At 39.1% G+C, this 144,179-nt stretch overlaps 1 protein-coding gene across 1 annotated transcript; it reads right to left on the bottom strand.

Moving 5' to 3' along the window:
* Nucleotides 1–58,409: 58,409 nt before the first annotated feature.
* Nucleotides 58,410–100,675, bottom strand: brinp3a.1 (bone morphogenetic protein/retinoic acid inducible neural-specific 3a, tandem duplicate 1). Its single transcript, XM_054603213.1, has 7 exons — nt 100,422–100,675; nt 85,537–85,727; nt 83,778–83,962; nt 69,114–69,219; nt 68,449–68,685; nt 64,017–64,239; nt 58,410–59,554 (listed from the first exon to the last, which is right to left on the bottom strand). The coding sequence occupies exons 1-7, from the start codon at nt 100,673–100,675 to the stop codon at nt 58,438–58,440; spliced, it is 2,313 nt and encodes a 770-aa protein (XP_054459188.1). The 3' UTR covers nt 58,410–58,437.
* Between the last annotated feature and the right edge of the window lie 43,504 nt (nt 100,676–144,179).

A 144,179-nucleotide genomic window follows, 5' to 3' on the forward strand; every position in this document is an offset into this window, starting at 1 on the left:
AAAAAATGCCTCATATGTTACACAAGAGCTTACTTTCAATTTTACGTAACAATCTTACAGTTTTTGATTGGATTGTCTGGCTCAGAGTTGGTTTCATGCAGATCTGTCTGACAGAACTCAGTCTCTTGTCAATAATGATTTTCTCTGGCAGTTTATTTAAGTTCCTAGTCATGACATTTCGTGACACTCATAATTCAGCTGCTTGACACATGATTTAGTACCTATAGTATCTTTCTGCAGTAAAGACGATTTACTCGTTTTTACTTATCAGGGATATTTCTTGGTGGCAGAAAGACATGTTACGCAACCCATCAGACACCAAGTTAAAGTGGGCTTCGTCAAACTGTTAAGACTGATTAACTCTAAAAGACACTCAGTAAACAAATTTGAGAAAACTTAGTTGCCTAGCAAAATAAAGGCTACAAACAACCAGTGAAGTAAAGTATCATGGATGGGTATTTTCTATATCTGCTGATGTGGATACATTGGTTAAACGTCACTTCATGAAAACACATTGCCTTATGTTCTGTATTTGGTTAGCTCTACTACAACTCAAGTGATGTAAAAATCATAATTTTATTTTGATGTTGTTAGGACATTGTTGTACACTTTAAACAGAATACTAAGACACTTTGTTTTATTCCTCCGAAAAAACAATTCCATTACTCCCCTTTATTTTATTCATACACATTATGATTTTGAAATGTAACTAGAACTGCTAGAAATTTGCATGACTTTCAAGTGAGAACTAAAGGCAATTGGATGATTTTTTATCATCCTAGAGCCAGAAAAAGTAACTTTTGCAAGAAGAAACAACCCACTCTTCCTCTTAGAAATGGAAATCAGATCATAAGAAATAATCTTTGAAAAATGAAGCGAAATTCTTTTCGTCGAAAATGTGTCAATAAATTATATATCTCCTTAGCTAAGCCTACTGTTCGCTGGAACAGATCTCAAGACTGGCATACTTTATATCCCATTTGTGTAAATAATAATCTTCAGAAGTAAAAATGTCTATATAAATGTATGACGTAAGTCAATTATTAATTTGAAAAGTACTTTTCACCATATGAATGAAATATCAGTGTCTCTCTTTTAATTTAAAACTTCTTACCAAGGACCTATTAGGAAAGTTATAAAGTTTTATCCATTCATATGTCACTGCTGGACTCTTAAAATAATTTGCAATTCAATCAATTCAGATCAGATTTATATGAAAGTTGTACCACTACGATTTTTGCATCTGTACAATACATTTCTATTTAATCAGAAATTCAACCCATCAGAACTCTTAACACATTTTGATGTAGTTAAATGTAAATGTAAGCATGCATATGCAAACACCCAGCATTATAATGTTTTGCATAGAAGGATTATTGAATCGTAATGAGATAAGTAACATGGTTGCCTGACTCATTGTATCTTTATAAATGATTCATAATGACCTAAAGTGACTTGGAACCTCGATCTTCTCTGACAGCTAAGAAGGCAGTTGTGGCGTATCCCAGGGAAAGACAGTGACGCTGGTAACTTCAACACAGATCTGCCGCACACACTTCTCAAGGTCGACACCAGAGCAACAGCAAAGGTTATTTCCTTGCATTTAGACACTGACTACATTGTGTCTCACACAAGCCCTAGGCTGCTTTCAACGAGCCCGTCCTGCTGAATTCTCTTGAAATGTTTTCCAAGCGCAGTCTGACATTTGTTATTTTCTCTGGGAATATAATGCAATTGCCTTTCTCAGTATACCACAAGTGTCTTGTGCAGATTAGAAAAGAGCACAGGCTAACAAAACCTAAAAGCCATTCAAGTCCAAGATGTAAGGGGCAAATTCCCCATCACTGCAAACCATTGCGCTGTCACTTTGACAGGCTGTAATACTTATTAAGCTGACAATGCCATGATGGCTTGAGCCTCAAAGAGAAACAAAATGTTTCATAAGGATACAGGCAAGAGCCGTGGCATTGGTCTAAGCAGTCATGGAGATAGAGAGAGAGAGAGAGAGCGAGCTCTGACCTTGTGTGAGGGGGGTGGGGACGGGGTTATGAGTGGAAGAGGTGATAGTTTTTGTCAGCATAAAGTTATTGTGCTTGCTGCTGTAACAGGATGATATCCTGACTCTGCACTGTTTGGAATATACACCCTCCCCGATACATTTCATCTCTTTATCCCTTGGAGTGGGAGCGCAGCAGCCCAGAACGCACTCCCTGTGGGTGAAAGAGAGGAGGATTAGGAGCCCCCCCTCCCATGCGAACAGCTGTACATTTGGAAGTTGTTTTCTTATGTTGATAGAGTGAGACAATTTGTCTAGAAGTATGACCTTATCCTTTTTGGCACTCGCTTTCCATCAATGTAGATAGGACTGATGGAGCGATGGATTCCAAAATGTGCTTTGTGAATGTGAGGATGCCACCGGCTGACACTGAGCAGAAAAACAAGAACATTGCATCATCTGTTCTATCACTCAAAATCATTTGAAGCTCTTAAATCATGTGGCAGTGCACCCAATTGGAGTGACAACCACATGAAACTTGCTGCTGAGTTGTAAAGGGATTAACAATTGTAAGAATTGCTCTTTTCCTACTAGTTTGGCAAGGGCTTCACAAATTAAAGGTTTGTTTAAAAGGAGTATACTAAACCGAAAAAGTACAGTGGAGCATGTTTAATATTTTAAATGACATGTTTTTTTCCTGTGCTGTTACAGTGCTGATAAGTATTGTTCAAACCAAAGTCACATGATCACCCCATCTTCAAATAAATAGTATTTACTGACCATCATCATGTAGCTAAACCACAGTGACTGCAGCTCCTGTCCTCACAGTGAAACCATATAGGGCTCTCACACTCTGAACTAAATCCTGGAGATTCATGGATTTAGGCTAACCAGTGGCTAACATTGGCAACCTAGATCACACAATATGTAAATAACACAACTTTGGAGATATTGGAATAGATAGTCTTGCTCTTCTGGGAAAAACTATGGCTTTCTCCCCCCAAACTGGAATAGAAACCTTCTCCAACTCATAATGACGCAGCAAAACAGATCCCCAAAATTATCAAATCGAGCTTTACTGAGATTGGAAACATTATTGTAAAGGCACCGAATCGCTTGAAACAAAACTACTTAAATTTAGGAAAACCAAAATATTGGTTAGATTTAGAAAAAGATTATGGTTTGGGTTAAAAAAAAATACCTACATAACTTATGTTACATAGGCTATGTTAAGTGTGTTACGCAAGTGAACTTATGTGAATTAAAATGAGTCAACAAGATGACTTTTGGTTTCACATGGGACACAAACACAAACAGTGGCCGCAAGAGGCCTTAGCTTTTTTGACCCGTCCATCCTGGCCTCCTCCATCTGTGGATTTTGTTGCTCTTACTATGTAACCTGACTTACTTTGAACCTCTGTGTGTTAATCCTGCTTCCCAAAATATGGTAACAGCCTAGTGAGCCTTTTTGGAGGTAGAGTAGGGCCGTACCATCTCAAATCAAGAAGGCTCATTTTCTCCCACACAGGAAACTCACTATTGCCTTCCACAATAACGGATCAACCAACATTCACTCTACCCTTAATAACATGTTAAGATCTTTCTGAGCTCAGCAGTAAATAAACAGTCATCTCCTTTGTGGTGGGCAAGCACAGCTCCCTGCTCTCTGGCCCCCTCTGGACAGAATTAAAGGTCACATTCTCCAGGTCACATTGAGCTACACCGCTCAAGTTCATCGCTCCAGTTGACTGGCCTTCTCATGTTAGCTGCCACAGCCCAAAGCACTGCATGACTCCTCAACATACATTTATATTCTTTCCCCCACTTCCCTCGCTGCACTACACTGTAGGGTCCGAAATGAGATGCATGCTTCTCAACATAACTGCCCCTACTGACACCCTGTGTGGAATAAAATGAGCATATTTATCTTATGAGTTGAATTTATCTCATGCGTCTGCTATTTTCAATTTAGATGTGTCACTTTTCCTTCAGTGTGACAAATGAGATAGAAAATCTTCTCGTCTAAAAAACTCTCACTGTAAGTTCTCACGCTGCTATCCTTGGCGGTGGTGTCAGAACTGAGAAGAACAGCATGAAAAGACACCATATCAGGTTTAGTTTGTCACAGAATGATGACATTTTGTGTTGAACATCATTATGATAATGAACATGCATTCTCTATCACCAGCAGCTCGTGGGCACCCTTCCCTTTAATGTTCTTTTACTGAAAGTAACCGTCGCTGACAGTCTTATTTATTGCATTGCATAGCAGCGTTATTTCTGGAAGTTGTAAAAAAAAAAAAAGGGTGCTAAAGGGAATAGCTGTGGAAATCTATATTAAAACTACTTCCCAAAATGTATTATTGTTATTGGGTGTTATGGGAAATAAACTCTGTGTTGAAATGAATAACGTCTATCGATGTCCCCCTGCTAAGGCCTGTTTGTTGGTTCTGCATATTCATGATTGCATTTTGATTGACTGAACATCGATGCATCTTAAAAATTAAACAAAAAGTCAAAGCATGGAAAGTAGATGCAATTGTGCACAACCTTATTAAATGAGATGAACAGCCTGCTCAAATCTAGCATGAAATAAAGTATTCATTCTCTGATTGCATATCTCCTCTTACGTAGAGTGATTTGGGCACCACTGCACCTTAACAACCCTGTAATGATCCAAAACCACTGCAATCTTATGGCGCTGATGCATGACAATATTATCATTTAAAAAGCCTGTTGAGCCCCTGTGCGCTCGTCTTAGCCAAGAACAAATGGTATCTACTCTCATCTCTGGAGGTATAATAATTCATGGAATTCACACTCAGAGATTTTTAACAAAAGCTGCTATGCCATAGCCGAGCCCGACGCAATTACAAATTCTTTCAGGGGAAATGATTGAATGGCTTTCATTTACCATGGTTTTAAAACTTAAGTGTATGTGCAAATCTGCCCTCCGCTGAGACTGGCTCGGTAAAAGCTTTCCTCTGTTGCTCTGGTTTTATGCAAGCTGATCCCAAAACACATTTACACCTGCAGACACACACAAGCACACACATGTGCACACTGCATGCAGTCTGTGCACATACTACCTGTCATTTACCTGCCTACTCCTGGGCTCCAGTTTGCCATAGTTGCCATAGTAACCCCAACGAAAGACACGCCAGACATTATTGTGTGTTTCTTCCCTTGATTATGTTATTGAGGGAGCCGGAGCCTACTGAATTTTTTCGTATCTTAGCAACACTTAACACACACGTCAAAGAACTTATGGGTGTTATTGAATGTAAGTGTGTATCTGTTAGAGCAAAACTCATCACTCAACCAGCTCATCTATTTGGTTGCTCAATTTTGGCTGTTATTTTTTAAGAACTGTCTTGAAAAAATGTTCCCCCCATGCTGCCCGAGAGGAAATTGTGAATGTGTGGGAAAAAAAGGAAAAGAAAGAGAAACCAAGCATTGTTGAGCACTACACTGAATAGCCAGGTTTTGATTTCTCCAGGTTAAGAGCATCAGTGTTGTTAAAGTGCAGCTGGGGCTGAAAAATGAGAGTCCTGAGAGATGGTGTCAGAAGCTGCACCTGCCTACTGAGCCTGAATAATGCACTCAGACCACAAGGACACCTGCTGTAGCCGGTACATCTGCAGCACACATACACATACTCATGGGCATCCACGAACGCACATGCAGATGCACCTCAAGAACTACACAGATGTGCATGAATCTATGCATACAATTATACAGGTACACCGACCAGCTGAGCCAAAATAAATGCTCTTAATGTGAGTCGGGGGGCAAAACTGCAAATCATCTGTCAGAGAGAGAAACATAAGTCTCTTCATTGCTTTTTTCCAGCTCAATTTCTATTGATGCAGATGAGTAAGATCCTTCATTCAGTATTCATATTGATGCCACACTACTCAAAAACCGCATGCTGTTCTCTTGAGATGGAGCTGGCACAAGGAAGGAGCGGAGTTTATTTGATCAAAACAGACCCTCGACACTTTGCAGGTCTCCACAATGATGTATGTAGTAATACACGTTGTCTTTACTGTAACGGTGTCACATTAAAGTGGGACAATAAACAAGCTTATTTTATTAATTTTGAGTTGTACTGGTGAAGAAGAAAGAAAAAAAAAACCATGTCATCTCGATTGCAAAAAACAACATCGTCATCAGATGGTTGTCAGGCTTGAAGCAAAAGGTTGGGATAGTGGAAGGAGGGAGAGTCTTTTGTGTGTGCAACTGAATGAGGGGAAGCTTTGGTGAGAAGCTGAAGAGAAATGTGCTGGATCCTACTGTCTGTTTATTGGGAGGACATTTAGGATGTTTCAAGGTTAGAAACCGCAGAGAGAAAGAGAGCGAGGGAGAAATTGATTGCAATGTGGAGGAAGAGAAAAAGAGCAGACACTGGATAGAACCATGCTGTGCCCCACTTTAGCATATCTCTTCACTTCAGGATTCTGGCGCCCTGCGTTGGAGCAGTGCGGAGCCCGACTCATCAATACTGGATGAGTTTTATCTCTCTACAGTGCGGGAGCTGTCAGTCTCAGCTCGAGCATGCTTCTACTGCCAACAGAAGAGGGACACACACCTTACTGTATCACCTGTGTTTTCGCTGTTCTGCCATTAACTCAATATCCCTCAGTCAAACTGAATGTGACGTGTCGTGTTATTGGGGAGGGAGAGAGAGCTCAGAGCTTATTCAATTATAGACCAAAAGATACTGAGCTCTGTGGGGTTTTCACTATAGCTCTCATGAAACAACAATTGGATTAGAAACTCTGACTATTGCAACATTGAAACAAGTTGCAACAACATGTATACAAATAAAATGAATACAACAAATTTAAATGACCAAATAATTAAAATTACTTAAAAGGGATATATTTTGCGAAATGTACTTTTTTGCTTTTTCAATAAGACTTAAATGATTAATATCACTTTCTTATCCATCCAGTAAATGTAGCAGCTAGTTAGCTACGCTAAGCAGAAAGAGTTCAGAAAACACACACAAGGTACATCTTATAATTTAGTTACCCTTAGAGGTGCTGTTTGACTGATCTGTTAAGCTTCAGACAGAGTAAGAATAACTTTTTTCTCCTGTTTCAAGTTTTCAAGCTAAGCTAAGCTAACTGTCTGCTATCTGTGGCCATATATTCAGATGGATATTTTCCTTTAAAGAAAAAAAAAGAAAAAACAGAATAAAAAGATCTGTGAGCAAGCTCATTGTGGTCAGGTCTCAGGCCAATCACTTGTATTCTCCACATTAAATTCCAACCCCATCCTGAGACTACAAGGTAACCAATTGAATAAATGAATAAAGCCAATCCACCAGAGGTCCAATCATGCACCGCTGCCCTGAGAGGACGTTGTTTCTGGATGGCTGAGCTGATGAGTTCCAGCTCGACACCCTATTCCCCTGCAGGTCAACCACCCAGGGAAAGCAGGTGTCTTTCTTTCAGTGGGGAGCAACATGTGTGAAAGTGTGCATGTGACAGAGAAAGCATGTGTGTACATACATGTGTGGTTGGCCTCTGCATGTGCATGCGCACGCTTCCACCCCCAGGAGGGCGTTAGGAACACAACCCGAGATTTTGTGCGACACCTGCAGCCATGCTTCCTCGACCTCATTTGTAGTGCAACTTGTGATTTGCTGGTCTCCCCTGCATTCTCAACACGTTGGTTGTAGATAATGCCTTTAGCTCCCACTATCTGCTTTTCTTAATTTTATCCACAAGTTTCTTAATTAATTCTATAATTTATTTCCCTGGATTTAGATAACTATTCTCTGTGTTTGTCTTCCTATAGTGTCTAAGTAAAAAAAAGCAGACACATGTGGACATGGTTTAAGGGTGTGGGTCTGCAAATTAAGGATAGAGATGTCTTTTTAGAGAAGATGGATAGAGCCAATGAGGGGAGACAGAGGAATCCCTTCGGCACCATCTTTCTATTTCAGCACACAACGGGACAGGCTGATGTTTGAGTGAGCACAAGCCAAAACCAACATGGCAACACACAATTAAGGCCCTAATAAATTAGGCCACAGTTAACAGCAACAGCATGTCAACGTGGCCCAGGGTGGGGGCTGCGTGCGACATATTGGGGATACTGCATCTACGTGTTGGAAACAGACTAATGGGAAGCGATTTGGGGTTGGCCCAAGATATAATTACCGTCCCCACCTCTCCTGTTCAATGAGGCCTGAGGCCTCCTGGGAGAGGCCTATTTCAGTAAGGTAATGGAGAGCCCATGCCCAGGAGCGGATGATCAAATCGTCTGCAGCAATCTGCTTTTTTGCTCCCCTGATTGTCCCCAAAGACATAAAGAGCTGACCCAAGGATTCTTTTCTTCCCTTCTATTAGGGCCGAGCCAGCTTTAGAAGCAAAGCTCTCCCCCACCGTCACAGTTGTTGTATGGTGGCAGTGTGTGTCTTAGTTTTTGTGCATGGGTGTTTGTGTTGGGGAAACGTAGCCAGACTTTATTATGATTTATGTGTTGCCATGTTAACAGGAGCGTAATGAAGTTGTTTTTGCAAACACATTTTCGGGCTCTGAGGGGCCAACTGTACTGCTGGAACAGACAAGTATGCATGCATGACCAAGGAGGAGAAAGAGAGAGAGAGAGAGAGAGAGAGAGAGAGAGAGAGAGAGAGGGAGAGAGAGAAATAGAGGGGAGCACAAGTCCTTAAGATGATCATGAGATGAATGTGCTCGCTTTTCTTCAAGGACATCTGCTTAAGGGTCTCATCGATGATGAGAGGTCACTTTAATCACAGCTGAATAACCTTTTTTTAGCCTTCATCAGTGTCAAAATTATAGAGTATACACACCACTTACACAGTAAGGAAACACAGTTGCATCCATTTTGGATAACAAGCATCGCTTCGATTGGTGAAGCAGTTACATGGCAACCAATAATCATAACGCTTAAAGAGAGTATAGGCTGGTTTGAAAAACAACATCTGTTTCTCTCTCTCTTTGGCTACCAGTGCCTTTTTCCCGGCTACTTATATCTGGAGCTTTACCTCGTTTCTTCTCCCTCTGTATAAAAAAATTTATTGGGTTTTGCCACTGTGCTGTCTGTCCTTTTCTCGTTCCCGTCTAAGGGACCAAAAGATATTGTGCTAATGATATTACCGAAACACACCCATTAAGTTTTTCAGCCGAGTGCACTTTGCCAGATGGATAATTGCAATCAGATGCTAAAAAAGGGCAAAGTTTTAGTATGCATGAGGCCAATGCGTCGGTTGTGAAGGGTGCGAGTCAGCCTGACTCAGAGTCGTTTTGGGGAAAGTGGTGTGATGGAAGCCCCTTCTCTGTGAAAAAAAGAAAAAAAAAACAAAAGACTCTCAGTCTGTGAGAAAGAAGATTATCTGGTCTGATGAAACCAAGATTGAACTGTTTGGCTCATTTCCAAGTGTCATGCATGTAGGAAGAAAGGCCCCACTACTCACCCGCACAATACCACCCCAATGGTGAACCATAGTGCACAGCATCACGCAGGGGGTAGATTATCAGCAGCAGGGAACAGTCAAGGTTGAAGGATTTACAAACTCTTCCACCTGTCCTAAGCAGACTGTTGTGCACTTTATACTACGTCATATGCTCTTACTGTTCACTAATGCTGCTGGAAGTTTTACATTGAAGTAAGTTGAAAGCCTGCTGCTTTGCATACAGCCGCTAAAGGGGGCCTCCATGCATCAATTTCCGATTCGGAGAGGCGGTGACCAGCCTTTGGTATTGAAGGGGTTGGGAGTGAGAACTGGTTGCACAAAATATTGCTAATATTCCCCTCATAATTTCTCACCCATTCAAATTATTGAGGAGACAAGCTGCCTCCCGTGCTTCTTCTCCTATATACTGTATATATATATCTGTATATGTACAGATATATATATATATATATATAGATGGGTTCAATTCCCGGGCTGGACAACCTTCTGTGTGGAGTTTGCATGTTCTCCCTGTGTCAGCGTGGGTTCTCTCCGGGTTCTCCGGCTTCCTCCCACAGTCCAAAGACATGCAGCTTAGGTGCATTGAAGACTCTAAATTGCCCGTAGGTGTGAATGTGAGTGTGAATGGTTGTCTGTCTATATATGTCAGCCCTGCGACAGACTGGCGACCTGTCCAGGGTGTACCCTGCCTTCGCCCATTGACAGCTGAGATCGGCTCCAGCACCCCTGCGACCCTTAACTGGATAAGCAGGTTACGGAAAATGGATGGATGGATATATATATATATATATATATATATATATATATGTGTATATATAAATACAGATATATATACACACAGACACACATATAAATAATATTTTCTGTTATAACTGTTTTTGCAATGGGGCACAATTGCATAGAGGGGCCCATTTAGAGTTAGGGTTGCATTTCATTTTTTTGCAAGTACTACTTTTGGTATTTTCTTTTTGTCTTTGTCTTTTTTGCACAGATTAAGCGGCCACAAAATCTGCACAATCCTTTTGTTAATCAGGCACTGAGTGTCTAAAGATTAATATGCTGACTGAGGGCTATTGACTTAACAAAAAAAGTCACTGTGTGGTTCTCAACCCAGCAGTGGAAAGTGGCTCTTCAGAACCTTTGGAAATTCATGATAAAATGATTTACAATCTCGCTTCCAGTTTGTATCACAGGCTTGCCGTCACAATGATGTTGATGTGTGGTCCAAACCCAAGGCAAGATAACCTCCTGATGACATCATGAAGCGCTATTTTCACACACTTCAGAAACCTCTTTCAAGAACCACAGGAGATATTATTCTAAATTAGTAGTAGCTTACTCCATAAACTGACCATAAAGTGTAGAATTCATCAAGTTGATCTTTAAATCTTGAAGAATTAACCAGAGTAATTGCGGACATCAGTCCGCAAAGGAAAACAAATCAATTTGTTGTCACTATATCGTATCACCAACCATTGACCTTAATCAAATCTAACTGTGAGCTGAATATATCGTTTCATTCAAGCTGGTTTTATCTTACTGGGGAGAAGCAAAATTCCTTTTGCGTCATGAATCAAGGTTTACAGGAAATGTAATCTTTATTTTGACAAAAATAACACACACACACACACACACACACACACACACACACACACACACACACACACACACACACACACACACACACACACACACACACACACACACACACACACAGACACACACACACTGCTACCCGATGTCATTTATCCTTCAGGGTCTAGAAAGATCAAGAATACTTGTCAATAGGGTGTATCTGTTACACACTGATTAGGAGGCGAGAATGAAAGCAAGAAGGACTCTCTTGCCCTCCCACAGCGCTGCATGTTTCAAAGTATTTTACCAGAAAAAAAGGATGGAGCAGTGTAGATAAATCCATGCCACACAACTATCACTATTGTTTGCTATAATTAAACTCTGCCATCCCTTGTGGATGCTGAAAGAGACTTCAGTCTGTGAAAACATGTCACAAGCTCCCAGCGGGTTGTTTGTATTGTCGGTGATGGTTTATCAATACCCTGGATCTTAATCTTTCTTTCTGTGGCGCTGGGGGTCCTGGAGCCTTTCTACATCGACCTTTACCAACTGGCACTACAACATGAGTGAATGACTTCTGGTGCAGAGAGAGATTGTCTTTAAATCCCCATGGAAATTAACCTCAATGCCAATGTTTTGCTTCCTATATCCGCTTTAATGGCTTTTTAATGAAACCGTAGAAGGAGCCCTTTAAATTTAGCAATTACCCGTAAAACTTTAACGCTCAGACATAAGTCATTCCAGACATCTTTTTTTGGCATTGTGGTCTAATAAGTGGCCTCTCACAAACCAACACAGATTTAAGGCTATGTCATGATATAATTTAAAATGAGGATGTGGATGATTCAGAGTCTTTTATTTTGATGACAGCAGTCCACTAAAGCTTCATCCACTGTGGTGAATCTCAAACGACGCAGCCTTTTTTGTGCCCTCAAAACATAATAATGGCAGCCATATTGGAAAAAGAGCAGCTGTTTGGAGGCATTTCATCAAAATCATAAACCATTTCCCTCGGGGTGAGCCCCCTACTTCTTCATGGGTCCTTGACACTAGAGGTTAGCGAGAGGTGAGTGTCCCTCTATCTTTAGCAAATAGAAGAATGGACTCCCACATGTCCCTGCTGGCCCCGAAGGCTATCAGGATCAGGCATCTATACCATGAAAATGCTCCCTGTCCAGTGTCCCCTTTCATTCATCATAACCCTTATAATGTCTGGAAGAAATATGCTGCTGTAAGTATCATATTTCGTGGTTGTCACAGGTTGAGTCCACCATTTGTTCTGGAGCAATAAAGTTCCTGTAATTCTTTCGGCTACCCCTTGCAGGCCTATGAGTCCAACAGTTAACTCTGTTTAAACAAAAAGACAACAGGGCATTGGCAGTTTGGGGAGTAGAGCGGAATGACCAGTGTGGGAAATTTGTGATCTCTGGATTCTGTTTAGTTTGGTTCAGTATTATATTGGATTTTTCCATCTGTCATTCTCAGGTATCTAATAATTGGGGGTGAAATTATATTAAACACACACACAATGTAATGTTTAGTTAATATATTATTCTGATGGGTTTTTGCCATATTCACCAGCGAAGAACATTTTCCTTTATCTATTTAATTTTGTTAGGCACCATCACATATTATTTTCATGTAGCAATCAAGTTTTTCCTGCTCAAGTTTCTGACAAAACCCTTTCTCTAGTTTTCATAAAACAAGTAGAAAGAAGAATGGAACAAAAATAATTACATTTGGTCCCTGAAGTAAGTAAGATGCTGTGCTATATATTAAAACAATTTGGTCTTGAAAAGAACCGCTAAAAATGAGCGACTGTGTGTTAGAAATGTAATAGAAAATAGCTATAAGCAATGAAAATATAGTGATTTATTCTTTCTTAAATAAATTGCATTTCTGCTGTTCTTAAAGGCCATTATAAGTTTTTTAATTGATTTGAGGATGATGTTTGTCTATATTTTTGCTTCCATCCAAAGAGTTTTACACTAGTACCTTCCTTCCTTCTGTTTGTGATATTTTTCCTATGATATACACAACCCTGGTCTTCCAGAATTGCTAACAGCACACATTTATTCATGCACTGGTGTAAGAAAAACAGCCAGCAAGCTGGCTACCCTGGTAAGATTAGGGGTATGCTCCTGTTGGTACCTCACCATCTGCATGAACGAAAGAAAGACAACTTCTTAAGTCAGAAACATGAACAATGGAACAAAATCAAAACCCCTTAAGAGCTTCCAGGTCTCATCTGAGTGTGAGTTTTGATTTGAATTCCGATCCTGGAGAGTTCTTATTCCTGCCCATAACATCACCAAGACTATAAAACTATAAATTTATAACTATAAAATTTGTTGCAGGAGTTAAACAAGCCAGGAAGCTGCATTTTAGCAGTAAAAGACCAGTGCCACGGCTAAGTAACCTTAGTTTACTTGTGAGGTCCCTGAGTGATGAAAGATCAGCTATTGTGTCTTTCCGCGGCACTGAGGATTCTCTTTGCTTTGCTTTTAACTCTTTTCTCTCTTTCTCCATAACTAACTTCATTAACACACACATCTACATGCTCTCATGGACATCCACACACAACTCGGCTAAGGAAAGTGTTAAGGAGTACATTTACTCAAACCAATCAAATACTCTCACTAGCGTCAACAAACTTGAAATCAGCCAATGGTATTTGTTTCAAATAGGAAGTAGGATCAGAGGAATCCCTGACTGAAACTCAGAAGCTACAGATACTGCCGTCAGGTAATGTGTAAGTTTTCATATTCTTTCATGTTGTCTTCTTAAATAGTAATTGTTAAAACTTTGCTACATATTTGATGCAGTCAAAAACACGTAGAGAAAATAATGGGATAACTGTATGGATGTAGTAGTAATGCTTCCAATGGTAACCCCAGATGCTAGGCCCTGTCATTGAAGACGTACGCAATTTATTTGTAATTTTAATGATCTTTCTCAGCAGACTCACAATCAAACTCTGTGAAAATAATTTGATCAACATTTTGCCAAGATTTTAATCAAAATTGATGAAATTATTTATTATCATGCCTAACGAATATGAACGAATATGTGTCTCAAGCGTGTGGTGTCCACAAGGACTTCCTTGTAGATGATGCGCTGCTGCTGCCATCAATTCTTTCTACAGAGAGTTTGCCTTCCATAATGGCTGGAATGTTTAATTTCCTTATAATGTCATTATGTTAAGACAAAATATGAAGCATGTTCTTATTCTTAAATAATAAGAAAAATCCACAATTTTAAGCCAGAACTCAATCACAAATAAATTAAAAAATCAACAACAAAAAATGTACAATATTAGTTTATGTCGCAATAAAAGTCAATATATTTTTTCACAACACTGCCCTGCAGATTCTTTAAAAAAAGAGACTTGACAAATGAAGGGATTCAGTCCACAGAAAGATGCTATAGGGCTTCTATTTTGAAACAGTAACAAGAAATGTAATGTTTAAAAATAGACATGTCTGTGACATGTTCTGTGGATGAAGACACCGGAACTGTGGTAATGTTGCTGGTATGGTGTCAATATACTGCCAACTCATTTTCACTGTCTATTTTTGCTATGAACCACGTGCGGCATGCAGAATAAATATGTGAGACCTCAAATCTCTAGAAGAGATGCAGCTGACACACAGCTGAGCAGCACCTAAGCTATGCTGCTTGTGCAGGTGTTGTGGCTGCTCTGATCTGTTAACATGAGTGCCAAAATGAAAAGGAAGAGATCAAGGACACACATGCACTTCTCTTGCAGTCAGTGTGGCCCAGGCATAAAAAGGTCTCCCTCATCCAATAGCACCACCACAAGAAAAAACAAACTACTTCGAAACCCAAACATGTGCTTAACACAAAAAGCGCATCCCCAGTGTCTGACATCCCCAGCCGCACAGGAAACCCATTCTCAGACAACATCATCAGATATCTATCCAAGGCGCCATGTCAGAAACAAAAGCTTTGCCACTCGGCATACAAACATCTCCAAATAGTCACCAATAAGTGTCTTAGTGTTCCAACCCAACTTAAGAAGAAACCCATGCAAGGGGTTAAAAAAAACAGAAAAGCATATTTATTTACAAAGATTATGTCACAAAATGGCAAATTAAAATGTTGGAGCTCACACTAAGCCAAATAAAATAACGATAAATAAACAGTACAGAAGCCAAAAATGCCAAAAGGACCATAAGATAAAGCAAGGGAATACAGAACCTGAGGCAGAGTTTAAATCGCCTGGAAACAGTGGCCAGGACAAAACTCATAAGCTATGGCACAGACTTTAGAGCTGGCAAAGGTGGGTGAACTTACTTCCTCTTGTACTGTAAGACATGTATCAGCCTGTTCAGGTATGTAGGTCATCAGTAGTACATCAGATTATAATGTGATTCATAATGACTCTGCAACATTTTGAAGAGATGTGTCTCTTGAGTTAGTTTTTTTTCTGTCTAGAGAATTGCAAATTTATCCAATTAACAAAGGATCATACAGACACCTCATTTAAGGCCACAACAGTCCTCCTGAAATTAAATCTTTCTCTTGTTAATCAATCCATAACGATGTGACACCACAATGATAATAAAATTGAATTAAAATCATCTTGTACTGGAACTATTGTTACACACACTTTGATGCTCAAGATCAATAAGTTTTACCCTCTTTGCTCCTAAAACTGTATGCAGAAGGCACTGTACACATCTCTGGATACACCATCTGATTTTCCATGGCTGTCTGAGCAGTGATTATTCCTTGCATGGCTAATCATCCGGAAGATTGAACCTGCAAAGTCTTATGCTGATACATATACCATATAGAGAAGTTGTTATGTTAGCTTCATCACCGCCAGATGCTGTGTCTCAACTAATGAGCGCTATGTTGGTAGAATATGACAAATGTGATAATTAGCTCAACATCTTCAAACTGCAACCTAAGTCGATACATCAGAGTGTCATCGAGTTGACTGGCCAAAGATTCTCCAAGAATAGGACCAAATATCACCTCAAATGTGTTAGATAATAAATTAGCAAAACCCACCCTTCAGTAAATCTGTTGACATCACAATATTTTAAGTGTGTTTATCTTTCTGTGCAGGGCATTAACATCTTGTTTTTAATCAACATTTTTCTGACACAGATACAACTAATCCAATCTTAACATTCCAATTGTTAGAATCATGCACAGCTGGCAATATGAAACACATTTCTTCCTGATTCATGAGTGAATGACCCAGCCTCAAAGTTTAGATTCTCTAGAAGAAGAAAAGCTCTTCTCTATCCTTGCAATCTTTTAAAATCCTTTAGGTACATCAAGGGTCCTTGGTCCTCCTCACCCTTATGTGTTGTTTATCCTTTTCTATTATCCCTCCTATTTCTGGCCATTTTTAAATAACTTGAGAACAGGAGCATATTTATGGTCAGAATTCATCGAGTGATGTAGGATAGATCATGCAGGTAATGGAGTTTTAAAACTGGTGTGGAAACATTAATATTGCAAAGTATTATACAAGGTAATAAATGTTTTCTTGTCCAGTTGCTATGCTGTTTATAATTCATCCATTCCATTTTCCGTAACCTGCTTATCCAGTTAAGGGTCGCAGGGGTGCTGGAGCCGATCTCAGCTGTCAATGGTTGAAGGCAGGGTTCACCCTGGACAGGTCACCAGCCTATCACAGGGCAGACATATATAGACAGACAACCATTCACACTCACATCCACACCTACGGGCAATTTAGAGTCTTCAATGCACCTAAGCTGCATGTCTTTGGACTGTGGGAGGAAGCCGGAGAACCCGGAGAGAACCCACGCTGACACGGGGAGAACATGCAAACTCCACACAGAAGGTTGTCCAGCCCGGGCCCCTCTTCCTGTGAGGCGACAGTGCTAACCACTACACCACCGTGCAGCCCTGTTTATAATTCAAGACAGTTTATCTGTTCTACAACATGTGTTGACGTTGGTATGAACTGAAGTACTCAGAAGACATTCTTCTATAAAGCAAGTCATCTGTCTGTCTATGGGGATGTCTTTTGCATATCAAAAGAACCATTCATCCAATGTACTTCATACTTTGTGGGTGTATTGCTGGGATCTCACTGAAGGGCAGTCTCAAATTGTTTCTGATGTTGGTCGGCAATGTTGCCCCACTTGACGTGAATTAACTTGACTTTTATTTCTTAATATAAAATCACTGTTCCAAATGGGCCAAACAAATCAAGGTTGACTTGACGTCAATTCAAGACTCTGTTGTGGACTTTTTTTTCCTGTAATCAGCAAAGCTGTAGCCAAAGTCCTATTTGTAACTCAGTTATACCAAGGAGGCACAGTGGCATTGTCCCCTCACAGCACGGATCTGCATGCAAGGTCCGTGCTGTGATGCAACTGGATTTGTAACTCTAAATCAAGCAGAGGTGTGATTTTTAGATTGAAGTAACCATGTAAATCTTGTGATTGCATAACAACCTATACAGTGTGTTTGCCTGCCCTGCCTTCAACCAAATACAATTATTATTCCACCTGTCATGATCCTCGAGTGGCTAAAGGCAATAAATTAATGAATTACTGAATATTAAGACCTGATAAAAGGGACATAATGCTACGACAGGTTTGCCTTCAGGAATGTCCATCCATTATATAACATTTACTTTGGACCCCAGGCTGATATTATCAATATGGCCGAGTTCCATTAGGCAACAGGGCTTAAGCGGCAGAATTACTGTGAATTGGTTTGTGTTAATAATGTGATTTGATGCAAATTTGGGCATATATATAATATAATAATTCAAAGGTGTTCTCAAGTTGACATTTGCATTATTAAAGTGGAGAGGGCCTGTCTTATATAGAGAAACAGGCTGTCAGTTCAGTTTATTTTGTGTTCACATCGTTGCGTGCACCTACCCAAATACATTTCTGATAAATCAAATTTCCACAAAGTAATTTACACACAGCAGACCTGGGGGCAGCCATGTGCCAAAATAAGAGTTGTGGTTAGTTTTTCGTGCTTTAGGCAAAACATGTGTAGAATGCTGTGTGAATTGTACTTGATGACAACCCAAAGGTGACAAGGTATATATACACACAATGCATCAATGAAATTAGAAGAAATGGGGTTCAACAGGGGCTCACAGCTAATATCTACCCTCGGGTTAATCCAGACATGTTGGACAGAAAGCAGGATTCTCCCTGGACAGGTCTATCACAACAACAGAAATCTACAACTCACTTAAATTAATGTCACAATTTACAATTAACATTACGGGAAAATCACTGAGACATGGCGAAAACCGTACCTGTCAGGAGCCTTGAGTATTGGTGCTAAATAAGTTGCTAACTCTTGCTATCACAAAGCCAAAGTAAAGTGAAGCAGCATCAACAATAACTTTATCCATAAAAAGTCTCAGCTGAAACAAGTTTTGAACACAACACTGACATATAATCCACCTTTTAATTTGATATAACAAGCCTGCTAACATTTGCTTATTTACAGAGTAAAGTTCCGAACTTGACGGCTAAACAATGAAATGAAAATCATGTGAAAGCCTCCTTAAACCAGATTTAGGTGATAATTGTCTGTAGGTTTATTACACCAAGCAACCCCTTTCCTGTTATCTCATTGATTTCCCAAACAATCTATTACAGCTGCTTTAACCTCAAGTTGTACATGTCAACCTTAGTAGCTAACATAAATTCCAAGACCAACCATTATCCTCTAATGCCCAGGGTAAATTGTTTTGGGAATATTTATTTTTACCTTACCTTTTGATAGCCTTAGTTAATCCATCCATCCATTCATTCATTTCCTTCCGCTTATCCGGGGCCGGGTCGCGGGGGCAGCAAGCTAAGGAGGGTCCTCCAGACGTCCTTCTCCCCAGCAACACTTTCCAGCTCCTCCTGGGGAACCCCGAGGCGTTCCCAGGCCAGACGAGATATATAATCTCTCCAGCGTGTTCTGGGTCTACCCCGGGGCCTCTTACCAGTTGGACGTGCCTGGAAAACCTCTAAAGGGAGGCGTCCAGGAGGCATCCTGATCAGATGCCCGAGCCACCTCAGCTGGCCCCTTTCGACGCGAAGGAGCAGCGGCTCTACTCCGAGCTCCCTCCGGATGTCTGAGCTCCTCACCCTATCTCTAAGGCTGAGCCCAGCCACCCTACGAAGGAAGCTCATTTCGGCCGCTTGTATTCGCAATCTCATTCTTTCGGTCACTACCCCAAAGCTCATGACCATAGGTGAGGGTTGTAACGTGGATGGACTGGTAAATCGAGAGCTTTGCCTTACAGCTCAGCTCCTTCTTTACCACAACGGTCCGAACCGCATCACTGCTGACTGTCCATCTCCCGTTCCATTTACCCTCACTCGTGATTAAGATCCCGAGATATTGAACTCCCTCGCTTGGGGCAGTGACTCACTCCCAACCCAGAGGGTGCAATCCACCGTTTTCCGGAAGAGAACCATGGCCTCAGACTTGGAGGTACTGACTCTCATCCCGACCGCTCACACTCGGCTGTGAACCGCCCCAGTGCGTGCTGAAGGTCACGTTCTGAAGAAGCCAACAGAACCACATCATCTGCAAAAAGCAGGGATGCGATTCTGAGGTCCCCAAACCGGAAACTCTCCTCCCCCGGCTGCGCCTTGAAATCCTGTCCATGAAAATCACAAACAGGATTGGTGACAATGGGCAGCCCTGGGGGAGGCCAACACGCACTGGGAACAAGCTCGTCTTTGTGCCGAGTATCCGGACACAGCTCTCACTTTGGTCATACAAGGACCGAATGGCTCGTAGTAACGAACCAGGTACCCCATATTCCCGCAGTACCCCCCACAGGACTCCCCGAGGGACACGGTCGAAGGTCTTCTCCAAGTCCACAAAACACATGTAGACTGGATGAGCAAACTCCCATGCACCCTCCAACAGACCTGCAAGGGTAAAGAGTTGGTCCGCTGTTCCACGTCCAGGACGGAATCCGCATTGCTCCTCCTGAATCCGAGGTTCGACAATCGGACGGAGCCTCCTTTCCAGCACCCTGGAGTAAACTTTCCCGGGGAGGCTGAGCAGTGTGATACCCCTATAATTGGAGCACACTCTCCGGTCCCCCTTTTTGAAAATGGGAACCACCACCCCGGTCTGCCACTCCACAGGCCTTAGTTAATGTCTAATGAAACAGAGAATTATTTTACTGAAATAATAGCCTTGCAAAGTTACCAGCTACATATATTTTATGTATTACCTTGGCCTCGTGTTGGCCAAAGTTAGTGACTAATATTATTAGCTGACATTTTATATAATTTTTCCCTAATGTTTATCTTTCGCTAGTTAAATACCAGAAAATAGGTCCATACTTGCAATAATGTTCCAGAAGCTCAAATGCTTTGGGCATTTAAGGTCTAGTGCCATACATGGTGTTTCTGTTGGTTGAGTAGTCAACCTTCTTTTACTCAGAAGCTGTCTGAAAGAATTCATTCACATATTACCATTCCAAGTATGCCATTATATCCTAGTCCCCGATATATAACTATATGCACATAAATTCCAAGTACTGCTTATGTGAAATGGTGCATTTGGCTCCTGCATAATGTTATTTTCAAAATGGGTCTACAGAGGATGCTTACATTTTAGGTCAATACAGCAAGACATATTGTCACTAATGGAGTGCATGATTTGTAGGGGACAATGTGTTTACTTGTGCCTTGCTTATATTTATAAGGGGAAAAAGAAATCCATGTTGACATAATTTGATGAACAACCACTTTAAGAGCGTCAGTCACTGGTGAGATATCTTTGGCACAGAAACCCTCTGCTAACTTTCCTTACTTAGAAAAATATGAATCACGCTGTCAAGTAAGTCCATTCTGCTGCTGTAAGCATTAGCAATTATAAATTCAAGCTGCTGATTGCGAGAGTTTGAGTCTTTTTACTTTTCACATGGATGGGTCTACTAACCTTATTCATTAGTGCTATTATAAAGATTCATTTTATTGACAGTTAATCATTTTTCATTATTCCTGCTGATGTTGTCATTAATTATGCTAAAGTCCACAGTAAAGATGGTAGAGCTGTTTTGCCACTCACATGCATCTTATGACTTCTTTTCAACTGATGTAAGCCATTCTGAGAGTAACTTTGAAGAGCTCTAATTCTAATCTGACACAGCTTCACAGCCAGCGTAGATGTGGTGATGTTTTAATGTTCACTGTTCATTCCTGTGAAGTTATTTGCATATGCCTGAATAAACATGGGTGTCAGTCAGCTGTCTGTCAAATTAGTGAGCCCTTGATGTGAAAATTATGCAAATGTGTCGAGTCCGGTGTCTTTTATGAAATCATTCAAAAGGTAGGTATGTAGTAATTAGACTGAGTTTATGAAAAACATACATTTTCGTAGCAAAACATCCACACCATGCTAAATGTTTCACAGAAACAGCATTGTCTGCAATCAAAGTGCATCATGTCAATAGTCCACAGCAAGCATCACCACTTGAGGCAAGAATGACTGATGACTTCCCTCATTATCATTGCATGTTAGAACTGCGTGACCACTCAACAGATCAGTGATCACCAAGAATCTTTAAATGTCAACAATGGATATTTGTTTGGATGTGCTTCATCCAATGGAAGATGCAATAGTAGTACCTCTTAGTAATGTACACATTGTCTCGATTGATTTAGATGCAGAAGATGGAAGCCCAAAAGAATCTCCATGAAATGCTAAATCAGTAGCCTTGTTATTCATCTATTGCCAACATTAGGTTGCCTTATACTGAACAACACGACACTAAGACCCACAAAATGAGTATGGTATATGAATTATGTTTTTTTTATGGTGGTATTTATAACATATTGGCTGTTCATTTAAAATTAAATCTAGATTACAGGGTGTGAGTGTGACCATTTCTTGCACCTATCCAATGACGATCTGACCTTTTCCTTAAATAAATGGTTTGTAATTACTGTGGCTGACTTGGTGAATGAAATAAATACAATTCCATCATTCGGATAGTAATGCCATCAGCCCTTTTCCTGAAGTCTGCAATCCATCATGCTGACATGATCTGGTATGTGCTTGTTACATATAGCTGACAGCTCAGTGACCATACATGTAAAATCCGCGGCCCTTTTCATAGTTCTTGAAAAGGTCACAGGCTGAAAATCCTATTAGACACTGAAAAGATGTTCTGAATTCTGATGATGGGTAATTTGAAAGACCTTAAGTCAAGGTATCCTGACTCTTGATGTTTGTTATATCATCCTTTAGCAGATTTCCATTATAAGCTGTTGATTACCCGAGACTTTCCATTAGCTAACCCTCTGGGAACTTGGGCGTTGGGTTCTTCCTTGCAATGTCTATTTAAGTTTGCAGACCAATATGCTTTGTGAATTCAAGCCGACCACTGGCCCCAAACCATATTCTTGACATTTCAACCACTTAATCGTTTTAAGGTTTGCTCCACTGGATTGTGGTCTGTGAACTTTCAAACCTTTTTGTTTCATTTTCTTTATCTTTTCCCTGCCCTGTGTTGCAAACTCCTCTACTGCAACTACAACTGATTGGAGCAGCTCTTAAAGGACATCAAAGCCATGGGTGACGTTTAAGAAAACACTGCATGACCATTAACGATCAACCTTGTCTAATGCAGCAATCATGTCACATCAGAGTTACTGTCAATTACCAGTTTTGGAATTGCATACAGGATTCAGGTCATTATTAATTGTTTACATTTTATAATTAAAAGTGGGGAATTTAGATTTTTCCCAAAGCTATGATAAATCTGACTGGGCGCTTAATATGATGCGAGTACCTGAAAACCGTACAAACACTGTTGCCTCACATCCACCAAAGTGTCTCGCTCACTGTAATTAAACAACCTAGTCACCAGAAAAAACTATGACATTGTTTGTCTATACAAATCACAGATGTGTTTAATGATTATGTTGTTGTGAATAGACGTATATAGATGTTCCTAGCTGTTATTTTTGTGTAATAATAGAGAGAGAGAAGCGAAACAATCAACAAAAAAACAGTCAAATTTAAACACGTTTAAGTAAGTGTGATTCTGATTGAATTTAAATAAAATCTGCATATCCATCTATAAAGTAAATTATATTGAAATGAAATGGCATACACATGATGACCGGCATTGACAATCTATCAAACCAAGGGTTCCATAAGCTTACTTAAACAATCACACACCAGGAGCTCAGATATAATCATAAGTAATAATTATCATAATTATCATATCCAGGCAACACTGTTACCTTACACTAATAAGCTTGTTGGCATACCAGTAACTTTAGTTCTACAGTAAAAATATCTGAAAACATCAGCAGCAGATATCACAGACAGGTTGGGCAGGCTACTCATGAAGTTTAATAAGTTACATTTTAAATCTTACTCCCTCAAAAAGTAATGTTATAAATGTACTTATTACTTGGATTAGAGAAATTAGTTACGTTCCTTGTCATTTTAATATATTACTTTACACCATAGCCACCTATCCAAATATGAGACCAGTTTAGTGACTGGCGGAACGAGTATTTGATAATCACCACATGGCCGATCATTGTTCACCTTCACCCAGCCATTTGGCATGTTGCGCTGCTGCTCATACATGAACCTAAATTGAAGGTGCACATGAAGACACACACCCAGTCCGTTTGCCTACAACCTTGTGCTTAGAATAGTTTATTCAAATTTCAATTTAGGGTGGAAATTATTAAAATCTGTCTCGTCCTCTCCCTTTAGGGCATGGTCACATGCGTCTGACCTGATATTTGCCAGAAAGTTCACCTAAGTTCAACTCGAAGTGATGCAAAAAAAGTAAAATCACGCATGCACGTGAACACCAGCTTACCTGGCACAAAAAAACAAGTTGTGTTCAAGTATTGCAGTTGCTGGGATTAATAAGTGTGAAAATTATAATCCCTTTAAATATTTCTCACTGGGGAAAGTTATATTACAGTAATACTTTACTGAGTAATCTGTTTCTGCCCAAAACAGATCAGATAGACACACACATGCAGACAGAAGCAAGGGTTGGAGTGCCTAGAAATGTCAAATATTTACAGTTCATGAGTAAAGATTATTTTTCCCTGTAAGAAAGATTCTGGTCTCAAGGGGTACACAAACAGAGGTTACCTGGGTAAAAGTCCTGTGTTTGTTTCAGCCATTCGTCCTTAGTGTACGTACCATATACGGTTCATGCCACATATCTGCCACATATCTGCCACACTTTACTTCATCACTTTATCTGTGAATCCCTCACTGTACTAGCACACCTGCTAAACCAAATCCAAAAATCCACATTCAGTGTATCCGTGGTTTGCAGAAACTTAGAATTCTTTCCTGGTGACTGGGCTGAATTAATTAAAAATGTAATGGATATGATTCTTTGTTCTTAATGCACTTTATTTTTGACTGTCACATGACCAACCCTGCATCAGTCATATTGAGCGGTCTGATGGCTCATAAACATAGAAAACTTTCCAAAACTACCTATATGACGTGAATATACCATAAAAGTACCTTGAACTTGGTTATATTATCATCTCCTGACCCGAGGCTATAACTGTAAACTCTTTAAAAAGTGCAAACAATGGAAAACAAAAGCTGTGATAAGGGTTACAATACATGTTAAGCTGTTCTTGCCATGTATTCTTTCAAACCGATATTTTGCATAGCAGACATTGTGACTTGTTATAAAAAGAAAAACTATAATTGCTATGAAATGTTGAAACGTCAACAGAATGCTTTAAAAAAGCAACATATGTTGACAATCAACTTTCAGCTTGTGCAAGAAAGACTACAATCATCAAATTCAAGCAGACATTCAAGTTCCACGTTTATCGAAATTACTTTTAACAGATTGATGGATTCTTGATATTGGCATTGACTGTGTATTATGAGTGCTGATTTGCAAGAGTGCTTAAACACAATAGAAAACATAGTGCATAAATACATCCAGGTGGCTTTAAGATGAGTCCACTCTAACGTTAGAGTGGAGACAAGAACACAGAGGGAATGTTTGCACTCACTCATAAATTCTGATGCTTTTTAGTACACAGCACAAGACAGGAGCAAACACATTTCAGCACTTCACCTTTGTCAGCATTTTCTTTTGTTCTTAATGCGTTCCGCCATTCTCTTTATAAAAAAAAAATTCTAGAGTAAGGTTGGCTTTTTCTTTCTTCAAGCTCACGCTGACAGGGTTTTTGCATGTGTATCCTCTGGAGACCGATCTCTCTAGCTGGGAGGTGTTTTACAGACTTTACGACAGTACAGCTCTGCCCTCCTGGGACTGTCAAACAGACACAAATCACTTTGACATGTCTTTCTTCTTTCCTTTTTTTCATAAAGGATATAGACATTTTGAGAAAATTGCCGATGTTTCATATAACATCCTGGATTCCAATAACAAGCAATGACTTTGAGATTACATAGTCACACATAAACATTATGCTTACAGTAAAAACAGGGTTAAATGCACAGATTTGACTGTGACAGAGAATTTTGTTTGGTTTCCATTGCACAAATTTCATATTTTTTGAACATGATATGCCACATTTGTACAGTTTTGGGTTCCCTTGGGTCTGTGTTAGTTTAGTTTTTGTGTCTTCCAGAGACTTCCAATTCCAATACCACAAATCCAGACCAAAATACATTTGATAGCATCAGTGCAGGCAGAGCAGTACTATGGAAATATTTTTCATTGTTTGAACCAACAAGAGAGGGATGAATGGAAAAGAAGCAGGGCCAACTACAGGGCCAACTACACAAATGAATGCTCTTTTTTTGCTAAAAGGTAGCTAAATCCAGTGGTTACCCCTCTCTTCCTGACCGAGTTTGAAATTAGGGGTGTACTGGTCTGTCAATACAACCTTTCAGAAAACATTCAAGCCCACTTGTACTGTAGGCAGAGAAGCGCTTTGTCTCATGTTTTCTCTCAGTCGTATCTAGTTCTGTCTCCATCTGGGGTTTTAGCCTGCTGTTTGGCTGCTGCCGTATGAAGCCTGCCTGGGATCTGTGACACATCTGGGATGCATCTGAAAAATCTGGAATGGCAAAGAGTTTGCATTGCACACCATTTCAGATCAACACTTTTAAAGACATGAACATGCAAACACTGCACAGTAAGCTTAGAGTCACATTGTTGTCCAAAAACTATAAAAAAAACACAGCCCCACCTCTAGTAAAAGGATGTTGGCATTGAACATTTCTGCAAACCACAGATACATGGAATGACGCTGTAAATTGGTAGTTACGCTCGTCCAGTTATCATGATACGTGTTTACGTGATTATTTAAACACAAACCAAAATGTTTTGCTGCCTAAAAAAACCTGGTCTCACTCCACTTGTCAAATAGAAAAAAGGTGGGAGAGGAGGTGGATGAGTCAAGCAAACACATGAAATTGGTCCAGGAGACCGCTGTTCAGGTCCTGTGCAAACTAATCGTGGACGTTGACAGTTGATAGTCAAGTGACTCATTTGTAACTCACTAGTCATGTTAGTCATTGGTCACTCGGTAGAGAAGTGAGTCATTAGACAATCAATTTAACCTCAACCTTGATGTAAACTTGACTGACTGTGAAGATGGTGAAAAGGTGAAAAGACACTATGCATGTAACAAATGGCAACTGACTTGTCCAAAACTGATATTAGAGGGATGTTGCAGGAACTTACAATGCCAGAAAAATATTCTGCCGGATTGGTTATAAAAAATGTCACTGAGCCACACTGTTACACTGGTATGTTTATTTTGACTCATTTCCACATACACAATACTGCTGACCGGAGCAACAAATGTGGATTATTTCACCGCTAAAAACAGTCCCCAACAAAGATACTATTTATTTCTGCTTGGTGTCCTTTTTTTTTTTTTTTTTTTTTTTTTTTTTTTTTTTTTTTTTTAAGAAAAAGGTATAGATTTTAACCTATGACCATTTTTTAAAGAGTCATGAAGAAGAAACAAATGGGCTTGGGGCTTTGTGCCAGAGACAGGGTAGGAAGGAGAATAATTAAATCATTGAGAGACGAGATAATCTAGAATATCGCAAGAATTAATTTGCTTTCGATAGCCCCATAAAAAAATACTACAAGACATTCCAAATGAAATCAACTTCCCTGTTGTTATAATTAAATACATTATTTAGTAGAGCATCTACCACTAAATAAACAGCTACTGAATGTTGAAATTATTGTGGAAGTTAAGCAGAGCAGTTAACTATCTCAGATGCTGTAGCTTCAGGCATGTGTGGCTACTTTGAATTGAGAAGGTCAACAATGCAAATAAGGTATCTTCCAGGATTTGTTTAGTTAAACTAGTACATTTAATTTTTTTAAATGCAATGTAAGAGAGCAAACCTTAGTTAGCATCCTCTTTTACTAATTAGCCAGGAAAACTGGATGTTTGTGGCTTCCCACCAAAGTTTAATGGTTAAAGGTTTAGGCCTCGAAGAAATGTTTTATAGACTGACAAAACCTCCAACGCACTTTCGTTGGCCTATTGTTTTTAATTTCCCCGGAATGTGTCGGATATGTGATCTGTAAAAGCAACTTGATTAATTCACGGTGAGAATAATTTATTCTGCTTGATCTTTCACAACTTCCACCCCGCTTACTAATTATGCAAAGTTGACCCATTCTACAAGTCTTTGAATCCCAGCAGATGTGAATTCAGTAGTGGTAAGGGGAGAAGTCTTAAGTATGAACCCATTACTCTCCATGCTTAAACAATAAAGATATAATTGTTATTTCAATGCAGCTGTTGACATTCTCTGCCTCGCATGCCAGATAGACTTGAATTAACACCTTACCACTGTCTACCATTTGCATAATGTATGAGCTTGATTTTGAATGACTTGTTTCTTGTTAGAAATTAAAATGTTATTGCCTTCAGATCAATTTCCTCAGCCGTGAAGTAGATGACCTTGATGAAGTATGATGCTTAATCAACTAGAAAAGCAAAACAAATTACTTTTCTTCAGTTTAGGCTCATTCCAGGATATTTTCATCATAAGATGCACAACAACACAGCAAATAAGCTCAGACACGCTGTCAGAGCTTTCATTTTCTTGTCATCTTCGATCCCCTGCAGGGAGCTCAGGAGGAGCCGCAACAATAAATGACTTTTTTGGTCATTTAGACGAGGACGCGGTTGAATTTATGTGGCTCAGTGAGTTGACACACATGTCTCCACGTGCCTCAGTTGCTTTAACCTATTCATTTTGATATGGGGATTAAAGTGTATTACAACATTTGCGGCAAAGCCCAGCTCTATACGTCACAGTCAGTTTAAATTTGGCTTCAGCGTGGGCAGTTGCTTAGAAAGAATTTTGGAGTGGACTGGTACAGTTTTCATCCAGATTGGGGTTGAAAGTACTCAGTAAATTAACTCAAGTACTCTTACTAAAATGCAATTTTGAGGTGCTGGTATTTGACTTGAGTTTTTCCCTTTTGTGGCAGCTTATACTTTTACTTTGAGAGTGAAATTTGCAATGTTTATTTGACTGGTCTTCCAACTATTTAGTTTACAGGTTAAAGGAATGCCATCATCACACATTCAACCCCTGTAGAGAAGATGGTTCTGAAAAGTGTAAAACTTTATAGTCTGGATTCATTACAGCTACAATGGATTTAATGTTGACCCAGTTTCACTATGAAAAGTATCAACATGTCCATAGAAACTTCTCAAAGCGCTTCCCGCCTGCCTGTCTCTAGGCTCATTATGTTCCCAACACTAAATGCTTGCTGTACATAGAATAGCTTGCTGTTTATCTTTGGCAAACACAACTAAACAAACTGCAAACATTCAGAAATGAGCCAAACTACATTATGGATACTGTAATGTTTAACACCTAAAGCAGTATTTATTTATTGTTTTGGTGACTTGGGGCAGTGGAAAAAGCTGTAAATACGACGTTGACATATTTATGACCTTAAGAAGTTAGCAAACTTGTTAGCAGCATGCTAATTCATTTGGAGTTGTGTTTTTTGTCAACTGGTATACATGCACATCAAATATTCAGTCCCTCGCTTACTTCTGGTCTACTCTCTACCAGCTCCTGAGAGACATTTCTGAGAAGAGAAGAAAATGCTCCGGAAAAGCCGATTCCAGCTGACATTGGGCGAAGGCAGGATACACCCTGAACAGGTATAGAGACAGACAATCATTCACGCTCACATCCAGATAGGGGCGATTTAGAGACTTCAATTAACCTAAGTTGCATGTCTTTGGACCGTGGGAGGAAGCCGGAGAAACCGGAGAGAACCCACGCTGACACGGGGAGAACATGCAAACCCTCTGCAAACACAGAAGGCCGTCTAGCCTGGGAATTGAACCCAGGCCCCTCTTGCTGTGAGGCAAGAGTGCTAGCCACCACACCACCATGCAGCCCTAAATAGGTCATTGACTCTTCAAAATATGTAATGCTTTTGTACATGTCTGCTTAAAAGAGTCATGTTTATATACGGTCAAGCTGATGTCTTCTAATGTATGGCAGCCATTACACTTTGCTATCTTATTGGCAGCTTCTACAAATGAACATAAATGAACATAAATGTACCCAGTGATAAAAACTGATTGTAATTTCGGAGAATGTTTTGGCTTTGAAAATCGGAAACAACACTTTACGCTTTTTGTAGCTGTCGAACACAAGACAGCTACAATGTGCTTTTTTTGCATGCTTTACTCCCGTTTAAAAAGGCATCTCATCCTTTCTCTTCTAAATAATTGTCCTCTCAGTTTATTCCCTGTCTGTAATGAGAAATTCACTTATTGTTGGCAAACACTTTTCAAAAGATTAAATGAGATTTTTTTCTTTGCTCTCCTACCTACTAATCAGTGTTAAACACATGAAACACCTGCCTCAAAGGAGCAGATTAAACTCATTGGAGTTAGAAGTGGTCTCATCTGCCCCAGTTAAACATAACAGATAAATATATTTCTTAAACTCATAAACAAAATAAATAATCAGATGGGGATTCATATAGATTCTGTAAATAATGCAAGAACAAGAAGGCAAATATGAAAATAAGAAAAAATGTTGGCCATCTTCAAAAAAATTCCCTAAACAGAGGTTCACAAAGAAAGTTATGTAGCATGTTTCAGAACAGTACATTCTGAACAATAATTAGACCCCACAGGACCAATTCGCAGGTTACTGAGAGGGCTTCTTAATCTTCTCATGTAAGGTAAATCATGACTAAAATGGTAAACTAAAAAAACATGCTAGCAAAATGCAGCATTATAGCATTCATATGAAGTCATGTTTTCAGGCCAGAGGAATAAGTCCTATCACTATTCTTATATGTCTGGTTTTAAATATATCCAAGGATGTATTGCTTGAGCTAGTCATTGGACTCCATAATGGTGTCCATTTATTTGAATGAAAATTCAAAGGCAGTGCAAGGCATTAACCAAAGAAGTTGTCCAGCTTTTTATTTTTCATGTGGTGCTTATGTGAGCAGTGAGACTGAACCAAAAGCTAAGGGCCTACAACCACAATAATGAGCTGAAAAATACTATGGTAGCATTTCCCCCTCCTTTGTAAAGCTGAGAGGAACTTAAGAGTTGGTTGATGAATCTCTGTGGGTTCATCAGTACGAGCGACATCTTTCATATTACCCATAGTCATTTAATCCATTGCTAATATAAAAATATTGATTAGTGCAGCTTTAACTAAAATTCTGATTGCTGGTCTGAAACATAGTATATGAGACTTTGATTTTGAGTTGATTAAAAGATCGGTTGGTGCCAGATTCCCCTCCTTCCAGGACTGGGTGTTGCGAAGCGGGCAGGAAACATCACTACAGACCCTTCACATCCTCATATAGACCTCTTTACATGTACAAAGCCATCCGTCTATGTATATCTATCTTTGCAATTCACAACTCGGAGAACACTTGATTCTAAGCTTTTTATTTCTTATTCTATTGTTGGTCATAACTGATTTTTATATACATATTGACACCTATCTTTCACTTCTTGTGTACATCACAGTCATGTCTAGTCTTTACCTTTATCCGTCCATCTTTGTTGTCCTTGTCCCTAGCTATTATTTAAATTTCTGTGCAAAAAAAAAAGAAACTGAACCAAATACCTTGCATGCATACTTGGCCAGTATAGCTGTTCTAATGGAAAGTTTTCACCCCTTACGACTTGCCTTCTCAAGTCTGAATATTTATAAAATCTAAACGGCTGACACAGACACTAAACACAATGTGAAGAAAATCAAAGGAAATTAACCGCATGAAAAATGGAACCTACATTTTTCGCACAGTGTCAAAAAAACAAATTAGAACATAGCAAGACAAAATGAGTGTGAGGATCTGAGAAAAATATCTATGAAATGCATTTAAGGAAGAAGTACACTTCAAAAGTATGTTTATATTCCTGAGGCAGAGGTACCAGAGCACTGTACTGTACTGTGGCTCTGCATGAATGTGTTAGGAAATAGTGAGCATGTTTAATTCATACAGCAAAACACATTTCCTCAATGTAGTGCTGGGGAGAAAGTACATGTAGACAAAATAACTTCATACCCTCAAGCTTTAAAATGATGCCAGTAATGTCAATTTACTGGAATTAGATCTTCTTGATTGAGGCAAACTATTGATATTTTGTAAATTATTCAAAAATGTTTCGTTATTCTAAAAGTTTACCTCCATAAGTATCACTCTGGGTATAGACACCAAATGGCCAAACCCTATCTCAGTTGCTATATTATTGATGAATGTTTTACTAATTTGTACTAATATTATGTTCACTGGCAGTGTTTTTTTTCCAACATGGAACTTTTTTATACTGTAAAGAAGTTGTAGGGAGGAGGTCGGGGTGAGTGATAACTGCAGAAATCCCTTACTATATTTCTTTGTAGGACAAAGCATCAAACCAGACACGTTGTTTGGTTGTCACCTTAGCCTCTCTCAATACAGCTTGATGAGATGGGTATATGGTCTCACTTCCTTGTAGTGTATTGTCTCTTGGCTGAGACATTCCTTGGTTTAAGTGGTCCTCTACTCTGTAAAGGTTAGGTGAGGGTCATTATTTTGGTTGGACATGTCATACCTACAGTAGACAAAACATTGTTCCAAAACGACCTGATCTGATGCCTCTCTCAGCAAGACCTTACTTTTGTCAGTGCCCTCCAAAAAGGAAAAGGAAATATTGATAGGACATGTAATGCAATAAATTAGTCAAAAAATGAATATGCCCTGTTCCTCATCCCAACCGTCTCCCTAAAGGTACTTTTAGAAATATGGAGCAAATTGTAGATATGTGCAATTGCATTCAAAGTATATGGAAAGCTGCCAGTGGGAGCAAAAAGATGCAAAGTTGCTCTCTGCAGTGTGGATTGAGTTAAAGATGTGTATGGCAATTTGGAAATGTTTTAAGTTGAAAAATTTGCATTGATTTAGGAGCTTTATGAATCCACTCACGAGGAAAAAGAAAGGGAGGCTGGACATTGGCATGTTTTGCTGCCGCCATCTTAGTTGATTTAAACTGGAAGTGAAATAAGAGGGTGGAGCTAAGTTCAACCAAACGATGAACAAGACACTTCCAGCATTTCCGACTGAGATATTTCCCTCACCTTAACCAATTGCTTAGAGTTGCTTGAACATAATAATAAAAACTTCAACCAATAATTAGTTGTTAGAAGTAGATACTATGGCAAAACAAGGTTATATTGATAGTGAATGACATTTTCAATATGAATATCTCCTCATTATGATGAGAACAAAACATAATCTGGACAGCATTGTTTCCTCCAAAACAAAGTCAGATTTTAAATTAGTTGAGTATAAATATACTTGATATTTAACAGATTGGAATCACATATGACAAGAGCAGACAGTGTCTGGAACTTATCCTTCACTTCAACTCTCCTTCCTCTTTATATCTCTCTTTCTTTATCACAGCCTAGTTTCTCTTTAATGCTGCTGGCTATAGTGTGGACTGTCAAAGAAAATTATTAAATTGTTGGAGGCCATTTACTTCCAAGTCATCAGTTAAGGTGGGTGGACTGTGCAGTCTCATGAAATCATCTGTGCGGCTCTTCAAGTCATTCTCCTTGCCGGGGAATGGGTCACTGCAGCACAGTTGTGAGTGATTGCCTCGCTCTGTGCTCTAATATGAATTAGCATGAATAGGTGAAAGAGGCAGAACTTGTACTGTAGCAGCAGCAAGAAGGGTGAAACGCTCTGAAATAGGTTACTTTGAAGGAACAGTATTAATCTACATTCTCTTTCAGTGCAAGAAAAAGGGCATTTATGTGCCTAGTACTCTTGAGTTAAACTAAAAGGTGATCTAGCCTATTAGTCATCCATAACAGAATGATCATTGCACAAATGTAGTCCTAACAAAGTCATATATCATTCACAATTGACATTGATCCATTTATTAAACAAAGCACATTAAATAATGAAATGTTGACAATCATATTTCAATATTCAACAAACATTGTGAATGAATATATAGCCTATATATAATGCCAGTGCTTACTTTGATGCTGCCAAAAAAATAAATAAAAATCAAAGCCACACTTTACTCGAAATTGGCTGGTTATATAGTGCAGGGCTAATGAGGGAAGTGGGAACAGGTGAGCAGGTGGGCGGGGCACTCAGATGATGGGGAATGGCAGGAACAGGGGTTACTACAGGTCAAGCGAGAGTGGCTGGACGGTGGTAAACTGGGTTTAATTTTCAGACTGCAATTCCAGCAGCTACATGGCCTTGTAGATCTTGAAACATATCACTGAGAATAGGTCAAACAGGGCAACAAACACAAACAATCAGACATGCAGACAATACAGATTGTAAACAAGGCAAGAGATAAATCAGATTAGCAACCATTTCATTTAGAGGTAAAACCAACCATAAGCACTGCAAGTACGGTATGTCTAATATTTTAATAGTTGCAATTTTGAAATAAATAAAAGACATGGATTGAATGATAACACAGATCAAGCCTTTTTAACAAGTCCATGAACAGCAGTTCTTAAGGACAAAACATTTGTATGTAAACTGGTAGATTAAAAATCTGCATGATTTACTGTAGTTAATGTTCTATTGTCAGGTTCTTGAGATGTTTGTACCCATGACAACTTGTGGGGGTTTCATTCGCCACAAGGCCACAGGTATCAGCTTGAAGTTCGGAGGTCTAATAAGCACCAAATGAGTGGCACCTGAACCCTATTAACCCTTTTCTGTAATGTCCTTGGTGTGTGTCAGTAAGTAGAGGTGTGCTGCTGCTGATCAACAGTAGAACGCTTGAAATCTTGAGTGGTTAATGTAAGCTGATGGTGATTCTGAAAAGGTAGATGATAGAAGTGTTTATTTTGATCGCTTTTATTGCTTGCCCTGTCAGTTATAGTGATTCATTCTGAAGGACCTTGACATCCCATGATTGTGAGAAATCGTGATGTATTGAATTGTAAGTCCTGAGGATCAAATATGCCATCAAACTTTGTTGACACTGCATTAAACCAAGGAGACGCAAGGCAGATTGATTTTATACACAGGGTAAAAGAATACATGGCATACAAAAATACATGGCATACAATAAAAAAAGTCAGGAAAATAAAATAGCCAAAGCAACCAAATATGTTTTAACTTTGATTGAAAATATATTTTTTAAGTCAAGTGTTAGTTCTTTGATAAATTTGGTACATATTTGAATTTAGTTTTGGGAACAACCAGCAAGCAGTTCTGGTTGACCCCTTTCCCCCATTAATGATTAATAATGAAGTAGCTGTATTTTTAAAAATCTTTTCTGACAGATTGGAAGTCACTCGAGAGATATAAGAACTTAAGTGATGTGTTCACCTTCCTCAGGGGGAGGTCAGATGACGCAGTGTCAGCCAAAAAATGGCCTTATAGCCAGGGGGCTGTTCAGACACAACAACTTTTATGGTTTCCCTGTTTAGAATGTCTTTTTAAAAGACAACCAATTCTGTGTTTAGGCGTCTTTTCTCTTTTCTCTCTAAACGGCTATTACATGCTCCACGATGCATTGGATGCCACAGTTGTTTTTATTTCTAATCTAGGAAGTCATTCTCTGGCCCCCTTTACCCATCTCTTTTGTAGGTCATGCACATTTTTTGGCATTCTACAATATCTGATAAGGGATATGCAATCAAAAGAAATACTATGCGTACACCCTCTGATGAGGTAATTTACGCCATGTGAACTGCAGCGGACCCTTGCATACTCGTGTATGCAGAAAGTTAACTTTGTCTTAAGTCTGATGAACTATAAGCATCCACCACCCCCACATCCACAGTCTTATGCTCTGTTCACACCAAAAGTGACAACCAATAGGAGACAATTAATTTACAATGGAGCCTGGTGACATGAAGCTACAAACTGATGCCTGACGGTTGTCGCTGCATGATGGGCTACAAATAAATGCTTAGTTGGTTTAAACTTTTTTGTCACTTTTTCCAACGCTTAAACACAGAGAAGCATCAACCAATTGATGTTGTGTCACCCTTTCCATTCCGTGTAAAAAATTGTCATCAGCCAGTTCCCAGAGCTATTTATTGGCAAAACTACGCCAACGAGCGCTTGAGAAACATTGTAGCTGGCCACGCTTGGCAGTTTTGTTGCTTTTGTCACTTGTACTGTGAACATAGCGTTACTTCCCGCCTCACTATATCCAGCACTGGCAATAAACTTGGTATTGGACATAAATCCTGACATGCCAATTGTCTTATACTGAATGTAGTGGGAATATTTGGCTTACAAATAAACATATATGGTCAGGGTTCAGTGTGTTGTCGTGTCTCAGCCAAGTTGATCCGGAACTATTATCCTCTAATTCAATGTAAAAAACATTTAGAAAGACATAAATGTTGCTAGCATTTGTTTTTGTTATGTCATGGGCAGAAGTGTTCTCTGAATTATCTTTAGTTTTTGGGAATCTTTTTTTAGTGACAGAACCAGAGAAAAGAAAACAAGAATCCATAGATAAGATAAGATAAGATAATCCTTTATTAGTCCCGCAGCGGGGAAATTTGCACGCAGCGGGGAAATTTGCAAGTTTAGTACAGTTTATGTGAATGGACATGCTTTAAATTGCAGTTAGCAAGCACAGAAAGGTGTTTGGACAATCTTACATACTCGCTGTTATCTCTTTTAGTGTTTTACAGTGTGTTCCACGTTTAAATAGCCTACTGCAAATCACGACAAATCATAAATATTCAGTGTCATTTTGTCAGTGCTAAACAAAATCACTAACTCACCACATCAGCATATAAATCCCCATCCTTAAAGTATTCATTTAAAGAATCGTGAATTCATCATTTAGTCAGACGAAAGCAACAGCCAGCGGATCACGCTGTGCGTTGTGGTAGGGGGTTGAAGGCAGCAAAGCAACAGCTTGTCATTGTGTTTTTTATTTCCTTTCTAATTGTGGTTTGCTGACTGATATGTAGAATAGGCATCTCTTGCATGGCCTTGCTTTTGTTTTTCAAGGAGGTGAAGCAGTGCCGTGGATGTAGCGCTATATATCAATTGACATCAGTGAAAAGCTGTTCAAAGACTCTTAATGGGAAAAACAAAGAAGTCATTTTCAAGTAACAGAATGGTTAAGAATTCCTTAGAAAAAAAGTGTTTTCACTAAAAGCATCTCTGAAGACATGAGGCACTTGTGTTGTTTACATACGTCAGTGTAGTAATGTATCATTATTAACAAGGAACAAAATTACTTTCAAAGGTGGAGGGGTATGGAGATGGCTGTTCACAGATCTTCCCGGGTCCCCCTCAGGCAAAACAGAAAGAAAGCCCATACAGGCACAGCCAGTTTATGATCATCGCTTTTTAAGAAACTGTCATGGTTCTGATGGTTATTCATTCAGATTCAGAGGCTCTTTCAATAAGCTTGAGAGGGAGCGAAGCGCCACGGTGACAGATGCCTGCCTGCCATGAGGCAGTGTCTTAAATTGTTTACAATGAAAAGTGACAAAGGTTGATTTGAGGGGGGTTTATGTGGATATGAAATCTCGCTTCAATAAGGTTTATGTGAACCCTATAACTGCATGTGTTCCACGAACAGAATTGGGATTGGGCTCGGGGCTCTATTTTCTTTTGTCATTTCCCATCTCTGATCACTGAACTCCGCTTCCGTGCAGCCCCCGTCTTTTGCATTTCTCCTCAGGGCTTTTGCAGCAACAGCAACAGCAACAAGGCCTTGAGGATAAATATAATAATTGCAGTTTTAAGGTATTTGTAATTGAACCTCTGGAGAACTCAATGCAAGTCTGATTGAAATAAGTTTATTCCAACGGCACACACTTGAAGCACCTGTTTTTTTTTTCTTCTTTTCTTAGAGAGTGTTAAGTTGAAGGGGGAAAATATTCTTCAAACACTGTTGCTGAATGTGTCAGTATTTGAGAGTCAGCACAGCAGTGCTCTGCTTGGAGAGGGAAATAATTGGCTGCACTGTGGAAAGACATACATGTCAGTCTTCCTATGTGCAGCCATGGATGTGATCATGCCTATGAATTGTGCATCTTAACACATTTAACATTCTGCTCAGATGTGCGTTTATGCGCAGTAAATTTCCTTTAATGAAGTCCACAATCAAAGAGCTTCTTTTCTACTTCTCTATGCTGCAACTCAACAACTTTGCCTTCTAATCAATGCCTGTCCTTACTAATGGCTGGTCAATGTTGTGATTTGCACTGCTGTCATTAACGTTTCTATTATGCTAATTAAGCGTGATTTATAGCCTCTAAGAAGACTGCAAAAGGACATTGCAGGAAGTGTAGCTGAGGCTGAAAATGACAGGTTGCAGTATTTTGATCCCGGTTGGTGAATCACCCTTTGTAGAGTTTTCCTCTCTCGCTTCCTCTGTAGTTGTTTCACGCCCCCATGGTGTTTCTCACTTTAGTAGAGAGAAAAAAAGGAGAATGGCTGATAACATTTTTAATAAAAGCAGAACAGGAAGCCGATATGTGTGTGTGAGTGAATGTGAACATTCTGCATTAAGCTTTTTTGCTTTAATAGAGACAAAAGATAAATGCACTGTAAATCACACATTAGTTTTCAATTTTTTTTACTTTTCGCTTCTTCTATGACAACATCATGAAAGATGAATTTAATCAGCCTTCTACTTCTTCCTGGCACTTTGTCAGTGGATAGGGTCTTTAATATCCACCTACATGTTAATAAGACAAATTACATTAACCAGGGGTATTGAAGCAAAAATGAAGATATGGCCCCATAGGCTTAACTAAGTGCAGAATGCATTATTTTTCAACATAGTTCTGATCGCTCCTCAGTGACACTTCCTCACCTGAAAATGCCCAGTGGCTTTCCACAGCTTGTCAGATTGTCACATATGGAAAGTATCCACAGCGGCGGCAGGAGAGGAAGACACTAATAAGGTGACAAAATACAGAGCCAAGCATTTTCCAGGGGGAGAATGCTGCCACCATGATTTCATATGGAAAAGAAAATTAATGTGCCGTGCCACTCCAATCCTGAATCTTATCTGTCCCCTCAGAATTTTTCAATAGTTATTGCCACCAAAATTGTTGGATTTCTTCGGGCTTTTTAGAAGGAAAAAGAAGTCGGTGTGATATGCTCTCTATTCGTTGCTAATGCACAATGATTCAGAAAAATGCTGGCACAGTAATATTCATCTTTTCATGACCAATGGCTTTTTGAATTGGTTTATTTCAGGAAAGTGATGGAGAATGAGGATGCTCAGCTGACCAGAAAACAAAGTTACTGCTCATAAACAGTATACGTAAACAAATAGCCTACAAACTCATTGCGCATGAAAATTAGATTCGTATTGGTTGACTTAAACATGCAAACATCTCATAAAAAACCTGTGAAAGTAGCTTTAAAGTCTTAATCCTCCCTGCCAATGTTAAAGCTGAAGTTATAAATGGAAATATTTAATTGCTGCATCTTGATAACTGATGTCAATTAAGAAGCCCCGAGAGACACAGTTGTTTTGAAACGTGTTCATCGAAACATAAAAGACGCTTGCGGATACAAGTTGCAGATAGCTTTTCTGTCTATTGTCAGTCCTGCACCGCTCCATTGTGCTAATGAACCTGTTTTCACTCTCAGCTCCACATCAACAGGAGAATGATTTCTAAAACTGCACCCTCTCATCAGCGCTTCATGGACTTTAAACCGCAGCTGTCACTTTGATTCACACTGCCCGTAAATGTATGATTCAGAGGAACTCGATACCAATAGATGTGCTATACATAGGGAGTCTTAAGGGAGAACTTTTTCTAAGGCTATGTGAAACACATGCACAGCCTACTGCACCATCCATTAGATATAAGCTCGTCTCAGATGGCCTATTCTCATTTGGACGAGATCATTAGTTTTGCTTGAGCCCCTATCACTACATAGACGTAACTGTTATCTCACAGGGGACTCCCACCTGCAGTCCTATACATCGCTTCCCCCCCAGTGTGCCTCCTCCGCTTTTCACATTCCATCTCCCTATGATGTCCCATCATCCTTTACTGCAGCCTCTTTCTTTTCATCTCCGCTTTTTTTGTCTTTTAGTTTCCTCATCAGCTGTGTTTTCCCTTTCTTTTCTCCGCAATTCTCCACCAACTTTACACTCAACTCACTCCCTCTCCTCCTCTCACCCCGCATTCACTCTGTCCATTTGTTCTCTCTATCGTCACTGCCTCCCCCGTTTCAACCCCTCCTCCCTGCTCCTTTTTCGACCCATCTACTATTTTCTCCTGTTCTCTCTGCCTTGCTAAACAGAGCCCCACATTATCCCCCTTCTGTTTCTATCAGGGTAGCTAGCCTGTCAGCCCCAAGCCTTAGTTAATCACTCAGGCAGCCAGGCAGTCGGGCAGCTCACCGCTAGCTCCCTGGACACTAATAGCAAGACAAGCAGAGAGCGAGAGCAGGGAGGGGAGGCGGGGTGGACTCATTAGGAATACAGGTATTTAAGGAAATGGTCCATTCCAAATCAAAAGATAATTTGTCTCCTACTCAAGTAAAGGCTTTTTGTGAGACAGGCTGGAGTTACGTATATTAGGTCAGCTACAATGTGAAGTGGTTGGGTTCTTCTTCTGGCTTTGCAGGGCTGTTGACATTATCAATGTGAGTCGTGATAAATACTTCCTGTGTTTGGATGGCATATTTCATCCCCAAAACGGGTTCGGTTTGCTACCCGAAGGTGTTTTTTATGCTGACTCCATGTTGCTGCCGTGCCAATGGGGCAAGACTCGATAAAGAAATATCACCTCCATTTGTACAATGACATTACTTCAAAAAAAAAAAAAAAAAGTCTGTCAGGTCTCTGAGTTGTCTATGCCTTTCAACAAATACCTCATTGCCCATTTTGTGTTTGCATGGCCAAATCAATATCAGAACAAATAAAAGATTTATAGCTAACCGGCAAATGAAACAAACTAAGTTCAATGACCATACATTTTCTCCAGTAAGACAGTCTTCACATCAACTTCCTGTCTTACTTTTTATAGATAGATAGATAGATAGATAGATAGATAGATAGATAGATAGATAGATAGATAGATAGATAGAGATAGATAGATAGATAGATAGATAGATAGATAGATAGATAGATATAGCTTTTCCAAGGACTAAACACCAACACCTAAACAGGGACAAATGGATAGGGGTTAAGTGAGACCATGTACCACTTTGAAAGAAAAAATAGCACACAACCGGCAATCACAGCTAAATAAAAATTTTAAATGGCTATTGTGGGCTCAGTCTTAAATCTAGAGTGACAGTACTGGTATTATATGAAACTAGAAAAACCTATTGAAACCATTAAAGGCTAGCTTGTTGGCAAGGGGACTATAAAACACTCCAAACACAGGCAACATTTTGGCAAGGCAAATGATTTCGAAGGGGTCCCTTGACCTCTCACCTCATGATATCTGAATTAAATTGGTTCTATTGGTACCATATATTCTCCCTCTAACAGACATGCTCACTTTAAGCTAATCCTGTGCAGTATTGGCCAAAAACCATGTTGTTTTTTGTTGTTGTATAAATGTGTTATTTGTTCCTGTTTTTAAAATTAGTTATTTGAATATTCCTTCATACTGGAGTCCTTATTCATATATTGGGTATGACTGTAAAGCTGAGGCTCTTCAGGATCCATAGAGCCCCAGTGTATTCATGTGTGATGATGTTCGTCTTCAAAGTAGCCATTTTACATAGACCAGTCCATTTTTGGAAAATTGGTCTTACTCTTTAAAATTAAATTGTTTGATCTCTAAGATAATCACAGCCTCATGAAACTTTGCAACCACAAACTGCAGACCTAGGGCATTCAGAGGATGTATGGCTCTATATATTGACAATAATGGAGTTTCTGGGAGGCTTCCACAACAGAAGTCCTCGCCATCCAATTGCCAAAAATGAAATTCTTGCAGAAATCTCCAAATATCAAAAGATTTAGATACCAAATCATACCATGACTTTCTCTATGGTATTGCTCAAGGACTTGTATTCCTTATGTGGTATTTTGGAGAAATTTCTGAAAATTGTATAATTTATCATATTTTATTTTCAAGTAGTACAAAATTGTAAAATTTAGCACCAAATCAGTGTAACAAAGGGTATCAACCCCCAAATTCTGCAACAACTTATGAGACATAAGAGAGCATGGGTATGGCCCCATCATAGTGTTCTGAGTGTTGTTAGTCACGTGACTCACCTGAGGTTGTCACCTATGTAGTCATATTAACCTCAGCCAGACTATTTTCCTAAACCTAACTAAGTGGGTTTGTTGCCTAAGTCTAACTTCCTGTGAAGATGCAGGTTATTTTGAAGACTCTATGCATGTAACAAGCGTATATTGACACAAGGTAACTGAGGCAAGCAAAACTGAGGATAGAGGGGTACGAAGAGTAGCATACTTTGAAGGTTAATGCCTCCAAGCTTCATCATTTGCGGCATATTCTGTTGACCTGCTATCTCCCAGCACAGATCCACTGCCCCTGAACTGACCTCTCCAATTAAGGTAAGGTTATACTGCATATTATGTTAACCATGTGACGGATAAACACTTTAAGATTTTAGCACAAATTGAAACAGAAAGAATCACACTAGGTGACATGAAGTAATTTTGGTATGGTTGAGTCTTTAGTAAGTAAGAAGTATTTATGTAGAACTCTGTAGCTCTCTATATCAGATGTAACAAAGTCACAAACAGCCAAAGGCAAAACATAAAATGCAGACATGATGAGTCATAGCTCCAATAAGGTCCAATAAAATGAAAAAATAAATAAATAGCCATTGTGTTCATTGCATGTGTGTGGGGAGTCAGCCAGAGTATTCTCATGTTCATGCTCTATGAGCCCAAAAGCATTGATGCCTGAAGAACCTTTTCAGGATATTGGCAGAGAGCAACTTGGTCCCCTTGTGGTCCCCTCTTCCACGCCATGTCAGTCAGGTGACCTAATGATGATGTCTGTAAAGGAGCTGACTCAAGATAAACTTGGCAAACAAAGAGAACGACAGAATGGCATTATTCTGTCAGTCTTTTGTGGCCATCGAGGGGACTGCTCAGCAAAAGTAACTTACTTGCTTTGAGGTAAGATACTACAGGTAAAAAAAAAGATGTTTTCGTGCACCGGTCATTTCAAAGATTTTTGGCTATTTTTCTATTTTACAATACAATGCTTGCTCTACACCTTCAAATCTCAAATGAAAACTTACATTTTAAAATGTTTTCCGTCTCCAATGGCTACAACCACATTGAGTCTTGCAATGATGAACTGAACTGATGACTGTTTAATTGTATGATGTCTTGACTCGTTGCTGCTTGTTTTTCAGTGTGCCTGTAAGGGTACCTTGCATCCTTTGAAAGGTACCTATAAATGAAATGCATTATTATTATTTGTAATACCTATCTGTGAAGCCCTTTTCTTAAAATGAATTCTTTCTCAAACTCTTAGCAGAAATCTCCATTTCAGTTGCACTTACATACACCTAGCTTTTCCAGTTTGTTCAAAGCCTTTTTTCTAGAAGATTTTATGATTATAGAAGATTTTTGACCGCAATTTTCAGATTTATAGAGTGATAAAAAGAGATATCAACAATTCCCTCTGTATTTTCTCTCTCTCAAATATCTCAGAACAATGAATAATTTGTAACCTGGCTTAATGCAATGTTCAAATTTTTGTTGCAAATTAGCACATTTTCTTATTTGCATATTTAAACTAAAAATCTGAAAAAATAAATTGTGTAAATGTAAGTAATCACCTGGGGAAGAGCATGATGATATATATTAGTTATAGATTTGACCCTATTTACCTGTACTATCTCCCTCTAAGAGAAACAGTGTGTTGCATTTAGGGACATCTCTTGGAAGTATGTTTTCTTTAGGGTATAATCACCGGAAAATTATTTAGTTGCAGTAGAATGAGCTTTTTATATCTACATAGGGAGCGGGTCCTCTTCACGGAGCTAGCCGCCTCTGGTAGCCTAGAATGGACAAACCAAACACTGACTCTAGATTAGGCCATTCACATTTGTACTTTTTTTGCCTTGGCCACCATAATTCTACCGTGAGTTGAAACACTTGCCACACGGGAGAAGTTTCAGTCTGTTGCAATCTGCAACCTTACCGCTGGATGCCATCAAATTCTTCATACTGCAACTTTAAGGATACTTCTGTGTGTTAATACCTCGAATAAAATCAAAACAATTAGCAGAAATGTAATTACCTCAATATTAACTTTTTGAAAACTTTTTTTACACTGTTATTTTTGACATTATAAGCTTGGATTTTGCTTTGATGCACTGATGTTCTTGTTATTGTGTCCACCTCATGCATTACATTACATTACATTACAGTCATTTAGCAGACGCTTTTATCCAAAGCGACTTACAATCAGTAGTATATTACATATCATTCACCCATTCACACACTGATGACAGGCTACCATGCAAGGTGCCACCATCAGACTCTAACTAACATTCATGCAACATCCAGTCCACACCGATGGCAAGCCTTCGGGAGCAACTTGGGGTTAAGTGTCTTGCCCAAGGACACATCGACTGCCGAGGCCGGGTATCGAACCACCGACCCTCTGATTGGAGAACTACCTTGCTCTCCACTACGCCACAGCTCCCCCTCATGCACTCTGAAATGTGTCCATTGTCAATTAACAGAATGACTGGCGGACCTGTCACCATGTTGACATCCCTGCTATTAGAGGAACATTCTCAGGTGCAGTGGCTGGCAGTCTCCAGTGTTTACCGAGGAGCATCATTAGCCTGGCGTCTCAGAGCCTTAAAATGTCAAATATCCACAGTAATGAACTGTGAGAGTGCGCACTATTCCCAAACTTCCCCGCTGCAGTGCCCACATTAATCCAAATGCTCAAACTCTGCAACTCGAGTCCCTCCACTCATTAACAGTGGCAGATATCAAGATAGGAATAATGAGAAAGTGCCCGCAAGTCAGGACATATATTAAAGAAATAGAAAGAGCAGGAGAGTGAGAGCGGGAGGGAGAATAAATTCTGTCATAAATGGGAAAATACCCTAGAGAAATGGCCCAGGCATGGATGACAAACAGCATGCATTCATATTGTTTGGAGAAGGTGACAGCTTCTTCTTGTATTATATAAAGTCACAAATGCATGGATGACAAACAGCATGCATTCATATTGTTTGGAGAAGGTGACAGCTTCTTCTTGTAGTGCCAGAAACATGAGCATGTACAACTTGTAAAGTCTAACAACATGTATAATCAAGACTGTTTTCATACAGAGCAAGGTTTACCAAGAAAAAGAAATAAAATATATACACAACTGCATTCATGAGCATGCCTTAGTACAATGTTATGGTTACTGTATCAGAATCCAGTAGTACTGACTGTACTGTAGTTTGAGATGGTAGCAATGTATTTTATTTATATATGTTGATGCAAAAGCTGAAGGGCCAAATCCATAAAAATAGCTGGATTTTGGCTTAAATAATGTATAACAAAGTGGAATGGAAAAATTGAATTGGCCTATACTAAGTAGGGACAAATTAATAGTGGGATTTGTGGGATATAGGCTTCTCATTGAAGCCATTGTTATTACATAACTATCATATATATATATTTATAAATATATATATATATGTCACTACTTCTGGTCTGAAGACCAAGATTGAACTTTTTGGCATTAAAACTGTAAGTCGCTTTGGATAAAAGCGTCTGCTAAATGACTGTAATGTAATGTAATGTAATGTACTAACAAGGTGATATCCAGTGGGCTATTGCAAAACGAAGGAATGTAAATGTGTTGCGCTTTATCTTCAAAAATTCACAGAATAATGATTCTGTTCCAAAAACTGAGACCACTAAAACCAACTGACAGATACAGTCAACCTTCTACCTTTGGAGATACAGGGCATTTTGAAAAAATGCAAGACAAAAATCTACAGTTCGCAATACATTAGATGTTTTAAACTATTTTCTTTTCACATAGTATAAATCTGCTTCATCCACAGTTCTATGTGAATGCATTCAACGTCTTTACATCAATGGATAAGATTACATATTTATTAATATGAAATATTTCAAAAGCATTACTGGGCAGATATTATATCCATTTCAGAGCACCACAGTATATTCCAACTCATTGTACTGCACTGTCAAGATAATGTGTCATGCTTCTCATATTTTCATAAATATGGAAACAAAATGAACAGGTTCCATCTGTGTCTTGAATACTGAATAGTTCTACCTTGTGCAACAAATTTAAAAACGGACCATGTCAAATTTTTGGATGACTTTGGATCTTAGTTTGACCAAGCAGACTTGAATGAAAGTTCCCCCTCCCCACATAAATATAGCAGAGTTATATGTTCTTCTTTCCTCTGGCTATGAAGTCGCATTAATCTCAACTATGGGCCTTCTTTATTACTTTGAAGTTTAGGAAATCAAATAACCAAATATATCAAATGCCAGTGTGACATATGAGGTTTTACTTGCTCCCCTTCCCACCACTTTTTATAATTGTTTTTTAATTGTTTCGCAGAGGAGGTTTTAACAAAAAAAAATCACTCACACTCAATGGCGCCTTTCCTACAGCTTTTAAAACCAATTTAATTAAACCACTGCTAAAAAAGACAACATAGATTGTTCTGTCATCTCCAACTGCATCTCAATCGAATGTCAATCCTGCCTTCCTCTGCGACAGAAGTTCTGTTGAGGTTACACTGAGTTCATACCTGCACAAATGTGCAGTCACAAAGATTTTTTTACCCCCTTCTGACCTAACCCTTACCCTTCCCTTACGTCGACACTTGCGACATATAAAAGCCATGCAACTATAGTTCTGCTCCAAATTTAAACCTGCATTTTTCAGCTGACATAGGTAGAGCCAGAGGGGCCAACAGTTAAGAGGAAAACCTCTATACTCATAGAATCTGGAGTTACAATACATAACTAACAGTCTACACTGTGTAGGCTTTGCCATCTAGTAGCTGTCACTATTAGGTTAATGGGTGAAGCTGATGTGGTCTATACTCCGCTGTGACACTAAATCAGCCCTGTGCGTAGAAAAAAGGGGACAAGTGATGTTACACTCTCCTCACACAGCACTGCCACTGCAGAAGAGGTGCCATATCAGACAACGCTTCATATGCCGTCTGGCACATTTAACATTGAATAGGCTGCATGATAGCGTCACACGGCCGCTGATACTAATGCCTTTTTGACAGAGCCACGCCTTGGGAGTGTCCTTTGCAGTAAACGAACAACTGATGTGTTCGCCTCATGTCGACCATGCGTACAACATACTGAGACAAACCACGCACTGGGAACGCACGTGTGGGGAAGAACCCCTTACGGGAAATGACCATTTACCTGTGTAATATGCTGTAGTAGAAGGGGCTTGTTTACTGGATAGTGCGCATACTACAGGGGGTAGCCATAACCTTTCCAAGCACTCACGTTCAGCACGAGGCCCATAGCCGTTCGCCTATCTCGAAATAGTGACAAATTAGTAGGGTCAAAGATTGCACCACCCAGCTGTGACAGTGCATCTCTGCACCATGGGATCTGCCAAGGTTTCCCCACAAGCAGCTGCACCAAAATAATGGTTATGATATCGAGTAGGCTTTACTGACTAAGACCAGTGGTCTTCCGTTACATCTGTCAGAGGTGGATGTCATCTAGAAGGCCATCTATCCGGAGGACTTAGTAAAAACTATCACATCACAAGCAAAGACCATCATAAGAAGACTGGAGTGTGTACAAACAGTGCATGTTTGGGTTTCTGTTCATGCAGTCCAACTGATTGTGAATGCCAGCAACTACTTAAGCAGGCCATTTTTACATCCAATCTCCAATCAGTTTATCTCGTCACACTGACAACTTGTTCCTCTCATCTCCACGCAACTCAAACTCCTGTGTCTCATGTGGCTGGCGCAAAAGACTTGCACTAATTTATATCCAGGATGTCGCTCAATCAGTTGGCTTGTTTTGATCACTGTGCTGGATTTTTGTGATCTGCAGAGGAAATGCATCACTGAAAGTGGCTTCCAGTAACAGTGAAACATGAGAGTTGTTTGACTTTAGACACATTTTAGAATGACTGATATACACTCATATTTACTCATTCGCTCATTTGTTGCCCTGACACTATGCAAGTTTGTGTATATGAGCACTTGTTTAATGATTTTGCCTGGAGCAATTAACATATTTTGGGAAAGTCACGGTGCCTGTGCTCTCTCTTGTACCAAGATTGCTGCATCCCATGGACAGATGCCCCGTGATGCAATTGCAAGTCAAGCAGCATCCGCCACATTACTCACTCCATTAGCTGCAGTCAGACTGAACGCATGGAAGTTTCAAAATGTTAAAGACAAAGAAACAAGTGTTTAGCAACAATAAATGACAGTGATGGTGAAAGAGAAACTGTGGAGGTGTAGAAGAAGCACGAAACAAAAAATACAATAACCCTCTGCTTGTTTGTTTTGTGAATGTTAATTACTGATTAGGGCTAAATGGGAGTGGAAATTGCTTCTGCTATAATTTCTTGTTCTAGTCTATGCACATAAAATGACAGGCTTCTCATATTTTCATGTTACTTTTTTTCTTGATATCTAAACCTTGTTTTCCATAGTTAGAAAATACTTATTAACCTACCATTAATCTACACCTGGCTGTTTCCCCAAACAAGTTTACCTAACGATGGTAGAGCCTAAATCATCCATGTGTTAAAGTGGACTGTTGCTAATAAAAATAAAATAATTGCAAAAAGAAAATTGCTTGTATTATATCATGTAAAGTTTGTACGTGAGGCCTGTTAATTACTTGAAATCAACAGTGGAAAGATATTCTTTTCTCCAAAGACAATTGACATTATATTTCAAACACTTTTTTTCCCCAAGAGAATCTTGCATTTAACCAATTTTCCTTTTCATCCTCAAATATTCCTACCTAGACAGTGGATGGACTGAAATCATTTTCTTTGAGCATTTTTTAAAAGCTGCATTAAATGCTCTTAAGCGAGTGAATTGAATGAAACTGACAAGTCGTGAAGACCAAAACCTCAGAAAACAATACCATAGTCTAAAACACTTGAACTTCTCTCATTAAATGCCACCACAGCCATGTTAGCCTCTCAGAGCTGAGCTGTAGTGGGGCATCAGCTTTGATTGCTCCCTGGCCTGTAGTGGAGCAGCAGACCAACACAGGGCAGCAGTGGGCAGGTGCAGGAAAAGGCCTTTATAATTGGCTGGCTAGTGTGGCCGGGCCTCCGGTGGGGCTGGGCTGTAACTCCCGAGGAAGACACACAAAATGAGCTACTGCATCAAAAATTGAGGTTGGCAACCTCCATGCACGTCTGGGCGATTTTTCAAATGAGCATTTCTCAGCCCCAGAGGAGACCATGGCGCTCCTGCTATCATAAGCAATTGGAATAGAAATGGACACAAAATACTTTCTTTGCTGGCATGCATAAGAAGGTTGGGCAAGAGGGCAAGCTGTGATGTTCAGAGCGTGGCCGATAAGAGTGCAGTAGCTGAGAAATGTTTTATTTTCTATGAAATGAGGTAAGTATATATTTTTTTTCCTGTAGTTTTTCTGTTAAGCCTTGCATTTCCTTTTCCTGTCCTAATAAAACTGTTAGGGCTGCTGTGTGTCCTGCTCCCACTGACAGAGCTTTGAAAGCCCAAAGCAGAAATAGATCAGAGGCTCTAAACCTCTTTTAAAAGTATGATAGATGTAACTCTAGTGTGTTATCAGGTTTATTTAATCCAAAGCAGAGATAACAATAAGGGTGGGTATTATTTTTCAGTTGCATACAATATTTAAAGATTAAGTGAAATGGATATATATGGATATATGAGATATTTCACAGACATAAAATGTAAATATAATTGAAAGTGGGATTTGATCAAATTATTCAGAGATTTGCAGTGGTTACTCAAAAGTGGGTGTTATTGTGAGCAGAGAGTCTCAGGAGAACAACACTTTCACCCACGCATGGCTCTTCGGCATTGGGAAAAATTCCAACCCATGATAATTATTCACTGGCAACTACAGCTGCTAAGTACTGGAAGGAGTTTGCTGGACGGTATCGCTTTTGATTTTATTACATTTATGTTGCTTTGTTTGTTTCCACTAGGCAAATTAAAGTCAATAAGGATCATTTAATCACCCTTAAGCCCTGTTTTGGTCTCCACCAACTGAACCAAAACAGTGTAGTGTCAGGCCGTAAAACCTAAACAGTACGCTGAAAGCCATTTTTCAGAGCAATTGGCCCTCAGAACAATGGCCTCCTGTTTGCTTAGTAACAGGTGGATGGAAAAAAGGGCTTTCGGCACAATGGGCAGATCCCAATCCTCAAAGCTGTTTCCAAAGTTCACACGGTTTCTTATGTTTCTACTCCTGTATCACTAATATTCTATTCCCTTCAAGGCTTTCCTTAAATCTAATGATTTGAGGAAAATGTGCTTGCCTTGGATCCTGTTTGTACGACACGCTTGAAAAGAACTTGGCAGTTGATTGAGGGACAAATTTGCATTTGGTCGACCAAATCACTATTTTTATAGACCCGTTTCGCAATTAAATATTCTGTGTGTTAATGTTACTTTCAGAGGGAATTACTTCTTTATATACTCTGATGCTTGTAGTCCATTAATTTAGTTTTTATTGCCGCTTAATTAGTTTCACTTACCCCCTCTGGCAAGGGAGCATAATGCACATAAAAATAACTTATACCCCTAAACATTTGCTCTCAAAATATTCAGCTCAAGTACACTGTAGGTAGGCCACATGAATGTTAATAACCTTCAAAACGTGTTCACGTTTCAGGCATCTATTGTGATATGAACTGAATTACTCTCTCGTCTACACAATTCAGTTCTTCTAAAAGTCACAGACTGTCTCTGCCAGGCTAGGACACCGCGTCTCACCGACTACTTTAAGTTTCAGAGGGAACGTTTTCTCTGAGGGATCTGGCATTGAGATGATGATAACATTATCACCTTCACCCACCGCATTCTGTGCAGACAGAGCATCCTTTAACATTATGTTTTAGTGCCACTATTAAGGCATTATGAGTTTGCATGAATGTTTTCTTTCTGTTGGAAAAAGGGCTGTGACTCTCCAGGTCACTTTGGGAATTGTGTTTGATTGCAGCTTGTGTGGTGAACTATGAAGTACATTTTCAAAGAGCCGTACAGATTGCTCTGTAGGGAACTGCAGCTAGGACTACGCTGAAGAGAACCAACATATTGTTGAACAATAAAAGCAAAGCAGCACATGCTGATTGTGAAAAAAAATTGGACTCTGAAATCACAGAACATCTGCCCCTTGAGGAGGTAAATGCTGCTACTTGAGAATTGTAAGCACATCATTATAAAAAATAGACCCAGTGCTGGAGATGAAGACACAAACATTTTCTTGCATGACAAAGTAGATACAGTTGTTTTCATTTTGAAAACAAAAGATGGTTAGATTCTCAGAATTATTGATTCATACAACTAAGCGTAAATTCTACTCTAGGCCAAAAGATAATTTTATTTTTATTACTGCATGTCAACACTTTTTCAGCATTAGAATCAAATTATCAACACATTTTTGTTAGTTTGGTATCAAGCCGTTTAAATGAATTGACCTTTTAATCAGTGTTACTTGCAACAGTTAGTGGACTGTATGCACTGAGGTTAATGCTTCCCTTTGAGTGTGATATCAAATAAAACGTACTACATTAAAGTGCCAAACCTAATGTACAGCAGAAATTTGACCCAACAGCTCTGGGATTGATGACTGGAAAACTGGCCAAAAAGTGGATTGATTCGTTGTGAGAAATAAATCGATCTATTGTAACAATGAAACATGTGGAAAATATGAAGACAAATTTATATTCAGAAGGGCATAGACGTTTTGTTTCTCTCTTTTGTTCGCCTTGTTTGCATGCATGTGCGTCCTCAGGACAAACTCATTACAAAGCAGCTCCACTGTGCTACTACAGGTGAAGGACTCATCACAGAGCCTTCAATCTAATAGGGACGGATCATTTTGGGGTTTTATTTTGGGAAGAAATGCATGTAAACAGAGCAAAATGACATGGATCATTAAACACTTTTCACCAAAAATTATTTAGCATTCAGCTAATCTGGTTCTATCTATTCAATACATTGGATGAACTGAAGATATTTTTGTTGCATTTTTTTAAGATGGTGAGTTGGTTGTTCAAAACCTTGGAACATGATGCATGCTTTTTTCACAGCCTGAAAGACTTGAACTTTTCTCCACAAATGCCACCACACCTCTTCTAGCCTCTCAAAGTTGAGCTGTGTGGGTGCTATCTTTTATTGCTCCCTGGTCTGTAGTGGAGCTACACATGGGAATCCGTCCCATGGGATTATGACGTCATTAGTTTGACTCTTAGGTTTTAATTGGAATGGCATTACTTTCTTTTTCACTTTTTTGATGATTCATATCATGTTTTTGTTATGTACTTTAAGTCCATAAATTGATGTTATGGTGTTGTAGCAATGTGTCATTATTTATTTATGAGCATGCTTCTCATGGTTATATCTTTATGAGAAAATAATCACTTGAATAACAAAAAAAGTTATTTCAACCTTGCATCCTAGGGTAAGAAAACCGAGAATGGTCAATTAAAGACAAATCTATTAAAATATTAGAGCCGTCTGAATCAGAATTAGTTTGAATGACATTTCGGTTCATTTCAACAAAAGAGATGACTGTGGCTGCAGAGCTAAAATATTATGATTTCAAGTCAAGGCCAAGATTTGACTTTCTGCAGGCAGAAACCCCACATAATTTAGCCATGTCCTGAAATAATCACTAAGCTGCCATCAGTGAGCTCCTGATTATGCGATTGGTATGAGAGTTCAGAGAAGGTTCTTATCTTCAAAGCAGCACTGAGACAAAAAATATTATATTATATTATAATATAATATCTAAAGAATCTTTGAGCTACACAGCACGTTTGCCGTCATGATTCCAAAGACACTTTAATGGGCATTCCTTTGCTTTAGTTCCCTCATGCTCTGAGTTTATTGTCCTATTAACACTTTTAGAAATACCCAAATTTCCCATTTTTATGACTCCGCACCAGTGACAGTTGTGGCCAGAGGCACTACGTTTTTGGGTTGTCAGTCAGTCAATCTGTCCCAGTCGCGTGAACGCGATATCGCAAAAACGACTAGAGGGAAATTTTTCAGATTTGGCACAAACATCCACTTAGACTCAATGATGAAGTTAATTAGAATTTTGAGGTCAAACATCAAGGTCACTGTGACATCACACAACTCATTTTTGCCATAACTCAAGAATTGATATGCTGATTATGTCACACAAATGCCTTATAGTATTAAATGATGAAGCTATGATATTTTTTGCAAGACATGTATGTAAATTGTTACTCCACTGGTTGGCGGGGGCACACAACCCTGAGGCGGTAATTGGTGATTGACGGTTGGATTATGTTGGCTCCCTGAGCACGAAAACATTCGATTCAATCTACGTCATTGTTCATCACTTGGACCTGTGCCTAAATAAAAATATCACATTTTTGGTTTGAATCCATATCAGTATGCTGGTTTGCTCTTGGTTGCATCAATTCATAGAGAAAACAGACCTTTCTTTTGATTGTTGTAATGCATGGATAATTTCGAACGAAATCACTATGCAGAAAAATAATGACAAAAGCAAAACACCCGATACTGGTGCATAATGGGGCTAACGCTCTATTCCATTAAAAAGGTGGAAGGGGGGAAATTTGCTGCTGGTAAGGTGTAATTGCAGTATTAGTATGCCACACAGTTTTTTACAGATGTTAGACAATAAATGAATGAAACATTGATGCTTTTGAGATGTGGTTTAAGTAGCAAAAATATATGTATGTTCTCCATGGAACCGCTAATGTAACAGTATGAGAGTCAAACTCTGTTTTTCCAAAATGCAACTTCCGTTCATCCCTCTATCAATCCATTCTCCATACTCTCTTGTTCTGGAACTCAGGGTGCTGCCGTATACCTCTTGTGCACTGGGAAAGCAGATATTGGTTTGATTTTACAGGAAATACTTTTAAGATGACAAACTTGTTAAAAATAATTAACTGAACTTTTTCTTTTTTATTCTGATGAAATGTCAATCTTTCAAATTCTACCTGTAATTTCCACTTGAACTATTATTTCATCCCACTGTGCTAGCAGGATGGAATTTTGCATTTTTCTGACATCGCTGGCAGAAAGCACATTTCTTTTGGGGGGAATGGGGAATACTCCGGGTGATTTCAGTCTCTGAACCTGCATTTTCACACTGACGGCTTTCATCATATGAAATGGTTAAAGATCAGAGAGGAGTGGAAGAATGGCTGCGAGTGGAGCATTCAAGCTGCATACTATACGTCTACAGCACAAAGCGCTTGGGGTACACGGAGTGTAATGCTTTTATTTCACAGCTTGGAGTAAGACATAAACCCCCGCAAATTACAACACACTACAAACCAGTGATAGAACTACCTGAGATAACGGGCTTTGATGCTGTGTCTCCCCCACTGCCTCCAGCAGCCATCCATCACTACAAATCCAAAAGAGATCTAAAGAACATAACTTCTCTTCTTTTTTTATTACAGAGCATCATATGCAATGTTTATCTAAAAAAGAAAAAAAAAGTTTTCAGTTATAATCATAGATAAAATAACATGCATGTATCAAATGCTCTGTAAAAAGCTATCATATCAAAAGAGGGAACACTTTTATGTCATGGAATGATGTCCACAGGAATAAACTAGTATTTAATGATCCAAATAAAGATGTTAAAACACCAGCTACCGGCTCTTGTTCTGGATGTCAATTATGTTTTGGTTACCTGACCTCTACCAGGCTCAATAATTTATGATTTTCTTCTGTTCAGAAAGGAATGTTAAAATTGTCATTCAGATATGCAGTTTTGCGAATGAGTTGAATAGCTCCTAATAATATATGCCAACCACTAAATGTTGCCTTTTTTATATAGATGAAATGATTCTTGAATGCAGCTTTCTACATTTCAGCTTTTGCACTGGATTTCTCTGATTTGCCACTTTTCTTTCTGATTTTTAGAATATCTTTCTCTACTTGGTTTCTATATTTAAAAAACAAAATATGTATTGAGTATGTAACTGTATAAACGGGTCTTGTGACCATGCAAAACTCATTGGCTGGATTAGTTGAACAGCCATCTGATGTGTAAAATCTTCAGAAATCCTCAGAAACCCTGACCATGACTAATTTGCAGAGATGTCCGAGCTGGTCCCAAGGATTGGTATTGGGGTCAGTTGGGAAGTATTGAAAGAGAATTCTCTCTACTGTTTCGTCCTCCTCAGTCTGCCACTTATGTGCACTTCCCTGCACTGGTTCTGAGGCTGAGGTTGGCAAAGGGCAAGATTCTGTTAGAATCAACAGCAATTACCAACAGCAAAGAGCAGTGTACAAGGCAGTCAGGTAGCAGCCAGATGTCACTGGTTATAGGTCATATCAGCTGTCAATTAATGTTAAGTCTGTGAGTAACTTTAAAACAGATTAAAGTGCTCTCTGAAAGCCAGTTTCTGTACTAAGCCAAAGATTATTTGTGAGGGAAAAATCTCCTCTTTGGAATACCAAAGACCTTTGCCAGCAGAAATTCTGAAGACCACAGGTAAAGTTGACATACAACTAAGTGGAATGCAGTTAATTAGGATTATTAAATACACCTGTTATTTTTCTATAAAAAGATATATTCTGAGTGGACTGGGTATAAATATACCTCGCAGGACATTTTTGGGGGGATTTTGTTATGATGCATTAACTAAAAACCAAAATGACAAAAAGAGGTTTTAAAGAGTTTTATAATTTGTTTTAATTCAACCGAAACATCATATTGACAAACGTATCTAGACGATTAAATTAGTACTTTGTTGAAGCACCTTCAGCAGCATTTCCAAACTTGAGTCTTCTTGGCCCTGATGTGACAAGCTTTGAAGATCTGGATTTGGGGATTTCTTGCCTGAGCTTTGAACTCTGCAGTCAGGTCCTACAACCTCATGGCTTGCTTTTTGCTCTTATGGGCATTGTCAGCTATTAGACCTCATGTAGACAGGTTGGTACCTTACCAATTTTCAATCAAGTTAATTTGCCACAGGAGGACACCAATCAAAAGTGATCTTGAGAAACAGGAGGCCCTATTTTCTGGTTCCATTGTTTTCACAGTCAGACACTTCTGTGTGTTAAATTTTTTTTGTATACCTAGTATCTCACACCCAAGGTATATAATTATTCATTTTGATAGCTTATTTCTGATAACCACACCATCATAGGTGAATCAATTATCAAAGGCCTATTTTGTTTTTATCTAAAATCATATGTAAATAATGTTACCGTATTTTCCGCACTATAGGGCGCACTGGATTATAAGGCGCACTGTCAATGAATGGTCTATTTTCGATCTTTTTTCATATATAAGGCGCACCAGACTATAAGGCGCATTAAGCGAAACAAAACAGTCAGTCAGTCAAACTTCCTCCACTTCCGTACCATTGATTCATTAATGTTGAATTCTCTCGCAGCTGCTCTATTCCCATGTTCTACTGCGTGACTGATAGTTTGAAGTCCGCGTCGTAAGCGTGTCTCTTGACAGGAGCCATGTTGGGTCCTTATACACACACACTGTAATATTATGGTGAAGCACAGTATGTATTACTCCGCGACGCTCCTGACTACGGTAGCCGTGATGCTGCTGCGGTGCGGCTTTGTAGTTTACCAAAGTCGTACTAAAACATTTTGACAGAGCGCCGTGTACCACACAACACCGCTTCGAGGTCAGTAAGCACAACCAGAATTAATCCATATATAAGGCGCTCCGGATTATAAGGCGCACTGTCGTTTTTTGAGAAAATTAAAGGCTTTTAAGTGCGCCTTATAGTGCGGAAAATACGGTATACTAACTATCATCATCATACCTCTAAGACTAACAGTCATTTGCATCTATGAATGATTTTTTGAGGGATTTAATTTAAAACATCTTGCAGCAAACAATGAATTGCCCTGTGATTTAGCAGGTTGGGCCTTAAGGAAATGGTGCTTTGGCAACAGATCCAGATACATTTGAAAACAGCAGGCTATATTCACATTAGAGGGCTTAATGCTCAAATACGGATTTTTTGGCAATTGTGGATCCTGCTCTTGCTGCCTGGATTGTCTGCACAACTTGTACATACAGTCCAGGCCTCCTAAGCCTGTCCCTCTCAGGAGCCAAGCCCGTGGGGATGATAGTGCCTATCATACTCCTCTCCTAAGACAAAGCCCCCCAGAACTCGTGGTCCATGGCCTCATCATCAAAACAGATATATTGGCCATTGCATGTGTGCAAATGCATCCACCCTCAGGGTAGGATCATCCCTGCTGTGCCTGGAAAAAACCATAGCGGTCAGTCGGTTGGCGAACAGCTCCACTTTGCTTCGTCATGAAGATATGCGTCTCTGAGCCTCAAGCAGTTTGGGGGTGTTTGTTACGCCTGTCACAATATACTCACTGTGGCCTAATTTCTTTCACTGCAATATAAGTCCCACACCTTTATAGAAACAGTCCAATCATGGCTAGAAGTGGGGATAACTAGAAATGTCTTTTGTGCAATTTAAAAATATATATATGTTATAAATAGTCAAAAAAGAAAAAAAATGCAAGTTTAATTTCTTTGATGATTTATTTTCCATACATTAAAATGGCCCAGATATGAGTGGAAAATAAAGAAAAAAATAAGATTTCTCCGTCCACACTTCTTTAAAAAAATCTGAAGTGTCATGAGAGCATTAAAAAAAATGCTTGTAATGTTAGCATAGCCGATAGATAACTGAACAAGTCAGGCTTGTGTCAAATTCATGACATCCACAAACAAACTGGGCCCAGATATTTTTTACAGCAGACATTTGACATGCCACAGCAGGGAAAGCACAGGTGTAATTAACAGCCTTAATAAAGGTCCTCTCTCTTCTGCATACCGTCTCACCCATATATAATAAACTCTTTATAAATGGTATTAGCCCCAAGGTGAAAATACTGTGTGTGTGTGTGTGTGTGTGTTTGTTGCGTGTGTCAAGTATCTCTTGCATAAAAATGAAACCGTCTATAGACCACACATAAAAATGTTTTTTATTTAGTGTATTAACAAATTGTATTATACATTTTATTGACATTTTTTTTTTTTTTTTTTGATTCACAAACAACGGCATTATAAAAATAAAAGCACATGTAACATATATTGTGATCATGGTGTTGTTTTCTTATCTGCACATCTGGAGTAATACAGTATCACATTTTTATTTATTTTATTACAAAAATGTGTAGTACAGCTTAAAAAAAGGAGTGAGTTTATTATTGAATGGAACGCTTAAAACAATGAGGTGTCCATCATGTGCCAGGTTAAAAGAGAGGGCCATGATAGTAAAACTAAAATGTGTGTTTATTTTTGAGCCTGGGAAATAAATGTGATGGGAAAGTACAAACAAAAAACATGCTGGTGTTGAAATGTATATATCCGTGAGATGATAACATTGCTTGGGTAATACTTCATCAGCAGAAGCTTTTGTTTACGCATGAGAGCAATTTCAAATTTGTGCAACCTATAAACATCAGTACACTGGCAACATATCAGTAGTGGGAGAGCTTTAAATTTATATTATTAATTGTCAAAGTTATTATTTCCATCAGGAGAGAAAACAAAAAGAAGCTATGAGGCAAGTTTGGTGAAATCCTCCTTAATTTTACAATGTTGTACAAATTTATACGAAAAGCTGACATGAGGATTTCAAATGCACTCTTGAGATCCATGACGACAGTGAAAATGTCCCCCAAATGTCCCCTTGCTCGGCTCCAGAATTGCTCTTAACCGTCATCAGGCCGGTGTGATAACTGCTCTGCCATCTGTGCACCTGGCCGCCAGCCCAATTATTAGCTACATAATTTGGTTGTTTCGTATTCCATCGAGTTGGGCTGCTTGGCACTGAAAGTCTGCAGCGCTGCCTGGATCCTGGCAACATCCGTGGTTGACAGTTTGAGCCGGTGCCGCAGCAGACAGGAGAAGAGGTCCAGAGGCTGAGCTCCAGGCGGGGAGAGCCTGTTGACTCGATCCCGGATCTCCAGCAGCTGCAGCAAGGCAGAGTCCTGCGATCCCTGAGTGTATGGGTAGTCGAGCTGTAAAATCAAGTCCTGGATCGCTTCTGGGTCAAAGTGCATACTATAGCCATACACCTGGATGCTGTTTATCTTCATGTAGCCTAGATTTCCCCCCGGTTCCAGGTACTCCAAGGGCTCATAATATACACTTCCATTCCCGGTGCTTGAGGGCGCTCTGATCCGGCTCCGTAGGTAAAAGTGGACCGTCTCAAAAAATGTTTTCCACTTGTTGCCCAAAGTCAAAGTCCAGTTGTAACAGTCATATGGACGGTCTAATTTAGTCCTCTCCCAGTCTGGGTAGTTGTTCTGTTCAATTGGCATGATCCAACTCTCAGAGTGGCTCCCCCCAAACGGATTGATATAGACAGACAGCATGGGGTCCAGAGTGCTGTTCTTGGTAAGGCAGATCTGTAGAGACATCCCCAGGAGCATGTGGACATGGTTTGACTTATATTTATTACTCTTCAGCGTCAGCAGCATCCTCTTCCTCCAAGACGGGTCGAACCAGTTATTAAGCCTGACATCGTTGCTGACAAAAATCCCGTGGATGCTGATGCGGTTGTCTCGTTTCTGCAGAAGGTAGCGTAGCTCCAGGTCCTGCAGGTCCGTCTCGAAGCCGATATAGTGATCGGTGGAGTCGGGCACTTCGTTGCGGCACACGCCCTGACTTAGCATGTAACCCGGATTACAGGTGGCGCATCGTGAGCGGTTCTCATAGGAGCAGGAGGCGCATGAGGTGCCCTCGCCCACTGTGCAGGGGATCACTCCCTGGCAGGGGGGGTGCTCGTAGGGGCAGGAGCAGCTCCTGGTTTCCTCCAGGTACCAGCCGATGTGGTTGTTCTCACTGCAGTAAATGATCGAGAGGATGTAGTTCAGCCAGTAGCTGTACGGCCTGCAACAGCAAAAAGAGCAATATTTAAGATTTGCTGCTATAGATATATCTATGTAATAAAATAAAGTATCTCCAAAAATAAAAACCATGCCCAGAAACAGATTAAAGGAATAATTGCAATGTCAGGAAGCAATTTTGAGTTTCGTGACAATGTTTTAAGGTACCTGAATAATAAGGAGCAAAAAAGGTTATCTTCAAACATACAGCTAAAGAAATTCAAGAATGAAAAAAAGTGTTAATCCTCTGTCTCTGTTTTAATGGTTCAGTTATATGTCAAGTATAAATATAATAATATAAAATAATGCATTTTTGAGTATCATTATCAAGATCTCTCTGTTTTTTTTATACCATGAAACAATTTTTGATGGCACTAAATCCTAAGATTGCAATATCATGGGTTTGCGATGATGCAAAATAGAAGAAAAAAATGCTTAATATCTCCCTTGTCAGCTTCCCGATGAAACAATGTAGGCGAGGGCAGTATGGGTGAAGGTCAACAGTCCTCCACAGTTCTGTATCACTTTATATTCTCCAGACACTCATGCCCACTGAGCAAGTCAGACATTTCCATTCAAATCCCTTCATATATTGATACATTTACGACAGTCTGAAAAACTTCACCTTACAGAACTAAATATGAAATGAGAGAAAAATAATCCATAGTTATACATTTAAGTTAAGTTAAATTTGGCCAATTGGCTTTATGTGATGAGCTGACAACAGAACAACTTTAATCAAATTCTGATCCCTATGTTGTTGCATTTTGATTGGTGCTGGAAATACCAAATATCGTCTTTTCCCAACACAGTGTGGTCCACTTTATGCCAATGAGAAGAGCTCAGACAAAAACACCAATACAGAAATAAATCATGTATAATAGTTTCATTTATTCTAAGACACAAACTTTGAATCAAAATTCCTGAGACTGTTTGTGAAAAAAGGAGCAGATGGACTGCATGACAAAAATATAATGCTGTAAATCAGTCTTTCACCGTCTTTGTTCCACATCTGTCACTTTTCTGAATCATCTCCTGTTCTCTAGCAGCGTTAGCAGTTTTGTTATTGTTCTCACACGCAGCTGCTCAATTAATTTAGGGCAAACAAAGGTGCATGTATAAGTAATCTACGCTCACAAAATATTTTTTTTTTTGAAGGAAAAAAATAAACATTTGTTCCAACAGTTATTTGACTAAATACGAGCTGGATTCCTTAGTGTGTGCAGCACTGGGAATTTTAACTTTAATGATGAATATTAGATCAAAGCCAATAAAACTCAGCAAAGTTTCCACAACTTCCAAAGCTCAGTTTAGAGCAAATATACGAGGCATGTTTCAGCATCTCAAAATATAATCTACCTCAGTACTTATCTACACATGAATAAATACTATAAGGCAGTATTTGGTGCTAACTTTCCTTTAACAAACATTTGATGAGACACATTGATGACAAATGTCAAATGCATGTTCGTACACACAGCGCCGTCACCAAAGTGGAACAGATGGAAGTCATTTGCAAGACATTAAAAACAAAACCCTCTCTCCAACTTGACTGATGATTGAAGAATGTGATACTTTGGACATAAAGCTCTGATTTGAAAACTGCTACAGCTATTCAGTGCTGGGTAGACACAATAGTTTTTCATTATCTAATAGAACTATGTTTATTTTTGTTTGATTTGATATAACATATATAAATGCAATTTGGTTTGATAAAACATTTTAATGTGACACAATTTTAAACTCTAACTGAGGCTCCTGGATATCATCTGTATGCAGGAATTGCATATAAATGGCTAAGTTAATGTGATAATCAGCATGTAATAAGTTTACATTGTCAGAGTCCACATAACTCCAAAAGCGTGGCAAAAAAAAAAAAGATTATGTGAGTTTTGCCTGCATTCATTACGCACTATTAAAATGAGGAAAAGGGAGAGAGGTGTGTGTGTGCTCTAGTATAGTCTGTAGAAACACAGCCACTTTCTATAAATAAGGCACTTTAATACAATATTCCAACATCAAATTCTGGTGACATTTCGTCAAAAGACAGTCAGTACATCGTGTTCACAGTTTCAATAGTACCCAGCTTCTCTGAAACTCATCAGTTCGAGTCAGTTGTGCATATCTCACACCATAGTGGAGGCTGTGCACAGCAAGAGAGAGGAAGCTGTCCTGCCATCATAAAGCGCATCGTGTCAGCAGGACATGTAAACTGTCATGGAGACGCAGTGTGCAGTGCGGGCCAAGGAGAAGCTGGGTGTTCACTCTGCAATCTGTTCATTGTCTGTCAGCTCATTTCACACTGATCAATGCATCATGCAAACTTTCTCCTTCTGCTACAGATTCAGTTTTCTCGAGTGAGCAAAACTTCTTTCTCCACTGAAGAGTCATACAATTATGTTCCATTTATTAACAGCAACAAAAAAAAAAACATATGTTGTTTTGTGCAGCTCTATTACTGATTTCCAGACACCTTGTGTTCTCAGACAATGCAGCTCAAAACCAAAAAAGAATGATCTCCTTTTATTTAAAGACTGTACTAGAGTTACATTAGAAACTCCAAAATGGATTTGTGACGTCCTGTTACAAAGAATTAGATATTTTTTGTATGCTTTTTCATCTGACAAAGACCATGATGCTACATGAATAATATCTGCAGAGATATATGATCATTTCTTTTACAAAAAGTGGGGGGAAAAAAGTGTGTAATGTCATTACACACAATACAATAAGGAAATAATCTGTGGAATTGAAGAAATCATTTAATTTCTTAGGTGGCGAACAAGAAATATGTGCATTTATATGGAGCTTGTCAAAGTCAGATGTGAAAATGTCTTTTTTGTAAAGTTTTTAAATGATATCCCAAAGTTAAAACGATTTTGAAAATGCAATATTTCAATTTTTCCAACCGCTTGGCTTTAAACTGCGTTAATATGAAAAAAAAAAAGACTCTCCTTAGATCTTTTGAGAGCACCAGGTTATTAAACAGCAGGGTCCAAAATATCTAGTATTTAAGTATTTACTATCATCACTTCCACTATATCTCATTACTATGAAAAGTACCAGCCTTTAGAATTTATCTAACGGGACAACAAGTAACTAGTACTTGAAATGAAAAAACATGAAAAAACAGCAGTTTATTTAAACATGCTGGACCACAAGTTACGTATGGAAATAATAGTTACATAGCCTGATATTAGCTCAACAAAGATATCCATTATTGAGTAAAGTTATGGAAATGTGGGAGTTTAGTTAAACTGTTAAAAAAGATTATTTCTTTAAACGGATAATATCACAGTTTCCCTAATGATTCATTTCTGGCTCATCCAATCGTATTGCACTGGACTGAAGGGCAGTGAGACAGTCAGAGACAAATAGGCAGGGGGGAAGAAAATGGGTTAATTTCTGGTGGGTAAAATCTTGGTGCATCTATTTACAAATAGCAACTAATGCAATTTGTTTGTTTAGTAGGCTTAAATCATTTGTAAATATCTCATGATAGTGTGCAGCAACTCTGTAGTTCACTGGCTATTCTGCTGCTGAAACAATAGAATCTGCTTTGTTGAACTAGCAATACTAAAGCAGATCAATTAGAAACTGTAGCAGCTCTTAGTTTATTATTGCATCTTGTGCGTGAATGTATGATCTGATAAGATTTCATAGGTGATTGGTAAAATGTTGGTATAAAGAATGAACAGGGATTATTTCCAGTTAGGTGGTGGGCTGCAAATAAAGTAGCTGCAAATAGTAGCTGCAAATTTAGTAGCTGCAAATAAAAATCACATAGCAGAGAATGTATATGTAGTTTTCATCTTATTCAGCTCCTAAAATAAAGCTGGCTGAAATAGCTGTACTGACTAAATCAGCTAGAAGTCGGCGTACTATATGACTTTTTTCTTTTAAGAATAATACAAGAATAGATCTACTGAGGAGACATGGAAAACTTTTTTTTGTCTTGACTAGTTAACCAACATGAAGGACTCCCAAACTTTGCATATTCCTTTTAAAACACTGCACACTTTAATTTCACAGGAGGATGGCTTTGATTCCCTGGATGTAAAGGAGACCTCGGCTGGGAGAGCAGCCAAGTCATCAGCTGTGACACTATAGCTCACTTCAGTAGGACCTCCGTTGAATATCAAAGCGCTTACGTATTGTATATATTATTAGCATAGTGCATAGTTGAGGGGATAACAAAGCGCTGTGCACAGAGTTGGCTGAAGAAAATAAATGAGCACTGCCGTTCACCGCTTGCTTGAAAGAACTTGTGATGTGGCTGCAGGCTTTGGATTTTTTTTCTTATTTTCACGCATGCACAACCACACGCTGGCTTGCACACACACACACACACACACACACACACACACACACACACACACACACACACACACACACACACACACACACACACACACACACATCGGTATTAACAGAAAAGTCAGCAGGAATACTTATCAGCTTCTCACCTCTCCCTCAGCATAATAATTTTGGGCTGAGTTCGACACCTCTTGCTGAGGGTGAAGAGCTTGTTGATGATGCGTCTCGCTTTGCTCAGGAGCTGCTGGGTGCTGAGCTCCAGCTGTTTGTAGCGCTGGTGAATGGTAGGCTCCAGCTTCCAGAAGTATTGGATGGCGGACGTGTTCAGTGCGTAGAAAGTGGGCAGCCTTCGGATGAAGTTCTGAAACTCATCTGGAAGGCAAAGGGAGATGCAAGAAGAAAATTGAAAACTTCTCCAACACAAGCCAAACTAACTCTCACACTTCCTTATTTGGCAAATCTGTCAAACCAAATGAGAGAATCACTTTGCAAGGGTCACATGGGCTGAAGAGCTGCAGGGCAAACTGGAGGTGATATTGTTTCATGCCTATGCTAATGTGAAAATGGGAGATAGTTAGTGAGCTTTTCCAGGGCTGATTCTGCTGATTAGTCTGTGATAACATATTATGAACAAGGAGTACAGAGGATAATAATCTGTATGTCAACCCTTCAGAGCTGATGTCTGCTGAAAACAATGCGCAGCAAACAGATAACATTTCTGAGGCATGCATTAGCATTTTCATCATCATTGTAATCATGATTGGTTGAATGGGAAATCGATGCAAAGCTCATCGTGGATGAGAAAATGAATACACGATTTGTAATTGGTTAACGATATCTTGATGATATAGCATCTGATTAGGAAACCAATTAAGTGTCAATGGCTTCCCTGGTGATTATGCAAGGTGTATTACAGGTTCCTATGAAATTAATAAGTTGATTAAACAGCTTGTAATAAAAATATATTACAAGGGTATTTGGAGGTCAGGACATTCTCCTGAGAAGTAAAGGAACTACACGGTGCGGCTTTCATGTGTATTCATTGGATTCCCCATATTCAGTTAGGCTGTTGCCTTTATATATATTAATTTGTATTACCGTCCATAGGGAGTTTAATGGATAATGTAATATGTTGTCTACAAATCCCCTGAAACGATCAAAATCAGCTACAATTACTGCCTTGCGGTTGCAAACCTCCGCCAACCCATCAAGTTTGAGTTAACACTCATGCCTTTCCAAAATATCATCACTTCATAATTATATCCATTTAGACATTGTTTTGTGAATTTGTCATTAAAAGCATATTCATTCTGAAGTTATGGCCAAAAATGTGTTCTGTGAGATCACAGTGACATTCACCTTTAACCAACTAAATTGAATCAGTTCATTCTTGAATACAAGTGGACGTTTATGTTAATTTGAAGAAATTCCCGCAATGCGTTCCTGAGACTTGGTATTTACAAAAATGAGATGGACATGAGGTCAAAGGGACCAACAAAATCTAATCCGTTCATCCTTGAGTCCAGGTCGACGTTTGTGCCAAATATAAATAAGTTTGCTTTAGGAATGGACTGGCCAGATGTATGCACATATGTACCAGATATGGTACGACTGCATAGGTCCTTCTCTGAAAACTTTCCATTCAGTGTCAGTGCCACTCAGCCACAAGCCCATTTGTTTATTCTAAAGCTATAAATATAAAAAAAGGTTTTTTTTTGGCTCAGTAATTGGCCTGTTACTAAGGGGTGCATCATGATGCAGTGCCTTTTCACGGCTAATTGCATTATTAGCTGCACAGACAACATCTATCTTTATTTGTTTGCCCAACAGAAAAATCCTCCACTGGAAAAAAGGTTAAATCAAGAGTAAACATGAAATCTGATTAGACAAAGCAAATAAAAGCAAAAATAGCTGCAATGAAAAGTAGAAAAGGGAAATTGCAATTAAAACCCAAAGGAAGAAAAAGGAAAAGGAATAGATTAAAAAAAAAATTGCTGGAAGAACATCGCCAGCCATTAAAAAACTGTGGCTTTCAGAAAAGGACATGCTACAGTCTAGTGCTTTTATAAAGTACCTCATCAGGGTGGTATCTTTCTTAAAAAGACAAAGCTATCGTTTCCTTCATGTTATTTAACCATTGTTAAATTAATTATAGGTGATCACTGTTGACCGTGTGTATTTCCATGTCCATTACTTTATTCTCAGGAGAAGATATTTATTAAGAAGGTATAGTACACAATAATAGTGTCTTAACATGTTCATAATGTTGAGTTTCCTGCGGAAGGTTGAAACTGCAAGCTGCCGCTGAGGTCTGCCATTATTTTGTCACCAAGACAACGATAGCTCATCCTTGGAAACCCACTCTCTGCCGACCATTATTATCTTGTCAGCCACTGAACCCAAGAAAGTCACACTACTTCCTCCTTTAGTATGATTTTAAAAATAGATGACACTGTCAGATTTGGAGGGGCGGAAGAACTGACACATTCTAGGCATTGTTAAAACTGAATTGGTGTTGGAGGGTAATGATGTGTACCAAGAGGCTTATTTGGCAGATTCTTCTTAAATCGCTAAATTATGAGGTTACAATTAAAAAATAATCAGTCTTAGTTGTTAATTTTACACATACATTCTAATCAATTTAACAACAAATGGAAAATATTATAATGTTTAACCAAGATCTCATGGAGCCCTATCGTACCCCCTGACTTGTTACATATCGCACCCTCCAGTCAATGGATATTATTGTCTATTCTATTTCAGTTTACCACTATGAATAAGACGCGTTTATTTGTCTCATCGAAAACTGAAGTTCCCCAAGCAACTATATAAAGCAATGAAAAAATGTATTTTAATCTTTTAAGAATTAAGATACTGATCATTCCTAATTAAAGCATTATTCAGTGGAAGGTTCAAGCTAATCACACCCGCCATCAGCTGACGATGAAAACTTAATTTAACAATCTGAGTCATGATTATTAATCACTGATGTTAGTTGTTTCCCATTACATCAAAGACACAAGTGGATCCCCAGGGGTTACGTAGGGAACTTACTGATTTTTATTTATTTAATTCAGCACTGCAACTGCAGTTCTGAGGGCACCTTGCTGCTTAAGTTATTGCCAGCTGTGAGCTAATCAAGTTGCCCTTAGTAGAGAAGCATGTGGCCTGTAATAACACTGTCAGCCAGCGAGCTGCACAAAGAACAGCTTAAGGGAGGGCTGGGAGTGACTGAAACAGCTAGATGCCCTCAGGGTGTGTGGATGCAGCTCACAGTTTAAATAATAATGGGAACACAGAAACAAAGCTATGTTGGAACGTTTAGTAAAATGTGTGATACATCTTGAGGGTGCAACATTTGAGTAAATAGTCAAAGTGTATTATTACACTGAGCCTGATCGCAAATACAATCAATTTGCAAAAGCTTTTTTATAAGCTTAGACAAATTATTTTCTCACAATCATCCCAAGTGAACACCTCGAGGAAAATGGTAAGCTGTATTAAATGAGGTTAACTGATAAAATGGTTACAACTCAGCAGCAAACTATAATATCACAGCTTACATCATAGGCTGCTAACAGATTACAGCTACTGTAGTTTGTTTATGGGTTGAGTCAGCTTTTCCTTCAGTACTGAAATAAATGAATGTGATTGAATCACTGTAGGTGACCAACTGAAGTCACATTGCTGTAAATACTAACCTTTCATCCTCTGAAGATTGAGATTTGCACCATGCGTTTTTATGCACACAGACAGGCTCAGCTAAAGGTTGTTGTTTGAATGCTGAAGAGCACTGGGAGATGACAGATTTGTCAACTGTTAAGAGATTGTTCTACGCCGTTTCTCCTGAGACAGCTGTGTCTTTAATATCTCTGGCTGTATCAGGGAAAGTGAGGGAAATGTTGCCAATCAATAGGCTGGATTGTTTTATGGCAGTATTGGATTTACAGGATCAATTTGATGAAATATCTTAATATGTACATCTCGTTATATAATTTAAGAGATTGTCCAACAAAAACATGTATCTATAATGAGTGATTCAAATGTTTTTTCTGATATTATATATACATATATAAATACATATGTATATATAGTGTAAAATGAAATGTTTAGTTAATGCCTCTCACTACATTGTGTAAGATCATCTGTAACATGTTAAACAACTGTTTTGCAATTGCGTTTACATCAAAACATACCAAAGAGCAATTACAAATATGTAAAAAAGCTTTACATTTATGAGACAGACCAATATTTTGTTGTCAAACAAGTTTATGTAATAATTTAAAGCTCCGACCACAGCTAACAGCTGATGCAAATCCATCAAATCTAAAGGTGATTTAAGATTATAGGTGTGAAATGTCCTTCTCTGTTGTTTTCTTATAATTTTGCCAAATAGTGGTTTAAAAATTGCAACTCTGTGTACCGTTGAATTCCCATCACATTGATTGGATATAATTGCCCCTTGTTTCACTTTTCTCTCTTTGTTTTCTTTGCCCATCGGCTCCTCTAACAATAGAGTCTAATTTGCTGTCAGTGTGAGGGTCACAGCCAATGAATGAGTGCAAAAAGGAGAACACTGACCTGACTCCTCAAAGTCCTGGTTGGCCATGTTCCAGGATTCTCGGATTTTCAGCACACTGGCTTCCATAGCTTTCAGATCCAACTCGGGGCAATTACACTGTGGGTAGTCCACTTTGCACTGGCACCAGCAGTCACTGTCCCGGCACACAAACTGGCCCTCCTCATTACAACCGATGTAGCTGAGAGCTGCCTGCACGAACCTAACCCTTAGGTACTCTGGCAGTATGGCCTGGAGGCCTATGGCAGGGACAAAAATATGGAAATGTCACATGGATGAATGAATATGGAGCTGTAAGTACTTTAGGTATTGCAGAAAATGTGTTAAGATGGCTGTTGTACGCTACATTTGGAAATCACAAAAGGCCGGCACTCATTTTCTCCGTTTTTTTGCCACGCTTGACATATGCTCGGCGTCACATGCAATATGCTGAGATTCACTTAAAGTTTTATTTTCACTGCACAGTTCTGCTACTTTTGTTCTGAATCATTACTGTCTGGGATTCACTTCAAAACCCGGCAAGCATGCATGGCAAAAAAAAAGGCGAAAGAGTGATTGAAGCTAAATTCGTTCTGACACTCTCATGCTGCAGTTATAAGCTTGCCAGAGAACAGACACTGTGACAATTCCATCAGAAATTGGGAGAGTTCAATTATGAATGCCCAACCTTGCAAATGAATCTTATTTTCAGGACTCTGAACCAAAACGGAGCTGACAGAGTCGAGGTTGTCATAGTTACTGCATCCAAGAGGGCCCGTCCTTGTTTCGGTCACCTAAAGGGAGGAAAACAGAGGCACATAATAATACATACTATGAAAAAACACACTGATGGCTTAAATATAGAGTGGGAGTGAAATGAAAGAAGAGGAAAAGAGAGAACACATGACTAACTGTCATGCAGAATATGATTTAAAACACCCTTCCCCTTCATTATCTTGTCTTCAGTTCCATTACTTAGACCTGACCTGATAATTTTTTGAACTTGTGGGCTGGAAATTGAGTTGGAATAAGGATCCCTGGAGTAAAGCATACTGAGTAAGTTGTGGTGTCATCTGTCAAAATCATCTCTACATTGTGTTTCTCCATTACAATGCCCAAATGACACCCATAACATGCTAAAATCTATTGTGATGCTAGTGTAAGCATGTTCTATTCAATTATCTACACACCTGAGGATTTGTGTAATTGCTTGTTGCAAATTTTCACATGAGGTATGCAATATTGTTACACCACTACAGACAAGCAGAAATGTAATGAGAGGATAGGCAAAAAAAATAATCATCTGTCAGTTTTGGAACCATTATTGAATTGGTGGAGTACTACACAATTTGCATTGCAATTTTGTTACATTGTTAAACACACAATGTACGAAAAGTATTGAAATTAATGAAGCAGGGCTAGATACTTTGTCCTTTTTTATTCATTACATGTTTCATCTTCATGTCAAAACACGGCGCCTACATTACCCACAATGCAAGTGTCATAACTCGAGGAAATTAACCAGATTGTAGAAGGCTCTTTCTGAAACAACAAACTGCTCGATACAAAAAATAGTACCCCTCAGGGAAACAGACTCTGGTGTATGAAATTGGCCAAGTTCCCCACGTGAAGGACAAAAAGTTTGACTCTTGAGTATATAATTACAAGGATCTTCCGCATCAAGTGGCCTCATACAACAAGCACACTAGCGTGTTTTTTCACCCTGCCTCAAAGCCGCTCGGCCTCAGGCTCATTCACATGAACAGAGGAAAGAAAATAACTATTTTACAAAGGTCACTTTCACAATGTAGGACTGTAGAAAAAGTATTTTGGGCTCAATGAAATCATGTAACTCAGAGGGATGTGGAAATTCGACAATGTGGCCACTATGTCAAACTTGACTTCTTCATGTGGGCTTGTTTTAACTTATTTATTGTTACCTACAAAAAGGCAATCCAACCAATAGTATATAATTAGGTAAAGAATAGATATTTAGTCTGCACCAAAGTGGTGGAGCAAACGAACAGAGTTATGCTAAAAATGTAGTTTATAGTTCCATGTTGTAACATTAGAAAAGCACTATGACAAAACTATATTATAAGGTTGAGGGTTAGGAGTTGCACAGCCTGAGGAAAAAAAGCTGCTCTGATGTCTGGTGGTCGATAGCTGATACTTCTGTATCGCTTGCCAGACGGCAGCAGTGTGAACAAGCTGTAGCTGGGGTTGGTATTGTCTTTAAATATCCTTTCAACTCTTTGCAGGCACCTCTTTTCACCAATATCCCTGATATTCATAAGATGGGTACCAATGATGTTCTGGGTGGTTTTATTCTCCCGCTTAAGTCCTGCTGTTCTATCATTATGAGTAATTTGGTGGCATAAAGACTGCCAGAGCATGATTATAGAGACTATTTGCTTTTTTACAGCTTTTTATTTTCTACATCAGTGGCACACAACACAAATCCCTGTCAAACATGGATGATGGAAGCTCAAATTGTGTTACAACAGATTTTTTGGCAATTTTGGTGTGCCTGTGGTGAAGCTGAAAACAGAACTACAATAGGTTTATTATTGTCAGTAGGTGTGATTACTTCAATCATGTCAAAGTCACAGTTTTTTCATTCTCTTTATAAGAGCGCAGTTTGCACAAAGGCAGTCTGACAATATAATGACGGAGAGAACAGTGTAGAGCAGGTTTCACCATAACAACTGATGTGACTGTGTGGGAGGTGTAAAGTCTCAATGTGAGAATATATGACACCAAAATACAGCTATTGAGGGTTGGAGGATATTCAATTACTAAATACATTTGGTAAACATGAGTTACTCTTGTCCCAGGAGAACTCTTGTATAATTCTGGGAAACCGTTCAGTGTCATTAAGTGACGCACCAAACAAGTTGGCAGACGTTGCTGGTTTGACACCGAAAGGGTTATCTACCAGCCAGCCTACATAGCGGATATGTTCACCCCATTTATTCACACTCCATGCGTCATTTTGGCATTTTTGTACATCTCACAATCTGTCAGACAACAGCTTTGTGTACATAATTGGCAATGAAAAAGTTTCCTGAAGATTTAAGGATTTATAACCCATCAGACAGCTTGAATCCACAAAAAGCACTGGAAAGAAGGTCTGGTCATGAGTGCTGCTCTGTCAGAAGTGTTTGAAACACCAGCTGGAGGCAGAGCAGGGACCTGATTTTACACACCTATTCTGAGTCAGGTTAATTAACTCAGAACAGGTGCAACCATGTAGGAGGAGGTGAAGAAAAAATAAATAAAATCACATCAATTCGCACACATGCAGACAACTCTGTCCATCAGGTTTTTCCCAGCTCATATTTGGCTGTGTGCAATGAGTGTTTATGCAATGAGTTGTGTGTGGGTGCAGGGATTGTGTGAAAAAAACATTGTTTGTATCAATAAACAGTAAACATCACTGTGTCCTTGTTTCTGTTCTGCAGAGTTGAGAGAGAGTTGCTTGGTAAATTCACGAAAACAGCACCTGTGATTTGTATTCCGAGCTTATCACCTGGTTTGTAACAGAAGCCAAAATCCCAATAACTTTTACCACAAGTGTAGAAAAACAGAGAAAGAGCTAAAATTTAGCATTGAGTGTCCAATGCTAATCTAACATTTTAGTAAAAAAAGACCTACATATAATCAAACCTGATAGCGTGTTGTAGACCCCCTTTCTTGTATAGCATCTGTTGTTTGCTTGTATTTACTTATTATACAAGCAGAATGAACCTATCATCTTCCTGTTTTTATTTAAAGTACCTTCTGTGTGCCAAGAGGAAATGATTTTCTGGAACAAATGAAGCTTCTGGAGCTGTTCAGGCAGATAACTGATCCACAGCTCCACTCGAGCTGAATGTGTTTATTTCTATTACCAGTTGGGTGATATATTATAGCTCACGGCTCATCTTTGCTGGCTTAACCCCCCCCCAAATTTAAAAAAAAAAAAATAAAATAAACTATATATATTCTAAATTAAAATGTTATGATTCAATATTTGGGTTGAGTGAATACAGTAATGCAAAGATAGCATGTCAAAAAGACAACTATTTTTATGGAGACTACTTCAATTTTCTAAAGCCATTAGGCTACACTCTGCTGTCAAATTCAATCAAAGACTAATGCATTAAGATACATTGTAGAAAAAGGGCTTTTAACACAGTAAGTGTGCGCAAGCATAGCAGACATATTATACTAATGGTATTCCTCTTGAACATTGAATAGGCTGACCATGTGGCTAAACTCAGTTGTGTAGGCACTATAGATTATGTTTGATTGAAAAGGCAGGATTTTTTCACACCGTGTTCATTTGAAGGGACCTTTGGTGATATAGTGGTATTAAAATGGTCTGAGTTGTGTTTAAAAATGTGTTAATGGGGTCCATGTGCTCCAAACTCACCCGTTGATCTTGCAGCTATACAGTCTATAGGAGAGGTAACTATTTCAGGGGCTTTTTTTTTTTTTACTGTACTCAGGACTTGTGTTTGTCATGGTTTTCAAGTAGGTTAGCCCGCTCGCAATAGAGCATTTATCATACGACTTAATATAAGACCATGAAAACATTCTGAGAAGAGAGTCTCTTTTGGGGTAAACATTTTGCTGCTGCTGTAGGTTTCATTACACCCAGGTGAAAACAGGCAAGCTATTTTAAACAATTGTGACAAAACTTGCTAAAAACAGATTGAAAGGCAGCAAATATCTTTGATCATTCATGGCAAAAACGCAAAAAAAGTAACACAGAGAAAAGGCCAACATGCGCAGATGCAAAGAAAGCTTACCAGAGCAAAAATAAACCCTGCAAAAACAGGTCAGGTATAGACCCTAATAATTGCCTCAAGTTTGACTAGTAACCTAAATGAAGCCAAAAATAGGCTGTCTTAAGACAAAGGTCAAAGAGACATACACCATGCCTACAATAGAAATTAATTGGCAAAAACGTGTAGGTGTGAAACTAAAGTTATGTCAAAAGAAAATACCTTCTGAGACAGGCATTAAAATAAAAAGTTTACTTTTTGCCGCACGACTTGAAAGTGGCAACTATATCAAAGCTCAAAGACATAACACAAGATTTGTGCAAAAAAAAAAACACAGACACACAAAAGAACACTGTCGAATCTATCCTCTCCTTCTCAGCTTATGGTTAGATTGTTCAAAATTGCAACTCAATCATCCTTGACAGAAGACTGATTTGGAGCCCGTATAGTATATATTCAGACTCCACGTGCATCAAAGACAAACTGGAAACCGGAAGGGAAATCAATCTCCTTCGCTTGCAATTTATGCCAAACACCGCTTGTTTTAATATTTTCCCAAAGGTCTAATAAAAGTAACAATATCTCTGCGCCAGAATTAATGACTGTGGTATCCAGCGTGGAGGAGAAGGAAGACTTTCACTGCTGTGGGCAAAAAAAGTTGTCTTGCTTTGGACATCATCTTTAGACATCTATAAGGTCAATAAGGAAATTAAATCCAGAGACACCTGAGGATGAATAAAAGCTGTGGGCTCTCCATGTTCTTTTTTTGTTTGTTTTACACCATGTCTCTTTCAGTCTTCTTCTAAACTACAATTACTGCCTCTTAGTATGCCTTTGCCAACCAGTCATTTAACAGTTTACATCCACGTCTGTCCAAAATGTCATCACCTTTTATCCTGTTAGACAATTGTGAGAAACTGTCATCATTTTATCCCCCGGGAAGATCATGAGATTGGTCGTGTGTGTGTGTGTGTGTGTCTGTGAGTGATTGAGTGTGCACCTCTGTGTCTGTCTAGAGCTAATCTGGCATTCTGCTGCGGCAAACTGTACTATGTTTTGGGTGGCCAATTATTCATTGAATGCTCAAGGACCTCTCGGGGTTGTGGTCACTCACGCTTTCTAAAAACACCTTTTATTGCCTGTTTAAAATGGCCATTGACTGCCTGCTGACTACAGACTCACTTCCCTTACCCAGTCGATAGGGGCCGCAACACAGCTGAGTGCATCTTCAATTCCCCTTGTGCGCTACTGTTTGCTACCTGTACACAGCAGTGTGTTTACAGATGGTTAACGGAACTACCTGTGCATCACTGCTGTACAGACTGACTTTTATTGTCTTTGATGGTTGGTGATTGGTTAATTGTTAACAGCTAACGGAACTTGCCACTGCTACGTGAGTAGACGGCTTAGTGAGTTTAATCGTGTTTTTGGCAGGATTGTATGACATGTCTTGTATGACAAATTTTAGCCAATTGCTTGCATTCATCGCTGTTTGTTTAAGTTTTTTCCGAAACCTTACAGCATTGGTGTCTTAAGGGGGGAATAACCAGTTGTTGGGTTGTATTAATTCAATCAACCAATAAAGCAGTGTTCATTGCAGACATACCTGGCAAAGATCTGGTCTCTAATGAGTGCACCTTTGTAGTTCGCACATTAATACTTGAGTGTGTTTGTGAGGCCACACTGAACTTTGACCATCAAATCCTGATAAGTTCATCCTTCAGTCCAATTGGAAATTTGTGCCAAGTTTGATGAAATTCATTTATGGGACAGACATGATGTTACAGTGACCTTGACCTTTGACTAGAGTCAGTTAATCGTTGAATCCAGGTGGGCTTTTGTACCAAATAAGTCAAAATACCCTCCAGGAGTTCATGAGAATGGGCCAGACGGAAAGACGGATGGACAACTTCAAAACATAACGCCCCCGGCCACGACTGTCGCCTCTGCAGAAGCTTAAAAATACTTTTCAGACTTCCACTTTGTAATTCACAATAACTTCATTGATGTCTTCTGAATCAAACAATGTCATCACTTTAGGCAGGCAGGGCAGACGGAACGATGTATGAGAGGGAGAATAACTGACTTCAATTCTTCTTTTTTTATTATTGACACGTTAACACAATTAATTAAAATCCGAGCAGCCTCCGTAGGGATCCACAGATTCATTTCTAACACAGACAGATGTCCAACTTAAAGGGGAAAATTGACCAAATGCAAATCTAAAGATGGCTTTTCTATGCATAGCAATGAGACCATCTGCAAAAAGAACCCAGTGGAGCAGGGCATGTGTGCACAGTCAGCCTTCTCTATTAGAAATCGACCCCAAAAAGAAAAATCCTTTTTGTATATTTCACTACTTTCAAGACACCACAGGGCATCATTTCTTTGCTAAAAGCAAGAAAACATACAAGTGATTCCAACAATGTGATATGCAAATGACATGGATCAGTCGGTGGGGGAATTATTAATGTGCCATAATTGAGTACAAGGTAATTGTGCTGACTGTGTTGGAATAACTAACAGCTGCATTTAATGGAACATTTAATTGCACTTAAAGGCTTTCCTAGAATAAGCAGTTTGCAATGCTTCCACATGCTGTGGACGTGACTTGTTTATCTTATCACTATGAATTTCACTTTGCCCTCTAGGCTTGCCTTTTGATGTCTTCTCTGTCTAAATGCTCTTTTAGAATGAATTAATACTGAAAATAGATCTTGTTTAACCTCTAGAGTCCTCAAATTCTTAGCTTTATCAAATGTCTTTAGGGCTGACTTATATGGATGCAAATTAATTCCACCCTGGTAAAAGGAGTGTGTATTTATTCATTTTTTTATCACAATATGACATATCAAAATAACGAGTTATCACGTTGATGTTCAGTGCTAGAGTGAACATGGACCACAGCAAAACAGAAACTTGTTTCTCAGAATGAAAATGATCAGTTGTAATAAATTCACAAAGCCTAATGCCCATTTCAGTTAAGCTTAAGCCATATTCCTCCTGTGCTGTATCTGTAAATCCCCATTGTTCACAGTCTTTGAGCAAGCAAACTTTTAAGCTGGCAAGCAAAATAAATAAATATATCTTATCAGATTAGTGCTAACTATCTACATATGGGCCAATGCATATTGCCTTACAGCAAGGAAAAATGAGACATAACGGCAAGTAAGTCACACCAAACACGAATAAAACTTTTCACACGGCGCAATGACATACAAAGCCAATACAAAGCCAATACAAAGACGCAAATTAAAATACTGTAGAAAAAATGTGTATCAGTGTATGTGCATAGCCTATAGACTGTCTATGGTATAAACAGTAAAATAAGAAGTGGACATATGTCAGTGTTTCATCAGCCAATGGTTTGCAGACTTCAGTTTTGAAGCCTCGACTTTGGCATTTTGGCCAATTCCCCCTTGCTGTTTGTCCATCACCATCATGGCTTTTTGCAACCATATGTGACACAAGAGGGTGGATGTTAGCACAACCTAATGCTGAATAGTTTATAAGGAAATCAAACGATTTAAGAATAACTAATGAACACACTGTGAAAGTTCTAAAACGAAAACACAGACAACGCCAAAGCGGCTATCAGCCAATCTCAAGGTCACCACTCCCTTTAAGCCTACCCTTCTTTATCATCTAATTTACTTTAAATAAGACCATAACTACTATATGAACCTCGTGCTGCATTGAAGAAGACTTGAAACTAGTGACTGGGTCAATAAACTCAGAAAGGTTTACAATATGTACTGAGGTAATGAATCAAGTGAGGAGTAGGGTCATTTAATCATAGACTTCTATATAATCTGATTTATTTTTGCAACTAGAGGAGTCACCCCCAGCTGGCTATCAACAAGAATGCAAATGAGGCACTTCTGGTATCTACATGGAGATAAGACCCCCCCATCATTCATCTTAAATCTCATATAACTGCTCAACTGAGGCGAGATCTGATGACTGCTGATGCCAAAGCATATTTGATTTATTATTTTCAATTAAACTATTCCCTGAGCCCTCATGCCCTGAATAGAAGCATTGACATTTGTTACATTTCGTGAATCATTTACTTAGGTTTTTCCTTTAATTTCTCACCAGTCTGTATATTCAAGCAGCAGTCAAACATTCCCAAATGAGCCCTTTTTTAGGTTCATATTGCACTGTGTGGGTGAAAATGTAGCTCGGAAAGTTGACATAGTTCCACTCTCAGACAACACAGCGGCCAAGTGTGTTGGCTCAGGACATGTAATTTCAACTTTTGGAGCAGGTGAGAGCCGGAGCCAGTATTTGGAATTGTAACTGGATTTAACACTGCTCAGCTGCTAGTTTTACTGAGTTTCAACAGCGCAGAGGGATATTGTCGGATACAGTGTTCCCACTAGAACACTCTAGAGTTCAAACATGCCTTATGTGGCAATAACTGCTGCAAATATAGAATGCAGGATAGTATAAAAACAAGAACAGACATAAAACAAATGCCCATCAATGAATAATAATTGTAAAATACATCAAAACAAATGTATTATCATTTGCTCAAACTACACTAAGTAGAAAGTCTCCACAATATAATATCTGATTTCATTGAGAAGCTGGAACTGAATATTTTTAGTTTATACATTGAATAAAATGAACATGATGAAAGGAAATTATGCTACACTTTGGTATTATCTAAATCAGATTATGCCTTGTCTTGCAGAGTGTAAAAAATGGATGAGAGGCTCTGTACTATTGGTGTGGGGCGCTGGCAGGGCAGCACAGCACTTAGCCTGTTAACATTGTCCACTGATACACATGGCTCTGAGGCACATCTATTATTTAAAAATGTAAGGCTTTAATATTATTATAAGACCAGTTAGGTGAGAGCATTTCACTGATGGAGATTCATCACTTCTGCAAATCCCTCGTATGAATAATTCCACAAAAACTGCATAAAATGTCACTTAGTGAGCTTGTGTTGTCAGATTGAGCAACAATGAGCTTTAAATGGCTGCACTTTCTGCTGGATGGAAAAAAAAAATGCACAAGACAGCGTTAATGTTTCATGAAAATCATCGTTCTTTTCAAAATCGCCTCATTCGCTGCACCTTCAGGAATTGTCGTTGGCTTAATCACCACAGCGTAGGAGATGTGCAAATCCACATTTGCATCTGAGATACGTTTTCCTGCTGTTTATTCAGTCTTTGAGGATTTCAATGCATGTTCTTAGACCACTTTGTTGCACAGGCTTACACTCTAATGTCACCAGAAAGGGATAAGCTTATAAACTATAAGCAAGAAAAAGCGGAAGAGGAAGAAAAAAGCATCAGAATGAGATTACTGTGTGCGTGTGAGAAAAAACAAAAAAACAAGCCACTCAAAGCCACAGGGGAGCAGAGGGGAACCTTTGGAGGAAGAAAGTGGTATTTAATACTGTATGTGGGGTTATGTTCACTGAGACTCTCCAAGAGAAGCTACAGTAAGCTATGCTATTTTCCAGGAAGTACCAGTCACAAAGAAGCCAAATGAGCTAAAGTGATTCTGAATATTTTTTGGGTTTACTTCTTTGTAGCAGCTTAAAGTTAAAGAGAAATAGCTGAAAGAAGTGAAATTCTTGATATAGGAGGCCAGATATGAGACTCAACCAGGAGCGATCATCCATCTGCTTATCCCATATGATTATCTGTGGCTTTTTCGTCACCCTACACATATGAAGTAGGAAACCTGTAGAACCCAATAAAGGTTAAAGGGATTGAAGACACGGTAAAAGACAATAAGAAGGACATTTATGTTCCTTTCTGAAAAATGAAGAACTGAAAAAAAATCTGCCAGTGATGAATAATTCATCCATGCTTGTGATAACGAGAGCTTTGTTTTGTTATGTTTATCCCGCCATCAAAACTGCCCCGAACTCAGGGAGCCGTGTTCTGTGCAGCCATTCCTCAGCAGCCATTATCTGATTTCTGAAGCTCGACTCTTACTTGTTCTCTTCCACGCCGACAAACGAAGTGTATCACCGCACGGCTGACTGAACACTCAAGGCTTGCGCGGCAAATTGGGTCAAACATTTCTCATCACTTCTCCTCCCCGTCAATGATATTCTCCACCCAACTTTAGTTTAATGAATCTTCAATACAGAGATGCCTGGGCCACAAATCAAAGGTAAGCTCGTTGATTGATGCAGCATTTCCTGCGGAACCGCTGCACCCCGGTTCCTGGGCTTAAAGGCCTGCTAAATAAGGCCTGTCTGTCCTCGTCTCATCTCTTCTGTGCAGTCGCACATGACACCTAAACTCCGACTGCAAAATGTTTGACAAATGATGGCAGCTCTCAGAGGAAATTATTGAATTGGAGGGGCTTATTCATCATAGTATGTAACAGCAGAGACATTCTTTTTTTCCTGTCCTCCTATCTCCTTTTTCCCGTCTTTGATTATTTTCCAGTGCTGCTGCACTGAGTCCTCCAGGCCTAAAGGCCAGGCATTTCTACTATTTAAACTATATTATCTCTTGAAACCAGGGGACCAGTGCTCTTTTTAAAGGCAGCTCTGTTTTGGCATCCGTCTTCATTGGGGTGAGGTAAAAACCCACGTTCGGAATTAAAGGCGGCTGAGGTTGTGAATATTTTACATCAGTCACCTGAAAATGCCTCACAAACAAATGTACCCCAGAGGGCTCTTTCTCTACTCATCTCAATCAGAGAGTTTTTTAGCAGCACTTTGGTTCAGTACAGGCTGCCAAATCAGTTCAACGTCCTCTTGCCAATTCACTTTAGAGAATGTACAGTTTTATCTCTGATGGACTGTATAGAGGGGCATCACTGAGGAAGAGTCAATGAAAAATGGGCTGTAGCTCCGAAAAAAGCAAGCAACTTAGCGTTGTAGCTGCAGCTACACAGTCAGAATGAAGGAAATAGACCATGAATTGCCTTTTTAGTAAACGTTAGTTTATGTGAGCGTGCCCCAATGGCTAGCAAAGGACCGCCGCTCTACACTGCTCTTCTACGGCAGATACAGCTGATAACGCCCCCTGCAAATGGGGTCGTCGCGGTAACTTAACCCCCACGTTAGGTTCCCCCTCAGGTTAACAGTGATAACTACGTCAGTGCTGTTGCCATTGTTTGCACTGTTAGCAACATTAGCTGCAAGCCGCTGGGTCAGACGTCGTCATGTTGAGAGTGGCGTAGAGGCAAAATATATGCTCTGAATTTCTTATTGAGCATCTTGAAGCTTGAAAGCTTTAGTCCCAAATAATCCATCATAATATTGTCACTGCAAATAAAACAATGTATTATTGGAGATACATGGTTTTCACCGGCAGATAATAGACTGTGACAGGTAATGCCACCATTAATCATAATCTGGGAATGACCCCTGAGCCAGATCGCTGATGAAGACTGAGATGCAGATTAATTTAAATACAGTTCAAATTAAAAGCAATGAATGGGGGTCTATTAGTCAGGTTTCTTAGGGGGTGGTACATCCAATAATATAAAAAACTACCACTGCAGAGGCAGGTGTAATCACAGGATACAGAGCAAACAGACTGAAGAAGCTGACAGTGTATTGGATGGGTGTTTTGACATTTTGTTGATATTACCTACATTCCGTGATGTTAATCTGTTGTTTACTTCAAGCAGGTGTAAACACATTAAGGGCATGTGAAGAAAAATATTCCTCAGAAAGCAAAGAGAATTCAGTCTGCAGTGCGAAGGGCAAACTCAGCCAATTCAATTAATTCAGCTTGATAACAACTGACAGAGTGATGAATGAACACACCCTGAAGGTAGTAAGAAGTAAAAGATGCAAGGTGATATTTACATCATAAGCATATCTTGATATGCATAGCATGCTGTTCCTTATAAGAGCATGTACACGGATGAAAGAGCGAAGAGAGAAGTAAACAGTACTGCTCGCTTCATCGCTTCTCTTGCTCGCACTCTGATTTGCTCATTGAGTGTGCATGTGAAAAGTTTTACTCCATAAAAAATTCACTCCATGTCATATCAAAGTGCTAAAGTGCATACAATGCAAGATTTTCGAGGAATACTTTATATGTTTAATCAATCAGCTTTATGAAGAATGTCAGTCAACTTATATAGGATGTATAACTTAAATGTCAGTGTAATATTTTTAGCTACATTTGTCAATCAATAATGCCATAGCCATGCTATTATTTCATTATAGTGCATGGGATGCCAGCGGTAGGACACTGGTTTCGTACGAGAAGTGGCACCCATGGGTGCCCCAAGGAAAAGCAGATGGTCCTGCAAAATAATTCCAATTTTTTTCTTTTAAACAATGCTATACTACATTAAAAGGATATTTACCTTTTCACATGACATTTTATAGGTATCAAAATGCTGTTAAATACACTACCCTTATGCTGCAGCTAAGACCGGCGAAGCCAGCTCACTCACAGTTTCAGATTCTCATCTCAAAAAGCCTGTTTTCCGGCACGCAGGTTCCCAGGTGCACAGAAACTAAAACAGCAAAATTCAGAGCAAGCAATGGAAACACTTGTCACTGGAAATATAGCTGTAAGAAATGCTGATACATGTTGCACAGTCTCAGACAAATCGACCTGAGCTGGCCAAAGCAACTAAACTGGAAGCTACTTGGTTAGTTGTACCACACAAGAATGGGCCAATCTGCAGGGAAGCGATTCCCTGGAACAACATGTTTATGTTAAAGTAACAAAGTGCTTTAGCGGTCATGCCCTCTTGTCTGTCGAGAACAAAGGGGGATGTGTTCCACAGAGCGATGATGGGAGGATAAAAAAAGACATTGGACTTCAACACCAAAGACCACTGTTTGTTTCCCGTTTCCTACAGAAGGTCAACGCTGGTTTCTTTTTACCATAATGACAGTCATTCCCTGGTCTTTATCAAGTTGTTATTTCTGAACAATGATGATAAAGCTACCCTAACCTTAATAAAATAGTTTCAAATTAAATCACAATATTTCCCTAATCAAGTAGTTATTCGATCAGCTTTTTGAGACAGTGATTTGTGACAGTTTGGGGAGGCAGTGAGATGCAATGCTGTCCTGTTGATAGTGAGCAGGAAGAAAAAAAAAATATTCAGGGGGCGTAGACAAAGAGCATGCTGTGTTTTTTGGTTTAATTTGGACAACTTGTTAATAGGAGAAACTGACACATTTTTATATGGTACCAAGTTCAAGAGACATCTTGAGAAAAATCCCTATGTATCCAACAAAGATATTTAGTGCTTCAGGTAGGCAGAGGTAGATACAAAACAGAATTAGTGCATGTTGTCATAAGCTCTAACATTTGAACATAAATTATGAATACATTTTAGCCCATTAGCATTTAAAGTGAAAACAGGGGGAAGGCCATTTCCTGGTTTAAAAAAAAGATTGGAAACCCACTGCGGACACATTTTGCCCAATGGTTTTCAGATCTAATGAGAAGTAAATCTACCTAGTAGCAGAGGTTTTCTTACTAAAGGTGTTCTCTCTGGATAATTTAGCACTGTGGAAATGTTTACTTGGAGGAGTTTTGCTCCTTAAGTAACCCGAGGTAACCTATGAAACTACCACTACTGCCGCTGGGTTTTTGTCTGGAGCATTAGGTGAGGTCTTAAAGTACATTCACTATGATGGGTTCATTAATTAAAAATGGAAGGAAAAGCAGCTGAAGTTTATCCTTCCATATAGAGGGTTCAGTCTGCTTTATGTCCTTAAGATTATGTTTTAATAGTCTGCAGCATGATGACATTCTGCATATGAAGCAGGCCAGGGGAGCCCACTGAGGGCCCGTTGAATGGTCGCCAACTGCATACAGTAATTGGTAGTAAGTGGTAAGTACTTGGAAAGTACTTACCACTGTAGAGTGATTTTCTTAATTTTTTTCTTGTTCCCAGAGGAAAGCACAAGCACCATTGTTGTCTCAAAAACATAAGCTCATAAACAGCAATAATATGTTTTGTTTACTGTACACAATATTTTTTTTTTTGTTATCTACGTGTCTTTGCCAAGGGGCATCAATAAAAAATGAACAAAGCTTTAAAAAAACAAACCAACTATGCAGATGTTATAGCGTTTATTACCGCAGCAGGTCTGCATGCACCGTCAAACAATATGAGTCAATATTTCATAGTAAAGATCCCATAATATTCTGTTATCATTATAGTGTTTTATATAAACTGCAGTGTCATGTAGGTCAGTAACTTAATAACTCTATGTCTGTAATGATTGCCAGTAAAAATATAATGGTTAAATGAGTGTAAGCTGAATCCTAAAGACTAATGGAGGAGACTAAATCCACAGAGACAGAAAAAAGAAAAAAACTGGACCCTGATTAGAAGGCAATACAAGCTTGTCTCATTAAAATGAGCTCAACCTGCTGATTGAAGGGTTTCTATTGAAATGTTACATACTGGCCATGATTTAATTAATTCTTTAGTGAGCGAGACAATTTAAGACCACTTCCCATGTCGTGAAAAATACAATAATTACGTTTTTCCACTGAAACAAAAAAGCTAATTTAAACATTGTCCACATTAAATGGCTGTAAAAAAAAAAAAATCAATAATGGCAGTTTCAATCTCAGTTTTTTACTAAGAGAAGCAAGCTTTTTTACCTTGATGGCAGTAGAGGCGATCTGGATGTGGTGCAGCTTGTGCAGGGTGCTCTCCCTGTCAATGAAGTAGGAGGCAGCCAGCTGGTGAAGAGCTTCCAGAGTCACAGCTGTGCCATTGGTTTCAGTCACTTCAGACGTCCGACTCAACTTCCGCTTGTCCACAAATATCATTAATGACTCTTCCCCTATGAATACGCACACAGACACACACGCACACTTCATTAATGACATACAAAATGTTCTCTGTAATGAAGTGAGAAATATTAACACCTGCCAGTGCTCATTATACAGTCACATAGGCAGATAAATTGAGCCACAAATCGAGATGCTTCATGGAACAAGTCTTTCAATACAAACACAGCCAAAGCCTTCAGAGGACGATGTATTGACAAACGGTGAAAAGAGTGAAAGATCGATTGAAAAATCCTTTCTAACAGCATTAGGTTTTATGGGGAATGTGCTTTTAATTTGGAGAGGCATTAGAACAAACATACAGTACATTACCACCGGGGATAGATAAAGGTTAGCACTTGTCTCCACCACCGTGTGAAGAGAACATTCCCTATTTTAATAACTCACTTTGTATAATATTGACTCCTGAAGTCTGTCATCAACCATGTGTATCCAATACTAATGCAGTTATAGGTATACAACAGTACAATTACTTTAATTGTATTGCAACAAGCTTCTTTAGTTTGTCTTTTCAAGATACTGATTGAAAATTCTTGCAATAAGGGAATTATTTTGGAACAATATTTTGTCTTGTTTTTATAATAATTACTATAAATTATGCCAAGTAATTGCCGTTTCTCATTGATTTTTTAAAATGCTACATAAAGCATCTTAAAAACACAAAAAAGTCCCTATACATGCCTTAACACTGGAATAAGGGAAAGTTATATAAGGCCATGCTTTAACTGATGCACATCTTTCTTTTTGATTGCAACTCATGATGCACTTGATTGCCTTTCCAATCTATTTTTAATACTGTTGGAATGCATCATTGCTTTGAGAGTTTGTTCACAAGAGACAAGGGATGAAAGGATCCAGGGAGAAGATTGTGCATCAGATAGCCACAAGAGCTTTGCTGCGCATTACAGTTGTCTGGCTAACTTACATCTATTGTTGTAGAGGATCCTCAGACATTTCTGTTTAACAACTCCAAACATAGACTTGACATGTTTAATCAGGGAATATGTGCTTAAACAAGCACAAACAACCCCACAGTCACAGCGGAGACAACATTTAATCAAATATTTAGTTGTTTGAGCACACGCAAGAAATATTTTCTTCAAAGATTACTCTCATGACAATTCCCCTTCATTTGACAGCTGACACTCTACAGCCATAAGGATGGACAAGTAGAGAAAGCTCCCAATTTAGGACATTGTGGTCAGAAAAAAGAGCTGCTAGAACAAGAAGCTGCTAGAAGTCCCTTGAGCCCTTTCTGCTTTTTTAATGCATATTCATTACACAGTTCTTCTTCTTCAAAATTACCACTGCCTGACTGTGATGTTTCAATGGGTGTTGGACTGGAGAAGATCAGAGGTCACCAAAGTAAATATCACGAGAGTTAAACAATTAGTAAATATAGTATTGTTGCATTTTGTTGAATCACTATTGAGTTGAGACCATGGTTAAGTTCCTCAACATGTTCATCTTGGGTTTGGGCCGCATGGATGCCCTGAATCTCATTGTTTAACACTACGTTTTCCCTCATGTTAAGGTAGGTTAATAAGAGCAATCTAAATTTATTTACCTCCAAGTGTAGCGGAGAGCAGGAAGTGGGTTCCGTATTTCCTAATAATGTTGTCTGTGATGGCGCTGAGACTGGGCCTCCTGCCCAGCTGCCTAATGGTCTGGAGGAAATCGGGGTCCAGCGGCAAGGCAATGCCATTGTTTTCTTGTCTCTCCAGGGCCAAGCTGTTCACCTTCCAGCGGCCAAACTCCCTGCAATGTCACAGAAACACATGCTACAAGTAAGCAAAGGACACTCAACGCATGAATACTGAAGTCAATCTGAAACAGTAATTTTATGGTTCTTGAAAAGGAGGAAAATGGGGAGAATGTTTTTTGTGATTTAAAGTGGACAAGGCACAGCTTGTCCCTCAGAAGGATGCTCATATTCAGGTCTTTTGCTTGCCAGACGTAAAATATGTTGACTGCACAACCTCTAAGTGAATCTTGTGTACCACTCTTTAGAACGTGAATGGGTAGCAATGTTTTTCACTATGGTGCAAAGCAATTCACATGAGAAGTTAAATTGTTGACAAATATTGTACATAAAAAAAAAGTTGCATACAAATACATTATACTGTGTCAAAACATCATTTTATGGCAGTTTTTTATCCTACTTATAAAAGCTATATAGAGCGACTTAAAGTAAAGTGTTGCTGATGAATGGTCTTGTGTTTCTCCAGCCATTTTAAATAATAGCGCAATCTTTTCTAATATCGAGTCACTATCGAAGGTGCTGTGGTTGGACAGCCTATAATCATGGATGGAGCCTTGCTGCTTTCAGGACCTCTTTTGTAGGGAACAGGCTTCATCTGAAGTTGTTTGATATTCAGCCTGGCCTTGGAGCATGCCAGCTGCCTTTATCTACCAATTGCAGACTGAGTTCTGCTGCTTGATGCATAGATTAGCGCCATTCAAATGCAGCTTGTAAAAAAGATGGTTCCACCCCTACCTAGCAGCGGAGAAATTGAAGGCTTTTCAACCATTGTTTGGTTGGTGGTTGGTGGTTACTTGTCTTTTGGAAAAAGTCCTGAAATCGGACATGAATTTAGAGTTTGACTGTGCATTTGCGTTGTAAGGCTGCAATAGGTGAGATTAACAAGTGAAAACACAACATGTTATGTCAAAGAGTGGCTGCAACACAAAACATACCCCACAGAAGAAAAAATCAAATACTTAGTTCTGACTTGATTACAGTTGTTACAATTACAATCAACATACAATTCATTCAATCAATCTTTTTATTATCTTGATTTGATTATACAAAGATGCAGTCTGGAAAATGCTGAAACAAGTCAGACTGGCAGCCACCACCCATCTTCATTTTCTGCAATTTTGGATACCATATTTACAGTTTATTGGTCAAATTGACACTTGCCTGTAAACTGAAACAAAGAAATTCCTAACATACAAGAGCTAACAATACTAACATGTATGCAGACGTGGGGCAACTTTAAAGTTTATTTGGAGATATGTTTCTGTCAGTATTAACTTGCCTTTAACTCTTGTTTGGTCTCCACCAACTCCTGAGGAAATATCTGTATTTTTAGCTGCAAAATGCTCCACTTTCTTCACCAGCTAGTCACTAACTCTGCAGTTTTGGTGATGGGCAGGTAGTGTAGCTTCCTGCTACTGCTGTAAACAGGAATAATGAGGGCACTGAGACCGAACCATTCAGTAAATGTTGCAGTGGGGTAATAATTATCTGCAGGTTGATTGATTAGTGAAGGTTTAAAAGGGCTAGGTATCTCTTCATTTTGAAGACATTTTAAATTGATCAGTTATTTCATTCACTGGATTAGCCCAAAAACACCATCCCCATCACGTAATTATATATATATGGAGTCTCAATTGATTTTTCAGAAAATGTGCAATATGCCAGTGACTGTTTTCAATCTCATCAGCATTACGCTATCTATATCACCAACCCCTTGTAGCATCACATGCATACAAATTTGCTCCTACCAGAGGCTGACACAATCTAATGCAAATGCAGATTGATCTCAAGAGCACAGGACTGCATGAAGTGATACTATAGCTCCAACACTGTTTTACAGCATTTTTACAGCATAATAAAATGCTGAAATGCGTCTTACTGTTTCTGAGAAATATAATTCTTCAAATCTCAAAAAATGTCTGCTTGCTCCTTCTCTTTTGCAAAGGTGCAAATGGGAACTTTGGGTTCACTGGTATCTGTCTTCTCTTACATACATAAAACCCCCAACACCGTACCGACACAAACCAACTCCCTCATGCAAAGACACTTGCCCACACACATGCATTCACACTCCCTGCAGCTGCAAACATCTAAACAAAGCCGCCCTTGCTGCAACAACTTTGTTATCGCCCAGAATATCCCAGAGCCCCCATGGGTGCGGGCCAGCTGCCAATCAATTTCTCACCAATAACAATGACCCCCTGAGAAAAAATACAAAACTGCAAACAGCTCATTAAGGCCTGTTTCATGTCTGTGTTTCCCTATAACGAGCGGCCATTAGTGTTTCTCTGTGTCCACTGGGGCCGGCTGAAGAACGGAGCAGTGGAGACCGAAAGAGGGCGAACTTAACTGTGATCGACACAATGCCTCGCAATGCTGCTCGCTGATGGACATTTATGAGCGGTGCCACCCCGCTACACTGGAAGATACAGCGCAAACACACACACAGATCTGCGGCCGAGGACTTCAATTCAACCTCGTTACATTACATTACATTACATTACATTACAGTCATTTAGCAGACGCTTTTCTCCAAAGCGACTTACAGTCAGTAGTATATTACATATCATCAGCACGCAGCGCACACACACAAAAAGACCTTGTGTTTCATGGAAGACTGCAGGTTTATTTTATCTTTAACTCCTCTCAAAAGCACACACACACAGGTTTATTTCACCTGCAGCTCCGTGCAGCAGGGGACATCTAACTGTCAGCCCCCCCTCCGAGCAGGCTGGAGCGCTGTGCACTAGGAGGTGAGGAGCTGCAGGAGCTACAAGGGGCCACGATCAGAGCGGGGGAGTCGTTTCCTGCTACCTGTCCATCATAGCCCAGGTGTCTCAGATCCGTCACAGTGTACAGGCAGCCTGAGGGTGCCGCTTGGTGCCCAACATAACAAATCAAGGAATCAACCCAGTGAATAACCTTCTGATGAAGTCGAAACACGCTACCGAGCATTGCAATGCGGATTGTGTCAGTATGTGTGTGACTGAGCAGGCTCAGTGAGTGTCTACTATTGCTGATGTTATCTCTTGAGGCGTGTTAACATTAAGAAAATGATCGTAAGAAAATGAAATGCTACACACATGACACATCATGGTGTATCTTAATATCTTAAGAGAGCACACACTAAATCCATTTTTCAATCTAAAAATGTAAAGCTGCCTTTCAGCTCAAAGGAGCCTTCAGTGATGCAGTTAAAAGATTACGACTATACAAGCAACACGGTTAATTTTTCTTTTATTTCTTTTGTTGCTTTTTTTATTTCGTTTTTTCAAGCTCAAAGTAATGTTCCATCAGATTTTTATACCGGAACTGTATTATATGTGATATTGTATACCAAAGGAACAATTACAGTGGGAAAATGACCCAAGGGTGTGTCTTTATAAAGGCCTTCTGCCGGGTGAAAGCCTGACCCTTTTGGTTAATAAAAAGCCCACAAGCAGTGTGGAGACTGCTTCATAATTCTATTAAATGACTGGAAACCACAAAGGGCCACACCACAGCCTTTAAACGTCAGGCAAAAACACAAGCTAAATTAGGTTATGTCATATGTAACTGGCATCATGTGAGGAACTCAAGTAATTAATGCATAACCCAAACCCCTTTTACAATGAAATTAATTCGCACAGAATAATGACACCTACTGAAATTGCCATGGTCTCAGATTAAAATTGTGTGAGGTCAAAATGTAACAATTTTTCCTCTACGGGTTGCATATGTGGACACATTTTTCCAAACAGCAAGTAAGTTATTATTTATACAGTCTTGAAAATGTTAAGGGAGCTGTATTCAATATTCAGAGCATTGATATAGCAAGGTAGTATAGTGTCCTACTGGTTAGCTCATGGTTGCTGCTCTCCGCTGTTCTGATATGCCGTTTACACCTGATAACGCTGTTCCGACTGACGGCGTCGTCACGTTTGCGTAGCACCTGCCCGTTGTTGAGAGGCATCAAAATGCTCACAACCTCTTTGTTTAATGTGGCGGACAACAGTGTGTTTCGCATTTGAACATCTCACAAGACGAATGTGTCAGAGAAAGTAAAGGAAGAAAAAAAAACAGATACTCAAATTGTCTTTGCAGGTTTAGAATATTTGCATGTATACACTGTTTCAAGCAGCAAGCTCTTAAGACATTATTCTTCCATCTCTCATTTCCTCGCTGTTTCACTTAGATATTGCAGCAGTTTGCTTTAAATAACAAAAACTCACAATATTTTACACAATGGAGTAACTGCAGATTGCAAAACAGGCATTTAAATAACATATTTGTCTTTCATTGCATGTAAGAATTCAGTTACATATAAGGAGTTCTAAAAACAGACAACCCTGTTTCCTTGAAATTATGTTTAAGCACTGCAAATTTGTATTTCCAGTTAGTTTTTGACAGGCAACATAATTGCAAAAGTGTTTTTAGAAATCACAGGAATTTAACACTGGTTTCTGATCTTGAGTCCCACATGACATTAGGTTTAGGCAACCAAAGCACTAAATGTTACTGAGAGGAACTTTAACTGGTTAAGAAACAGTCTCAGTTCAGTAACAATGCCTCTATATAACCTACAAAAGTAAACGTGACCATCAAGGGGAAGATTGGCTATTTCTATATAGTTATTCGTAATGCTTGTCATTGTTGCCGCAATCAGGCCGCAGAATAAGAAAAATAAATGCAGGTTAAACAGAAAGTCCTTCAACCACAACTCCAGTGGGGCCTCCAGCAGTGATGAGCCAACCGGACAGACCCAAGGCCGGCTTCCCTGCCACAGTCGTAGCTCTGGCAGGAGGAGGAGAGAGCTGCACCCAGCAGCCGCCGCTCCTCCTTCAGCCAGGAGCCCAGTTCAGTAGGGAGCCAACACAGACACCACGCTGCTGGAGGCCCAGGCCGCATTGCTTTGCCCGATTGAGGGAAGGGAGACATGGGAAAACCAGGACTGCACGGGGGGAAATTTTCATGCCCCTGCTGCAGTAAAATGATGCTATCGACTTCTGTTTTGTCCACAGGGAACACAATAAACTGTATCCAGTCTAGTTTTACCTCAATGTTGACTTTTTCAATATTTTGAGTACCAAAACAGCTATGAATATAAATAGGCTGTAGATAATCTACCAGATATTTTAAAAGTCAACACTTTGCAACTTTCAGGGTATAGTAGTCATACTTAAACATTTCCAACAACATCTATAATCAGCTGCTACAAAATGTGTTTTTATCATTTTGACAAATGCATGTTTTAAAATAATCAAAGATCTGGGAGAACTCTATTCAGTTATATAAGATAAAACATGAAAAGATGCCAAAACAATGGCATCAGATGAAAGAAAATCATAAGGTGTATTGGAAAAGGATTGCATTTTTTTGTGTGGATGAACAAATAATGGTGGAAAGAAAAAAAAAGAAAAACAATCTACCCTACATTTACCTTAACAAGACAAAAAATGTCTTACTATCCGAAAGGCCTCAGCAAGAACATATGTGTGTGTTTGTAGTTGGGTTACCCCAGATACGGAAATAACCATTGTGCAAAACAGTTGCTAAGACTCAATGTTATTTCAAGGACCTCCCCAAAGAGAATTGTGCAAAATGAGAGAAAAGTCCTTCATGCTTCATTCAGAAAAATAAACCAAATTACATTTATATTGGAAGCAATTTTTCTTTTCTGATGTGACATTGAGCTTTCTGAATATGTTTGTGCCATTAGCAACATTTCAATCATTTTAGAAATTAAGAATAACAAACAAAGAGGCCATACATTTGAGCAACATCCAAATAAATTCCACAAATGTCAGTATTTTCCTGAAAGTCACCTTCATAGCGGCATACATGAACTTTGTTAATTGAGCTTCTGATGATAAACCGGAGAGCTGGAGACTCAAATGAGAATGGAAGTAAGATGGTGGGAGAAAAGATGGAGAAACGGTAATCCAACCACCGTGGAGACAAACAGGGAACGGAAGCGAGATCATGACGAGGGAAGAGAGTGTAATTATGTTCTTAATAGCTGCTGGTTGTAAACGCTCTACGAAATTGCCACCAACCATTTTTCCAACAACATCAAACAAACGTCAGACCATTAATTTGTGAAAATCCTATTAAACCAGCCAAGAGGTCCTATAAACAAGACAGCACACTGTTTCATGTTAATTTAGCTTTTTCATGCCTTTGATGCTTCTAACTGTTACACAAGTAGGCATTCCAAATTCTCAATAACTACCCAAGACTGTGACCATCGCCACGGACATTAAAACTCCTGTAGAGGATTAGGATGACGCTCCCCTGGTTGCTGAGTGCTGCTATAATGATTTTCTTCAGCTTTGGACAGAGCCATTTTAGTTGTTTAACTCTTCTCTCAATCTTTAACAATGCAAATTTGATTGATTGTTTGAATTTATTTATTAAAAAATAAACAAAAAAATCCCCACATGCATAATACTGCTCTGTATTCATCAGCCTAAATAAATTAAACTAACCGTTTGCTGGCAGAATATATGTATATATATTTTTGGGTACAGATGTGAGAGTGGTATCGATTTTCTCAGCTAACTCTCAACAACTAAGTAAATAAACATATTTCCCAAAAAGCCAAAGTATTTATTTAAAAGACAGGCCTGACTGTAGGAGACAGGAAGCATTAACAGGAGTTATCAGCTAAATAAATAAATTGGTTACATGGTTGATCACCAATATACAAGAAAACGACACACACCTCCAGTGGCTGCAGTTATTATGAGAGGAGTAAAGCAGGAAGTTGGATGACAAAGCCTTTGTTAATATATATATATATATATATATATATATATAATACCTTTGTTTATAAGATTATTGTAGATGTGAAAATAATAATGAAAGTTTCCTGAGTTTTGTAGTTTCAAGCGTACTGTAAAAGTATTTCGAAAAGAGTATTGAACTACCTGACTGGCATCAGCTGCTTCATACATGCTTTGCAATCACAAATCAGCTGTTCGGCTACCAGATTAGGAACAATCACATGTGTACAGGGGTACACAGTGGCCTTAATAACCTGACACTTCTCACTAATTACACTGTTAATACACTGTTTGCTGGCTCAGCCCTCTCCACCGCCTCAACCTCCTCCTCCTCCTCCTTATACACTATAATGTTCGTATTGTTGACTTGTGGTGTGTGTGTGTGTGTGTGTGTGTGTGTGTGTGTGTGTGTGTGTGTGTGTGTGTGTGTGTGTGTGTGTGTGTGTGTGGTGAGACAAACCATCCTTGTTACCCTGATTCTTTGAGAACCTCCTCAAAGAACAGGGCCTTTTTATGCAAAACAGTTTAACTATTTGCTATAAATGGTCACTTCCTTGACTTAAATCTGTCGGAGTGAACTGATTGCCAGCTTTTTTTTCAAAACCAAAACCACTTTTAATGCTTTTACACAATTTTAAATGAACTCTTTATATAAAATAGTGGCTCTCCTTTTTTTTCCTGCCTTTTAACAGAGCTTTTAACACTTGTGTTTTCTTTGGAAGAAAAGGAGAACAACAGCATGCCATTTTACCATATTTTAGCATACAGAGGCAATTCAAACTCAAGCCATTTTTGTAAAACCATGAAATACTGCGCAGCACAAGAAAATAAAACAGCGAAAAATGTTGTAGGAGGGTGAGTTTAGTTAAAGAAGCAATTGCTTTATTGATTTGTAGCTGCTATGAATATCACTCCGGCTCTGATAACAGAAAGCAAGGGCAAGTCTGAGAGAGAGTGCTTGATTTACAGGGGGGTTTGCTGACATGAAGACTACTGATCCCTTTTGTACTGCTATTTGTCATAACACTGTTGACAAGGGACTACTCCTCACACAGAAAACAAGGAATGCCTGGAATCACATTGTGTACATAATGAGGCATGCACATACTGTTAATACACGCTGTGCATACACACTCAGCCTCACAAACACACACAAACAAACGGAACAGAGGATAGAAGCGCTACCAGCAACGCTAAATCCTGCTGTTGCTTTCTGTCAATGACATGCCTGCACAGGCTTTTTAAAAATATAATCACTGTAGCTGGAAACAAAGTGTCACCACATATGCACATAAGCTCCATTTTTCTATTAAACACTTTGATATGCTTTGACATGTTTTTTATTTTTTTGTTTTTCTAATCTGGCCTTTTTTTTGAGTCAGTTATGATCCCATTTTGAAATGTTATTATTCTATGTTAAACTGCACGTTGGTCAATGTTGGTTTGCATAATGTAAAATACATTTATAATAGTTTTGATAGTACTTTTGAACATTGGCTTTTGTTTTCTATTTTCCAAAAATGGGGGTAAAACTGTATTTATGACCTTTCAAATAAAATGTATCATAACGCACAGAAGTGATGATCAAAACCATACTAATTGTGTTTGGAACTTGGTGGCTCAAAACAGTGATGATAAAAATCTGTTTTTATTCTTGAAGGTTCCTAATGCATTGTTGCAAAGGCATCATAAAATGTCTCTCTATGTCTTTTTATCTTTTATTCTATTTAAGGCTAGGTGGTATGCTTTTGCTTTATTTCAGGCCGTATCTTATTATTATTTATTGATGAAAAAATCTTGCTGAACAAAACAACCTCCCCTACCCCAATGATCACAGCTCACACCATCCGTATAAAATAAAACCAAACACGCATGCAGAGGTTTTTTTTTCATGAAAGCTGCTCCCGTGGACCTCTGGCCCCGGTAACTCCCCCATCACACACTTGTCAGAAGCCATAAGCTCCGCGCTGGATGAAGTCCTCGTCACTGCCATCGCTGCTGGTGATCAAGAATAGGAGGCTGCTCTGCGTCTGTCCTGGAGACACATTCAACCTCTGGGTGGGGGGACGATAGATTTGTCTCCACCACAGCTCTGTCATTGAACAAGGCATTCATGCATGAGAGAAAGCTGCAGTTTGATGAAAACTGGATCTCGGAAATGCACTTCTACTCTCCCCGGGCACTGTTTTTGATGTGTGTTTGCAATCAATATTGTCCATAATAACATCTGGACAATAATATATTGATTCTAAACAAACCAACATAACCATTGCACTAAGGACCAACTACCTTCTACCTTCAACAGCATTCTGCATTGTGCACAACAAGGTCAGATTTGATTTGGTTACGTATGCGAGGAAAGTCGAGGGGCAGAGGGAAAGTGCTGGAATGTGTTGTGCATTTAAAGAAACAAAGCACCAACAAGAAATGAAGTGTGAAATGAACCTGCATCGGCTAATTGTTTATGGTAATTATACCAAGGCAGAATAGTCAAAGAGTTTTTATTTTGTTTACCTTTTTGTAAATCTCATTATGCCCAAATTGCTTGAAATAAGCGCAAAACAAGCTACTGAGTCCCCAGTTCACCTGTCAGGGAGAGTTACTGTAGCAGCCACGATGTTGCGTGCGTTTTCGTGCACACATGCGCCATTTTCCCAGGAAGATTCCACTGCATCAATTAGTTTTCATTGTATTTTTATCAGCTGCGTGTCTGCCTGGCATACTCTGTCAGGGTTTCCATGTATTGCAAGCCCGGCGTGACATTAGGGAGTGCCTGGGCGAGAGAGAGAGATGGAGAGCATGTGTGTGACGAGTATGAGGTTTTCAGTAACGTTTTGCAGTGCAGTGTCTGAAGAGTTTATTTGTCGGTGAATAAAAGCTTCAACTCCTCGAGACCCAAGCCGAGTTCCGGTGTCTTGCTTGACACCTGCTGATTAAAGTGAACGGTGTTAGGCACGAAGTTATCAACATCTTCGGCTCCAATCCAGAAGTTTTGCTCCGCCTTTTACTGTTACTGATAGCATGAATTGGTCAAATTCTTTATTGATAATTCATGGTTAAACAGGTAATTACTAACATCCCTAGTTGAACCCAGAGACCACAGTCCATGTCCCTTTCTCTTGTGACAAAAAAATGAAGGCAAACATTTCATAGTCTTCAATAGTAAACAATGAACTAGGTTTATGATTGCCTTTCAAAGGCATATATTGATCTGGCCTCCCGACCTGTTTTTCAGTGCCTTCCAAAACCATTACAAAGTGGCTGACGTGAAGGTTTGCTATGTTTAGGCACAAACAATACTTGGTTAAGATGAGGGAAATATCAGGGTGATGGTTTAAAGGTGACAATGTTGACTTTTCGTCTTTCATCTAATTTGTTGCTGACCCAACTGTCCTCCCTGACCTTTTTGATATAAGGTTGTGTTGTGCTATTTCACGCCTCGCATCCAACAGTTATTATTTTCATTGATGCTTTATGTCTGTGCATCCCCGCCACCAATTAGCATACCATCATATTGCATGGAGAGATATAAGAATGTCCATGTATGTCATTTCACTCTAGACATTTTTCACGAAAAAAAAAAAAAAAAAAAAGATGTCCCTTTGATTTGATAAATGAGATATGTGATGCGCGGCTGAGCATGCAGTGTCACACTTTCTATACATTGGGTGATTTTAACGTTATGTATCCGAAAAAACGCCATCCCCGATGAATTAACCAGTGGACTAGTAGGGGAAATGGCCGGGGAGAGGCTGGTGAGCGCCGCTTTCCTGATGCATCCTCAGGCTCGCTGCCTCAGCTGTCCGGGCTGGACACACAGCGGGACCACGATGGCTTGCGGATGCCAATGTGCTGCTGCATTTCGCTCACCTGGGACCGAATCTCGGTATGGCCGACGGAGTGCTGCACATCGCCTAAACCCCCTTGGAATGACAGGCTTCTAGTGTCACATTACACATACACAATGTTCTCTTTCTGTCGAACACATTAACAATGGACCCGTCTGTGAAAAACACGAATATCCAAATCCCAATATTAAAAAAAACTAAATAGGTACCCAAGGAACAAATATCCGAATAGTTAAATATTCTGGTCCAGCCCTCACACCAAGTCAATGTAACAGCCAGTGGACGGACGGGAGAAAAGATAGGAGAAAACATGGGAGATGAGGCGTGATATAAAAGTTATGGCCCATGAAGAAGAAGAAAGGAGGAGCTGACATTTTGACTAATATGCTACTGTCTGTGGATATGGCTCGACTACAGAACTCATGGAGCAAAAGCTTCTCACGTTCACAAGAACAATTTCACGACACCACAAGCTCCTAAATTATTAAATTAAACATGTGTTGTTCATTTTACACCCGTTTCCTCCTCAGATGCGTGCATAGCAGCAGCAGAAACATACTTCTAATTTGAACTTGTGCTATCAGCGTGAACAAGAAGAGCAGTCAATAAAGAAATGCTGTTAACTGATGAAGTTGTGTGTCTTTCAGATATACCATGGTGTATCTGTTGGACGAGGAAACATGCAACCAGCTAGCTGCTTTCGGTATGAAATAAAAGACACAAAGCTTTTAGAAGATTTTCAACCCTCGCCAGGAGAAGACAAAGAATGAACGCATACAATGAATTAATCATAGAGGAAGTAATGTTGTTATACCTGCTATTCCTGTCTTTCTTAGAAAACCTCCATTCTGACCGACATAACAGGTGCATTTTTCTGCAGTTACAGTGGAAGTAATATTGTTAAGTGCCTCTTATTCCTGTTTTCCACCCTTTTGGAATCTGCTGAATCCATAAATTCATCGCTTCATCTCTTTCTTTTTCTTTCTTTGTTTCTTGGAGTGCTTGCAGTTTGTAAATCACATCTTTTGCAATGATTCACATTACACCGCTGTGACAGAAAGCTGTAATTCTTCAGGCTTTTAAATCTGTCCTATTAGCGGGGTCCAGACAGAAGACGAATGGTTGTTAGTGTAAAAATCAAACACTTTATAACTCCTACTCTGAATATTTCTCAAATTTTTAAAAAAATTATGATTAGAAATGGCTTCAAGCTTTTTCCGGTGCAGTGACCGGCCAGCAGGGGGGGATAAAGCTCTGGTTTCTGTCACGTCCCCTCCTCTGTACGAAACCCCACTCCTCGCCCTCCCCCGCTTCATCTCTGACTCCCTCTCTCCTGCCCCCTGACGGGAAAGGCCAACTGAGCTCTGGAGAATATTTATGAGCGAGGGAGAGCAATTGGTTTGAGATCATTCGACAAGGGAGGGAGGGAGAGAGAGAACAGGGGATGGTGAGACAAACTGAGAGGAAAAAAAAAGGAAAATAGATATAGACGTGGAGATAAAAGCAGAGGTTGGATTTTTTTATGTTTTCATTCAAACTCCTTATAACCTGGTGGTTAATTAAAATGAATTACTTAACACTATCCCTCTGTCTCTATCTCAGTGTGTCTATGTGCTTGCATACATACACATAAAGGATGAGTCTTTTTACAGCTACAAGGACAAAACATTTGCACAAGCATAGAGGAAAACTGCTCAAACTACGGGCATTTTGGCTTCTCCTTAGTTCTACAAGGGACCAGTTTGGGTTTTGGACTCAGATTTGGGATAGCAACACGTAGGGGTGACAGTTCAAGAGCCAATAATAAGACGTTTACTGACCCATAAAGGGTTGTAACGCGTCTGCAAGAAGCAGAACAGTGTTGGCGATCAATACGGATGACTCAAAGTCATTATTAGCCCAGATTGTTCTGTCTGTTTAATAAGAAAAAGACGCGCAGCCCGTTGCATTTCGGAGCCACTTCTGATCTCTTCAGTTCTCAACTGGCATCCTTGACTGCTCAGCGATGAATGACGGTGCTTCGGGTGGAAGATATTTAAAGCCTGCAAAGACTTGTTATTCAAGGCAGGGAAAGCGTATGACAACGCAAGGAAATTAATTTACCTCTTTAACATGATAATATTCTTCCCCCTTCACTTGAGTTTCTATTTGGTTTCTTCTTTAATTGGTCAGCTTACTTTTCTTCAGGGGAAACGGAAAAGGCCACTGTAGCTCAAGGGGAAAGGAGGGTCTTAGACTTGTCAAGTTTGCATTTCTGGGTATTTGCTGATAGAGGTCAATAGGTCAGTAGGTAGTATTCATACTTAAGGTTACAGAATGATAAAAAAAAAAAAGGTTTAGTGCTGGAGTTTTAAATTAAATTGGTCAGTCAATGTCCATTTGAGTTTTAGTAATGTAAAACTGTGAATCTTGTGTATGCAAATATTTGTTAGACTTTGATGCCAAGGGTGTTGTGGGAAGACAAAATCACAAGAGGGAAGAGAGGGAGGTATAGAGACATCCTGAGAGACAGCAAGAAGAGGCCAGCAGAGAGGCAGCGAGGGAGGAAGTGATGGATGTAAGGAAGCCAACAGCGCTACAGTCTCTATCTTTGCCTGGCATTGTCACTCCTGTCAGCTGCTAAATGCCAGTGTCAGTCAAACCTCTGTTCAGCTGGCATCAGCCCCTCCAATTCACGGCTGCGTGTGCTCCGCCAGCGTCGCTCCCATCAGTGGGTATCACAACACTTACCTGGCATGACACACGCCGCCACAAATACAGACACTAAAGTATGCACGCCCAGTCGCGGTCAGCTCATTGTTGTTGTTGTTGGCCAAAAGCAGAAGGGTACATTCACGTCTCATAAAATTGGAAAACCAACATTGTTTCTGGCTACTCTACATGAAAATAATGCATTTTGAAAAGGTTTCACTAGATCAGAGACATTTCTTAGCCTCTAGAGGGACATACGTCACCTTCAAGTAAAAACAAGAAGGTAATAAAAATCCACTAATCGGGGCAATTTGTAAAATAAAAATGTACAGACACACGGGTATAACTGTTACCCTTACAGTTATATTCTGAGTGTGGGCCGTGCTGCTGCCTTAAACCAACACTGAACCACCGCCTAGAATGATTTATTCAGTCTGAGTTTTGGGGTTGAGTTTAAATGCTTCAGAGGTGTTTCTATCCTGAAGAAAAATCACAGTAATCAATACCAACACACACCCATAGATGCATACACGCAGACAACTTACTAATGAGGAGAGCCTGCTGCGTACAGTTGAGGTTTTCAGCTGTTTCACGATGTGTAATCATTCACTTTATACGGCTCGTGAACTTTTGGTGGATTGGGAGATGCAAGCTTTAGAACTACGTCTACTTTGAAACAGAATACATGGTGTGTACTATTTCATGCCAAGTATCTGAAAAGGGGCAACTCCCTAATATCCTGTGAACTCATACACGGGGGGTTCGCATCTTGAAATACTGCAATTTCTGTAATTTACTGTAATTTCACTCTCTTGTCTCAAAATACAGAAGAAAAATGTTTTTCGTAGCAAGCTCTCCACAATACCCTGCTGCTTTCAAGCACACACCCACTATACTTCCCACCGCACACTTCTGAAGCCATCCTGTCTTCCCACTGTCACACATCAACTGGCTCAGTCAGATATCTGTTACGTCCCGCTGCTTTGCCCAAACCCCTCCTGCGGTATCTCCACTTTGAGTTTCCACTGATATGCAGCATTCCGATGGTTTTGTATAGTACTCAAACCATATGTCTCTGCAGCCCAAAAAGAGGAAGCAGCCAGTCACACCCGAAGAAGCTGCCACATGCAGAGCTTTCATTTGTATGCTAAAACTCCACTAAGTAATCGCTTTATCCCACTGTTTTCCACCTACGGAATATGCATCTTTGATAGTCTAAAGAAAGGTATTATGTGATAGCTTTCATATCCTGCAAAAAAAAATGCCTTGTTTCCTTCAGAGTAATTGCACAACATATTTTCATTTGGTTAATTTCACAAACACCCTTCCTCTCAGGCATCTCAACCTTGCAGACAGGCATCCCTGACCCGTTTACTCTCTCTCTCACCTGTATATCTTGTACTTGGTGGTGAATCCTTGTTGGTAGCGCTCTGTGAAATCAACAAACTCCTGGGAGTGGTGAAAAGGTCCCTTGTCCGACAGGAGCCAGCCCAGTGGCCCCGTGGAGCCGCTGAAGCCAGCTCCGACAGGGTCCGCCGCCCCGGCCCCTACTGACACCCAGCTCTGGAGCAGGCTTAGTGTTAACCACTTCCATAGAAACATGAGGGCCGTCAGTCTAATGGAGATGCACGGGCCACTCATGCTGCTTCCCCCGGCCCCGGTGACTCCTCATTCTTCCTGCACTCTGGATGAGTCCTGCCCGGAGGAGAAAAGGGGGAGGAAAAGAGGGAGAGCAGTTGAAGCAGGGCAGACACAGAGAACAATAAGGTGGCAAATTTTGGCTCGGGGCGTGAGTGGGATATAGATGAACTGAAAACGCTGCATTTCTCCCACTGTTTGTTGGGTCAAAAAAAAAGGATGGCAAAGGGTCACTAGTTTTTAGAGGTTAGAGTGTCTACAGTGCTTAAAGTGTAGATGATAAAGCAAATGATATTAAAAGAAGGTAAATTGGTTAGAAAAAGCGTGTAAAAGTGTAAAAGCTGATGATTGTTTTACTGTGATTTACCTTATTTTGTAAGCCAGTGACTGCTCAGAATTAGTCTCCGCAGAATCCCCTGATAGGACCCTGAAGTTGGGTTCGGCGCATGGACGCGGCGACATTGGCAAAAGGACTTCTTTTCCCTTTTTTTTTTTTTTTTTTTTTTTTTGTTATCGCCACAAATGCAAAACAGACGCACAGTTAGGGTTCAAAAAAACCAGAAGATGACATCCGACCTCGCTCCTGTCCTCTTTTTTATCTCAACAGTGGCATATTTCCAGCGGAGAGCCTCGGACGCTGCGCAGTTAGGTGGTGTAGGTGGTGTAGGTCCAATCCAACGGGATGACTGACTCGCAGCTCTCCACACAAACATTCCAGGTATGACCAATTATTTAAACACAACAGTTTTGTTTTTTTTTGGAATTCGGTGAACGAGCAGGGACCAAAATGACCCCCCCCTGCCCCACACCCACACCCAGAAGCGACTGTTAGTTGTTGCCCTTTAACTCATGTCTGCTCTTTATCGGAGAGCCGCTGACGGAGCTGCTGACGGTGCCTGAGCTGCCGGCGCACTGAACGTGTGAATGACATTTGCTGCTGCTCTCTCTCTCTCTCTCTCTCTCTCTCTCTCTCTCTCTCTCTCTCTATCTATCTCTCTCTCCCCCTGTACCATACCGCCCAATTTAATTTATTCCAGCATCGAGCACACACACTCCCGGGTTGGCTGAGACGTAACTGGAGGAAGTGAGAGAAGGAGGTGTTCAGAGTTTGATGAGGAGATGGTCAGAGGATGCCGATGTGCTCCAGTAAGATGCCTCGTTTTTTTAGCAAACCCGAGAGAAGTTACCTGCTGCTTGGATTCATATATATTTTTTAAGAGCAGGATGGATGGAGAGAAAATGGAGAGAAAAAAGGTAGAAAAATGAGAATACAAATCAGGGACATATCAACTTTACTAATCTTGCCTTCACATTCTTCACATTCTACTAGTTCTTTAATTCACGGTGATATATTAAAAAAAAAAAAAAAAAAAAAAAAAAAAAAAAAAAAAGGCAAAATCCATGTTCAAATGGAAAAAAAGAGGGAAAACAATATATATTTGAAAAGTTGAGTTATTCAAAAAAAATAATAATTAAATGGTCCTCACGATGTAATTGAATTTATAAAAAAAAATAATATTCACTGCGAGATGAAGAGTCAGTCTGCCAATTGTAAATTGTTAAAACGGATATTATCTTTATGTAAATTCATCTTCAAAAGTTTTAATCATTTGAATAATGGCTTTAATGATGGTTGTGGTGTGATGATGATGATGATGATGATCATGAGGAGGAGAGGGTGTATCCAGCCCCCCCTGTAGTTATTCTCGTTATCTTCTTTGCCCTCTTCCTCCTTCTCCTTTCTTCCTGCAGAATAATCATCACTTTCACCATCAGCAAACTTAATTAGATCTGCTCTATCCCTGCTCTATCCGAGCGCCATGTGCGTCGGACACTGAGCGTGGATCAGAGAGGCAGAGAGCAGGCGAACGGAGGGAGGATATATGTGCTGCCTTTCAGCTTTTCTGCACACGTTCAAAGGGAAGGTTTTATACAGGGATTGGATTAGAGAAATGAACACCATTGAGTCGGGAGATTCACTGGCTCCCAAACTCAAAGAGAAACTGAAATCCCATGGCATAGCGACTCGCTGATTCTGGAGTGAAAGAATGAGTTGATTTGTCACGGTTTCATCATCATGTCTTTGGATTGGGTGGCTTTTATTCTGACCCTGCCTTGGAGCCACGACGACTTCTGAAGGACAACTACAGAACATTCTGTAGTGTTTTTTTTTTGATGAGGGTTTTTCCACCTTGCCTGTTTCAAACTGCATTGTAGCTGGCCATTTAAAGTTGGTCTGCAAGCAGAAGTTAAAGTTGTTGTTTGTTTTAAGGTTTGAATAAAAGATGGAGAAAGTGTCACAGCTCATTACTTTCATGGATTCACAGTGCATTTTAGGCAGTTTTTTAGAACACTGTTTTCAGGTTTCAGAGCCCCAAACCTCATATGAACAGAGTGGAAACACTGTTTCTAATAAATCATTCATCAATTTGTCTGTATTTGTGTGTGCAAGGAGCTAAATTGACATGTGTATTGTGATGTGCTCACAAGAAACTGTGCTTCATTTTTTTTTTCTTTTTAGACAGAGATAGTAGAGGCAAAATAATTGATTGTCAATTGATGGAACGTAGGGATGGCCATGAAGATCAGATGTGAACCAACCAACACAGCAGAAAAAAACTAAAAACAAACAAAGAGAATGCCATAGCAAAGGTCTCATTATGGTACCAAATAGGTGCAGGAAAGATAAAAGTCTCAGCTGCTGAGCAGTGAACTATAACAAGCAGTCATCCTTATGCTCTTTCAGGCCTCAGTATCGAAGGTTGTAATAATGCCCTAGTTTTATAAGCACAGGCCCTTTTCTCTATTCTTTCTTCCTTCCAAATATGAGCAAGGGTTCGTCCACTGAACAATTGTAAAATCAGCCGGCCAATCAGGATGTGCCTACTTGAACACGTGCAAACCCTGGTGCTTATAGAACTCGGGTTACAATATCATAACCTTCGTTATAACCCACCCAGGCTCCGCCAGGCTTTACTGGATTCTATGGGGTGGCGCCCAATGAATGCTTGCCCTTCTGCTTCATAACATCTACCCAACTACACTGATCCTGACTGACTAAAGGTTGGTCCCCGCAGACCACCTACTTCTTTATAGTTTAGAAGTAGTGGCCCCAGCTGTCCCAGGTAGTACATAACAAAACTGGGTAAAGTCCTGAATCGGATCTGTGCATTAGACTTAGCCATGACAAGGAAGCCTTCAAGATAAAAGATGCTTTCATCGCACAGCAGCTGAAGCGAAATCACCACACCGCTGCTTAAGGTGCTGGGGGCTAGGACAAAGCCAAATGACAAAAAAACTTGCTACATAGCTCTGTAATGAGGAGGGGAGCTGTAGACTTGGGTGATTGTTGTCTTTAGGTTCAATGCAACGAGGGGCCACTTTCACAATGTTATTGTAATTTTCAAAAAAAACAATCATAGCCTTTTAAAGCCATTAATTTCAAAGAGCATGGTGGCATATGCATCAAAAAAGACATAGTACTATGTATGAGTAAAGTTACACAGGCCAGGCACCAGGATCAAGTGAGCAAGGGGCCTTTTTTTCCATAAAAATAAAATGTATTGATTAAACCATGAGTCAGAAAGACTGAATAAAAACAACAACATAAGACTATTGTTTTAAACATGCAGAATACCATTATTAATCAGAGCACTCATCGAAAAAGTAGCACTAGCAGAGGGCTAAATATGTTTTGAAGTCCGATATTTAACAATTATTATAATCAGCAAGGGGAGGTGCTTATAAACAGCTATTTGCAGCTTGCTGCTCTTTCATCTCACTCTCTATTTATACAACAAAAAAAAGGCAAGCAGAAATAAATGACTGATTCTGTCTGTCTGCCTTCGATTCACCCCCGCTCAATTTAAGTTCTACGGAAAGCACTGCACCTACACATGCACCGCCCACCTCTACACAAAACAAGTCTGTGGTTCTGAAACAACAGCTTAATGAGCCTGTGCATTTTTGCTAAATGCACATTCTCAGATAAACCCATTGAATCCAACACACACAACAGGAAAAGCCTGTTTGCATTTAAATGTACAGAAGAAACAATAGCAAAAAAAACCATCCTTTCCACAACCAAAACATATTTTGCCACAAGTCTAAATCAACATCCTCTTAATTATTACGAGTCAACACTCAGCAGAGCGTCAACCAGCTCATTATTGTTATAATAACTTTACTGTCAGCAATTGGCAGACAGACAAAGTTAGCTACTAGCTGTTGAACACAGTGGAGCATTTAGCAGCTAAAGAGCAAGATATTTCCCTCATGAGTTGAGGATAGTCCAGATCAGAGCTGAAAGGAGGGTGAACATTGGACATTTGTCTGCCAGGTGACCAGAAACTACATAAGTTACTGCTAATATCTGTATGTGTTAGCTGGATATGTAAATAGACATTTGACACTTTCAAAATATAAGTAAAATATAAGTAATAATGTGTTATTATTATATAAACAGCTTTTTGCACTGCCCCCGAATGACCAAAAAAAGAAAATGCAAGTGAAAGTAAAACATTTCAGTACTTGAGTATTTTTATGTTGACCTTTAATCCACCACATTTATTTGGTCAGGGTCATGTATAGTTATAGATAGTGATCTTTATGCTGCAACACTGTCATTTTGTATGAAGGATTTTTAATTGGAATGGGGTATTTTTTAACTATGGTACTGCTACTCATCCACCACGAACAACTTCATATAAAATAAAATAAATCAGTATTTCATGTCCACTTCATCTAACCTCATCATCAAAGACATTCAAATTTCCTAAGCATGCATTGAGGCAGCAAGCAAGAAAACACTGTGATCAGGTCACCATTTAGGATTAAAACAAAAAAAAAGACATTCCTATTTACACATGCCGACAGTTCAGATTCCACCATCAAAATGACTTGCATTTTTGAAGGTAGCAGAATGAACTGGAATGCAGCTCCATGCAGACATATTGAATCAAATTAGCATTATTCCTAGTGTGAGGCAGCATTGTGCGCCACTGAGCCACTGTGACGTCCAGCTATCATCCCACACAGTTAAATAATAACAACTTGCAAATGGTCTTGTGTCGACCAACAGCTGGTACACAGACCTCCGGCTGAGGTCTCGTCTCCGCTCGAGTGTGTGTAACCTTAACGAGTGGCGGAGAGGACCGAGGCAGTTGCATTTACTCAGCACTGAGACAGATAGTCATTAGGGGAGGTAAACATTCACTTAAGCCTGAGCGTGCTCATTGATGCCACTCAAGGGTCTTTGTGAGGAGTGATCAGGGAACAGAGTGAAGCTGAGGTTTTAATTAGCCTGAAAACCTGACAGCCTTTGTCAGTGCTTTGTCACAGCAGTCTTGGCTTTACTTGTTTTTTCCTCGTGAGCTATGGGATAGGAAAAAAAATTCATGCGTTTATTTGACACTTCCATAATGCTAGATGAAATACGCGGTTCACCGTACTCCCAAGCAGATGTGTTTATTCTCGAAAATAAATCCTCAAAGTTATCTCAGCCTATGAGCTTTGACAGATAAGACACTGCATCTTCTTTGTTTGGATACGTAGCACTAAGTGGAGCAGCATGCCCATTAACTGCTTCTATGTCTCTATAAATTATAAAATGCTTGCAGTGAATTGTGAAAAAAGACAAGACAATCATCCTTACTTAATGTTGGCCACAGTACATATATCAGTGCGGTCAGAGGCATATATAAGGTGATGATTAAAAGAGCCAATAGCCTGACGATGCTTTAATCAGGACTAATTCTTATTGCTCATCTAGGTCACCAAACTCACCATTAATCATCTTATGAAAACGCTGAGCTTCTTTATTACTCAAGCAGGATGGCACAAGTAGCACCATGCAAGTTTTTTTGGGGCTGTTTCTAATTAACTCTCTGGTTCACTCAGAGGTCTTCTGAAAAGTGAACACAACGGGAAGTGTCTTGAACTTGCTTTCTCTCTAATGGCCATCAGGGGGCGACTCCTCTGGTTGCAAAAAGAAGTCTGAATGTACAGACAGCCCCTTCTCATTCCAAGGGCGTCAAATAATGACGCTTTGTCACGCCCCTGGGCTTCTATTACAGACGCTATCTATATGAGACGGACCAGGCTTTCAAGTAACTGCAATGTAAACCCATCTGCGTCATTATACTTAAATATGGTGATAAAGTAGTATAAAGACTTAAAAACACATAAAAACATATACAGGGTGGGTGTGAGAGGTGGTGGATGGGCATGACCTCCACCTTTGGGACAGCTTTATGTTTCCCATGTGAAACCAACGTTTTATTTGACTTTGTATTCACAACATTAAGTTTTACTTTCTTTCAGTGTGGTTTACTTTCTTTACGAACGTAGTATTTTTCATCCAAAGCAGGATTTTTTTTCTTTAAGTTAATTTCTTGGTTTTGTTGTCTAAACCTAAGTAAGTATTTATTTTTATTTTTTTTACACAATATTAACCATGTGTTTACTGTGACTATAGTGGAGTGTCATAGTTAGAGGGGCTAGGCTACCCAGTGCCTTAGAAAGTGTGACGATGTGACGAGTTATGATGAGAACGGGTTGGTATAGAAGTATGAGAAAATGATCATACTTCACACTTGATTTATTTCCTCAGTGAACGTTGTGCACGAGTTCATGGTCTGGTCTGGTACAGCATGATGTTCATTTTGTAAATGATGGCTCTAATTTGAGTAAAATAGACAGTTAAGGAGGTATTTCACACTAAGTGAGTGAGACCAGGCTGAAATTGTTGTTCCGAAAAAACAAGATGGCATCGGCCTAAAACCAAGATTGCAACGTGGAAAATACCAAACCCGAGACCTCAAAACTGTAGTACAAAAACCAAAGGGTTTTGTAGCAGTTAAAGCATCTACTTTTAATATGAAGTCTATGTTTCAGACACATCATTGCATTGCACAGAGAGAGTTAATAGGAGATACATACATTCTTTTTCTTTTCTCACTGTGAATGGATAACGTTTGGCTGGTTTTGCATGTTCAAACCATTTTTTCTTGATTTGTATTCTCCTCTCTGTCTGTACACGCAGTATATATATATATATTAGTTTAGGGTATGCCTTTACTTTTGTCTTGTACTTAATTCTTTTAACATTTTGGACAATTCTATGAATTAAGTTGTGAGGAGAAAGTCTGTATTATGTTGTGTTAAAATACAAAAACAACACAAATATCTGCAGATTCCTAATCTGCCATCAGCTAAGACAGAAAGCATATGTTTGATGAGAACCTGTAAACCAATTATACAGTATATAAATATTTTCAAAATGTGTGAACGTGTCTGTGTTGGCAATATGTGCCTCTGCATGCATCTACATGCATTGATCCAGTATGCCATTATACGATGACATTTATGTTATTGGGGTTTTTCATGATTATTTTATAACAACTGTTTCATTTATGGTCATTTTTCCCATTGTTTATTTTGTTTTAAACCTGCCTGCAATGTATTTACTGAATACATTTTCACATTTAAAGCTTTAGTGTATAATACATTTCTACTGGGTAGGTCTGTTATCATGTACAAGTTCTATGTACATGTAAGTTGTTCATAGATTCTCCATATTTTTAATTGTCATTCCTTTTCGTTTATCATATCATGTGTTACTCTATCCGCAGAGGGAGACGTTCATACCTCTCCTTACAGCCTGCCCAGATGTTCACCCTCTCCCTGTTGTTTCCTCTCATATTGAATGAATATGACATTCAGTCAAGAATGCAGTGACAGCCAGTGAGTTTGTGTGCGTTTGTGCATGTGTGCGTGCATGCGTGTGTGTACATGATATGATAGGAGCCCCTGTGAAATCATTCGCTGCTGTTAATGCTCGTAGACTTCTCCCCTCATCAGGGAGTTGAGTTCATTTGCAGGAGCAAAATTGTTATTTGCAAATGTGACCACTCCAGTTGAAAAACCATTAACTTCAGAGATTGAAATATATACTGTGTTGCATAGTAAAGAGTAAACATTATTGCATTTTTATTGAATGGGAAAACAGTCGACTAACAAGCAGACGGCAAACTCCAGCGTGTCTGGCTTTCAAGATGTGTTAAGAGCAATTATACTATATTGTTGCTCTCTTGTCAGGGATTCTGGGCATAAAAATGAGGCAGATATTGAACCAGTCATCCAAATTGTTGAATGGATGTTCATTCACCTTCTACCAATGTACATAAGGATGGTGCAAAAAGCTGAGAAAACAAAGCACCTAATACAATGAGTCAGCAAACATAGTTTTTGTAGCCCCGGGAAGCTTTTTAAAATTGTTTTAAATGAGAGTGAAGCATTTTGCATTTTGCATTCTGCTTTTGCGTTGTAGAGCCCCTCGTGTTTTTCACTCATAACCCTAACCCCCTCTCAAACTGTACTATCAACTATAAGATAGTGTTCAGTTTGTGGTTAGTCTTTTTATGGTTGCCTAGAAACAATAAAAAAGATGGGGCAACAAAAAGACAAAACATGCTTTCTTTGCTAATGACCTATTTCTGCTTTGCAGGAGTGTAGGAGTCTGACATCCCTCCTTTACAGAATCATTATCCTCCCATCCACTGCAGTATTAGTGGCTGTTAATTCCTCTGTATGTTTGATTTTTAAAGTAATTGGTTTTTACCAAAAAATGACTGTGGAGCATTTTAACTGAAATTTTATTCAGTGATCATGTTATTATTGTTACAAGAATTTTCATTCAAATTATTATCATTAAAAAATATATAAATAATCTATGCAACCACAATCACCCTGAAAAGTTCAAAATCTGTTACAACTGAGCCGATTTTTCCTTCATGGTCACCCGATTAAATGTTTATCCGCAGTTGTTCAACATTTGGTTATTGGTTGAAATATCCCTTTAATGTAATGCATATACATAAATAAACACACAAACGGTGTCTTATCTGCCTGACTAATGCCCCCCAATAGCTCCTTGTTTTTAGCTTAGCAACCAGTTTCATTTTTGTCCAGCTGGGCTAAATGTTGTTAAGGGTCTCATAAAACATGGTAAGAATGCTTATCTGACCAAGCAGAATGCTTGGCTGGCACTACCCATTGTATAAACCTTGTTAGCATTATGTTTCCCTCCCTCTTCTGTTTTTACCTTTTCAGAGTTATTCCCCTTTGATGCTGGTCTGCATTTTGCAGGGGGGCCAAGGACAATTCATTCCCTCCGGGGAAAGAAAAGCAAACAATTCACCGGTGATAGAGAGACTTTTTTCCAGAAAAAAACAGTCTTAGTAGGACATTGTCTCGGTTTATAGAGAACATAGGTCAGGGAGAGAATATGCCCAGCCTCTGCCTGTGGCGACTAGCTGCTGATAAATGACCTCAGCCAACAGCCAACAGCCTCCAGTCTTGTGCAGTGTCCAGCTGAAATACCCAAGAGCTCTGCTCCAATCCTCTCCATGTGGCGAACATATTGTATACAAGACTGATTGGATTTGTTTTTGCTCACTCAATGTGAGTGTAGCTGTGATCATGCAAATGGCCCAAATGGCTTAGTACAATCAGTCCGTTTTGCACTCTTGTGACAGTCGACACAGCATGTAAGACACACTCAAAGGAGTAGAACACTCCAAAATGACAAATCTATTTTATTACCAGACAGTCTGAGCAGTAAATATGGTAGTATCACAATATAATAAGGTTCCAAACAGGATACAAATTGCCATATAATTACTGAGATACTCAATAAAACAATGGGGCTTTGGGGGTTAAAAGTTCAATATTTATTTATTATTTTTTATTAAACGTTTTTCCCTGCTTGATCCATATTTTACAAAAACTTTTAGCCCCGGAACTAGGGCTATTATATTGAACAAAAATCCAAATTTCCCAAGGTGCTTGTTTAGTCAGAGCAAAGGAGATTAAATTACAACTCATAAAAAACAGCTTATTTTCACATTTGAGAAGCTGAGTTTTTTGGGGAAGCAAGTGTGTTTTTGCTTGTTAAAAGACTGAAATAATGATCAATTACTTACTTGCTGTCAATCAACTATTTTTTTTTTCAACCTACAATTAACACATTCAAATTGTTAAAGCAGTACTGATTGATATTTTGGGATAAATAATGAATCAAATTACCGCAGAAGATGATCACCAACTCTGTAGTTACATTTAGCTTTGCAAAGCTTTTTTTCAGCTTGGTTTTGGTTTTAACAGCTCCAAACTTTAATGTTTTCACTGCTCTCATCATCCTCATTTACACCTTCAGCAGGAAGTTGTTTTAAGTGAGAAAGCTGTCCAGCACCAAATTGCAAACAGAAAAAGCTAGCTAGTCTACACAACGTCATCCCAACTCATCACATACTGACGCTAGGTCAGGACCCTTTGCGTCCCTTTCTTATTAACTGGGTCGGCCAGCGCATCAAACTGTGATACTCCACTATGGTTACATAAGCAAGTGGTTAACATTGGGAATCCAAAAGAAAACATATGCTTATGTTTAGGCAACAAAACTAATTAGTAGGGCTTAGGTTAAACTAACAGCAGGGCTCAGAATGGAACCGAAGTAAAACAAACGTAACATAAGTGAGGAAAACATGTTATGGCAGCAAAAGGTCCAGATATTTTTTCTTAGGAGTTGGAGGAGACGAAGACAAAGCTAAAAGGAGAGTGAATATTGGACATCTAACAGCCAAGAATAAACACAACTCATACATAATGCTAATGTTGCTCGTATCGTGTAAATGAAGATGAAATGACAATTTAGTATGATGATCATAGTTCAAGGTTGTATTTACAGTTATTCTGCTGGCCCCACACTCCAAAAAACGAATAATCTAATTAAAGAATACAATTTTTTTTAATATTTACATTTTTCTTCTTGTCTTCTTAATTCTATCAATGCAACACCTAGCAGCTTTGCCCAGCTTGATAGTCACCAAAATAAATACCAAAGGAGCTACTTCTTTCACAGGATTATATTACATCTGACTAATACATGCTTGTCATATTCATAGCTTTAACATTTAGAAGATTTTGCTCACAAAAGGGAATGATGCAGCAGACTCACCAGATCATTGTGAAAGGGGAAAATCTAGGAGATAATGTGGTAAATATTGGACTTTTGAATACTTGGATTGTGCTGCACAAGATATTTGCAGTCATTTTATGGTGATTGTTTGCTCTTATTAATTCTCAAATGATCCTGTTATGGATCGACTGAGGAGCTGCATCAGCTAATTCATTAAGTTATTATGACATGCAAACTTAACCAGTGGAGAGAAGAAGATTTTCATAGTTGGGTAAACTAATACCGTTCATTGTTAGCATTGGATTTAACTTTCTCTTCTCACATTGATTTTGTACAGTAGTCATAGCAGATAAATTAAATAATAATTTAAAATTCCTGAGACTATTACCTTAACACATTGTGGGTATAGCTCAGGCATTTGCTGCAGGCCATGTGAGTTAATTCAGTGGCTGAGGTTGGAAATGTATCAGAATCTTAATAGAAAGGAGACATGGAATTATTGAGTTTTTTCTTATGGTATTACATCCTAAAGCTGTGAATATTGCAAACACATCATCACATATATTGTGTCGCGCTCCAATTATGTCTCATACAATGTTCATCATTTAAACAGCTGCGTATATGTTTGCTGTTTTCATGTTGTCTGCATCCGTTTAGGAAGATAAATTCCTCCCTGAGTTACATCTATGAATTGATTTTGATTGCGCTTCTCATATGGAACAACATAATACCATCATTTTATCAGAGACCATATGTCCCTGCAATACTGCAATTACACAGCAGTGAGATTTTAAACAGCAGACAACAGACTGCAGTGAGATTTAATGGAATGACTGCAGATGGACAAATGGTAAGAGCTAATGCGGCAGTGAGACAGACTGAACTGGTTAAATATAGTATAGTCAGTGTACGTGTGGCAGTTTGTGTGACAGACTGTGTGTGTGTTTGGCTGTGAGGCACCGCCAGATGCTGTTTTGGGACAAGCTCTCATGAGAATAAAAGGCTTGGCTCTCTAGGACCTCATCAGCTGCCATCAACACTGGGACAGTGCAGAGAAAACCAAATTACATGTGATCACAAACACTTACCGAATAAATGGAATGTTGTGAGTTAGGGGTTTTGCTGGAAAATGACTGACACCGGGGGTGGCTCCAGGGACCTGAGCTGTCACAACTTAGGCCGAGGGTAGACGTGAAGAAAGAAGGAAAATCATAAGAGGTGTGAAAAGATAAATGGTCTGCACTTAGAATTGTGCTTTTCTACCTTAGTGGACAAAGCACTTTACTAATTTGCCTCTCATTCACACACTGATGGCTGCCATATTAGGTGCTAGCATCCTCATGACGAGCTACATGAGGTTAGTCTAAACAACCTCCTGAGCCACTACCTAATAGCTATAACATTAAAACATTGGGCTTCATACAAGAAGCACTTGGTTAAACAGATTTGTTCTTAAGTGGCTTGTACAAGTGATTTAGTTTGACTTGCTTCGTTTCACGTATTTGAGTATTGTATGACTAGCTCAGACCTTTTGTATTAGTCATGTGCAAAAAGTATGCTATTATCCAAACTACATTTTTCACTAATATACCGTATATTTCATTACTTTGAAGCAATTTTCAGTTTGAAAACCCAAAATAAAAACACACCTTACACAGAGATTTTTCGATTTGACTCCAAGGGAGAAAAATGAAAGTTCATGAGATAACACTTCTGGACAAATGGGGCAGAAGCGAAGCCTTATTAAGGTCATATTTTCCACACTTTTTTATTTGATGCTGCATCATTACACAGGGCACAGTCTGGCCATATCCTTACCCTAGATAATTAGATCTGTTTGAAAAATGCATAAAATGTGCACTTTGAACATTGCTTTTAACCACGCTCACCTTCCATGCATTAGGCTTTATTTACTAAGGGCCAAAATATCTCTTCGGTTACTTTTTTGGATTCCCTTTGGCTTTCATGGGAATGTCACAAAAGCTGGACTTGAAAATCTTGCTTTCATCCACAGTAATAGTCCAAAAGAGCAAATCAGGCAAGCATTACTATTCAGGATTTAAGATCTCATTTATTTTCCCCTAGGAGGGAAAATGTGTCGGTCCATAGTGCTGCCAAATAAATTGATAAACAGTACAAAATGTATCACCACTAAGAGCCCATAAAGCAACATTTTCTATGTTTTTGGATTGTTAGTGGATGCAGCTCTGCAGTGCCACCAGCAGATGTTTTGACACCCTTCCAGCTTCTTCTCCTGCCTTAATATTCTCACAAGGGTCCTCTCCTGGTTTTATTTTTAACTGGCATGAATAAATTAATTACTTGAGAAGGAGCAACAAATGAAGCTCCTCTGTGAAAGTAATAGCATCACACACACCAAACTGCTTTACCCCTGTGTAGCATTTCAAGATCACACACACACACACACACACACACACACACACACACACACACACACACACACACACACACACACACACACACACACACACACACACACACAAACTAATATACACACAAAAGCATGTACCTGCTCATAAATCTCTCCCCCAGAGGGACCCACTGTAGCTAATTGCGGTCATGAAACTTGTGTAAAGCTACGTTGTTTAGCCTGAAAATTATCAGTACATAGCATGCAACTATGTCACCGTCATCGCCTCTAGATTCATATCCAAAGGCATCAACAACTACTTTAAAACCTATGAAGTAGTTTAAAAGATATTCGTTATTACATGTCTATCACCTTGTACCGTTTTTATGCTGATAATACTGTTATCTGTTGCTTTTTACAAAGCCTTGTATTTCTGCAGTCTGCCAACAATATCCAATCAGTTCAGTTTATATATAACTCTCTCCTTGGGCCTTTTTCTCCTTACCTTCGTAACAATCAAAGCCAATATGGCCTGTGTTCTCTAAAAAATGTCTGAAGTTTTAGCTGGTTATGTTGTTGGCATTGACTATTGTTTTAAAAATGTTTAAATGCTACCCTTTTTTCCAGATCTCTCTCGAAAATGACTTTTCAGCCAGTTCTCAATTCCAGGGAATCAAATACCGATGCTTTATCACAACCCTCGGCGTCTGATACCGACACACAAAGCACCCTTTAACAGCTGTATGAGATGCACCAGGCTTTCAAGTAGCTACGACGTGAAACAAGCTGGGCTATTATTGGATGGAGAAGATGTTCCAGGAGTGTAATGACGTAGTATAATGACCACAAAACACCCACACAGGGGGCGATTGTTGATGGGTCAAACAAACACAGTACTTTAAACCAGGAGGCCGGTGATTGAGAGTCATGCTCACTACCCAAGTTATGTAAGTGACGTATTTTGCACACCAGTTGTTTATTTTTTCTTATTATAAGCCTGACAATGATATTTTCCACAGACCTACCCAATTCGGTTTGTAGCCTAAACTAGCCTAAAGGGTTTTTACAATGCTAACCACTTGAATTCTGCGACCGTATTTGAGCGTTATAATTGAGCATCGTAGTTGGAAGCGCTGAGCTTCCCACGAGTTAGAAATGATGGCAAGGGTCCTCCTGACCAAGCATCAAGTTTGGCAATTTAATCTCAAAAGAGACTTTTACCTGTTAAATATATATAAGAAAAAAATATATAAATGAAGGGAAGAAAGTAAATGTACCATTAATTGTGTCATTCATAGCCCTCTGAAATTTTGTAAGTTTGAATGAATGAACAAGTATAAGTTGAGAGACTTAGAATACTGTTTCAAAGCATTCAGATTCATTGCCCCTCAGAGCTATTGTTTAAGCTTTGACAAAGGATGAGATATTCTTCAGTCAGCACCAACTTTTACATTTTTTACACTGCATAAACACTTTTAAAGCAGATTTGATTGAATCGGTGTTTCATTATTAAGGAGTACATTATGAATTCATCCTCTACTACTCACAGGCACTCAGTCACCCTTGACATAAAAATCTTCCAAGACTCAGTCCATTCGCTGAAGGATTGTTCAGTAAATTAACCAAATCCCCAACTGCAGAAGTGTCAGGTAATGATTTCCCTAATTACCCTTTAATTCAATTTTGTACTATATTGACACCCTTCAGTGCCTCTCTGACTCTCAGCCTGTCTCTCGGCATTACTCTCTCCTCCCTAAAGAGGCAGGAAACAGCTCAGCACGGATGTCTTCCCTTCATGGTCTGTTTGTAGCTGCTGCAGTCTGAAGCTGACTCTCTGTGCTTCTGTTTTAAATCAGGACTCCCTAAAGAACAGACCAAGCATTTTGAGGACTGTTTGATTATAAATGTGTGCAACATCAGCCACGTCCCAGTATGATTTGTCCTTCCAGTGCATGACACTATAAAATCTTTTATTACCAAGACTCATGCCTTTGGGTCATGTCAGCGACTTGTATGTTTTTTTTTATTGCTCGTAAATGCTGAACTTAAAAACAGAAAAACATCACATTTGTTGCTCCCAGACAGTTACTTAATACCAAGCAGCTATTGACTACACGATAGCTGCTTGGTATACACGATGGAAAAGTGGAGTGTGTAGAAGCTGTCTTTTAATGTTTTTATTTTGTAGTTTGTATCTAGATTTTCTTATCAACGACACAACTAGACATTTTACAATAAGGGATAGGTGCTCTTACATTTATTTACAGGTTAAACAATGTTTCCTCAAGGCAGTTTTAGTATCCTAACACTGTTCATGTTTTTCTACCAGGAACTGAACATTTAGTGGGTGAATTGCTAGATGAAGTTGGATTTTTGCAACAACAGTTGAACCGGGTTCAGTCTGTTGGACCCTGCATTCTTGCCAGAGCTGTATTTGTTGGTACCCCAGCTGTGCCATTATATTGATCTCACTAAAGTAAATAACAATGCTGTTTTCTTTATTATTATTTTTACTCAGTGCTGATGCTGGTTAAAGCATGTCCCTTGCAGATGACAAAGCCTGATTACAGTAGGATAAATTGAAAAATAATTATCTATCCTGCTTTAAAGTAACTGAAGAACTTTCAACTGGTTATGAAGCAGTCTCAATATAATAATAATGCCTCTATACTACCTAGATAAGTAAACACAACCATCAAAGAGAAGATGTGCTTTTCTATATAGTTATTCTTAATGCTTGTCATCGCCCTCGCTTCTCCACCGGTCCCTGCTGGAGGCAAACACCGACACCACACTGCTGAAGGCCCAGAGGGATGGGAGGCACTAGGAGTTCAGACCCTGCTGCAGTAAAGACCGCTAAAATCAACACAAAATGAAAGTTCCTTGTAATAGCTCGAAATAGTTTGTCTCAATTAATTGAAATATGTTTTGATCAGTTCTGATACTACTGCCTATTGGTTTGGGAGTTTGCATCATAACCACAATATAAATTAAGTTTATTTGAATCCCTGCGAGGAGGACAATGGAATGGCTTGTGTGTGTGTGTGTGTTTTGTGAGTGAGTGTGCACCTCTTTGTCTGTGCATGTCTCACATTCTGCTGCAGCAAACTGCATCATATTGTGGGTGCCCAGTTATGGCTGCATGCTCCTGTGAATGAGGTGACTCTCATTTTCTCAAAACACCTTTTCATTTGGTCCGGACTGGTAGACAGCTGAGTGCATTGCTGACACCCAGTCGCTACCTTGCGCCCAGAGTTGGAAGACAGTTTGCTCACTTTTAGTGTTTTGGACAATGTGTTTGACTAACAGCTAACAGCTAAAAAATTACACACACTGTTGTACCTCGCCACCACTTATGAAGCTGCTAAGCAGGAAAACAGGTTGGTGAGTTTCATTTCCTTTTTTGCAATATTTTGTTAAGTGTATTATCCAATGAATTGCATTCGTACATGGCGCAAGTTTGAATGATGCTGTGACTACCTCCGCTGCTGGCTAATCAACAGAACAATTCTGTCCCCCAATTCTGCCTCTGTAAATTGAATACAGAACAGCAAGGCACAATAACAGCACAATAACAGTCCCACTTTTAATAGGCAAGTCACTACACTTAGGGCAGACAGCTGTCAGTGATGGGAGCAAAGTTAATAATGAAATAAGTTCGAGGCAGTTTTTGTACAATGTAGGTTACCACAAAAATACTCCTCAATACCAAAGAAGTCATCAGGTCTTGCTTCACAGCTGCTGGGCAAAAGTGAAGAGAGCGAGTGTGAGATTACAAGCAGATCTCTGGACAGAGTCAGAGAGAAGCAAACTCTGGTTTGCCTAGGTTGCTAAATGTAAATACATTTGGACATCAACCTCACTTTACATGCGAATTGTCGTAAAAATTGACTTGAAGCCTTAGTTTACGTCACGGTTAAGCTCGAGCCACAGAGCCATTGCAGACATCTACATAGATTACAATAACAGTGTATCTGTTGTACGAGACGTGGGAGTGAAAAGCACATCTGATAACGTAAAGTCTATCGGGTATGGAAAAAGTGGTCTGTTGAAGACACAGCTGGCAAAGATCAGCACTGTGCACCTCTCTAGTCTGAGACATGCAACTGCATATCCTTTCTCTACACACTAATGTTTGACAATATACAGTTTTCTGTAACCTTCCCTTTTCGAGGACGCACCAAAAGTAGTCCCACTAATTTTGTCAATGTTGTATCTTGTATGAATGTTATGGTCACTTGAGGAAGACCTACCTTTGGTTACATATAATTTTGGATTTCTTTTAGCCTTGCAGTTTATATTTTTCTTCAGCCTCATAAAACCTTGGTATATTTCTTTAACCTCCCTCCCTCCCTTCTTCCCTTCCTCCCTCCCTGTCTGCAAGTGTGTCGGTGTGTCGGCCAGCTTACCCTCTGCAGTAGATCCCAATCTATATTCTAACAAATCCCAGAAAAAGGGCCGCCAAGAGCACCATGTCTGGCACCGCATGCACTAGCGACTTCCTCTAATGCTGCATCATATGAGACATAATAAACCCAAACGCAACTGATCTGGAAGGAGCATGCAGAACACATTTACATTCAGACAGATAATAGGAGGAACACACTCTAACATATGGATGCCCACAAAAAAACTATGCATGGTGTTGTGTATGCAGGCACATTTTCTCCAGGCAATATGTTTTCCTCTCCCACACTATTGTCAGGGAAATTAGCATAGCTTCCACAGTAAGTTCCAGAGGGTTTTCTCTGAGACACACACAGAGAAGAAACAAAATGCTGTGGCAAACTAAAACAATAATAAATCTATAAATGAAAAGAAACATGCTGGGCGGAGAGGCAGATGGAACAGGTGCAAATATTGCACACAGAGAGGCCAAACAGAGAAGCCAGTGTCAAGCACATGGAGGCGTTTGTGGGAGAGCAGAAATATTTAGAAGGCTAAAAACAGTGGTGGCACTTAGACTCCACATCCATCACAGAGGAGACTGCTGTGTTTGTCCAAAGGAGGGCTGTGCGGGTGTGATCAGACTGCAAAGTTAGCAAGCTAGGTGGCTGGCCAGGGTACGAGAATTTGTGGATTATGCACACACACACACACACACACACACACACACACACACACACACACACACACACACACACACACACACACACACACACACACACACACACACACACACACACACACACACACACACACCAGTCCAGTGTATAAGGCTTTCCAATATGGTGGATAAACCTGTTGTCCAGTTAGGAAGCCAGAAATTAGAAAATCCCCTGACAGTTTTAGACATTTTAATCAGATTAGTAAACGAGCAAAACACATTTTGGAAAAAAAAACAGTCGAGCAATAGTCTGATAGTTTAACAGCAGCTGAATTGACCAATGCTTTTTTAATGCCCGGCCACATATTGTACATTGTCCTTCTAAAAATGCAGCTATTTACATTAATTTAATACCCATTTGCAATTGCAGATGAGTTTTGAAAAAAATAAAATGTTGACTGGATCACTTTTTTTTTTTAACGACATTATGAGGAAACATTTTATCTGCATCTGAAAAGTTGCAAAATGTTTATATTGATTGTATCTGCAAAACACTCATCTCCCTAAAATATATGCTTATGGCAGCTCGAGCATAGTAAACTTTTGGTACCTTTTAGGTCACTAAGAGAATTTTAATAAGGTCCGGTAGTCATCTTGGCACACTGAAACACTGAAAAGTAAATTGGACAAATGACTAGTGTTGGGTAATGTATTACATTTAAAAGCAACGTATTGCATTACTATGTTCCCGTCATTACAAAGTAACTTGTTATGTTGCAACACTACCTATTGAGCAAAGTAACTTGTTAAGACTATTTTTGCATTACCAACTAAGAAAACCCATTTGTAACTCCTTTTGGGTAGCCTGCTGTACACATATACCTCTTGGTTGTATTGACTCCACCGCCATTGTTGCCTACGCCATCTGTAAATCTGCATACAGGAATGATAGAAGCAATATCGCCTTTATAGCTCTTTCTTATATTGAGTTAGCTAGCATTTTTTTAGTTTTTTTTGTCAGGCGCTGTTCCCTTCATTTTACTGACAGGCACTTATCCCGAAGGCATAATGTGCATTTTATTCTGATGTTATTGTAATGGATTGCTTATTAGAAAATGTAACCTAATAACTCAATACTTGAATTGCAAAGTAATCCGAGTTCAGTGACAGAGGGCTCACGGAGATATGTCATCAACTGAGAGATTTCGTTAATATTGTATACTTTATTGTACTAATACTATATAGGTTTTAGGATATCAAATAAGGCTATAGTATCTGACATGAAGACCATAGTCTCTAGTGTCAAGGTCACTAAAGCCTACAATCTCAGATATTTAGGTTGTCGTGTGGCATTAGATGAATTTGTTTTACCTTCAGTCTCAAGCTGTTGCTACAGTTCCTAGAAGGTCTCGGAAATGTTAGTGCCATCAGTGCTGAATGTCTGAGCTCTGACTGGTGCCATTACAAGACCGTTTGTCAGGCCACAGCAGCTCAGCGCCTGTACGGGTTTCTGCTTCCCTGGATCTGTTCCAAAGTTGTCAGTGCTAACATATCAAGCCAAAAGGTTTCCTACCTGCAGGTTGGGACCCATGCAGGAGTCCCGCCGGGCAGGACTGATAGAGTGAGCAAGATTTTGCATAAGGTAAGTGTTTTTTCCCCATATTTGCATCCACCTCCAATGTCCTTGTACCTAGTTTTAATGGATGGAATAAATGAACACCTTTCAAACCGAAATAACACGCGTTTGTAGAACTTATCATGATATTCAGTACTAACTGACACTATCGTCAGCGGAAAAATGGCAGATGTCAGTGATTGAAATGCTTTAAATTACATTAGTTCACAATTTTTTGCAGAAACAGTCAACCTTAGCTTGTTTGTCCATAATGGCAAGCTTCCAAGAATTAACAGAAAGGGGTACTATTTCACTTAAATAGGAGCCTTCGGTAGTGTAGCAATGTTTTTTGCAGAAACGTGCAAATTAAAAAAAGAAAACATTTAAGTTTTACAATATTAAACCAAATTAAAAAGGTTATGCAACACTTATCAGTGTTATTTTGCTTTGAAACAGGGCCATTGGCCTCTTTGTTGTTCACCTCTCCTCACTGATTGTTCGTGTTATGTATTGTTTACTGTTTTACAATTTTTTTTTTTTTTTAAACCCTCACATCACCTTGTATAATTAATTTTAAATCCAGCTTTTACTGCACGGAGACATTTGCATCTGACTGAGATGTCATTCAAAAAAAATAAAAATACCTTGGATGGGGAGTATGAATCGCCGTCACTGAGCTTTCTTTATCCTTTTAGGAAGGATGGGAGACAATATCCCTCCTTGACATTCAGTGAATAATCTACTCTCCAAACAGGACGTCCTTGCTATATAACAAAATGCCACCCATGTCAAAATGGTGAGAAAATGACTGTCCAGCAGAGCACAACAGGCTAACAGCCAACACCACCACAAGGTTTCTATCACCATTCCCATCAAAAGATGCCTCCCCGCCTGGCCAGAGAGCTGTGTGCCAACACTTCTGTTGCCTTCTCAGGCTCTTGGAGAGCAACGGAAGGTGGAGAAACTGTGCGGCTCTCATTGTGATGGACGAAGTTAAAGTCTCGGCATAATGTTCAAGTCATTTTCACAGCATATGCCGTAAAAAGATCACTGCTGCCTGTTGTGAAGACTGGAGCACTGTGCACCACTAAATCATTTACAAGATGGGTGAATGTGTGCATGTGTGTGATGGGAATATTTAACTGTTGGTTGGTTTATTTATTAATTTTTTCCATTTGTTTCATTTTGGAGCTTGGTTGTATGTATACCTGTATTATTAGTATTTATACAGTATACACGGAAGCTACTTCTCAGGTACAAATAAAACCACCAGAATCAATGATTGGTTGTTGAATGGAGACTTGAGCTGAGTTCCATCTGCCACTTCCAACTTTATGCCAATGCCTCACCTTGGTTAAAGGTAAAAGACAAGCACATAAGAGAGAGACAGAGAGAGAAAAGGAACCTTTCCTTTGACAATAAATAAATAGATTCCTGTTCTTGTCACCTTGAGATGTGTTTTGCGCAGGTATTTTTGCCATTAGTTTCGACAGTGCATCGGAGGAACAACCATCGAGGGAAGGCACTTAATGAGCTCTTTGTCTTACTCAGTTTTCAACTTCCTATATAATGCCTTTTCCTCCAAGTTTCTGGTTCTGCTTTATGGCTTGCTATTTCTACAAATAATCAAATGAGTACTGCACAATCCCCCGAGGACAATGAGCTGTGTTTGTTTTTCTAAAAAAGAGCTTACTCATTATTTATTCTGTTATTAATTCATTCCAGGCTCTTATCACTTGATACCGGTGGTGTAGTGGTAAATAATTATGGGCAATTTATGATCATGACAGGGCAAAACAGCCAAAAGTGTAAGCAAATATTAGTTCTGTTAGACGCAAAACTTTTTGGGATTAAAAACCTGATATTAAATTCTCAAGTGCTTCTTTATAATTACACATTTGTTTCTTCGAAAACAACCCAAATTACCTCTTGAAAAACTGTTCACATGAGCTTTCTTTGACCTGACAACTCTATGGTTCAGGTCTAGGTAAGTAAAATACACGTAGTTAAGGTTATCAAAAGATCACTGTTGAAAGGAAGCAATTTTAACTGTGGGGATGTGACACAATCTCAAATGTTGAAGTAATTTCAACATCCAAATAAATCAACAGAACTAAATTAAGCTTAAAAAAACTGATGAAAGCTGCAGCTTCACAGGAAGCAGCCTCCTATCCACTCTCTCCTTCTCCAGTAAATACCATTTTACCTTCTCAGCCTTAACTAACTGGAACCTACCACCTGCCCAGGCAAGTATAGGGTGAGCTAAACAGAGATCAAGCATCAAACTAGTGAACAAAACATTGATGTAACATTCCTCAGTTACTTCTGATGTCATAGTGCATCTAAGTGCACAGAAATATAACAGGAGTGAACCAAAATTAATAAAAATGAAATTTACTGCCAAAGTTTTTACCTATCCTCCTGCAGCTTGACACTTCCCAGCCCTGCCCTCCTGAGAGGAGATAACGATGCACACCTGTTTTCACTATCCTTGATTGGTTAGCAGATCTACCCTACCTTCCCAGGCACGGTTAATGTTTGGGAGCAGCCCATATAGTGAACATGGTGAAAAGGAACCTTTTTAACCATGTGTTACACCCTTAAAATGAACTGTCCAAATAAAGGAATATGACATAACATGCTTCAGGGCGCTACACATGCCATGTGATGCCAGCTGCCACCTAAAAGACTTTCCTCAAAAAAGACAAAGCTGTGAAACAATGATCTATTTTTTTTTTTTTACCTCATATACACTACAGAATGTTTCTTTATAGTATCAAAATGTATTGTATGTCAAATTATATGTTAGAAAAAAAAAATAGAAAGTCAGCAGACTCAATCAAGCAATGCATGTGCACATTGGGCCAAAAAATGTGTAAATCTTAGGAAGCATATAAAAAATATATTTGCATAAGCACCGAATGAACTGCCTTTGGAATAGAAAGGCTCCATCCTACATCTTAAAACATTCATGGTGAATTCTCCCAAGCTAAAAATCAAATAAATATTCATAAATTAAAGTAGGTTTCTTTACTGTTCCCACTCTGTTGACATGGCTTGGTGAAATGTATTTGATAAAATACCTGGGGTTTGAGCTTGATTGCATAGTGAAGAAAGGTCTAGTGACATTGCTTGGCATTTGTCTGCATTGTCATGATGGTTTGCAAATAGTTAGTGGCACAAATGTGGATCTCAAAGATCTATTCTTGGGCCCGAAAAAGTCAGGTGGCCTGACCCTACATGAACTTGCATAGTTTCTGTCCAAGCCTGACCCGAACCAAGGCAGCAGTTTTTGGCCAAAATATGATTAAACACCACAATTTCCACTGTAAATAAATATAAAATATATATATAAATATAAAGGTATGTTACATATTTATAAAATTATCTAAAACAAATATTACAAGCTTAAGACCAATGAATTCAGTGGCCAGTGTGAACAAGCTACCATATTTTTTTGGGGGTGTGACATTTGCTCATTATTCCTGCTTCTGCTGGTGATGACCCCGACCTCCTCGTTTCTCTAGTGCAAAGGATAAAAACCAGAAACTGCATTAAAACTGACTGTAAGAGGTAGATTAAACTAAGAAAATCCAAAGACTTAATGCATTGCAGTGCAGTTCTGTTGGCAACTTTATCACCACTATCAGCAGGAGTTACTCAAACAGAAATGCTTTCCCTGACCTTGTATGCTTCCACGCCACAGGCAAGATCCTGCCTAATGCATACCACCTCTGACACACTATCCTCCAGGGATTTGACTTCTTCAACACTAGACCTATATAAAACTGCAGAAGACGATGTGTCGGCAAACTTTGTCATCCGTCTCAGCACGCACAGACTCCAAGCTCTGCGTGATACCTTGGTTTTATAAAATATATATACTGTTTTCTATCATATACACCTCATGAATTGCAGCTTGATGAAACAGTAATCTTCTTTACTGAACATTCAATGAAATTATATGCTGCTGTAGTAGTTTTTTTCCGTTTTTATTGCATTGTTCTCCAGCGTCAAACAATACATTTTATATGGCTTCCTCGAGTGCTTCCCTTCAATGTCGTTTCTCTTCATATTAAATGAAATCAAAATGTCATGTCGTTTGCCGCAGTCATTACTTTGTAAACATTTGGACTTCCAGAGTAAATAAAAGTATCTCTCAGCAGCATTTATACCAGTTGTATTTTCTTTTTACTTTTTCATTTTCACAAGCAGCTCTCTTGGATTCCTGCCCCTGTGCAAAATAGATTGCCTTTTCTCGACCACATACTGTATTTTTTCATTTGTTTATAAGTGGTAGTTTCAACATTTGAAGGTGCATGAATTCAATGTGTGAATAACTCAAGGAACTTCAAATTTCACTTACAGACAGAAGACCGTTTGAAGTCAAAATTCAAACCATGCTTCACAGAATACACAGACCGCAATGATTATTGTAGAGTTTCATGCTCAGGCATGTCTCCAGAAAATCTGTCAAAAGGGAGTCTTGACACAGAGGTGAAAAAGTGTTAGAGTAGATAGATGATATTTAATGAAACAGTATAGGTCAATTATGTTGCTTTTGCTGAGAAAGATTTACTTTTTTACTGCATACCCTTATCATCCTCCATTCAAATTCTGCAAATATGATGAAATGAAGGTTGAAAATGTTATTTTGCTGCACAACATTAATCCACTTGTGTGTGCAAGCTACGCTGTCAGCTTTAACAGAGGTTTTTGTGTCGGCTGCAAGGAGCCTATTGTTTTCATACAGTGTTACATGATTGCTTTGGACACCTGTTACGAGCGGTCGTGCTCTGTATAACTGCTTTACGACTCTCCGAGTCTAGCAGAGATGTTTCAATGTTTCACCAGCCGCGCCCAGCCCTTTTCAAGCCAAATCCATTTCATCCTCTCTGCGAGCTCGGTTACAGACAGATAGATCCTTTCATCCCCCAAAGAGGTGTCCTGCGCCTCGCTGAAACAGCGTGACAGACAAAGGCTTGGGGGGACGCCCGTGGCCAGCCCACAGTCTCATCTTCTATCCATAATCTAGGCTGCCTCTGCTGTTGCAGATTACCTCCATGGAAACCAGCGGTGCTTGGCTGTGCTGGCGAGCTGCTGGCAGCGATGGCAGCAGCATATGTAATGATACCGTCTGTCTCGTACTGACAGAACAAGATAAACAGTCTCTTCTTCGAAGGCCCATACGAACATGTCTGCATGGTACCCAGAGTTATTGTTGCTGGGTGGGTCTGAAGGTGAGAGTGAAAGGTCATCAAGTTTCAGTATGGATGAATACTTTAGTCCGCCATACGTGGACATAATCCGCACTTCCAAAGAGAAAGGGATTACTGGAGATGAAAGGATTCTGAACAAGAGATTTTGAAAGGGCTTGTAATGCCACGATGTGCAGAGAAATTCATGAAGTCACACACACACACACACACACACACACACACACAGACGTGTTTGAATGACATTTGGGGACATACGTTAACATTAATTTCCCTGAGATTTACCCTAACTATCACTGCGACCAGCCTAATCTTTACTCCAACCTTAACCTAACCTAAAACCAAGTCTTATTCACGTTTTCGGGACGTACATTTCGTCCCCATAAGGAGTATAAGTCCCCACATTGTCACTCGGTTAACAGAAGAATGTCCTCACATTTTTTCTCTCTTAACTTCTTCTCCTTCTTCTATGTATTATTTAATTTGTTACCTTGTCTTTCTTCTCTTGATATTTCTTTCCATCTTCTTCCTTCATTTCCTTCTCCTCCTTTTTCTTTGTCTCCTTAAGATTCTCCTATACCTCTTTCTATATCTTCCATCTTCTTCTTTCCATGCTTGTACAGTCTGTCTCCCCCTTGTTTGCATATTGTCATTTTCATTCCGTCTTCCATTTTGTCCACATTTCCCTCTTTCCCTTCTTTTCTTCCTTCTCATTTTTCTCGATACCTTTTCCCTTCTCCCTCCTCTCCTCCAGTTTCTCTCTCTCCTTTAGTTTGCTTCTTCACTTTCTCCTCCTCCTTACCTTTTCTTCCTTGGCTCTTTTCTTTCCTCTTCTTCTTCTTTTCAGTTCTCCTTTTCATTCCTTTTCTCCTCTGCATTACTTTTACTTCCCCCTCTCAATTATCTCCTTCTGCTCCTGAATAATAATAATCTCTATTTTAATTTTCTTCCTATCTTTGTATCTCAAATGTGTTTATTGGTTTTCACTTAGTGATTGCAATACTTATTAGCCCATATATAACCAAAGCAAGAAAGATCCTGACATTCACCCAATTTTTTTTTACAGCATATCACATAGTAATTATTCTGGCTGTTTGTTTTCTTAGTTTCTTTATACCTGAAGAGTAGATATACAAGCAACACGGTAGACTAGATAATTTTCATATGAGGAATAAACCACACTGGAACTCAGCTGTGCCGCTCAGTAATAGCACAGGAGATTAGGGCACTGTAGCCCCCCTCTATCGTATGGTAGGTACAAAAGGGATAGGCTCACTCTGGGACGTCTGTTATTCCATATAAAGTTGGTGAATAGCTTTTTCAATTTTGGTAATAGATGTGGAGGTGGGAGTAGGGGATTATTCTGAAATACATAAAAAAAATTGGGGATAATATTCAGCCAATAAATGAGTTAGTAGAGAGCTCCATTGCTCTAATTTATTAGTGGGCAACTTTACATTAGGATCATAGTTTGATTAAACATTGTCATTAATATTAGGTTCTATTTGAATACCTAAATATGTTAAGCAATCTGTGACATTAAAATGTGTTACATTCTGACAGTGATTGCTTCTCTCCTCTCCATTTAGGAGCATAATTGGTTTCAATCAGGTTTAGGATTGCAAAGATAGAGTTTCCTAAGTGACTCAGAAATAAGATCATATCATCAGCATATAAAGCAATTCGGTGCTTCGCTTCTTAGCCAGAACACCATATATGCCTGCATGTGACCGTACAGCTATTTCATTTTGCATATAAATCAATGTGTTCAAAATAATTGAAATTAGGATATTGAAGCTATATATTGGTTTAAACTGCTATCAGGGCCAAACTTACATATGTTTATAGAAAAGAGCACCTCTCAATTGGCTCCCCCCTCCTTAATTGCCTGCTTCTTTTTTTCCTCTTCCTCCTCTTTTCCTTATATTTTCTTTTCTCTCCTTTGTCTCTTTTTCCTTTTGATTTCCGCCTTCATTTTGCCTGCTTCTGATTATTCACTATATCTTTTTCATGTATTTCCTCCCTAGTTCCCTTGTTTCCTTTTCTTTTTCCCCTTTCAGTTTACAATTTACTTCACTACTTATTTTCTATCTCCTGCCTTTTCCCACTCATTCTCCTCTTTTTCTTTTCCTTTTTTTCCATCCTTTCAGTATACTTATTTTCTTCCTCTCCCCTTTTCCAATTTCCATTATCATTATCAATTTTGACAAATATTATAATTTATGCATCTTGTGTATCTCGTGTACTGTGTTTTACTCTATGTTGTATTATTTTTATTTTTTCTATTTTTTTGCTCTACCAGGTATACCAATTTTGGAAAAATGGTAATCTTTTATTTTTCCTTTATTGCCATGCAAATCCTAAAAAGTAATGATTAAACAGCAGCAGGTTGAATATTGGCACATAACATCAGTTTGTTTCCATGTCTCCATTCTTATCCAAACAATTGGAAGTGACAATAGCAAGTAATGAATGCCAGCAGCTACCAAGTGTGTGTTTACCTTATCAGACATTAAAGTGCCAATCTCGTGTATATAGGAATGACAGAGACACTGACTAACTGTGAAACCTACAGTATTATAATATAAGCATGCTGATTAAATAACCACCCTACGACACTTCCTACAGCCTGCTTGCTCATTTATTTTTAGAGGTCCCTGCAGTGTTGAACACACTGAAGCAATAATTCTGGCAGAGCCTGTGCTTCATCCATCAGAGCCTGGAAAGCCATAATAGATATTGCAGTTTTTTTTTTTATGTGGTTGCGTGTTGGCGCTTGAATATTAATAATTCACAAAATGAATATATGGTGGTGGTGTCTGTTTACTGTATACCCCTCTGTGTGAGGACAAACCCTGCTGATGTGTTGCTGTGATTCATGTTCCTTTTGTGCTTTCTGCAGGAGGTTGATTTAGTTGGGAGTTATGGGTCACTGAGGAGGGCAGGTACTGTAGTAAGGGTTTGGAATGATGGCATATGAAAAAAGACCAGCGAGATAGGGCTGACAAACTAAGCCCTGTTTTTTATTAATGATCAGCTAACAAAACAAATGCATAGTGAATGTGAAAACGTACGCCACAATAAGCAGGACTTCCCCACTTGCCGTCTCACTCTCTAAATCTTCCCAACATCCCATATCTACCTGGTAGTTTATTGACAGAGGGAAATATTTATTCAGCAGGCTGTAAATTGAGGCTGGCTATGATAATGCACCATGCCTTATTGTGAAAAAAAAATAATTTAGCAATACCAATCCTCTAATAAGAATGATCTCTGGAAGGCTTCAGAAAAGAGGCACGGATGTAAGGGAGACTGAGAAAAACATAATCTGAAGAATCCTTCACTGAAAAGAAGAGCAGCAATGTGCGGCACCATGAAGCTTCTGATAGATTATTCTTTAAATTTTACAGAGACGTCCACTCGATGTTGGTACAACAGTACTGCAGGCTGTTTGAATAAAAAGGCACACTAAATACAACTGTCCAACTTCTGGTAAACAAGCTGTGTACCCTGAAGCAGACATAAGGCAGGTAGCATAAACGGCTCTTTAATGACAGATCTGAAAGCTGTAATAATTCCCAACCACTAGATTGCATTTCTTGACTATTGCAGGAACCACCGTTAGAATTTGTTGAAGCTGCAACCTTCGATCATGCTGGCAACCTATGTCATTGCTTTAACACACCATTTTCAGGAATGTGTTTTTAAAGATTTTTCACCATTATTTTAGTGTGATCTTGAACTAGGTTTATAAGCATGCAAGATTATAAACAGGATTAAGGACTATAACACTTAATGTACATCATCTGTTACTGAACGATACTGCTTCTACATTGGTTGATGCAAATTGATGTTTGAAAAGTCTGTTTCTTTAATGTGAACATTGTTTTTGGGGTCTATTACCTGTGCTTTTATGTGCAAGTCGGTTGTGAGTGCTTTTATGTGTGAAACATTTATGCTGCCATCTTGGCCAGGACTCCCCTCAATGGGAATATCCTGGATAAATAAAGGTTGACATGCAATGAATCCCAGACACAAACATCTTAATATAGGGTCAGACTGTATGATGATTAGCAGCATGAGTTAAACTGAGAGCACAGCCAAATGCTAAGTTGCTGTCATATCATTTACAAACAAGAACTGTTTAAAAAGGGTTTCTTATCAAATCATACTCAATACTCAAAGACGTCCTTCATTTTTTAAGTTTCTTCTTAAGCTGTACTCTGATCTGAGCAGGGTAACATTTAAGGAATGTAAAATCTGAGCAGTATTCAACACTTGAGGTAGCACTGCAATGAGGTTTAGTATTATCCCTCTCTCTGTAGGAAATCAGTGGTGCATGCTGTTGCAAAGGGATTCTGCCAGTGGTGATCATGTATAGACTGCCTGTGGCTGTCTGACTATGTTTGTGTCCATAGAGTAAGGAATGCAGGGTCACCATGACACCAACCCCACATTGTAGAATTATTTTGGCAGCTGCACTGAAAAAGCCAGACAATAACATGTGGGTAAAAATCAATTTGGATTGCAGAATGGGTAACTTCATCAAGATGTAATTTAATCACTGAACAGATCAGAAATTAACCTGCACAAAATGTTTTTCCAAAGATTTTATATTTAATATTTTGCTTTCTCAGATGTTCCAAGAGCTGTCTCATCACAGTCACAATTAGACTTTGTTTTTTTTTCCAGCTGTGAGAAGCTCCTTAGTTGTTTATTGCATTGAGGAACAATACACTAATCTATTAAGCAAAATGTCATATTTGATTACCTTTTTTATTCTTTTTACAATCTAGATAAAGTGTAGCACAAACGTAGATTCACTACATAACATGCAATAGTGGCATATCTGAGGCTTTCAGCCCGTGGGAGCAAATAGGACACTACCAAGTGCTGAAATAAGATTATGTTTTAGGAACATGACTCACTCCCACTTGACTCTAAAGCTTTACAATGAACTGGTTTCATTCACCTAACACATACAGCATCCGACACATGCCCGGGGCAAAAATCCCCCTACAAACTCCATTCACACCTCCATTATCTTGTGTCCTGGAGGGGATAAAGAGCTAATTAGAAAGAGTACAGGGGTCTGTATGAAGTCCATAAAGGTTGCTGCAGTTTGCTTTGTAATCACCCACATCCACAGAGTGCATGCTCTCAGGGATATGCCTTAATATCAAACCAATTTTGAAATGATTTACCTGCAAGGGAAGTATACAATTCTGCAGCAGCTTGTATCGACTGGGTAAAAATTGCTTATTGTGCAAGAACAAATGTATCTTGAGCAAACTCCATTAAAAAGAATGTGCAGGCTGCGTTTCCCCCTCGTTTTCCCTCCCCCTCATATTGTTATCATTACGCCTCATTCTCCAGATCCTCTGTGCCTGATATTAGCAAAAATAATTCAACCAAAATAATCCATATATATATGTAGCTATTATTAAAAAGCAGCAATTTCCACTGTAATCTATCTTTCTGTATTTATCTTTTTCTGTCTCTGAAATCAATAATCAGTACTCATAACAACAACAAAAAAATGGCTGTCTCAGCTTTCCGACCCTCCTGGTGTCTGAAACACTTGCAGATAAACATCCACATCTCTCAGCAGTGAATGGTGAAATTGAAATGGGAGAGAATGACCTTTAAATCCAGGTGGCTCCATGTGTAGTGTGACACTGGCTCGCAGCAACAAACCTCTTTCACATGATCTAACAGAAAATGTTGTAGCAGGAACAAGCTCAACTGCAGTATGTTCTTATGTGGGGGAAAACAACAACTTTACCTTCACCTTTTACTTTAAAGATGCAGGCAAGTATGATGGATACAGAATTTAAAATGTAAACAATCCTGAGAGACATTTTTACCTCCAGACTTCTGATAAGGTATTGATGCTGTGTCTGATAATCAATCAAAGAGTCAAGAGCTGCTATTGCAATTTCACTGGTATTGGTTTCCTTTTTGAAAAATGTAGAAAACTAAATAATGTGGGCCATACACTTTATCAAAGAATCAGAAGTAGGGCAGTTTTCAGAAGTAAAACTTATTGGACTTATTGGGTTCCTCTCTGAAAGCAACAGAATGATTTGTCTTCCTTAATGAAGTGTTAACATTACCAGTATGATGTTAATGACCACTGAGATGCACATAGTTCCCCCTTGTCCTGGGGATATTTAAGTAGCCAACACTGATATTTAAAACATTGAATCTTAAGGTCTGTACAAAATGGTCTGAATTTGAGTTCAAGAGCTTTCTCTGAATTGCATTATTTTCTATTTGACAAATAACAATAACTGTCAAATAGGAAAAATTCTTGCCAATTTGACCAATTATCTCACAAATCCTGTGGGAATCAGTCTAATCAACTGTTTGTTTGTATTTGTTTTCCCATCTTTGGATGTATTCTGATTCAATACATTGAGATAAATATCTACTTTATAGACAGAGATTGATTTTTTTGGTGCCCTACAGCCACAACATTGCGTTACCTGTTGTTCACTTTGTCCTAACCTGAACTCCCAGTTGACACTAACAGGAAGGTATCCACACAGTAAAATACGTGTTTTATTTCCTCAGTTGCATTGATTGTTTGTCCCCAAACAGAGCAAAGAGGCTACAAGAATTGATTTTGAAATGATGTGAATTCAAACTTTTGCCATTAGTGTCCTGCAGGCCAATCACAGATAGTTACACAGCTTAACAATGTGGACACCACAACTCAAAATTGCTCAATTCAGAACGGGGGTGCGCCTCAGTGCATCCTCGTTAATTTAAGCTGCATCATAAGAAACCTTTCTTCGATGGGAAGACAATAGCTCATCACACATAAGTATTATTTGCACACAGGCGGAATAAGGGAGCTGGAATTATACATTACATTCAACAATATGCAAATAATCAGATTCAAATTCTGGTTTGTTTTTCGATTTACCAGAACTAATATAAATGTCAGTTCCCAACTTGCTGTAGAGCATGTTTTTTCCTGCATCCACAGGCAGAGTTGTTGCTATCACACCTTATCGTGATTCACTGTGTCCTTGTATTTCACCATGAAAGGCAGATGATGACATTCCAGTCCTCTGGAAGCACTGAACATGCGTGAATACAGTGACCCACAAAAGTGTCAGAGCCACAATGTTCACACTCTTGTAGACCTAGGAATGTGGGATTCCGCCCAGATGAGCTCGTAACTACACAGATAAAGCTCTATAGGTGGAGCCAACGGGCACGACTTGTCAGCCAGGTTACAGTATCTCTGTACTGCGTAATGATGTTTGAGCATCTTAGCCTCTATGCCGGCTCTTTATACTGCAGAATGGAGATTCGCCCACCACGAAGGAAAGTCATAAATTACTGTGGCAAGATTTGAGTTCTGCATAAGTCAGGAGGAGCCACCACGGGGGAAACAGATTGTAGATTGTTTTGTGTGCAGAGAGGGAATGGGGGAGGTTGGTTGTGGCGTTTAGATTAATGCATCTGCCTGCTTTACAAAATGCCTTTGAATCTGCAAGTGCAATGTAAGCTATAACATAAATGTGAGATACATTATGTTCAATATTGAATGTGTGACTTTGGGATTAAGCAGTGATTTTCCTATTTTGTCAGTATGTGGAAAAATGACTTACAGCATGGTATAAAGGGAGTACAGGGGTAAGTTATTTGACTCATTCAGATGTGGTACACGCAGGCAGCTGTTTATGATAAATGTCATTACCTTGCGCACTGGTATAAGAAGGAGCCTGCCGGATCCAACCAGCAGCAACGAAACAAAGAGAACTGCCATTTGCAGCAAAATTTTGTAAATAAATAAAAGTTGACATCATTAAGAAAGAAAGGAAATGTGTTCTTACAAAAAGTTTTATTAATGCTATATTCATACATAATACAAGTATACAATTTACATATATAATACAATACAAATACAAATATAATCATTGTGTAATACAATGAAGTGAAGGCAAAATCGTTCATTGTGAAATTAATTAAAACTCACATCACTTTAAAATTGAAATACTACACCCTGAATATGAATTATGAATCAATATCAATCAATCAACTCTGACTTTTCTGCTCCAACTAACTGACATTTAACAAATGCATCTGACATCTGACGTTATGATGTTTACATTTTCAGAGAGAAAATCAAATCAAATTAAACATTTAACAGTTTGTCATGTATATGATGCAGAAAGCTTTATAGCTTTATAGCTTTATAGCGATACTGGAGATTTATTGTATCACTGCCTTCTACTTTTTTATTTTTCAAGAGCTATCAGAGTGGGTGGAAGTAATACAACCTTTCCACTTTTGCTATTATATTACATTGTATTGTGTTGCTTTTTATTGTGTGGTGTTTTCATTTCTCTTCTACCTGGAAGTTAGTTTCTTGCCCTGAAGTGAACCCAAAACCAAGCAACATACTTTAGCATCAGTTCTGGACGTTTCACGGATGGCCTGTCAGTTTCTGCTAATGACATGCTTAGTGTATTTTCAAGATAAACTTCCAACATAGGATTACTTAGTTTTGGGTTACCTCTTACCCCAAGAAAAGTACTTGGTTATTCTCAGGAAAGAATCTTGGTTGGTGTTAAAATAAGCACATTTGATACATAAAATACTATAATACACTAGTTATGAAATTGGCGATAGTGAAGTATAGTAGTTATGTAAAAACAACGGTTAAATAAGTCAATGTTCAGGTTTCACATTAGACAGTCTCCTGGGTGGTTTTCATGTTTGACCCATCCAACCTCTTATCGCACTCACACCAAATGGACGTTCTTTCTTTTTATGGCAGTTGCTCTGATCGTCTAATACTGACATGCGTGGGACGTTGGAGTTGGTTCAAGGCCCTGTGTGTTTCATACAGACTATAGGTTTGTGACCTTTGTTCTAATCCTCTGTCTTTCCTTGGCGTCTTTATCTTGAGTTCTGGGGGTATGATACAGAAATGCCACAGAATCTATATGTATGCAGATGCGTTGAGTTATGAAATGAACCTAAAGCTGAGTAACCTTTGATTTACTTCTTTGACATTTCTACTTCATATTACGGGGCATGACATGCAGCGTCCAGAACAACAAGGGTCAGAAGTAGTAAGTTAGTGTCACACCGCTAAGGTTTTGAGCTAGATTCAAACACAACTACATTTCCTTGAGTTGAAGATAAAGAAATAAATAGTGTGTTGGTGTTGGTATAAGAAGCACAAGGGGCACTGCTCAAGTGGCCATATTTGACAATGGGTGAGTGAGACCAACTTGACCCAAGCAATGTCCCTGGTAGGACATAAAAAAAATGTTAACGACTCCAGTACAGTTGAACTTCCTATTACATTGTTATTCAGAATTTCAGCTTAAGATAAGATTATTGTTTTGGAGGAGAAAGGGGATTGTGCATGATGATCTGAAACCTAAGAGTATAATGATTGTGGACCACTTACAGCAGCCATTGAGGGTAAAAGTAATTGACTTTGGCTTAGCCTTTGAATTCTCTAAAGCACAGAGGGCTTCACACAATCAAACCAGTTGGTGCAGGTAAGTATCTGGCAGCATGGCAGAGCACCTGTAGCAACTTCAATAGACATCTTCGACAGAATATCTTTGCATACCTGTACGTCCAAGACCAATATGTGGATCCAATGGTATAGGATATGAAATTAAAAGACATACAACCCTGCTTGCACTTGCTCGTCCAAAAAACTTAGAACAATTCACTGGTCATTTACAGAAATACTTATTGGGATTGATCAGAATGTACCACCATTTATTCATGCTTGACCTTGTAAACAGCCATTGTAGTAGCCATAGTATGAGGCAGATAGGAATAGCCAGGAGAGAAAAAGAGGTGAATGACATATCCAACTTGGCCAAATTCTGAAGTGCAGATGTTGCGGTGACCATGATTAGCCACAGGCCACAGTGATGCCCTAATTTCAAAAAATGAAATAAGGATTTTGGAAATCTACAGCTGCATTACAAAGGCACACACTTTGTATTATTCTGAGAATGTACAATTAAGCAAACTCCATCTGCTGATGAAGATCATGTGATACAAGGAGACAGACCTCCCGAAGGAAAAAAAGAATCAGAATCAGTTGTTTCAGCAAATGCCCCAAAGGACATGGTTACAGTTTAGTGACCGAGCCCCCTAGCACCTTTTTTGTATTAGAACTCTTGTCCATCTGGAGCAAAGCAGGTTTAAGGCGACATTATTGTAGAGGCACAATGTCAGAGGAGGGAGCGGTCGGGGTGGATAGATGGGTCAACAAAATGTCAGACTTTAACAGTCATGTTTCCCTTACCTTTGCTATATAATTGTTCTCATTTAATTTCAAGGGCTTGTTTGATAGTAGTGAGTGACCTTGAGTTTAGATTGTTTTGACAACTGCTTTTTCCAAGGTCAAGAATGAGCCGCCAAGCTCAAGTTTTATCAATCAAGGACAGAGATTGCTACATTTGTTTGGAATGATGGAAAGTTTCAAAATCTACAGTTTCATGACAACTTTGCAAACCACTGTTGGAGGTCATGTGTTCCAGACAATAGCTACGGGACAAGAATGTAAGAAGAAATAACTTTATGTTGAGTTTGCTTGGTTAACTTTAGACTACTTATTTAGTTTTGTCACTATAGATGCTTCTGCTGTTAAGGCATTTTGTCTTTATTCAGTTCTAATGATTGAACAGTCAGTTATGGGGCAGTAATCCTCTGTGTTTCACTTGTCATGATGGTTTATGCTTAAATGGTGCTAAAAGTAAAGTATCATGTTCCTATAAGGTGTCAATGCATGTTTTTCTTGTTGTGTACAGTCCACAGCAGGTACTACGAATTATAAATTTGAGCTAAGAATCCTATGGGCATGATTGATACATCCTTTGGCATCCAATATTACTGATCATGAAAGCTGCAACCTGAATTCACCTCAGGTCTATGTTTGCAATACAGAAGCTCTCAAATGAAATGTGGGCCTAATTACATTTTATCTGATGCCCCGCAGCAGGCCCTGCCCTCTGAGAAATTAATATCTGAGTGTCCACTGCACCCAGTCTCAATTATGTTTCTTTTCAAATGCATCAGCTGCCATCCTTCTTGTTAATGTGCAATGCAAGAATGAAAATGTATTCAGTTCTGAGTTATTCTTCATGCCCCATAGACCGAACGAGGGTCTCCGCTGCATATGTATGCATTTCAAACAGCAGTAACAACACAGAAAACCAAGCTTTGTCACTTACATTTATGAGCTGCAAAATGTTTTATTTTTTACTTCATGCCTACCTAAAGCTTCTGTGTGGATATGTTGTTTATGAGAACGGTACTCAGAGAACAAGCTGTCACAGCGTTTGAAGTCACTCGATATTGACTTGCCATTTCCTGTTGCGAGGGGTTGAATTGAAGTTTGTCACTGCATCCAGATTTATGAAAGTGCTGCGCTGAGCGTTGTTGGCCCCCTGCTGTGGTTGAGTTGCATATGTGCCTCACTGGCTCCACATCTTCAAGTCAAGCTAGGGTGTTGGTGTTTGTGGTGTTTGCAACATACAGTAACTACACAGAACAACTGCTATTTGTAGGGGGACTTGTTGCTCAGTGATGACTTACAGGTCCGTCAGTGATGACCCTGGTTCCCTTCTATGAAGATGAGTGTGTGGATAATGAGCATTGCATCTCCATTGGTCACCTGAAACAATGTTTATGAGAATATGAAGACTAGCTGCGTATGTGTGTGGGGCAGAGAAAAAGCTATTGCAGAAATACACAGCAAAGAAAATTTGAAATGTATGATTGTAGTTTTTCATCTCTATAACTGTGTGTGTAATACAATGCAATGAATAGGGAGATGGGGTGCACTTTCCGCAAAGTCTTGTTTAAAAAGTTTTGCTAAGCATCATCAGCAGTCAAAAAAAAGAAATTATCTTATTACATAAATTTGGCAAATAGTAATGTTTCATGAAGGGCCTGTAACAGTAGCATACAATGTGGAATAAGTTTAATTGTTCTCCATGAGGTCATTACATTACATTACATTACAGTCATTTAGCAGACGCTTTTATCCAAAGCGACTTACAGGAAGTGTATTCAACATAGGTATTCAAGAGAACTACTAGTCACCAGAAGTCATAAGTGCATCTCCTTTCTTAAACAAGCATCTCAAAGCATAAACCAGAGCAAAAGTATAGTGCAGAGGCAAATTACTACGAAAACAATAATTGCAACAGACTAATCCGAATATAGTAAGTGCTACAAACTACTACGAATAGGATAAGTGCAGTAAACAAATACAAATTCAATAAGTGCAGCGAACTGATACGAATACAGTAAGTGCAGCAACTAATACGAGTCATCACCACATTAGTTTATAAGGGCTTAAAAGCAAATGCTTATTGTTCGACAGTGAGTGGTAAAGTGCAGACATGTCTTTAAAAGCACCATAGAATGTGGGGTGAACTTTTTCTGCTGTTCCATGCAGGACTGAGTAATGCTGTTGAATAAATTGAATGATAGGAAAAGTCTGCACTGTATTATTTAACAACAGTAATGTAATTTTGACAAATATTAATACAGACTTTATGTTCACTGGGATTACAGACCTCAAGCAAGTTTCAAGTCTGGTAATCAGTTTTGATAAAGTACCACAATAAATTAGTTGGCTGGAACTTTAGGTAAAATACATTGAAAAATCGAAATGATACAAGCATATTTTGCAAATTGTTCAGCTGTGATGGAATGTATAAAGAGGTTTGGTCTTTCAGAGACTAACCTGGCAAATTCATCAAGTAAACGGTAAACTGTTGATGTAAATTACACTCTATAATGTGAAGAAAAAAATCTAATTTTTAAGGATTAACAAGGTTGCACCCACACACTGTTGGTCAGCCGGACTGTGTGACAATGTTCATATTATGAAACCAAATCACTGTTCTGCCAGCCACCACAGCAAGACCACCTTCATGTATGACACTGTTTTCCTCCCTGTGGTTGCAATACCTTGACAAGAAAAGGAAAAAAATCAACAGCATGCCAGATTGGGTGCTTCGAGGTGTATTTTACTTGAACATAGTTTAGATCGAATTTGGAATGCTAATGTTATTCCTACTTTAATATAGATAGATAGAATTTGGAAGGCTAATGTTATTCCTACAGCACTGTGCTGATATTCAGAATGTACAGTATGATGACTTAGACCACTGCAGGATTCAGTTGAAACCTAGAAACTCGCTTGGGGTCAGCTGCACCCTAGAACAAATGGATAAAAAATATTAACCTTATGAATCTTAAGGTGTTGGTTTCCATTCCCTTTATTTAAAGGCTTATGTTGGTTTCCATTCCCTTTATTTAAAGGCTTATGGCATTGTGACTATGTTTGCAATCCTAGGGAAAAAAAACCTTTAAGATCAAAACAATATGTCATGGCAAGTAATATTATAAACAGTACTTATGTTAGAGCTATAATCATTTTTTTATAGTTAATAATAGTACAATAATAACATCTCTAAATGTTTTCATCATCCAGAAAAGAAATGTGTATGAATGTTTCGAGGTGAGTATCAGTATTCCACGTTTCAAAATTGCACATAATTGTTCTACTGTATCTTGACACTCTTGACAAATATTGTGATTCAATCCATATTTGTTAGCGTTTAGCCTTTCAAAAACATTTCCAGTGCGTACAACAAACTTTTTGCTTGCTCTCACTTGCCAGTAATTTGGAGTTTCATTCGAAAACCTCGATAGGAGCTTTGAATGTAAAAACAAAAAAAGGTATTCGGGACAGACTGCATTTCATGCTAAAGAAAATGTTAATGAGGCAAGATGAAGCCTTTTTAATGGTAATTCTAAAAAGATTTGATTTATGCCAAACTGATACTTGAGAAGCTTCTCTCACTGAAAAAAAAACATGCGCCTGTTTCATTAGTATGTATAATATATCTGGGTGTTTCGTTTATTGGACACAAATTGAATAAATCAGATGCAAATGCTTAAAATTTCTGATCCTTTTTTCAAATACAGGTTGTAAGTGTTGTAAATGTCAAATAACCCTGACCCATATGCACGTACATTAGAGGTTTTATGGTGTTTTCCCATTTCACAAATAGTGCTGTAAAACAACAAAATGGAGAATTACATGCCCTACAAACAAACACAGGACTGTCAACCAAAAGACTGATGTCGAGCTTGCGTGTCCTAAAGTGTCATTATGAAGTGACGCGTTCAAGGTGGTTTTCCTACAACCAACTAAATGGTTTTGTTGCCTAAGCCTAACATTCGTTTGACAGAAACCGACTGACAGAAAATAATGTGGTGAAGGCACAAAAGATAATTCCGATTGAAATACATTAATTTACATTTATTTGACAATTTGTCAAACTGCTACGAGACTGTGTTGTGACATATCTGGTATGTTTGCTACTATGCAAAAAACTCAACCACAATACAAACAGTATGTGGTCTGGACAGCTTGTGGCCATGTTTACATGGCAGTGAAGGACAGTAACACTGTAGGAGAATTGCAAGGATTAAAGAAATAACCCGTACAATCCTTGGGCCACTGCTTAATCCGCTCAAGTAAATACCTGACACTCAATTTTCAGCAAGACCGTCCAGAGCTGCTATGACGGCTGTTGTCAACACCGGGGGTTAACTCCATCTGCTGAAGGACATGAGGGTGATTGGGTGGCCATGACCTCTTCTGTGTCCCTCACCTTCGCACCAGATTCTTATGATGCCTATGAAATGCTGCAGATTACAGATAGAGGCTGTAAATTGTGCTGATATCCAATACGGCAGGAGTGACAATGGATACAATGAGGGAAATACTGTAATTCATAGTTCATAATTTAGCCTCTTGAAAACAGACTGTGAATTGTTATTCATAAACAGAAAGAAACAAGCAGTTGCTGCAAATATGTTTATGAATGTTTGGAGCCTGTTTTTGTTATATTTGGCCACCATTCAGTGTCTACTGTGGCACAGTTGCTTTTAATTACTTGTCAAAGCATGTGGCACTGCAAGTGTTTCTCTCTCTCATTTCAGCAATCAGAAGTTCACACTCCCTCTGTCCTATTTCAAAGCACAATTCATATGCATTCAGAGATGGAAAAAAAAGTGGGAATCTAAAAGTGTAGAAAATATCTTGAGTGGAAGTTTATAGCATAGTAGACATAAAAACACCTCTTACTCACCCACTGTGCTTCTCCAGAGACTTTTAAATCCTGCATTCATACAGAGTAGCACAACCACAAGCTTGGGGGGAGAGAGCTTTATAAACTCAGGGTGCAGGAGCAACGCATGCTATTACTCTTCACAGTTGCTGCTTTTATCCCCTAATTCCTGATTATTCTGCAGTGAGCTGTTAGGTGTGCTCAATTTACAACAGAATAGAAGACAGATTTCATCCCTGGGGGCGCAACGGGTGGAAGTATTTCTTCTTCTTCTTCTTTTCTATTTTTTAATTAGAGCTTAAAAGTTTAACAGTAACTGCTCAACCATTTGGGGCAGTGGTGGTGATTATTGAGGGCAAAGTATTTTAATAACAGATCATTTAGCATTTTCAGTTGCATGATGATCCCAGTAAAGGGAGTTGGTGAGCACTGGCCCTTTAGGCAGTATAATAATGTGGGTGTTTAGAGGAATTCCCTTTCATAGAAACAGCTTTTTTAACTGTAAAACAATTATGCAGAAGCCATGCATGGTTTCATATGACTAAACTTAATATAAAGTTATGTATTTATGGTCTTTATACAAAAGCAAATATACCTAAAATGATTCTACAACTAATGATCTATACTTTGTTGTACACTTTTCAGTTATCTTTTCTAACTTCAGAAACATTTTGGTTCGGTATTTTTCTTAACTATGTTATTTAAGTTTAGTCCTATCTTGCAAATTTTGACGATCCACTCTGCAGTTAATGTAGGCTATTTGGAAGGTTAATGTACAGTTAATGTGACGCTAGAAGCTGGTATAATCACGCCACATTTATGTTTTGATCAGCTGCTGAATGAACCCATTATCTTCCACGGATTCGTTATAATGTGAGTGTAAATGACACATTGAAATTCAGCGTCACTAGAGAGGTTAGAATGTAGCAAAATTATTCCCTCTCACTTTGAACATCAGAATATGAAAAGGAGAAAAATAAGTTTCATGTTTAAACAGTTGTGCCTCAAATACCTTCTCTAAGAACCATCAGGCTGTATAAAGTTATCCACAAATAACAATCCTAGATACAGATGAAGCTGCCAATAGAGTCCTACATTTGACCTTCACAAACTCCTATTTTTCTTCTGATTAATTTATGTCTCTAACAGGACAAAGCAGTTTGCTCTTAAACTCTTATTAGAACAGCACCTGTTTTTTAGCCAGATAAAGAAGAGCAATGGATGGACAAGTGGGTTGGGCACCAGTGGAGACAATAAGTTATGTTGTAATGGCAAGGACTAATTCTTCATTCCTCTAATTGAAGAAGTAATGGTAGATCAATAAGCTTCACCAGGCTGCCCTGTTCTGGCATGCACTGACATTATAGCAAAAGACCAGGCCCGCACAAATAGATCTTTTATCAGCGACAGGGCTTAGTGTGTTTACAACACATTCCTTATCTTTCAAACTCCTATCTGTCCCGGTGCAGGAATCCAATTATGTTCCCAATATTAACTCCTGTAGAGAATTAACCCCACACACCACTACTCTTTGAGCAAATAAAAGTGGGTGAGAAACCTGCTGCCAGTGTTAAATGAGGAAATAAATAATGGATGCTGGCTTTGCCTCTCCCCCTCTGTGCGCCACTGATCCTACCCACCTGGAGGGCTTCTAAATAAGATCCTACGCTGGCTGAGCACAACACAGCAGTTCATTGATCCCCACCCAGTTGTAAGGCCTCTTCCCTCAGGTGGGCATATGAAGGTTGAGGAGAAAGGGCATAGACACAGACACAGAAATACACATACATGCAGACAGTGGAAGGATTAATGATTCACCTACCCTCCAGAAGCCAAATACAGATGAAAAAGTCAGCAGCATGAATGTACATGTATGCGTGTCTTTGACTGGTGGTACACTCCAAAGGAAATCAAATGTGGCGTGTTCTCAAGAGAAGTCAAATTGCTGTTGAATCTGTGCAGTTAATAAGGTCTGTTTGTTTGATGAATCCATAGCAGATGGAGCAGCTTGTGAGTCACAGTGGAAGACGATTGTGATGGTAAAACTGGAAACACAGCCCACAGAACACATGCACAGGGGACCCTATGCAGGCAAATCACATGGCACCGCAGACCAATTCCAACTAAAGTATATTCAGGCGCGCCAGATTAAGATGGAGAAATATTTTGATATGTTTGGCCGCTAATAATGAAGCGCAGTTCAAAACCAAACTAAGTGTACCAAATCACAGGAACTGTAGAGATCACCACATCAGTTAAATTGCAAGGAAACAGACTACATCAGCTGCAGTCTAAGGACACCAGACCAAAATAAGTCACTGGGAAAATATCAAAGTGATCAACCAGGAGTCAATAGACCACCGGAGAAGATTGAGAGGGCCACTCACATCTGATGCCAAAGACTAATTGTGAACAGAGACAGGAGTAACCATCCTTACATACATGACCACCTGTTCCAGTTCCATACTCAGTTGCTATCACATCAGGTATCTCCACATCTCCATCACATAATCCTGTTTTTATATATATATATATATATACATACAGTATATATACTGTATAAATGTGTCTGTCTGTGTGTGTGCTTGAAGCCCATATGTAGCCTTCATGTTAAAAAATCCCCCTAAGGCCAACGTTATTCGTTGTTACATTAAGATGATACAGATGATGCAGAGAATTTTGGATCAGCCCTGAAAAAAATTCCAAAGTCAATATTTAAAATCCAAACTCTCTCTATTTCATAAACATCATGCACATACACTGCTCAAAGACTAGTATGAATCTAACTCTCACCACCCATCCATCTTGATCAAGGATCGAGAGAATCATTGGTAAATATGAAGACAAAAACCACACGGATGGGGTATCAACAAGCATTTGTTTGCAAACAGATGACACTAAGGAAATTCACAAATGTTCTCCTAATCTTCACCAAATGGCAAAGAAAACACAAGCATGTGAACATGTTTTATTATTTTACATTTTATTTTCTGGCTGAAATAGTTTAAAAAAATGTATGCAAACAGCAGTTAGCTAGCATCATCATATAGCAAGGCACCGCATTGGCCAACTAAATATGTGCAACCACACATTCCTGGTAGATTACTTTAACCTGATAACATGAATGG

This window comes from Anoplopoma fimbria, chromosome 8 (assembly GCF_027596085.1).
Source record: "Anoplopoma fimbria isolate UVic2021 breed Golden Eagle Sablefish chromosome 8, Afim_UVic_2022, whole genome shotgun sequence".
NCBI classification, from domain to species: domain Eukaryota; kingdom Metazoa; phylum Chordata; class Actinopteri; order Perciformes; family Anoplopomatidae; genus Anoplopoma; species Anoplopoma fimbria.

Coding starts and splice junctions, on each gene's coding strand:
- brinp3a.1 (XM_054603213.1), bottom strand. CDS start 100,675: ATGAGTGGCCCGTGCATCTCCATTAGACTGACGGCCCTCATGTTTCTA. Junction 83,963..85,536: donor GCTCTCCGCTACACTTGGAG/GTAAATAAATTT, acceptor GCGTATTCATAG/GGGAAGAGTCATTAATGATA. Junction 64,240..68,448: donor CCAGGACTTTGAGGAGTCAG/GTCAGTGTTCTC, acceptor TTTGCCTTCCAG/ATGAGTTTCAGAACTTCATC.